The sequence below is a fragment of the Callospermophilus lateralis genome (assembly GCF_048772815.1).
Source record: "Callospermophilus lateralis isolate mCalLat2 chromosome Y unlocalized genomic scaffold, mCalLat2.hap1 SUPER_Y_unloc_1, whole genome shotgun sequence".
Lineage (NCBI taxonomy): Eukaryota > Metazoa > Chordata > Mammalia > Rodentia > Sciuridae > Callospermophilus > Callospermophilus lateralis.
In genome coordinates, this window is record NW_027510163.1 from 398,005 (window position 1) to 539,599 (window position 141,595).

The 141,595-nt window shown below is 42.0% G+C and overlaps 3 protein-coding genes, 1 long non-coding RNA gene and 1 pseudogene across 5 annotated transcripts; all 5 read right to left on the reverse strand.

The window, feature by feature from the left end:
• Positions 1–4,827: 4,827 nt before the first annotated feature.
• Positions 4,828–7,243, reverse strand: LOC143639926 (uncharacterized). Of its 2 annotated transcripts, none has more exons than XR_013154818.1 (3): positions 7,160–7,243; positions 5,231–5,417; positions 4,828–5,034 (listed from the first exon to the last, which is right to left on the reverse strand). It is a non-coding gene; the product is annotated as an uncharacterized LOC143639926 (long non-coding RNA). The 2 variants fall into 2 exon arrangements; XR_013154819.1 differs by lacking the exon at positions 7,160–7,243 and adding an exon at positions 6,758–6,810.
• Positions 7,244–18,316: 11,073 nt separating this feature from the next.
• Positions 18,317–24,234, reverse strand: LOC143639901 (uncharacterized). The gene is made up of 6 exons (XM_077107931.1): positions 24,208–24,234; positions 22,069–22,078; positions 20,863–20,982; positions 20,622–20,682; positions 18,502–19,542; positions 18,317–18,461 (listed from the first exon to the last, which is right to left on the reverse strand). Exons 1-6 carry the CDS (start codon positions 24,232–24,234, stop codon positions 18,383–18,385), a joined length of 1,338 nt encoding a protein of 445 aa, XP_076964046.1. The 3' UTR covers positions 18,317–18,382.
• Positions 24,235–30,147: 5,913 nt separating this feature from the next.
• On the reverse strand, positions 30,148–63,220 carry LOC143639908 (uncharacterized). Its single transcript, XM_077107937.1, has 4 exons — positions 63,168–63,220; positions 39,542–39,964; positions 39,159–39,457; positions 30,148–30,206 (listed from the first exon to the last, which is right to left on the reverse strand). Exons 1-4 carry the CDS (start codon positions 63,218–63,220, stop codon positions 30,148–30,150), a joined length of 834 nt encoding a protein of 277 aa, XP_076964052.1.
• Positions 63,221–73,173: 9,953 nt separating this feature from the next.
• On the reverse strand, positions 73,174–75,725 carry LOC143639909 (uncharacterized). The gene is given in 6 exon segments (XM_077107938.1): positions 73,174–74,267; positions 74,421–74,509; positions 74,678–74,753; positions 74,922–75,025; positions 75,283–75,340; positions 75,524–75,725. Coding segments are annotated over 6 exon segments (1,623 nt in total).
• A 36,864-nt stretch (positions 75,726–112,589) lies between these two features.
• On the reverse strand, positions 112,590–120,823 carry LOC143639910 (uncharacterized; annotated as a pseudogene).
• Between the last annotated feature and the right edge of the window lie 20,772 nt (positions 120,824–141,595).

Genomic DNA, 141,595 nt, shown 5'->3' on the forward strand with positions numbered 1-141,595 from the left:
GAGAGGGTGGGGGAGGAAGGAAGGCAGTCCTCTAGGGCAGCAATGTGCGGTGGAAATAAAATGGGTGCCTCGTGCTTAGTGTAGATGTTCTACTTCGACTGTTAGGAAGTCTCATGCAGAGACCTGACTCTGGGGATCCCACAGGTCTGGTCAGGTGTTTGCCCCAAAATCAAACAGAAAAGGTCATGATGCAAAGCAGGAAAGAAACTTTGACCAGGGCAGCTACACCAGGAAGACAAGGAAACCCTGTCCTTATGCTGTCTTCAGGTGCTGACAAGGACTTTGAGGTTTTATAGAAGGATAATCCTAGGCATGTATGTATAGGGGAAATTGTATCTAGGATTTAGTATTATCTGTAGGATTTAAGCTTCAGGCATCTGTGGTCTTATAACATGTCTGTGAGCTCACTTGCCCCCTTGACACATGTCACTCTACTGCACAGACTGACCTCACTTTGTCAGGAACAAGTCCCCCTCCAGTGTATTCTTTCCATTTCAAGGTTTTCAAGAAAAGCCACAAGCCCTAGGAAGCAATATACCTCGAGAAGCTGACCCAGCACTCTCAGCTTCCTGGGTTTCAACTGATAGTCAAACCAGAGAGAAATGAAAACCCTGCTCAGCTTGGCCCATTAACCCTGCATATAAACCATAAAAAATTGCCACTTGGGGCCAATACTGCCTGTCATGTCTACCCCCCTCTTGGAAATTAAGTACAATTTTATTCTCTGCTCTTAAGTTGGGCTTTGTGAAGTCTTTCACATCCTCCTCACTGGCCCAAGTTCATTCTACCTAACAATATTGCCCATGGCCAAGGGGGGCTATTGTGTAAGAAGTCATATTCCCACCGGTGTGGAAAAGTGGGCACATAGCTGCCCAGGGCTGAAAATTGAATTCCAGGAGCTTTTATTGTCCCCCATGGTAGAGACTGAATTGAGGGCAGAGGCAATTTGCCTCTGAGCGTCCCTTTTATTGTGGTTCAAAGAAGGTGGGTGTGAGCATTACTGTAATGGGCCTGAGAGAATAACTCCATATGGTGACTCTAATCTACTATCAATCAAATGAAGAAACTGACAAATAAGAGGGTTAGGCCAAACATGTTTGTTCATGACTGTAATCCCAGTGGCTCAGGAGGCTGAGACAGGAGGATTGCTCATTCGAATCTAGCATCAGTAAAAATGAGGTGCTAAGCAACTCAATGAGAGCCCGACTCTAAATTAAATACCAAACATGGCTGGGTATGTGGTGCAGTGGCCAAGTGCCCCTGAGTTCCATCACCAGCACCATAAATAAATAAATAATAAAAATAATAAACAATATTCTTAATTACATCACTGGTCTCCTTTTAACTTCCTCAAAAGAGTTAGAATTTAGAATGTCCTGATGCAATAACTTTTCCAGCCAGGTACTATTTAGTTTGTAATTTTAGAGATATGACATGTATAAGACTAAGTATACAAAAATGGAATGTAGAAAAGGACTTACAACTGTTTGTGGAAGGATGGAGAGCTAGGTAGGATAATGGTTTTCTATTTAGCTGGAGTTGTTAGTATGAATGAGTCGCTTATTCTGATTAGATGTACCTGGTGTGAGAAATAAAAAGTCCACTGATCTATATTTAAAATATAGTATGTTGCCTTAAATGTAGAGTTGAGACTTAAGAAAGGCAGCCTGAGGGCAAGTAGAGTAAAATGGAGAATTACCATACAGCCCCAGACTGTGGATGTGGCAGATGCCGAATCCATGCACCTGAACCACCCTGGACACACAGGAGGTAGGGGAGGGGTCACCCTGACCAAGAGAGAAAGAAACAGTGTTGATTTAGGAAAGTAAAAATGGTCTATGTCCAAGATGCACTCAATCCAAGAAGACTTTCCTGGCACAAAAGGACAAAAGGAGGTGGGGACAACTAATGGTGTATTGCTTTACATAAAAATATGTGGGGTTTTTGATACCAGGGATTTAACTGAGGGCTGCCTAACCACTGAGCCAAATTTTCAGCTCTTTTTTACTTTTACACAGGGTCTGCCTAAGTTGCTTAGGGCCTCACTAAGCTGCAGAGGCTGGCTTCAAACTTGCAATTTTCCTGCATTAACCTCCCAAGCCACTGGGTTTTCAGGCATGTGCCACTCTGCCCAGCAGCATACTTCTTTAAACAGCCCAGTGGGAAACCAAGGTGAAGATCTGGAAGTTGGTACATCCCATAGTACTTTGCCAACAAGGAACTGGGGTGGGAAGCGGGGACCTTGTGAACCAGAGGATAAAATGCTGACTGCAACTTGCCTGCTCCCCCAGGTGTTCCATCCTGAAAGACTCTCTGCGAAAGCTGTGTGTACCCGTGTCTCTTAGTCTTTTAGGGGATACACACTATAATGGTGGGAACAGAAGGTTAAGAGAATAATCCTGTAAAATGGGGCGAACCATGCTGACCTGCACATGCATTCTTTTCCAAAATACATGAGGTTAAGGAGTTACTGAAAACTCCATCCTTGTCTGCAGTGCCAATCCAATAATCAGGACACAGCTTTGCGGGGAAGATAAGTTTTATTGCTTTGTTAGTAAAGGAGAAGCAGGGGAGCTTCTTAGAGGCCATGGTTCTTCTGATCAGCAGGAACAGGGGGCTGATTTTGCGAGAGGTGGGGTACCAGGGATTGAACTCAGGGGCACTCAACCCCTGAGCCCCCTCCCAGCACTATTTTGTATTCTATTTAGAGACAGGGTCTCCTTGAGTAGCTTAGCACCTGTCTTTGCTGAGGCTGGCTCTGACGTCATGATCCTCCTGCCCTCAGGGCCTCCGTGGAGAGTGGATATGGAAGCATCCTTTCACATTCTGACCAAAATGAACATTCCAGGCTCAACTTCCATCACAAGCTACTTTGGGGCCTGAAGAAGGGCCTGGTGTCTGCACAGAAGAGTGGGGTGCCACGAGGACAATGGGAGGGGAGGCAATGACAGGATGACAGACACGCCACATCTTCTTCCCACGAAGAGGCTGGGTTCTGGAGGCTGCTCTTGCAAGGGGGAGGGGACAGGAAGGTCTGTGACTGGGGACAGTGTCCCAGGCTCCCTGGGCTGCAAAGGTGATGGAGGGCTCTACACAGAGGCACTTTCAAGAGAGTGACAATCCCAGCATGGCTAACCCCCCAGGCCCACTTTTGATCAGCACCTGAGACCCAGATCAGGAAACGTAATGAGCAAACTAGTCCCAACGTTGCCCCAGATCTCCCTCCTGGCTGCCTGAGTGAATGCAGGTTGGGGCTCTGGCTTCCAACAAGACTCCGATCAGGAAGGGGAGACCACAGAGGGATGGGGAAGCCCTGCTAGAGACCAGGTCCCCTTGGTCAGGATAGCCAGGAAGGGCTTGGGGTTGGAGGTGGGCTCTTCCTCCGGCAGAAGGGCCAGGCCAACTGCCTCCCAAGTGCTCCCTGGGAGGGGGATTTGAAATTTGAAACTCTCCTGCCCACCCCTGGCCAGAAAAGTAACGAGAAGTGTCCTGCCAGCCCCGTTTTGGACGGTTTCAAAGTGAAGGGGGGGCCGCCTTGGTCTGGGTGAAGCTCACACTTCAGACAGCTCGAAGAATCAGAAAGTGGACAGGGACCCTGTCTGCATCACTGGCTGCCGCTTCCTCACACGGAAACACTCAGGGTCACTCCAGGGGAACTGAGCTGCACGGAATAACCACACGAGAGACACTGAGACCTTTTGGGGGGGTTCTGTGATGGCTCCTCTGACCGTAAGGGTCTGCAGAGAGAGAGAGAGACAGAGAGAGAGAGAGAGAGAGACAGAGAGAGAGAGAGAGAGAGAATGAACACACACACACACACACACACACACACACACACACACACACGCTGAACCCTTTTATTGAGGAGAAGCCATTCCAATGAGGCAAGGGGTCAGGTTTCAGGGGGCTGAGTCTAACTTCCTGATGTCTGTGTCAGCAGGTTGACTGACATCTAGGAAGGCCACACCCAAAGGCAGAGCAAGAGCAGGGGACACACAAAGGGAGTTTCCATGGACCATTCTATCCCAAACGGGGCAAGGGGGTAGGATTACAGAGGAACAGGTGAGTGTAGCTCAACCTCAGGGTGACACCTACATCTGAAGACATGCCTCGACTTTCTGAGCTGGGACAATGCCCAAGTCACCATGAAATGTAGTGATTGGTCAGAGCCTCTTGCTTCAGGACTGGAAGGTGGGGGTCATTCAGAGTGGCTCCCCACATATTTCCTTTTCCTTAAATTTTTTTTGAGAGAGAGAGAGAGAGAGAGAGAGAGAGAGAGAGAGAGAGACAATTTTTTTAATATTTATTTTTTAGTTTTCGGTGGACACAAATCTTTGTTTGTATGTGGTGCTGAGGATCAAACCCGGGCCTCAGGCAAGCCAGGCGAGCACACTACTGCTTGAGCCACATCCCCAGCTGCTGCCCTCTGTGAATTTCTTTAGGAAGAACACTATTGTTTGTATCCTGAGAGATACTGAAACACACCTTGGGGCCTGTCTCAATTGTGTCCTTGGCCTCATTCTGGGAATTTTCCTGCATTCTCAGGCTACATGTGCTTTTATTATTGATTGACGGGTACCCTGTTCTCCATATCATGAGGATCATAAACAAAACACTTAACAGGTGATTGGGAGCTGCCTAGGCGTGGAAGCCCTTCACCCCAGTCTTCAAGAGTGGCAGCTGCACTAACTGCACTTAAGCATCAGGAGCTCCTAGGACCTCCAAATGATACCGAGGTTACTGGTGAGGAGTTCTGCCTTCCCACATGTTGAAGTTTGAACATTAGAGGAGCACGCGGAAGCAAGCATATAAAGCAGGGTTTATTTAAAAAGGGGGGACACAGACTTCTCCTGGGAGGGAGAAGGGGCCATAGCTGGTGTCCTGGTATCCCAAGAAGCAAGGTGCTCTGCCCTTTTCATGTGTCCTAGGCTTCCTTGGTTCTGCGGCCTTCTTCCCCTCATCTTCCTCCTTCCTGGGAACCTGACTAGGCCCAGGGATGCTCCTGAGCTGGTCCAAAGGTGGGAACCAGATGAGCTGAAGGGGGAAGGGCAGGATGGAGCAGCCAAGGACAATTAATCAAAAACCTTGTAGCTCCCCATAGGGAGGGGCAATTCCTGGGACAAGCTATCTTAGCAGCAGATTGGCTCAAGGGCAGGTTCTCCATAAGGGTGGAGGGAGGGCTCTGAAGGAACTAACATTTCAATCCCTCAGGGAACAGTCTCCAACTTGCCAGACTCATCAGAATTGGCCTCACTCCATTTCCTTGTCTATACTGACTGCCGGTTTAATTCTGTCTTCACCCCAGGACCTGCGTGCACAAAGGAGCAAGAGTCCAGCACCCTGGAGATTCCAAACACGGAGCCTGGTGGAGCTGAATTCGCACCAATTCTATGACGGGGGTGGGGCTGTCCCAAGACCTTTGGAAGGAATAAAAAAAGAGGAGGGTTCCCTAATGCCCTGGCTGTATGGGGCAGTCACTCTGCTGGGGCTCCATCCAGATTAAGCAGTTACAGAAGCCCCAGCTTCACCAGGCCGTGGGGACCCGGGAGAACCTGTTTTCAGGCGCCACTCCCGAGGTTAATCGGATCCACCAGGGTCCAGGAGCACGCCCAGCAGCCCAGTGGGTGGAGAGGACAGCGCCCAGATCCCAGCGCACAGCCATGGGATCCACGCAGAGGGCCGCTCGCAGGCCCAGGGGAAGTGTCTCTGCGTGGGACCCTGGGACGCAGAGCCACTCAGGTCTGGGGAGGGGACAGCGGGAGACCCTGGGAAGGAAGCGAAGGTTGCACAGCCCAGAGAGCAGCGCTGGGGAGGGGCGCAGAGGGCGGTGGGGGGCCGAACAGGAGGAGGGGTCGCCAACCGAGCAGCAAAGGGGCCCAGGTCGAGCCGCGGAAACTGCGCTGGCAACGCCCGCGGGGCCGCTCCCGGGTCCCACCCCTGGGCCTCAGAGACTCGCCTCCCCACGCTGAGACCCTCGGGCCTCCGAACCCCTCCAAGACCCGCTCTCTGCCCCCTCATGGCCTGTGTCCCCCACACCAGGTCGGCACAGATGCGCTGGAGTGTCCCCCCACTAAGACCTGCTCTGCCCCTCCCATTCGGAGCCGGGACCCCTCCCCATGGCCAAGTCCCACAATCTCTATAAGGCACGTCCCCTGCCCCACTCTGACACTGCTGTAACCCCCCCCACACACACACACACACTTTTAAGACACGCGGCCCGATGCCCCGTGTCTCCCCAACAAATTGGAAGCACTCCGTGTCCCGTTCTGGTCCGCCCCCCCCCAGCCATGGCCTGTCACACACTCTAAGACACAATCCTGCCCCTCCTCCAACACGGTCTTGACCCCGGCTGAGACTCCTGTCCGGTCCCCTCCCCATAAGGCCGTTTCACCCCATCACTCCCAGAAAACCACCCGGTCCCGACTCCGGGCCCGGCTTGAGTCTCCCCCGCACGCCCCGCGCCCCCTCCCTGATGCTGCTGGGGAGCCCCCAGGAACAGTCTAAGCCACTACTTTCCCACTCCCCGGCCTCTCTCCCCTCCGCCCCCCCCCAGCACTGACCGTCCCTCCAACTCTAGGGCCGCCACTGGACCCCTGCGCCGCCCCGTCCCCTTCTAAGTCACTCCCCAAATTCGCTCCTGGGCCCCTGTGTGTACCCCGGACAGCTCCGCGGGAGCCCAACACTGAGGCCCGCCCCTGTCCAGCCCCCAGCATGTTCAGTCCATCCATCCTAGGGCACGCCCCTTGCGCCACCCCACCTTAAGGCCTAGTCTCCCCCTAGACAGGCCCTGGTGGTTTCCTGGGCGCGTCCCCTCCCAGCCTCAGCTTTGCGTTGCCCGCCCACACTGAGGCTCGCCCCTTGCCCCAACCCCAGCACGCCCCCTCTAGGGCACGCCCCTTGCGCCGCCCCCTGGAGTCCACTGCGCACGTTAGAACACACCCTTGCACCGCCCTCCACGCTGTGTCCCTCTAGGAAGGCGCAGTCCAGCTCCAGGGCGCGTCCCCCTCGTAGCCCCAGTTCGTGGTGCCCAACACTCAGGCTGGTCCCTGTCCCACCCCCAGCACGCCCACCACCCCACTCTAGGACAGCCCCGTCCTGCTCCTGGCTCCCAAGTCCCCCATCCCGCCCCAGCGCAGCTGTGCATGGCCTTATGACCCACCCACACAGCAGGGTGCGGACCCTTGACTTCTCTCCATCCCCGTCCCCTGCCACAGCTGGATCCCCCTCCCAGCGCTAGGACTCGCCGTCCCGCTCCTGGTCCTCCAGTCCGCCCACTGCGCCCTCGCGTGTCCCCGTCTCTCCAGCAGTGAGACTGGGTTCCGGTCCCCCACCCCCAGGCGCACAGGATCTATGGGAACCCCCGCCTCTTCCCTCCGGCTACCCTCCCCCGTCCACACTCAAGTAACTCCGCCCGCCCGCCCTCCCCGGTTGCCCAGCGTGTCCTCGACAACCCTCTGGGTCCCTCTGGGTCCTGGGGCGGGTGGAGCCCAGAACCCGCCAGCCAGCGATGCTCCCAGTAGCCGCTGGGGCGGTGGGGCGCCTGGCCCCCTGTTGAGACGCTCAGGGACTCTCTTCTCTGCCGGCTGCACTGCGTCTCCAGGGTTGCTGTGAATCCCCCATCTGTGTCCCTGCGGTCCCCTCCTCCCAGTGCCCTGCCTGCCGCTTAGCGCAGCCTTGGCTCTGCGCACTGTGGGCCAAGGCGCCTGCCAACCATCAGCTGCCTTCTGACCCACCGAGGACCCCAAACGTCAGGCCCCAGGCTCTGAACCCCAACTCTCACCAAGTTCGCCCGCACAGTACTGAGAGTTGAGCTCAAAAGACCTTAACACAGAGGACCCATTTAGTGACAAAACAAACTCAAAGAAACCATGACTTTCACGACAAGAAAGGGTGTTTCCAGGGTCACCCCGGTGTGTTGGTAGCGACAAAAGGTCACCACAAATGCACTCAGTAATTGTTCCTTAATTTAGTGGTCAGAAATCTCCCAGGATTCAGTTCCCGAATGTGCAAAAATAAGTGGAAAAAAAACAGAAAGTGAAAAACTTGTAAGTCAGGCATTTGTCACAGCACATTGTTACAACTGTTTTATTTTTTGGTTATGATTTGCCCTGTTCATCCTTTGCTATGCCTAGATTATAAATCATACTTTATGACAGGCATCTATATATACTGGACAAGTGTAGTCTATATAGGGTTAGGTACTAGTTGAACTTTCTACATCCTCTGAGAGTTTTGGAATGTGTTCCCAGAGGATAAAGAGGGGACCTCTGCTCTGTTTTCATGGGGTTGAAGTGGAGGGAACCTTCTTATTATGAGGGCTCAGGTTCTGATTGCTTGCTGAGAATCTCCAGTTTGGGTGCAGGGAGGAAATGAGCCTATCAGCTCATCTTGATTGTGTGGCCATGAGCAGTAGTGACTCCACCCTGGTTCGCTTTGGGCTGTTGGACCCCGTGCAAAACCAGAGGCTTCCCACAGCTGGATAATTCTCTCGGGGCTCAGTTAGCATCATAGGAGATAGATAGACCCCTGACATCTACATGTGCATGGTGTATACTTTGCATGCCAAATCTTGTACATTTATTTTCTGCCTTTTGTTTTCCTCTGCAGGGACTCCACGCTGCTTCTCCTCCTTCTATGTTGGCTTCTGCAGACCTGTGAGCCGAAATCACCGAACGCCTCCAAGCCAAACATCCTGCTGATCTTGGCAGATGATCTGGGCATCCGGGATGTTGGTTGCTATGGGAACCATACACTGAGGTAGAGTGCGGTTTGGGTGGTGGGGTGGTGTTGTGTGTGTGCAGTTAGGGGAATAATTCACTTAAAATTGACCAGTGCAAATGAAATTTCTTAGTGCTGCGGAACTCAGCACCAAACATGATTCTTTTCCAAGAGTGAAAATAGCCCTCTCAAACAATTTGAGGCCGGGCTGAGTTTGTGAGGGTTTTCCTGGGGCTGTTGTAATAAATAACCCAAAACAAAGAGATTTAAAAGTAATCCAGGAACCATCTCCCCCTACCCCAGCCCTGGAGGGCAGAAGCTGGACCAGGGTCCCAGCCTGAACTCCCTGCATAGGCTCCAGGGAGGCTCCTCCTGCCTCTCCAGCTCCTGGGCTCCAGGAGGCCCTGGGCTGGTGGCCCCTCACTGCAGTCTCTGCCTCCATCTCCATGTGGCTCCTTCTCTGGGTCTGGGTCCCCTCCTCTGTCTCTTGTGAGGACATGGCCATTACATGAGGGCCACCTGACCCAGGAGGAGCCCATCTCAGACCCTTCACTAACGACCTCTGCAGAGACCCTGTTTCCATACAAGGTCCCACTCACAGGTTCTGGGGTCAAGGTGTGGACAGGACCTGCCTCTTACAATGGTGTCCAGCTCCCTCCACAGGCTCCAGGGAGGCTTCCCCTGCCTCTCTCAGCTCCTGGGGTTCCAGGTGGCCCTTGGCAGAACAATATGGTGACCCCTTAAAAGCTTAAGACTGAATCATAATATGACCCAGCAATGCCACTGCTGGGTTCAGACCCAAAGAATTTGAAAGCCGTGAGTCCAAAAGATACTCACATATTCTGTGTTCACAGAAACCCTGATCCCCAGTATGACTGAGGACTAGGGCAAAAATCATGTCTTAGTGGGGAGTGGGGGAGCCAGGGCCAAAATGGGGGCCAAAGAGAAGTTCTGAATGGGGGTCTTTGGAGGCCAGAGGATCGTAGAGAGTGTGGGGTATTTTCTTATTTTGGCTAAACTGTATAGAGGATTACACACAGGCTTGTAAAATTGTCCTCCATTCTGAGCCCTTTATTCTCAGGGTTAGCAAATCACTAGAATTTTACCCCAAATCCATCAGCATGAATCTTATGTATCTATCCGTGAATGAGCCATCCCTCCAACCACCCATCTGCCCATGTTTTCATCCAGGAATCATCCATTCATCTATCTGCCCATCCACCCATGGTTGATAGATAGATGGATGGGTGAGTGGATGGGTGAGTGGATGGATGGATAGGTGGGTGGATAGATGGGTGGGTGGATGGGTGGATGGGTGAGTGGATGGATGGATGGGTGAGTGGATGGGTGAGTGGATGGATGGATGGGTGGGTGGATAGATGGATGGGTGGATGGGTGGATGGGTGAGTGGATGGATGGATGGGTGGGTGGATGGGTGAGTGGATGGATGGATGGGTGGGTGGGTGGATGGGTGTCTGGATGGATGGATGGGTGGGTGGATGGGTGAGTGGATGGATGGATGGGTGGGTGGATAGATGGTTGCCTGGATGGATGGATGGATAGAGGGGGGATGGATGGGTGGGTGGATGGATAGATGGGTGGATGAGTGGATGGATGGATGGATGGGTGCTTGGATGGATAGATGGATGGATCAATGGATGGATGGATGGATGGATGGATGGATGGACGGTTGCCTGGATGGATGGATGGATGGTTGGGTGTGTGGATAGATAGATGGATGGGTGGATGGATGGATGGATGGATAGATGGTTGCCTGGATGGATGGGTGGATGGGTGAATGGATGAACGGAGGTATGAATGGATTAATGGATGGATGGATGTTGGGTATGTGTCTCGGTGGATGAAAGGATGGATGGATGGGTGGATGGATAGATGGATGCATGGATGGATGCATGGATAGGTGGATGGGCAGGCAGGTGGGTGGGTGGATGGGCAAATGGGTGGATGGGTGAATGGATGAATAGATAAATGAATGATGGATGGTTGAATGGTGGATGAATGGGTGGGTGGGTGAGTGGATGGATGGATGGATGGATGGGCGGATGGATGGTTGGCTGGCTGGGTGGCTGGCTGGCTGGATGAATGGAAGGACTGACAGATTTTCATGCTAAGGCTGGGTTCTTTAGCCTTGGTCCTACTGGTGCACTGGCCCAGATCACTCTCTGTGATGGGCCCATCCTGTTCATTGTAGGATGTTGAACAATATTTCTGGTCTCCACCTGCTGCTCACCAATAGCACCACATCCCAAAGTGGGACATCACCAGTGTCTCTGCACTTTGCCAGTTGTCCTCAGGGGAATAGAACTGTCCTTATGGGGGACCATTACGTGGTCAGCTTTGGGTGCATGAAGAACAAGGTCTGAGCTTGTATAGCTTCGCTCCCACCAGATGCAGCCTCCTCCAAGGTAGAAGAGAAGAGACTAGCATCTGTCATCTGCCAATATGTGGGGAAATTCCTTGAGCTCTAGGGGCTTGGTCACTGCCTTTGGGATTTGTATCTATAGTGAGATTCTCAATCAATTTTTGCACATCTGACTGCAAAAGCTCTTAGGTGAAGTGTTTCATTTTCTCGTTGATTTTTTCACCTGAGAAAGCTGGTAGGAAACTCAGGATGCACCCTTCAGGAATGTTGATGGGATATTCAAAGCACACAAGCCCCATGGGTTGCATACCCCCCCAAAAAAAATAAGAAAAAGCCAAAAACTTTGCCTTTGTGTGAGACATTGGTCATCTCTTCCTTCAAACGTAATATTTTTGGGATCCATCTTCCTAAGAAGACCTGTGATGTAACCATAGAGTTATTGTGACAAGATGTCCCCATAACCCACTGTAAGTGGAGAATGTCACCATGCAGATGTGCATTTCACCCACAACCCACCCAAGGTCCTGGCTGAGCCCAGACTGCCTCAAGCGGGGTTAGAACCCACCTCATTCCTGGCTGGACAAAAGCTTCTCACGCAGCCTGTGTTTATAATCACTGTTCAACATCTGTCATTCGTCACCCCCCGAAAGTGAAATCAGCAAGATGTCTGTGTGCCAGCCCCCAGGCCAAAGTCAAAATTCAAAATCTGGGGGCCCTTTTTTGCTTTGGCAACAGCTGAGGTGGGGGAGGGCTGTAGGAGGAACTGCCCAGGGTGAGCCTCATCTGTCCTTTGCAAACTCAGAGTTGGGCGCACTAAGACAGGTGCCATGCATCCCCGGGAAGTTCCATGTTGGCCTCTTTGGGAGCCCAGTGTGTTTCCATCCCTTTCCCAAATGACATTCATCTGATTTGCTCAGGACCCCCAATATCGAACGGCTGGCGGAGGATGGCGTGAGACTCACCCAGCAACTGGCAGCCGCCATGCTCTGCACCCCAAGAAGAGAAGCCTTTCTCACTGGGAGATATGCCCTCTAATCAGGTGGGTGACTTGGGGACGGTGGTCAGAAGCTCCAGCCAGCAGCCTAGACCCCATCACTGCTCTATCTGGGTAGCGATCCCAGAGAGACTGGTAAAGTGAAGGCTAATGTGCCCTCCTGTCACTTTCCTGCAGTGTGTGCTCAGAACAGGGTATCCTATGCCCTCACCCCCTCAGGACCCTCAGACATCGTGGGTGTTAAAACCCACGCACAAAGCCAGGCATGGTTGGGCACGCCTGTCATTCCAACAGTCGGGAGGATGAGGCAGGAGAATCTTGAGTTCAAATTAAGTCTCAGCCAAAAGGAGGCCCTAAGCAACTCAGTGAGACCCCAAAATGCAAAATAGGGCTGCAGATGGGGCTCAGGGGTTAGGTACCCCTGGGTAAATCAAATGTGAGTCACAGATATCCATGACTCACCTATCATGATATGTCATAATTATTCTGATTTAAAATTTTGGAAAAAGAGAGGAAAGAGAGATAATGAATGACACATAAATCGGATGTATTTTCTTGTGTGTCAAAAATGTTACCACAGCATCTGCTTTTTACTTGTGTTCCAGTCTGCTAACATTATAACACCTATCTTTAATGTTATATTAATAAAACAGAGTCTGCACCTCACATGGAAGCAGCCTTAACCATCATGAATTTGTTTCAATAATGGGAGGGTCTTTTTTCTTATGTAAAAATACATCAAATTGAGATCAATGGTCCAATTTCACTTTTATCCATTGAAGCAGCTGAAAGCACCTTTCCAGAAGCCCATGTCACAATGTTTTCACTTGCTTTGCTTTTCTCAAGTTCCCTCCAAATCATGCTTTCTCCATCCCAGCAGCACTTATAATATCAAGAAATATGCTCTCAAAGAAAAAGAAATCTTTCTCTCCCAAGTCCCTTTTCTCATTTGGTCAACTCACTTTTGGTTGAATGAAATTTATGTTTACCTCAGACTATAAATAAAACAAATTATAAATCACAGCCAGTCACAGATGACACAAGCACAGTTCTCCCTGGGGGCATGTTCCAGGGAGCATAATACATCCATGGTGCCCTGCAGAGTCTTCCCTAGGGTGGGCACAGGACAGGTCAATGGAGGTCCTTAAATCACACTATCACAGCAGATCAGAACCCAGGTTCTCTGCTAGAGGCCCTCTGTCCTCCCTGCAGGGTACCCAGGGTAGGGGCAGAGTGTACCAGGTTCCACAGAACAGGGAGAGATGCCCACCCTGCGGCACACACCAGGTTGACCCTAGGGCCCAGTGTATCAAGACTCCACAGAAGGGGGAGATGCCAAACCTGTGGTGTACACCATGGTGACCCTGATCTGAGAGGGGTCTGGAGGGAGCCCATGAGGCTAAGAGGAGGTACGGTCCCTGGTGGCCACCAAGGCCATCAGGAAAGAGGAACATGAGTGTGGAAAACTGAGGGGACTCTGAGCTCAGGCAGTGCATGGAAGAAGGTGACAGTGAAGAGCAGATCCAAGCACGACTGGGTGGTCATGGCCCAGGAAGTTCATCAGACCCAGGAGTAAATGGGCATCCATGCAAGTGCCTCCTGCTCCACAGTCATTAATAGACCCCAGGACCAGTGGTGTCCAGGCCTCCTGGATAGAATGACCCCAGCAGAGCACAGCAAGAACACCCAGAGTTTATAGCAACATTAGGACCCCCTGAAGCACAGAGCAAGCACTGGCAAGCAGGACTCCTGGAAATTTATTGTCTGTAAGGTCAAGAGGTGTACTGCCTTCATGAAGGGTGACCACCCTCCCATTATTGAAACAAAATCCACCCACTGTGGATTTTGTGTGGGTCATGACTGCTGGGTAAGGAAGCTCTAAAGTGTCTAGGAACCTTGAAACCAGTGATCCTGAATTCCAATCAGAGACCCTGCTGTTAATGTTAAAAGAATTCCTGGGTACCATGTGAAATCTTTTGCCATTTGAGGCTCTATAAGTGATGTGGGGCAGGTGAGGCTGGACACCTGAGGAAGATTCAGGGAGCTGACTTATTAGCGGCAGGGTTCAGAGGGGTATCACCTAAAATTTTCTGGACCTTGATGTTGGAATTTCATTATCTTTACACCCAGTGGGAGGGGGTGGAGGTTTATTTTATTTTATTTTTGTAGGAGTCTACATAAATTTTTTTTGGTTGTTCAAAGAAAGTGAATTTTTAATTATTTTTTAGATTATTCAGAGAACTTTCAAACTTTCAAAAAAAAAAGTAACATCATCACATCTTCATTCTAACACATATTGATACCTTTTGAAAACCTTTTCCTGATATTTGTTTTAAAGAAAATTATGGTGAGGGTCTCTGAAGAAGCTTATTTAAGATTCTTAGGTGCAGAAGGGGGCACCAATACATTAGGACATTCGACTGGGTCCCTCCTTACCTAGTTTTGATCACATGCTGTGTATGAAGAAAATCATCACATGATGTTCCCAGGGCTACTGAGGTTCCCTGAACACAGAGAGAAGTCCAGCCTGGGTTTTCTGACATATTTCACCTAAGTATTAGTCATGGGAAGAAAAGCTAAGGTGGATGTCAGTGGGTAAAATTCCCTGCTGTAAAAGATGTTTAAGAAAGGGACCAGGTGAAAACACGGGGGAAGGCATGCAGAGCTGCATCTACCAAAGTGGTCATCAGTGGGGTCCACACACACAGCAGCAGCAAACTCACCACCTGAGCTAGGGGAGGGCTCAGTTCTAGAGCGCCTGTCTAGCAGGCACAAGGCAGGTTTGGGTCCCTGGCACCAGGGAAAGAAAAGAAATAGAAAGCCACTCAAGTAGTACAGGGCAAAGTATATTTTGAGAAGATGCCTCTCCAAAGAATACATACAAATTACAACTTTTATAATGCCCTTTAATATGCTTACATACAACACAACACATGAGACTTAGAAGAAACATGAGTGACAGAGTGGTGGTCCCAGAGTCATCAACAGGACAATAAGACACCAAGGAAAAGGAAGAGGCCAGTCACAGAGCACAAAAGGGCACATCTCTATGGTCCCAGCTGCTAGGAGGCTGAGGCAGGGTGACCACACGTTTGAGACTAGCATCACCGCATCTCAAAAAATAACAACAAAAGGGCTAGGAGGAAGCTCAGTGGTGGAGCACTCCTGGGTGAAATCTGAAGGAAAGAAGGGAGCAAAGGAGGAAAAAAGAGACATTTAGCCAATCTGTACAGAATGGTGGAGTGCACAGACCTCAACTCACATACACAATGTGTATCCAAACTTTAGAAAGACACAAAAGAATAAATTGAGAAGTCATGAAGTAATAATAATTTTTGAGAAAAAGTAGTGGGCAGCATCGTTTTGAGAAAAGTTGAAGAAATCAATAGTTGCATTACACAGTGAGGATGAAAGAACTGCATTAGGGAGGGTATGTAGAGAAAAGGGTGACTTGATCCTGTACATGCGTGTGTACGTGGGTGTGAGTGTGCATGTGTGGGTGACACAACTCACCCCTCCCAGGTGTTTGCTTTTGTAGTTTCACTGGGTGCTCTAGAGAACACTCACATGAGCAACAGTCCACCTTCCATAGTCTCTGAGACTCTGCAAAATTGATTAGCTGGTGTCTGGTGCACAGAGGGAAAATAAAATTGTTTGTTAAAAAAAAATTCTGTAATACTCAGTGATTACTTACATTTCATTTTATCATAAGATCTTAACAGAAATAAATAGTTTGATTCCTTAAATACTAAAGCAGTTCTCCCACCCTGTTTTCAACAGAAATTATCTAAAATAAAATTTTTTTTAAATGGACTTCAGTTTACTCCAACTGGAAATACAAAAATTTGAAGTATAAGGTGTGAATTAATGTCCTTGTGATGCTCAGAATCATTCTAGTCTTAGAGCTTGAAGGGCATTAGTATACATAAACACATTAAAAAGTAATTCTTGCCTGTGAATCAATTAGGACTTGGAAACTCTCAGAAAGAAGGCACATATTGATTTACATCAAAGTTTCAAGAAACATCCAGGAGCCAGGCATGATAGCACATCTGTAATCCCAGTGGCTATAGAATGAGAATCACAAGTTCAAACCCAGCCCCACCAATATACTGAGCCCCTTGGGAAGAATTTAAAAAGCACTTCAATAAAAAGTTAAAAAATAAATAAATAAATAAAAAGGGGTAGGGATGGGATCAGGGCTTATGCACTTTAGATATGACGATGGTGGTGGTGGTGGTGGTGGTGGTGATGATGATGATGATGATAATTACAATAGTAATGTTTATTTTCTCTTCTATGACCCTGGTAATTATATTTAAAACCTCTCACAATTTTTATTTTGTCACAACACATATAAAAGTCATCAAAGTGGGCAATATGAGAGAAAATGGACTCAAGAAAAAAAGAGAGATGAAAACTCTAAAAAAGAATTAAAATACTACAAATACAGGTTAATATATTTTAACCACAAACCTTGTGTACTATTGTATAGCATACTTGTATGTACAAAATCATATTACACACTAGATTTTGCACACACATACAAAGTAAATATAAGATTATGTCATCATATCGGAGAGTTGACTGCAGATGCAAAAAATATAGTGAGAAAAATTATATCTAACAAGAAGAGATATTTAACTGGGAGAAACATGTTGCTTTCACATCTTTATGCTGAAATAATCCCTACATCTACTCCAGGGTGCATTCATTACCTCTGAATAGATAAAAAAGAAAAAAAATGAAGTCATACACCCTTTTTACATACCTACAGTGGTTTTCTAGAAAAAAGGTTCCTTGCAGAATGGGTTGCTTGACTAATTTCAGTGACAAAGCAGGCTGAGGCAGGGGATCACAAGATCAAAGTCTACCTCAGCAACATAGTGAGGACCTAAGCAATTCAGTGAGACCATGTCTAAATATTTGAAAAAAAAATTAAAAGAACTGGGATGTGGCTCAATGGTTAAGTGTCTCTGAGCTGAATCCCTGGTACCAAAACAAGTAAAATAAAATAAAGTAAAAAATTCCCTCAAGCTTGATGAGTAAGTCTAAAACAAACTGAAACAACTGAGGGTTTCACCACATTTTTATATACAAGGCTTTTCTCCAGAGTGAGTTCTCCCATAATACTCAAAAAGAAACTGGAAAGGTGAAACTGTTACCACATTGTTTAAAGAGCAGTAGGGTTTTCCTAGATGTGAATCCTCTTTATGTCTTTGGAACACCTGAGCCATTTTTATTTCTTACTTGCATAAAATTTATTCATTTTGAAATGAATCTTTCAAGGAGTATCTTCCCAGTCCTTAGAAAAATGGGGGAAAATTAGAAGACTTCCCACATTTCTCACATTCTCAGGTTTCTCTCCACGAGTATTTTCATATGAGAAGAAAAGCAGGGCTGAGATGGGAAGCTGATAGGATGTATCCAATCCTCCACATTCTGAGGGTTTTTGTCCCAGTGTGAGTAAAATGGCTATGAAGGCAGCAGGGAAAATGGAATGATTTTCTAAATTTTTTACATTTAAAGCATTATTCAGTTAGATGTGGTCATGTATGCCCTTAATCCCAGAGTCTTGGGGAGCTCAGGCAGAAGAATCACAAATGTGAAGCTAGACTCAGCAACTTAGGAAGACACCAAGGAACTCCACAAGTCCCTGACTCAAATAAAAAGTAAAAGGGGGTGCTGGGGATGTGGCTCAAGCAGTAGGGTGCTCGCCTGGCATGCGTGCAGCCCGGGTTCGATCCTCAGCGCCACATACAAAGATGTTGTGTCCGCCGAAAAAACTAAAAAATAAATATTAAAAAAAAATTCTCTCTCTCTCCCCCTCTCTCTTTAAAAAAAAAAGTAAAAGGGATATGGTTCAGTGATAGAGGATCCTCAGACTGAATCCCCAGTACAATTTATAGACAGAAAAATAGATAAATAGATAGATAGGTACATTTATTGATTGAATGATTCAGACATGTGAGCACTTTATTCTTTTTGAATTTGACAAGAAATATTGATTTACCACATTTCACATTCAAGAGAATTTTTCTCCAGAAAACTTACTACATGTTAATGAGTGAAACATTATTAACAGAAGACTTTGCCAATTGTTTTCATGAGTATGATTTCTCTCCACTATGGCTTCCTTCATGTAAGTGAAGCTGAGAAGATGTAACAAAGGCTTTTACACATTATTTACAACCATAGAGCTTCTCTCCAATATGTGTTCTTCCATGTCTTTGAAGGTCACTGGAACTAGCAAAGGCTTTGCCACAAAGCGTACACTCATAAGGCTTCTATCCAGTATGAAATTTTTTATGTGAGTGAAGGCCAGAGGACTGAGTGAAGGCTTTTCCACACTCCTTACACTCATACACTCATACTTACACTGACAGGATATATCCAATCCTCCACATTCTTCTCTCCAGTATGTTTCCTTCCATGTCTATGAAGGTTAGCAGACCTAGCAAAGGCTTTGCCACACTGCTTACATTCATAGGGCTTCTCTCCAATATGTGTTCTTCCATGTCTGTGAAGGTAACTGGATGTAGCAAAGGCTTTTCCACACTGCTTACAATCATAGGGCTTCTCTCCAGTATGAGTTTTTTCATGTGAGTGAAGGTAACTGGATGTAGCAAAGGCTTTTCCACACTGCTTACAATCATAGGGCTTCTCTCCAGTATGTACTCTTGCATGAATCTGAAGGTTAGTGGACACAGCAAAGGCTTTGCCACACTCCTTACATTCATAGGGTTTCTCTCCAATATGTGTTCTTTCATGTCTGTGAAGGAAAGTGGATCTAGCAAAAGCTTTGCCGCACTGCTTACATTCATAGGGCTTTTCTCCAGTATGCACTCTTGCATGAATCTGAAGGTTAGTGGACATAGCAAAGGCTTTGCCACACTCCTTACATTCATAGGGCTTCTCTCCAGTATGTGTTCGTTCATGTCTGTGAAGGACAGTGGATGTAGCAAAAGCTTTGCCGCACTGCTTACATTCATAGGGCTTTTCTCCAGTATGTGTTCTTCCATGTGTTTGAAGGTCAGTGGATCTAGCAAAGGCTTTGCCACATTGCTTACATTCATAGGGTTTCTCTCTAGTATGTGTTCTTCCATGAATCTGGAGGTAACTGGATCTAGCAAAGGCTTTGCCGCACTGCTTACATTCGTAGGGCTTCTCTCCAGTATGTATTTTTTCATGTCTGTGAAGGTCACTGGATCTAGCAAAGGCTTTGCCACACTGATGACATTCATAGGGTTTTTCTCTAGTATGATTTTTTTCATGTGACTGAAGGCCAGAAGCCTGAGTGAAGGCTTTTCCACACTGCTTACACTCATAGGCCTTCTCTCCAGTATGCATTCTTCCATAAATCTGAAGGTCACTGGATCTAGCAAAGGCTTTGTCACACTGCTTACATTCATAGGGCTTCTCTCCACTATGCGTTCTCTGATGTATTCTAAATAAACTGGGGTAAGCAAAGTCTTTTCCACATATCTTACATTTAAAATGTGCATGCCCAGTGTGCCTGATCATGTGAGTTTGAAGACTTTCAAGTGAAAAGAAGGTTTGAACACAATGTTTACATTCACGGAGTTTCTCTCCAGAATGAGTACTTTCATGTCTTCTAACTAAAGAAGAAAAATGAAAGGCTTTCCCAAATACATTACTCTTCAAAGTTTTACCTCTACTGTGTGTTCTCATGTCTTTTTGAACACCTGAGAGAGAAGAAAATGCTTCACCACATTGTTGACATTCATTGAGTTGCCACTCAGTATGAGTTTTTTCGTGTCTTTGAATGCCACTGGAACAACTGATGACTTTCCCACATACTGTACTTTCATAAGGTCCATCTCCAGTTTGTAAAAACATTTGTGTGTGAACACTTTTGAGAGAAACCAGAGATTTCCTGTATTGTTTAAATTCATATGGCTTCTCTGAACATTCCTCATGCTTGAAGTATTTGTGTCCAGAGTGAGATGTGATCTGCCTATGAAGGAATAAAGAACATATGAAGTCTTTGCACACATGGATTTACTCTATTACAATTTTTCTTTGTTCAATTAAGAATTGGAATCAATTTGAAGGTTTCCCCACACTATTTTGTGCCTTTGAAATTTACCATATGACTTCTTTGAAGAAGAAGTGACCAGCATATAATTGGTGCCTGATTCATTCACAATGTTCTATTTATTTATAGGTCCTTACATTACTGCCAACATCACATAAAGGCTAGGTTTTCTGACTTGTTCAACTTGCCTGAAAATAGATTGAAAGGAAACAATCCTTTGCAACACAGCTTCTCTATGGCTATTATCCAAATAGTGATATTCACATATGCAATTTCATAGTACTTTTTGCAGGTCAAATACTTTGAAAAAACTGAATACCTGTTACAGCTAAGTATATATTTCTGGTAAAAAATATTAAAAGAATAAATACATTTCAAATTATGCATACTTCTTCAGTTGGTTCGCTTTAAAACTTATATAACAGTTTTCAGATTCTCTCACAAATTCCTCTTGTGAGTACAGTTACCTTACATTACTCCCAGAGTTTTCAATTTGATCTTCAGTGGTTTTGTCTTCCCACTTGTTTCCTAAAATGAGAGAACAGAACAATCTTTATAAATATTTAGGAGCTAGAAATGCTTTGCCAAATCGTAGGTGCCATTTATGCTGCAATAATTCACCAACTGATTCCCTTTTCATCTTCTACATAAATGACCAAATTAAGCATGAATTCTCTATATGATTAATTTTAAAAACATCATTATTACCTATAGAAGCCAGGTTTCTGAGGACTTCCAGCATCACATCTCTGTAAAGGTTCTTCTGAGAAGCATCCAGAAAAGCCCACTCCTCCTGGGTGAAGTTCACAGCCACATCCACCAAGGTCACTGAGATCTAAAATATCCCACCAAATGTATAGTGGAGGCCAGGAGAGATTGACAGCATGAGAAATCTATACGCAACATGAATGATGTTCACATGATTCTCTGGCCTCTCGATTAATTCCACAATTTGGTCCATCAAATCTTTACTGCACTCAATTTCTTTTTTTTTTTTTAAAGTAACTAATCTAGAATAACAGATGTCCTGAACTATGAAAAAGAGAGAGAGAGAGTGAGAGAGAGAGAGAGAGAGAGAGAGAGAGAGAGAGAGAGATTTTATAATATTAATTTATTTTTTTAGTCTTTGGAGAACACAACATCTTTGTTTGTATGTGGTGCTGAGGATTGAACCCGGGCCGCACGCATAACAGGCGAGCGCGCTACAGCTTGAGCCACATCCCCAGCCCTGCACTCAATTTCTTACACCCACTCCAACACTAGAAATTGGCTCTTCAGAAGATAAACATCAGAGTGTTTTATACTCTTTCTTTGGTGAGTTCACAGGAAGTAAGATAGGTTCCCACATCACTCCTAACTTCTTTGTTGGTTTCACCTCTATTACATGTCCTAGAAACATCCTGTGTGGTACAGAGCTAACATAAGCACTTCTGATAGTTCTTATCTTTAGAAAAGAAAGGTGATACCTAGGAAATTGCAGGAATCATGAAACTAAGCATTTGAGAGAGATTCTGCCAACTACAGTGGCTCCCTGTACCTACAAGGTTAATATAGACAACATGGTACTTACTGATGTCTTGTTTCCTCTGCAAGTCTATTGTTCCAACTTAAAAAAATGCCTAGAACCAGCCCCGACCCACACCCTCTAGGCATGGGGTCACTGAGGAGATTCCTTTATAGACAACATTTAGACAACCTTTCACACAGGTTGTCACAATGTGTTAAGTAGAGATTAAGCTCATTCTTCTTTCTAGCCTCTTTAATAATAGTCCATCCCATTTGGCTCTGAATAAATAAACCTGGGCCTCAGATAAGTGAGCACATCATTTCAAGTGACTCACAGAAAGCTTTGGTGCTGAGGGAGCACACATGTGTCAGGCTCAAGGGGCAGGGAAGGTCCCTGACAGCTGGGACATGCTCCCTCCTGGTCTTGCTCACTGAAAGCCTCCAGGATCACCCTCCAAGAGACCTGGAGCATTACTCCACTCTAGGAGGCTTTTTCAGGTTTGCACAGCTCTGCACTGGGGTGGGTGGTCCTTATGCTCTGGGAGAGGTTTCACTGCTTCACACTGTGAGAGACTGAAAGGGCAGGAGTCACTGGTGACTTGGCCCCTCAGCACCAGCATCCACAGGCTGACTGTCCACCTGTCTCCAAGGAATGATAACAGAGCTTTGGGAAAACAAGGTCCCAAGTAAGTAGCTGTCTAGATGAGGCCTGTTCCAGGAGATTCCTCAGCCCAGAGCTCCCAGTTGCTTCCCTGAGAGGCTGCACCCCACACCTCAGGCTGTCCTCTAGGAGGAGCTGACTTAGGGCCTGAAGTTCTGTTCACCCTGCAGGGCACAGGGCACCTGTGGGCACTTTGTGGCAGCTCCAGGAGAGGATAGTGACTGAGGACATGGGACCCTCTGCCCAAGAAATCTGACATGGTGTCTACACCTAAGGAAGATAAAAGGAGAAACAGAAGATTTTTACAGCTGTGAACTCAAGTTCTCTATACAGTTGAATCTACATCAAACAACCTTCAGAGTACTTGGCTAACTAGACCACCATGAGGGTGGAAAGGCAGGGTTCTGTATGGAGAGCAAAAATTATCTTGGGCTACCTTAAGTCCTTTCATAGCCAATTATCTTGATTTCTGTATCATATCACAATTCTCAAAACTTCTCAGAATATATCACTAACCTTACCAGATGCCTAGTCTCCAAAATCTACCAAAGCACAGAATTCAATAACAGACATGGAGAAGAAATTTTCTTTCTTTTTTTTTCTGTACCCCACCAATCTGATGTTCCTATCAATGCAATTGGTTAATGTAGTGATACACAAGTTTCTTTTATAAAAGTTCATATAGGCCAGGCACAGAGGCACACAACTCTAATCACAGCAGTTTGAGAGGCTAAAGTAGGATTGCTAAATTCAAAGCCAGCCTCAGCAACTTAGTGAGACCATAAGGAACTCAGTGAGATCATATCTGAGAATACAATGTAAAAAGGGCTGGGGATGTGGCTCAGTGTTTAAGTGGCCCTGGGTTTGCTCCCTGGTATATGAAAGAAGGAAAGAAAGAAAGAAAGAAAGAAAGAAAGAAAGAAAGAAAGAAAGAAAGAAAATAAAGAAGAAGAAGAAAAAAAGAAATGATGTAATCTCTTCCAGGGAGGGACACACACGATTCAGGGTAACTTTAATCCATGTTCCTTAGTATGGTCATTAATATTTGGGTTAAAATGAACTATTTTCTGTAGCTGGGGTTGTCAATGCTTTTAATCCCTTGGGAAGCTGAGGCAGGAGGAGCACAACTTTCAGGCCAGTCTGGGCAACATAGCCAGATTCTTTCTGAAAATCATATTGAAAACAGCTGGGGATGAAGGACAGTAAATGAATCAGACATTATTGTAGTGGCATCCCCTTTTTTTCACAGAAAATGTTAACTGGGTTTCTCCAGAAATCTTCACCATGGCTAATTTTATAACTGTCAACAGAAGAGTCTCCACAAAAAAGTTCAGTGTAGATAACTTCCTATTTTTGTGTTGCCCTGTTTTACTTGGCAGAGCTCTAGTCTGGGATAAATTAGCACTCCAAGTGCTGGACTCAAACTCCCCTTACTAGTTTTACACACTTGTATCCAGTATAGTAGTTTGTAGAATTGTGCAAACAAGGCCTCTGGCCTTGAGCTGGATTTCACAGAGAAGTTACCAACTGGGCTCCATGGTAACAGCTGGTGGGGGAAGAAAGAAAGGGGAGAAGAAGCTCTCCCCTTCTCAGGTGCTGTCCTTGAAGGGTTAAGTTGGCCAGAACAGTGAAAGAAAAAGCTGCTTTTATGTGTGTGATGTCACAACTTGACTATGTAGCTCCATTTTGTGAAATCAGCAATGACACTCAAAAAGGACATAACTGGGGCAGTTTGTATTCTTTTGTTCATGAAAATCTCCCAAGAACACAGAGTGACCTATGTTGCCAAGTGGAGATTAACTGACCACAACTTTCAGGCTTGCTTGCATTGCCTGAACCCCCAAACGTCCCTTTTGTGGGATTTTTTGCTTAAATATGGAGCCAACTGAAGGCAGGGGCATCAGTCTGACCATCTCATTCTTTTGAGAGCAGAGTGTCTGCCCCCAGCTAGCAATAAAGGCTTAACTGGAATGAGACTGTGTGGTCTGAGAGTTATTTGAGGGTCTCGGTATTACAATGTAAACTTCTGAGCCCCTTCCCTTACATGCTTGGTATAAAATTCTAAAACCACCTGAACTCAGGGTTCAGGGGATTGATTGATTGATTACAGCAAAATCAATGCCAAGACTGGCTGCAGCCAGATAAAACTGTTTCTGGCTATCTTCAGTGCCTTTTCTCCTTCCTCCCTACATCATTATTACCTGGTGTGTTTATGTGACTACACGACTGGGGTGACTCTACATCATGGACTATCAGCAAAGGGAGCATTATGCTCTATTGATGAAGCCCAGGATTCCATATCCTTTGGATCTATAAACAACCTCCTTATTCCCTTTAAGGCAGTTATTTGGACCAAACAGAAGGAAGTGTTAAGTGATTATTCTTTCCCCTCAGGTATAATATTCACAAATAGAAAACAAATGCTTTCAAAAGTGTTCTACTTGCCAGGGACAGTGGCACAGACCTGTCATTCCAGATATGTGGGAGGCTGAAGCAGGAGGATCACAAGTTATGGCTGGGGAGGGAGGGAGAAAAGGAGGAAGGGAGGGAGGGAGGGAGGAAAGGAGGTAGGGAGGGAGGGAGGGAGGGAGGGAGGGAGGGAGGAAAGGAGGAAGGAAGGGAGGGAGGGAGGAAAGGAGGAAGGGAGGGGGGGAGGAAAGGAGAAAGGGAGGGAGGGAGGGAGAAAAGAAGGAAGGGAGGGAGGGAGAAAAGAAGGAAGGGAGGGAGGGAGGAAAGGAGGGAGGGAGGGAGGGAGGGAGGGAGGAGGAAGGAAGGAGGGAAGGAGGAAGGGAGGGAGGAGGGAGGGAGGGAGGAAGGAGGGAGGGAGGGGGGAGGGAGGGAGGAGGGAGGGAGGGAGGGAGGAAGGAGGGAGGGAGGGAGGGAGGAGGAAGGAAGGAAGGAGGGAGGGAGGGAGGGAGGGAGGGAGGGAGGGAGGGAGGAAGGAGGGAGGGAGGAAGGAGGGAGGGAGGGAGGGAGGAGGAAGGAAGGAGGGAAGGAGGGAAGGAGGGAAGGAGGGAGGGAGGGAGGAGGGAGGGAGGGAGGAAGGGAGGGAGGAAGGAGGGAGGGAGGGAGGAAGGAGGGAGGGAGGGAGGGAGGGAGGGAGGGAGGGAGGGAGGGAGGGAGGAGGGAGGAGGGAGGGAGGAGGGAGGGAGGGGGGAGGGAGGGAGGAGGGAGGGGGGGAGGGAGGGAGGAGGGAGGGGGGAGGGAGGGAGGAGGGAGGGAGGAGGGAGGGGGAGGGAGGGAGGAGGGAGGGAGGGAGGAGGGAGGGAGGGAGGGAGGAAGGAGGGAGGGAGGAAGGAGGGAGGGACGGAGGGACGGAGGGACGGAGGGACGGAGGGACGGAGGGACGGAGGGACGGAGGGACGGAGGGACGGAGGGACGGAGGGACGGAGGGAGATTCTTTCCAATATTTCACTAAGTGATAATGAAAATTAGCGGACGTTGTCCATTTGAACCGAGTGGGAAGAACGAACGTCTGGCTGAGCTGTGAGGTGGGGGGAAGGTGGGTTTTAGAAGGCAGGAGGCGCCTGCAATTTGGAGGACCTACAGCAGCCTCTGGAGGAGCTCCCCTGGGAGGAGGAAGGTGCATTGTGGCCCTGCTTCCTCCACGTTGGGAAGAGTGGGTCGGGCCACCAGTAGGGAGCAAAGGGGACACCAGGGACCTGAGCCGCCCTTCCAAACCCAGGGAACCAGGGGACAAGGCCCAGGGCCACCCTCCAGCGGGGACTCTGCCACGCTCAGCACCTCACCTCAAAAACCCAAAACCCAGGTCACCCCACGAGGCCAAGGGACAGGGCCACGACTCCGCTCAGCTCCCCAGCTCACCAGGGCACAGGGCCCCAAGGCAGGTGGTGACGCGTACCTTCAGCCCTGGTCGCAAACTGACCATTTTTGACTTCTGTGGTGACCCGGCGTCCTCTCAAGGAACCTCCGGGGGGGGGGGGGGGGGAACACAGGCTGCGCAAAGTCACCTGAGTCCTGGAGCAGAGAACTCTCGGTGAGGAGCAGAGTTGCTGAGGAAAAAACGCCGGAGATTGCGGAAGCCCGCTTTTCCTCTCCCTCTGCACACTGATTGGACAGTTCCCCCAGCATCCGGGATGGATGGCCTCCAGGCCCGCCTCTGCATCGTGATTGACAGCTAACACCATCCAATCACTGGCTGAAACTGGGTAGAGTGACAGATTCTTGGCCCTAGCCTTTTTCCCCCAAGAGCTTTTCAGCTGTGCTGGGAACTAATCCACGTGGGAAGCCTTGGCTTAGCCTCTGGTACAGAGGTGACACCTGGGGCTGAGCTAGGCTTCAGCCCTAGAGTGCTTTCTGAGCATGGCGAGGGCCTGGGTTTAACCTCAACACAAAAACAAAGCACAGTGGGCTGGGGATGTGACTCAAGCGGTAGGGCGGTCGCCCGGGTATGCGGCCAGGGTTGGATCCTCAGCACCACATACAAACAAAGATGTTGTGTCCGCCAAATACTAAAAAATAAATATTAAAAAATTCTCTGTCTCTCTCCTTCTTTAAAAAACAAACAAACAAACAAAAAAACAAAACAAAACAAAACACAAAAAACCCAAAGCACAGCTTCTCAGGGAGGTTGAGAGTGGAGCCCAAGGTCAGGTCAGTATCTACAAACAGTGAGACCCTCTCTTTGTTTTTTTTAATTTTTTTAAGTTGTAGATTATACAATCTTTATTTATTTCTTTTTATGTGGTGCTGAGGATCGAACCCAGTGCCTCATGTGTGTGAGGCAGGCATTCTACCACTGAGGTACAACCCCAGCCCCGAGAGACCCTCTCTTAAAATAAAATGAAAAGGGTGGGGATGTAGCTCAGAGGTCCCGGTGAAGCCCCACTGGGTTTATTATTTATATATATAATGGGACCTCAGGCAAATTAGAAAGACACTGCCTAGGAATGCTCTGTGGGTTTTCCAAGATCAAGAGTCACCCCTCCCTTGGACAGGTCCTGCTCTGAGGTAGAGGCTGGTTTTTTAAAAATGGAGTCACATCAGTTTCTCACCACCAAAAGTCTTGGGACAGCATAACCCGCCTCAGAGAATCAGTGAGTGTTCAGCTCCACCAGGCTCCGCTTTTGGAATCTCTAGGGTGCTGGACTCCAGGCTCCATGGTTGCACTCAGGGCCTGGGGTATCTGCATACTAAGCCAAGGGGACCCGAGGCCAAGTGTCTTCTTACTGAGGATCTGTGTGATGGTGCTCTCGGCAGGACCCTGGTTCTTTTGCTGCAACAGATAATCTGTTTTCACTATTCCAAATCAGTTCTGTATTTTTACCATAGAACACTAGAGTTTCCCATATTGCCAGGCTCCCCTAAATCATTGGGGAGTGGGTGTGATTGAAAATATAAGCAGGAGGCTCAGCCCCCTCAACTCAGAGCTGGAATCCCCTGAGGGTGCTGGAGGTGGAGAAAAGGTTTTTGTTTTTAATTTGGAAATTTGAATATTTGCGTTTCCATAGGTGCCCGGACTTATACATAGGGTTACATCCAGAAACCCCAAATACTGTACATGAGGAATGCATTTGCCAAATCTCACCTGCGAACATCTGGGATTAACAGCCCAGTGCATTGTATGTTTGTTTCCTCTTCATTTTTATTTTATTTTATTTTATTTGTGTTTTTTGGTACTGGAGATTCAACTCGGTACACTTTTTTAAAATTTATTTTTAATATTTATATATTTATTTTAGTTCTCGATGGACACAATATCTTTGTTTGTTTGTGGTGGTGAGGATTGAACCAGGCCGCACGCATACCAGGCGAGCATGCCACTGATTAAGCCACATCCCCAGCCCCTCAACTCAGTACACTTAACCACTAAGCCACATGCCCAGCCTTTTTAATGTCTTTCATAAGGTTTTGCTGAGTTGCTCAGAGCCTCACTAAGTTGCTGGGCCTGGCCTCCAAATTGCAATCTGCGTGCCACAGCTTCCCAAGCAACTGGGATTACAGGCGTGCACCACCGGGGCAGACAAGACTATGTTTTTTGAGGAGACCCTGGGTCCTCGGAGCAAAGATGTCTTAGAATCTCAGAAAGTAAGTATGTTGTGTGCTGCTAGGTAGCCTATCAAATATACTGACCATGATCGTGAGTTACAAATGCTCTAGGGTCAGAGGGAGCTGCTTCCCTGTGGAGAGGTTTTTGAGGGAGGTTGCTTGGATAGGGGAAGTTGAGAAAGTTCAAAACAGCACATAACAGAGAATATTGTTATATAATAACAGTTTAAATCATAATGTAATAAAACATAAGTTCTACATTATGATTTCCAGTGTATTTTAATGCACAATGTCAAAAATCATGTAGAACTCAAGTGTAATGGTGCACAGTGATAATTCTAGTGACTTGGGAGGCTGAGGAAAGAGGATTGCATCTTGGGGGTCAGCCTCAGCAAATTATCAAGGCCCTAAACAACTTAGAGTTTGTCTTAAACTAAAATATAAAAATGGGTATGCAACTCAGTGCTAAAGCACCCTGGGTTCAATCCCTGGTACGAATACTATTAATAGTACTACTACTACTACTACTACTACTAATACTACTAATAATAATAATACAATTTTGTTGATATATTTGCATAATTGATAGCTTAACACTTATGGGGTAAGAACTTGGAGCCTCTGTGGGGACTTGGCCTAAAATGTCAACAAGTGTCAAGGGTGTGGTTGGGCCTGGAGGGGATGACCCAGCCCAGAGGATGCTGATGATGTCAGAGGTGATGAGGTGGGCGGGTGACAGGAGACAGAGGTGGCCCAATATGTGGGCTTTCTGTTCCACAAAGCATGGTATTTGGTAAGGAAGTAGGGCTCCTAGTGTTGACAGCTGCCATTCTTTCCTTATCCCAAGATCCACTGGATTGGAGTTGGATATGGCCATCAGGCAAAAGTGGAGATGGCTACAGGTGGTGATTGACATGAAGTCATTGATGAGTAGTCAGGGTCTGTGGCCTACAAGCCCCCAGGCTGGCTGTTTTGTTACAGCAGCCTAGGAAGACTAATACAGTGACACACCAGCCCTCTGACCATTGCAATGACCTGAGTATGGGAGTCCCCCCCAAATTCTTATATGGAAATCTTTACCCCAAAGGTGATGGTGTTAAGAATTAAGGGCTTTGGGGAAGGGATGGGGTCCTGAGGGTGGAGCCTTTGTTGCTTCTGAAAGCCATAAAGAGAGATTTAATGCCTTGTCACCTGCCATGTCTTAAAAGCATCAGATTTGTCCTGTGGGGCTTTCCTCTTCTACATTTTCAAGTCTGTGCAATTTGGAAGCTCCATCTGTTTGCAGAGTGGTCTCCTCCAGGCTTGATCAGAGTCTTCTGTCTCAGCCTCTAATTGCAGGAAGTTCTGGTCTCTTTGCTGGGTGCTCAGAGTGGCCCCTGAGGGTGCATTTCATTCAGTGTGGTTTGTGCATTGTGACTTTAAGTGCTGATGTGGGGATTCACTGGTCATCATGCAAAGAATGCCTGAGGACAGAGTGAGGAGCTGTTTGGACCAGGCTCCAGCTCTTTCCACACAGAAGGTCACTACCCTTGGTCTTCTGTGTCACACCAGCACAGGGGGAAAGGGCCATGGCAAGGCTGTAGTCATGTCCTCCAGAGGTTGTGCAGGATGCCCAGCTGCTGGGGAAGGGGCTCAGCAACCACTGATACTCCTCCATGGCCTGCTGGCCTCTGCCCATCACCTTGTGGAACCAGGGTCCTGAGTTGGTTGTAAGGACAAGTGTCTCCCAGGGGTCTCTTCAGAGGACAAAGAGCAAAGGCAGGTCAAGCTGGACCACTCGATCCCAAACCACAGCAGACCCCTCCCCCTTGGCAGGCTCAGGAGCCCTCTGGCTGGAAGATCAGGGTTAGGAATTGCCAGTTCCACAGGGTTGTGCCTGTGGAGGGACAAGGATCACAGAGAGATGATTGAGGACAACAGCAGGAATCAGCCTGGTCAGGAGGTGAACAGCACCAGGGGCTGTGGCCTATGTGTGGGTGGGAAATAAGCTGTTCTGTCCTCTCCAGAGCAGAGAGATGGTTGCCTCCAATTAGATCCCGTACAGACACATTTCACTACAATGAGACCTGAGAGTGTAACATCCAGAGAGCAGCTACTGCCTGACTATTTACACCTCAGAAAGGAAAAGCCGCCCATCAAGATGTACCTGAACCAGGACTGACGACTGTCTGCTCAGCCTGCTCTGCCCTGGTGACCTCTACACCACAGGTGTAGCCCATCAGCTCCCAGCCCTGCCCAGCTACTGGTTGACCCCGAGTTCCTTTAGCTCACATCTTCTTCCAAAACTATTTTCTTTTTAGAGAAACACAGCTTAGTTTAAAAAGATTCTTAGAAATAAAAATTACTTTAAAATCTTATTTCACTCCAGTCAGAATGGCAGCTTTTAAGAACACAAAACATTATGTGTTGGCAAGGATTTGGGGAAAACGGGACACTCATACATTGCTGGAGGGAGAGAAGGTTGGTGCAACCAATATGGATAACTCTATGGAGATTCCTTGGAAACTGGGAATGGAACCACCATTTGACCCAGATACCCCATTCCTGGGTTTCTACACCAAGGAATTTAAAACATTATATTAGAGTGACTCAGCCATATAAATATTGTTAGCAGCAAAATTAATAATAACTAATTTGTGAAACCAGCCTAGATGCTCTTTAATTGATCAATGGATTAATAAACTGTGGTATATATGCACAATGGAATATTATTCAGCATAAAAAGAGAATAAAATTAGGGCATTTGCAGATAGATGGATGCAGATGGAGAATATTATGCTAAATGAAGTAAGCCAATTTCCCCCAAAAAACAAATTCCAGATGTTTTTTTCTTATATGAGGATGCTGATTTATAATGGAGCTGGGGGAGAGCATGGGAGGAATGGCAGAACTTTTGATAGGGTAAAGGGGATACATGAAATGGGAGGGCGGGTATGGGGGTAAGAAAGATGGTGAAATGAGATGGGCATCACTATTTTAAGGACATGTATAAAGACACAAATGGTGTGACACTACTTTATGTACAACCAGAGTCATGAAATATTGTGCTCTATGTGTACTAGGAACTGAAATACATTCTGCTGTCATATATAAAAAAGCAGAATGAAAAAATAATTTTAAAAAAGTCCTAGGAATGTAAACTTGGAGACTTTATTATTTTTTTAACGAGAGAGAGAGAGAGAGAGAGAGAGAGAGAGAGAGAGAGAGAGGGAGAGAGATTTTTAATATTTATTTTTCAGTTCTTGGCAGACACAACATCTTTGTTTGTATGTGGTGCTGAGGATTGAACCCCGGTCGCACACATGCCAGGCGAGCGTACTACCACTTGAGCCACATCCCCAGCCCAGCTTGGAAACTTTAAAGATATTTATTTTAGGGCTGGGGATGTGGCTTAAGTGGTAGCGCGCTCACCTGGCATGCGTGCGGCCCGGGTTCGATCCTCAGCACCACATACAAAGATGTTGTATCCGCTGAAAACTAAAAAGTAAATTTATATATATATATATATATATGATATTTATTTTAGGCTCTGTGTAAATGACATTCAGGTAAGCTCCAAAATTCTATTTTGAAAATGCCCTGTTCCTTCCAATAGTGAGAAACCGAAAGGCACAGTACCTCTGGTCCTGTAGCCTCTTGACAATCTCATGAACATATTTTCATTCCTTGGATATTATGAATAGGAAAATATTTTGACAACCTTGCCATGGTCTCAGAACTCCTTTAATGTTGTAATACCTGACATTCAGATGGTAAACATTTTCAACTGATTCCATTAATAATTTATTTCCTCTGTTTTCTACTAATATTATTGTTCAGTGTTCAATCTCCGGTATCAATTTCTCTTTCATTTTCACTTTTTTTCTGATTGTAGATTGTGGGTTTGAATATTTCCTCACTGTGATGATTTAGCCCTTCTGATTGGATTATAGGTTTCTTTGTCTGCTACATAGATACAAATGGGCAGAGTAGGTTTGGAAATGCTGGCATTCCAGGTTACAGTCACCTCCTGGATGGTTAACTCAGGGTCAATGAGGTTGGAGTTATTAGAAAAAGATCTTAGCCCCTTCCCAATTAGCCACAGCAAAAAGGGGTGGTCTAGTGACCGGGCCCAATTTACCTGGGCCATGGCACTGTGGATGGTTAGTGCTGTGCATAAAAGTAGAAAAAAGCCTTGCCCAGGAGAAATAGAACCGCGACCCTGGCTATTCTCCAATATTTTTGGACTGTTGAATTTGCCCTTTTACATCCCTCCATGTGATACTGTGACATGTCTCTCTTTGGGGTCCTCATGCCCTCTTGCAGTTTTGCTTCCTCTCTTCTTGTATTGTGCAGCAGGCCATCATGTCAGGTAGGCATCCAGGGTCAGACATGTCAGGCTTGGATCCAGATGAGCTTTGGATTTTTTCTGGGAAGACACAAGCAAATCCCCTAGCTAACTTCACCATGAGTGGTGAAGGCTCCTACCACTGATTGGTAAAGTGGTCTTTATATTGTACTAAGTGTTAATGAGAAGGCCCAATCAATGGGCCAATGTTTGAAGCTAGGTGTGCAGTCATCATCTTTAGGAACTGTTAAGAAATTCAGAGTAAAAATGATAGTCTTAAGAATACCATAGGGAGATGATGAGAAGGTGCTGTATCACCGCTTTTGTTCTCAAATGGCAGCCTTTAGCTCCTTGTGGGCTCTTTTAACTTGCCACAGAGGGCATAAGGAATGCCAGTGGTATGTTTAATATTTCACTCTGCACAGAAATCCTTAAAGGCCTTGCTGGTAAATGTGAGCCATTAGCTGTTTTTATTTGGGAAGACCCTCCCTTGGGTGTAACACAGTGCAAGAGGAGAGAACAGACTTGTGAGAAGCTGGTTTACTCTCTTGTTCCTCAACAAGAGTTTGTATTTAAATTTATGTCCAAGTGTATATCTTAGTGGTGGGAAACTTGCCTCATAGGTGACCTCTCTGGTTTGGATACTCAATACTGCCAAAGATCAATGTGTGTGTGTGTGCGCGCGCATTTGTGTGTGTTTCTTCTTTTTGAAGTTTAAAAACCTGGATGATATGAATTCCATTTATAGCAAGAATTACATATTATTAGAATATAAACAACTTTTGGAGAATTGTGAATTTTGTATAATAAAATTCTTATTTTTCAATGATTCATCAGAAACTTATACCAAACGTTTTCCAGTTAGAAATACTCTAGAAAACCTTAGTAAAATAATCTATTTTTTCTCAAACTAAATATTTTTAAGATCATCTTGTAATATGAGCTAAATATGACTGTAAGTCTTTGTGTCTAAGTGCTCACTTTCCATCACTCATTTCAGTAAATGTATGAGATGTGGCAGGTAGAACTTAAAGTGTCATTTGACATACAGTGTGGATGTGCAAGGAGCAGTGGCTATGTGGAATGTAATTGGATTGTGTTCTGAGCATGAGAAGGATGATAGAAGGCCCTCCATGTACCTAATGCGGCTCATCAGACTGTACCCTGGGCTGTCCATATTATATCTCACCTGCCCTCACCCTTGACCTCTGCTGGCACCTCTGAGTCCTCATTGATGTTCATTCCCTTACTAAAAAAGCATTAGTTTGACATGTGACATCAAAAATGAAGAGTTCAATATTTCTAATGAGTTCTCTGCTGAATTCGGTAATGATTTCTATAAATTGAAAGACAATTAATAATGGTTAAATGTATACAATGAGGGGAAGACAATATAAAACTTACTCTTTTTGATTAGATCCATTACTCAACAAAATTGTTTTTCCTGTTTTGGATGTACATAAATAATAAATTAACAATATTAGAAGATAAATTGAATATACTGAAATTGTTATGCTGAATGCCAATCCAGGTAGACAATTTCCAATCTTGTTTCAGCAAGAACAAGAAAAAAAATCTTCTCATTGATACTTCATTAACAGAAAATACACATATTTATATTAAGTGGACAATACACAATTAAAGTCTTATTTCAAATTACACATGTTTATAAGACAATTTTGTACAGACCTGAAAAGTGTATTTATATTCTAGATTGTTTTTAGTCTTTACACTCTTGGTGGGAAGTAATATTATCAGTTACTATGCATTGTTGAAAGGACTTGTAGCTAAGTCCCGGGGAAAGAGGCAGATTGGTTTTTTACATTACACAGAACAGACCCTCTGGCTCCATCTGCTCAGGGCCCCAACCTCTCTTTGTTCCTCAGGTTGTAGAAGATGGAGTTGAGCATTGGGGTGAGGTGGTATAGAAGATAGCCAGAACCTTGTCCTCTGCTTAAGACCAGAGGGATCTTGGTGTTTATAGTAATATGCAGGACCCTTCCTGCAGCACAGGGCAAGCACTGAAAAGCAGGACTCCTGGAAATTTATTGGCTGTAGGGTCAAGAGGGGTATTGCCTTCATGAAGTAGCTCCAGGGTGCTACAACAACTGGGGACTTCACTTGGGTCATGACTGCTGGGTAAGGAAGCTCTAAAGTCTCTAGGAACCTTGAAACTAGTGCTCCTGAGTTCTAATCACAGACCCTGCTGTTACAGTTAAAAGAAAAATTCTTGGCTACCATCTAAAATCTTTTGCCAGTGGAGGCTGCATTAGTGATGTGGGGCACATGAGGCTGGACACCCAAGGTAGATTCCAGGAGCAGACTCATTGACTGCAGGGCTCAGAAGGGTATCACATAAAATTTTCTGGACCTTGATGTTGAAATTTCATTACCTTTACAGCCAGTGGGAGGGGGTGGAGATTTACATTTTTTTTGTCGGAGGCTACATAAAAAATTTTTTTCGGTTGTTTACAGAAAATGAATTTTTAATCATTTTTGAGATTATTCAGAGGCCTTCCAAGCTTTACAAGAAGTAACATCATCACATCTTCATTCTAACACATATTGATTTCTTTCCAAAACCTTTTCCTGATATTTGTTTTAAAGAAAATTATGGTGAGGGTCGCTGGTAGAGCTTACTTAAGATTCTTAGGTGCAGAAGGGGGCATCAATACATTAGGACATCTGACTGGGACCCTCCTTACCTAGTTTTGATCACATGCTGTGTTTGAAGAAAATCATCACACGATGTTCCCAGGGCAACTGAGGTACCCTGAACACAGAGAGAAGTCCAGCCTGGGTTTTCTGGCATATTCGACCTAAGTATTAATCAGGGTTAGAAAAGCTAAGTTGGATGTCAGTGTTTAAAATTCCCTGCTGTTAAAGATGTTTAAGAAGAAAGGGACCAGGTGAAAACATGGGGGAAAACCTGTAGAGCTGCTTCCACCAACGTGGTCATCAGTGGGGTCCACACACATAGCAGCAGCAAACTCAACACCTGAGATAGGGGAGGGCTCAGTGCTAGAGTGCCTGTCTAGCAGGCACAAGGCAAGATTGGGTTTCTGACACCAGGGAAAGAGAAGAAATAGAAAGCCACTCAATTAAGTACAGGGCAAAGTATATTGTGAGAAGGTGCCTCTCCAAACAATACATACAAATTACAACTTTAATGTGCCTACATACAACACAACACATAAGACTTAGAACAAACACGAGTGACAGAGTGGTAGTCCCAGAGTCATTAACGGGCCAATAAGGCACCAAGGAAAAGGAAGAGGCCAGTTGCAGGTCACAAAAGGGCACATCTCTATGGTCCCAGCTGCTAGGAGGCTGAGGCAGAGTGACCACAAGTTTGAGGCCAGCATCACCCCATTTCAAAAAATAACAACAAAAGGGCTAGGGGGAAGCTCAGTGGTGGAGCACTCCTGGGTAAAATCTGAAGGAAAGAAGGGAGGAAAGGAGGAAAAAAGAGACATTTAGCCAATCTGTACAAAATGCTGGGAGTGTAAAGGCCTCAATTCACATACACAATGTGAAGCCAAACTTTAGAAAGACAAAAGAATAAATTGAGAACTCATGAAGTAATAATTAATTTTTGAGAAAAAGTAGTAGGCAGCAACGTTGTGGAAAAAAAAATCAAAGAAATCAATAGTTGCAGGATACAGTGAGGATAAAAGAACTGCACGAGGGAGGGCATGTAGAGAAAAGGGTGACTTTATCCTGTACATGTGTGTACACGGGGGTGTGAGTGTGCATGTGTGGGTGGTACAATTCCCCCCTTTCAAGTGTTTGCTTTTGTAGTTTCACTTGGTGCTCTAGAGAACACTCACATGAGCACCAGTCCACCTTCCATAGTCTCTGTGACTCTGCAAAGTTGCACAGCTGGTGTCTATTGCACAGGGAACAATAAAATTGTTTGTTAAAAAAAATCTGTAATTCTCAGTGATTACTTACATTTTATTTTATCATAAGATCTTAACAGAAATGAATAGTTTGATTCCTTAAATACTAAAGCAGTTCTCCCACCCTGTTTTCAACAGAAATTATCTAAAATAAAATTTTTTTTCAAGTGGACTTCAGTTTACTCCAACTGGAAATACAAAAATTTGAAGTATAAGGTGTGAATTAATGTCCTTGTGATGCTCAGAATCATTCTAGAATCTTAGAGCTTGAAGGGCATTAGTACACATAAGCACATTAAAAAGTAATTCTCGCCCCTGAATCAATTAGGACTTGGAAACTCTCAGAAAGAAGGCACATATTGATTTACATCAAAGTTTCAAGAAACATTCAGGAGCCAGGCATGATAGCACATCTGTAATCCCAGTGGCTATAGAATGAGAATCACAAGTTCAAACCCAGCCTCATCAACATACTGAGGCCCTTGGGAAGAATTTAAAAAGCACTTCAACAAAAACTTAATAAATAAATAAAAAGGGTAGGAATGGGATCAGGGCTTATGCATTTTAGATACGTCGATGGTGGTGGTGATGAGGATTATGATGATAATTACAATAGTAATGTTTATTTTCTCTTCTATGACCCTGGTAATTATATTTAAAACCTCTCACAATTTTTATTTTGTCACAACATATATGAAAGTCATAAAAGTGGGCAATATGAGAGAAAAATAGACTCAAGGGAAGGAGATGAAAACTCTAAAAAAGAATTAAAATGCTGCAAATACAGGTTAATATATTTTAACTACAAATCTTGTGTACTATTGTATAGCATACTTCTATGTACAAAATCATACTACACACTAGATTTTGCACACACATACACAGTAAATATAAGATTATGTCATCATATGGGGGAGTTGACTAAGATGCAAAAAATATATAGAGAAAAATTAAATCTAACAAGAAGAGATATTTAACTGGGAGAAACATGTTGCTTTCACATCTTCATGCTGACACAATTCCTACATCCACTCCAGGGTGAATTCTCCTTGCCTCTGAATAGAAAGAAATGAAGGCACACACCCTTTTTACACACCTACACTGGTTTTCTCAGAAAAAGAGGATTCTTGCTGAAGGGGTTGCATGACTGTAATTCCACTGGAAAAGCAGGCTGAGGCAGGGGATCACAAGTTCAAAGTCAACCTCAGCAACATAGTGAGGACTTAAGCAATTCAGTGAGACCATGTCTAAATATTTGAAAAAAAAAATTAAAAAGAACTAGGATGTGGCTCAGTGGTTAAGTGTCTCTGGGTTGAATCCATGGTACCAAAAAAAAAAAAAAGTAAAAAAAATTAAATTAAAAAATTCTCAAGTCTATATAAGTCTAAATGGATCTGAAACAATTGAGGGTCTCACCACATTTTTATATACAAGGCTTATCTCCAGAGTGAGTTCTTCCATGATGTTCAAAAAGAACATGGAAAAATGAAAGTGTTACCACATTCTTTAAAGAACAGAAGGGTTTTCCCTGATGTGAAACCCTTTATGTCTTTGAAGGAAACCAGGAAAGCTGAATACTGCCCCACATGGCTTTTCCATAGGATTTTCTACAGTATGAGTCCTTTCATACAACTGAACAAAACGGAAACACTTACTTGAATATGATTTATTCATTTTGGCATGAATCTTTCAAGAAGAGCCTTCCCAGACCTTATAAAAAACTGGGAAAATTAGAAGACTTTTCGCATTAATCACATTCTCAGGGCTTCCCTCTGTATTGTCATATATGAGAAGGAAAGCAGGGCTGGGATGGGAAGCTGACAGAATGTCCCAATCTTCCTCATTCTGAGGGATTGTTTTCCAGTGTGAGTGAAATGACTTTGAAGGCAACAGGAAAAAATGGAATGATTTTCCAAATTCTTCACATTGAAAGCTTTATTCAGTTGGATCTAATAGTGTTTGCCTTTAATCTCGGAGACTCGGGGTCTGAGGCAGAAGGATCACAAATGTGAAGCCAAACTCAGCACCTAAGCAAGGCCCTAAGGAACTCTGCAAGTCCCTGTCTCAAAATAAAAAGGAAAAAGGTTGTGGCTCAGTGATAGATGACTCCCAAACTAAATACCCAGTACTATTTATAGGTAGGTAGGTAAGTAGGGAGAGAGAGAGAGAGAGAGAGAGAGAGAGAGAGAGAGAGAGAGAGAGATTTGGACATGTGAGCACTTTCTTCTCTTTGAATGTGACAAGAAATATTGATTTACCACATTTCACATTCAAAGAATTTTTCTACAGAAAACTTACTACACATTAAAGAGGGAAACATTATTAACATAAGACTTTTCCAATTGTTTTCATGAGTATGATTTCTTTGTATGGGATCCTTCATGTAAGTGAAGCTGAGCAGATGTAACAAAGGCTTTTCCACATTGTTTACAACCATAGAGCTTCTCTCCAATATGTGTTCTCCCATGTCTTTGAAGGTCACTGGAACTAGTAAAGGCTTTGCCACACTGCTCACACTCATAGGGATTTTCTTCAGTATAAGTTTTTTCAAGTTTGGGATGGTAACTGGAACTAGCAAAGAAATTGAGACACTGCTTACATTCATAGGGCTTCTCCCCAGTATGTGTTCTTCTATGTATGTGAAGACTACTTGATGTAGCAAAGGCTTTGTCACACTGCTTACATGCATAAGGCTTCTCTCCAGTATGAATTATTTTATGTAACTGAAGGTCAGAGGAACGAGCGAAGGCTTTGCCACACTGCTTACATGCATAAGGCTTCTCCCCAGTATAAACTGTTTTATGTGAGTAAAGGTTAGAGAATCGAGCGAAGGTTTTTCCACACTGCTTACATTCATAGGGTTTCTCCCCAGTATGTATTCTTCTATGTATTTGAAGGCTACTAGACCTAGTAAATGCTTTGCCACACTGCTTAAATGCATAAGGCCTCTCTCCAGTATGAATTATTATATGTGAGTGAAGCTCAGAGGAACGAGCAAAGGCATTCCCACACTGCTTACATGCATAAGGCTTCACCCCAGTATGAATTGTTTTATGTGAGTGAAGGCCAGAGGAATGAGTGAAGGCTTTTCCACACTGCTTACACACATAGGGCTTCTCCCCAGTATGAGTTTTTTCATGTGAGTGAAGGTGAGTGGATGTAGTAAAGGCTTTGCCACACTGCTTACATTCATAAGGCTTCTCTCCAGTGTGAGTTTTTTCATGTGCGTGAAGGCTCCCGGATATAGCAAAAGCTTTGCCACACTGCTTACATTCATAGGGCTTCTCTCCTGTATGCACTCTTCCATGAATCTGAAGGTAACTGGATGTAGAAAATGCTTTGCCACACTGCTTACATTCGTAGGGCTTCTCTCTAGTATGTGTTCTCTGATGTATTCTAAGTAAACTGGGGTAAGCAAAGTCTTTCTCACATACCTTACATTTGAAACGTGCATTCCTCGTGTGTGTGATCCTGTGCCTTTGAAGACTTGAGTGTGAAACAAAGGTTTTATGATCTTGTTTACATTCATAGAGTTTTTCTCCATAATGAATTCTTTCATGACTTCTAAATAAAGAGGAGAAATAAAAGGCTTCCCCACATACCTCACATTGAAAAGGTTTACCTCCACTTTGTGTTCTCATGTGTCTTTGAACACCTGTGGGAGAAGATGAGGCTTCAGCACATTGTTGATGTTCATAGGGTTGCCACCCAGTATGAGTATCTTCATGCCTTTGAATGTCACTGGAACAACTGACGACTTTCCCACGTACTGTACTTTCATAGGGTCCCTCTCCAGGTTGTATTAACATTTGTGTGTGAACACTTTTGAGCGAAACGAGGGATTGCCTGTAGTGTTTAAATTCACATGGCTTCTCTTCACATTCCTCATGCTTGTAGCATTTGTGTCCAGTGTGAGATGTGATCTTCCTATGAAGGAATGAAAGGCATATGAACTCTTTGGCACACATATAAGAACCACATGAATTTACTGTATTAAAATTTTTCTTTGTCCAGTTAAGAACTGGAATTTCATTGAAAATTTTTCCAAACTATCTTCTTGGCCGTTGAAGTTTACCACATGTCTTCTTTGAAGAATGACCAGCACATTATCAATGCTTGATTCATTCATGACTTTATGCTTATTTATAGGTTCTAAGCTTACATTACTACCAACATCAGGTAAAGGCTAGGTTTCCTGATGTGTTCAAATTGCCTGAAAATCAAGAGATTGAAAGGAAACAATCTTTGCAATGCAGCCTCTCTATGGTGATTATCCAAATAGTGATATTCACATGCAATTTCATATACTTTTGGCATATCAAGTACTTGGAAAAGACTGAATATCTTTTACACTTAAGTATATATTTCTGGTAAAAAAAATCTTATAAGAATAAATACATTTCAAATTGTGCATACTTCTTGAGTTGGTCTGTTTTAAAAATTATACAACATTCTCAGATTCTCTCAAGAACTCCTCTTGTGGGTACAATTACCTTAGAATGATCTCAGAATTTTTGATCTCATCTTCAATGTTCTTTTCATCCAATTTGTTTTATAAAATGAGAAACCAGAACAATATTTGTGAAGTTTTAGGAGACAGAAATGCTTTGCCAAATTGTAGGTGTCTTTTATGCTGCAATAATTCAACAATGTATTCCCTTTTCATGTTGCATATAAATGACCAAAATAAACATGAGTTCTCTATTTGATTAATTAAAAAAACACCATTATTACCTATAAAAGCTAGGTTTCTGAGGACTTCCATCATCATATCTCTGTAAAGGTTCTTCTGGGAAGGATCCAGCAATGCCCACTCCTCCTGGGTGAAGTTCACAGCCACATCCTCAAAGCTCACTGAGGTCTAAAATATCCCACAAATGTTTACTGGAGTTCAGGAGAGATTTACAGCAGAAGAAATATGTACTCAACATGCTTGATGTCCACAGGATTCTCTGAATTATTGGTTTGGAAATTCCATGATTTGGTCCATCAAAGTCCTTCCTGCACTCAATTCCTCACACACATTTTAACACTAGAATAAGACTACTCAGAAGGAAAGCAACTAAGTGTTTACTTCCTTCCACTGGTGAGTTGATAGGAAGTAAGACAGTATTCTGAGTCACTTTGTTGGTTACACCTCTATTACATGTCCTAACCGCCTTCTCTGCAGTGGAGAGCTAATATTATCATCCCCAATAGTACTTAACCTTAGGAAAGAAAGCTGAGTATAAAATTGTTACAATCACAGAACTCAGCAATTGAGAGGGATTCTGTCAACCACAGTGGGTCACTGTGCCTACACAGTTAATATAGACAACAGGGCATTATTCACTGATCTCTTGATTCTTTCTGAAAGTCTATTGTTCCTTTTTTAAGGAAATGCCTAGAACAGTTTCCACCCATGACTTCTGAGCATTGATCACAAAGAAGATTCCCCTACAGACAGCATATAGACAAAATGACACTTGGGTTGCCACAATTTGTGAACTGGGGATTGTGTTCATTTTGTGGGATTACATGAAGAGAACAACTAGATATTTGCAGGTGCATTTCTCCATAACAAAATTAATAAAATAGAAAACATGCACAATGATTAAAAAACACAAAAATTTGATGATTTCTCAAGGTTACACTCAAAGCAGAATGAGGTAACTGGAAAGATGGAACATGTCTTACATATAACTCAATGACCCAAAGATGTCACCTTGTCCAAACAACAACCTTGCAAAATTTTATAAGTCTCAAAACAATTTTCTTAATGAACAGCAGATATGAATTTCTAAATCTCATAGCAACATGACTGGGCAATGATTGTCAATAACCTACTGAAAAGCAGTCACTTTACTACCATAAGGTCATGTTCCACATAGCCATGTTCCACTCAAGGACACTTTGGTCAAGAGTAGGCCACATGTGCACTTGTGTCCGTTGTGAAAGAATTTTCTCCTGCCTGTAATGATGGTGGTGCAAACAAACCTAAGACAGAAGCATTTCCAGGGTGTGGTAAAGAAGCAGTGTTGCAACCCAGAATCTTCGTCTATCTAACAGAGTTTGGGTGTGAAACAGGCCACTCCATGTATAACCATAAGAATACTATGATGTCTGCTCCATGATGGAACAGCCAAAAATATCGCCTACCAGAAGGTGCTCCTGCCACTGACATACAACCATTCTCAAGGACTTAAAACGTGATCTCCTGAGCAGCACAGTATCAGCAGAGGTGAGCAAGAGACCATGAGAAAGGCTTCAGTGGGCTGGCCTTCACAGCATGGAAAGATGAGTGAGAGCAGGTGTCTTGGATACAGATCACAATGATGGTCCAGGCAAACTGGAATCTGGGTGGCCAAAGGCACTATATCCTCAATTCTGTAGACAAAAATCCATTCACTCTACATTCAAATGTGAAACACTAAAACACTTTTAATAAGCTTACAAGAAATTTTATTTTATTTATTTATTTGTGGTTAGAAACATTTAGAAAAAAAATAAGCAGGGATTCAACATAGGGCACTTAATGACTGAGCCACATCCCCAGCACATATGCCATTTTGACACAGTACTCAAAAACTTCCTCAGGGCCTTGTGAGAGGCTGAGGGTAGCATTTAAATTTATAATTCTTCTGCCTTATCATCCAAGGCTGCTAGGAATACAATCATGCACCATTGCACCTGTGGAAATTTAGTTTTGTAGAAGAACATGTTATACAATTCCCTAATGATTAGAAGAAAGAAAAAAAATCAACACTCAGAGCAAAATGACACAATAGGGAGCCTGGAATCATCTCAGTACAGCCATGAAATAGAGCAGAAGTGGAAACCCAAGCCAAACCATCAGAACAACAATGTCATCATGCCCCAAAGCCCTGAAAGTTTCCCAACAGCTCCGTGAAGCAGTCATAGGGAAGAGTGCAGTGCAGCAGCCATGGTTTGACCTTCATGATCCCTTCAGCCTGACCCTCTGTGACTCCAGACTACACACAGCACATCTTCTTCAGTTTTGGGCAATTCATACTAAAATCACCATGGATATATATATATTTTTAAATATATTGTTTTTTAATTGTAATTGAAGTCAATACCTTTATTTATTCATTTATTTATTTTTTAATGTGGTACTGAGGATTGAACCCATGGCCTCACATGTACTAGGTGAGTGTTCTACCACTGAGCCACAACCCCAGCTCAACCATGGAAATATATTAACGCCTAAAACCAACTCTCACTCTTCTACATCAGAAATAATTACTATAAAAATCAGCAGAAATTCCTTAAAAGGATTTAAGTAAACAAACAGCCTGCATCTAGCAAGAAAGCAAACTATTGTCTACCCGCTCAACCATCACCTAAAATTTGACCAAGAAAGCTTCAGAGAGTTTCTTTTAAAAATCAAGTTTTAAAGACACCCAGGTCTAGGAAGCTGAGGCAGGAGGTTCTCAAGTTCAATGCCAGCCTTAGCAACTTAGTTAGGCCCTAAGCAGGTTGGCAAAATCCTAAATGAAAGGTAACAAAAATAAAAGTTAAGGGGGAAGGTGCTGCGGATTTGGTTCAGTTGTTAAGCACCCAAGGATTTACTCCACAGTATGCTCCCCCAAATAAAACCACCGAGATATACTGATGAAAGAAGGAAGTTCACACAGACCAGGAGGAAATATTAAAAGAGGACCATGACCCACATGCTCAGCACTGGTTGCTCTCCAGGTGGGGATCTGCAGAGCAAAGGCACAGCAGAGTTTTCAATAGCACCACTGTGTGTTAAAGGACAGGCCCCAGCACAACTACTCACAGAAACCAGACAAGTGAGGTTTTGCTGTTTCTACTCTTATTCTCTTGTATCTGGTGTACGGAGAAATGAGACCTGGGGACACTGAGATCTGGCAGCAACAGTTTATTAGTGGCACTACAACCCAGAAAAATAATTTCCAAAGCGTGAGCCCAGAGAACAACAGGGCTTTTACTTTTATACATAAACAAGCTTTGAGGACATCAAGAAAGAAAATTGGGGCAATATATTGGAGAGTGAATTTTTTATTTCTGATATGGGAACAAGCTTGCCAATGGCCTACAGACTCATACACATTTGGGACTTTTACTATGCTCAACCTGAAGAGGGATTGTTCTTTCTCTGCTACTTTGTTTGCTGCTTCTGCTACTGCATTACAGGTACCTGCAGCTGTTGCCAGCCCTCATGGTGAAATTTCAGAGACCACAGCTGGTGGGTGTCAGTCTGCAAAACCACAGCCTATCAGCTCTGAAACTGCTACAGTTTTCATTCTGTTGGATGATCTAGCATTCAGAAAAATTTTTCAAAGGAGTTGAATACAAAATAATTTGCTAAACATAGCTCAGACACCTATTCTCCAGGCAAAGGCATGTAAGCCTTCAACAAACAGAAATCACAGAATAGGAGAAAAGGAAGAAACATATTTTCTTTTTTTCTTTTTTTAGTTGTTGATGGAACTTTTTTCAGTTGTATATGGTGTTGAGAAACAAACCCAGTGCCTAATGCAGGCTAGGCAAGCACTCTACCACTGAGCCACAACCCCAGCCCCAAGAAACATATTTCATTCACTTAAAAAAATGCACAAAAAATACTGAGGAACAGCAAAACATAACTCATAAATGAAAAATAACAGATGTGAGATTGACCATGCCTGAGTAAGATAAGACTCCAGAATCCCTGGGATAAATTATTTTTTATTCATTTATTCATTTGTTTGTTTATATTTTGTACCAAGGATTGAACCAAAGGGTGCATAACAAATAAGCCACATTCACTGCCCTATTTTATTTTTAAATATTTATATTTTGAGAGAGAATTTCTCTAAGTCATTCAGTGCCTAACTTGATGAGCCTTCCTTTGAATTTGTGATCCTCCTGCCTAAGAGTCCTGAACTGCCAGGATTAAAGGGATGTGAGGGCCCTAGGCTAAACTTTCAAGTAACTGTCTTGAATTGTTAGTATGCATGCACCTGAAAAAAAGTCAAAATACATCAGGCGGAGACATACAAAACTCCCCAGGACAATGAAGAATAAACTGCTACATTGGGAGACCTCACCACAACACTGCTGGTTCTGTGATCATGTAGCAGAGCAACAGACAGGAGGGCTTCCCTGGCCATTAGTCAAAGTGAAACACACAGCCTTCTCAGGATCACAGTACCACCACCCAGAACAGGCCGCATTCTGAGCCATAAGCCTCAACTCAACAAGTATTCAATGCCAGTGAAATCCCAAGTAGGCTCAAAGAACATGGGAGTTAAAGCAGAAATCAGATCAGAAGCAGCTGGAAAACCTCTAAGCAATGGGAGATGCAACACAGGGCTCTAAACAGACACAGGAGGAAGAGGTGACTTAAGGGCAAATGTGACCATGTTGAGAAAAATGAAATATAAAAGTCCAACATGAAAAAAACAGCACAGATGGTGCACTGGGGGTCTCTACAGCATTCAGAGCACATTCCAGAAAAGAAGATATAAAAGCAATCATTGGCCCTTGTACTTAAGCAAAGGAGAGAAAAAAGAGCAAGGTAATATAAATTAAGCACAGGCGGATAAGAGGGGGTGTTGGTGAAACCACAATCAAGAAATCAGCAGGGGCTGGTGCTGGGACTAAGCTGTAGCTCACTCTCCTTGCATGTGTGAGGTAGTGGGTTTGATTCTCAGCACCACATATAAATAAATAAAGATATATGAACAATTTTAAAAATTAAGAAAAAAACAATTATTAAAGAAAAGAAATCAGCAGTCAGCAAAACCAAGTTCTGCATGAACATCACCATCTCTGACAAACTAATATGTGACTAAGGAAACAGAGGACAGCGGTGAGGTTATGGCTCAGTGTAGAGAGCTTGCCTAGCACCAGTGAGACACTGGGTTGAATCCATACCAGCACACCAAAGTAAATAAATAGAAGAAAGGTATGAGAAATACAATAACATTAAACAAATAAGAAACCCAAAGACACAGAAACTACCCATTAGAGTTAAAATAGCCACCATTACCATCCATGGGATCTTCAACAATATCATAAACATGCACTTGACACAAATCTGATAACTTAGAGGAAGTGGCCCCATAATTTAGAGAGACTATCCCCTACAACATACACAGAAGGACAAATAGACAAAACACATGAGCCTGTGCCTACTGAAGAAACTGACTCAACAACTAATTACCATCAAAAAAGTGAAATGTAGGACTTTTAGACATCCTACAGGCTGCCACCAGACACTCCAGAACTGCCACCAATTTTCTACATTTGTTTTGAGAATGAAGAAGCACAGGAAACACCTTCTAATTCCTTTGGAGGCATATGTTACATTATTATCAAAATCAACTTGATAAAATGAGGAAGCTATGAATTATTCTCATGATCATAAATGCAAAATACCTCCACAAACATTACTTGTCTGAATCTAAGAAGAATTGCATACCAAGTACAAGATGTTGAAAACACTGGAGACTATAAGCTAAAGAGAAGAGGTGTATGATACTATGGCTGATGGTTCACTGGAATGTTCACTTTGGTGAAATTAAGAGACACTAATGATTAATAGGCTTCTGGGTGTGTCCATGAGGCTGTGTCTAGGAGTGATTGGCATGTGGGATAGCAAACGAGAAAACCTCCCTAAGTGTGGGTAATGTCATCCAAATAGGATGGTGGCTTCATGGAATAAAAGTTGCAAGAACATGGTAGCAGCTGCACATGCAAGCTAGATTCTACACAGATGGGTTTTCCACTGCTGCTGTGATTGCCTGAGGATATCAACTTTTCCTTCTTTACTCTTCCAAAGCTGATTCTGCCAGTGATTCTCCAGGGAGTTTCCAGAAGCATTAGATCTCAGACTAGGGTAGCACCCTTGATCCCTCTTGTTCAGAGGCTTCAGGATCTTGGGCAGCACAGCTACTACTTCTCCAGCTCCCCAGTCATTAGACTGCCACAGAGGACTCCCCAGCTTCTGGTCACCTAGGACAATCTAACAAATCCCCTTTTTGTATTCATTCTTCCTGTTGATTCTGTTCCAACGGAGAACCCTAACTAATGTACTTTATAAAACTACAATTGCTCTGAAAAATAAATTCAATAAAAAATGGATCAACTACCACGCCATGGAAGATTCATAAATATATATAGAAGAAACAATATTACATAATGAATACCTTTTCCATAATAATGCAAGAGTAAAGGAAAGAGGAAGGGTTATATATACAAATTTCAAAACTTTGAAGAAAAGCAAGGAAACTGATTTTCAATACTGTTTCCATTTTGAGAGAAATGGGTGAGTTATCTTTAAAAGTCATTATAACTCCTGGTTTGGTGGAGTCCAATTAAAATTTTTGCAACTAGAAAAGTCACAGGAAGATGATAAGACTGAAGCCAGCCTCGGCAATGGAGCAAAACCATCAGTAACATAGTCAAACTTGGTCTTAATCAAAAATTACAATCAGGAAAAGATGCTGTCAATGAATGACAGAGCACATTCCCAGCATGTTTGAGGCACTTGTTTTGAAATTTAGATCCACAATAAATCAACACAATTAAAGTATTCTGTCCATCTGCAACTATAACATAATTAAAAATAAATTTTAAAATAAAAATAAAAAATGCTGGAGATGTGCTCAGTGGTCAAGTGCCTCTGGGTTTAATCCCTAGGGAAACACACACCCACCATCAAAAAATGCTTTCAGCAACTTGAAAGTATTTTTTGAATGACAACAAGTAGGAGCAAGTGTCTGGCTTAAATCCCACCACTTAATACATAAGTAAATAAATCAATAATTGTTCACTTTCTTGCCCTGGGGTATAGCTCAACAGTTGAGCATTTGCCAAGCATACATAAGGCCCTGGGTTCAATCTGAAGCAGGGCACAAACACACACACACACACACTCACGCACACACACACTCTCACACACACACACACACAAATATAACTCTACTAAACTTCATCTCATGAATGACAAAAATGATTATAATAGGAAAGATACAAAATGAGAGGCATAAAATACAATGAAATTAATAGAAAGACGATATAATTTCTTACCAACGAGATTAAGGAGACTGAAATTTCCCATCATCTACACTCTCTGAAAAGCCCTGAGCATTTTATAAAATTCTGTGAATTACAGGGCCAGGTGTGCTGTGCTTCTTGGTGAACTTAAAATAAAACCTACTTCTAATAATGTAAATAGAAGACCATATTTAAGATCAGTCAAAATCTTGTAGTGATCACAGTGAGTGTAGACAGAGAGAAGTCATGTAACTCCCAAATTTTATAAGCTAACAGTCCAGCTCCCAAAGGGGTGGCCCAAGGATAAGGCGCTTTTTTTTTCTTTTTGATACCTTGGATTGAACCAAGAGGCAGTTGACCACTGAACCACATCCCCAGTATTTGAAGTTTCACCAAGTTGCAAAGGGTCTCGCTAAGTTGTTAAACATGTCCTCAAACTTTAAATTCTCTTGCCTCAGCCTCTGGAGAAGCAAGGAGTACCGCTGTGCACCACTGCACCTTGCCATAAATTACAATGTTTACCAAATGGAAATGTAAGTAGGCTTTTTAAATCCACTTCTTTCTTCCCTCTTTTATAATATTTCATCATATTTGGTTCTGAATAAATCAACTTGGGCCTCAGATAAGTGAGCAGATCAGTTCACAGTGATAACCACAGATGGCTGGTGCTGAGGGAGCAAACATACCAGGCTCAAGAGGCAGGGAAGGTCCCCCTGCCAGCTGGGACATCCTCACACCTGGGCATGCTCACTGAAACACTCCATGTCCACTCTCCCATGAGACCTAGACCATGACTCCAGCCTACGAGCTTTTCAGATTTTCACAGCACTGCACTGGGGTGGCTGGTCCTTATGCTTGGGGAGAGTTTTTGCTCTTTCACAGTGTGAGAGAATGCAAGGGTCAGGAATCACTGGTGACCTGGCCCCTCAGCACCAGCATCCACAGGCTGACTGTCCAACTGTATCCAAGGAATGGGAACAGGGCTTGGGGAAAACAAGGTCCCAAGAAGTTAGCTGTCTAGATGAGGCATGTTCCAGGACATTCCTTAGACCCAAGACCTCAGCTGAGCCCCCAAGAGGCTGTACCTCACAACTTAGGCTGTCCTCTAAGAGGAGCTGACCCAGGGCATAAAATTCCTTGTACCATGCAGGGCGCAGGAGAGCTGTGGGCACATGGTGGCAGCCCAGGAAAGGATAGTGGCTGGGGACATAAGACTCTGTGAGGTATGCAAAGAAAACCCACCAGAGAAATCTGATATGCTGTCTATACCTAAGAACAATAAAAAGAGAAGCAGAGGATTTTCCCAGGTGTGAACTGAAGTTCTCTATGAACTTGCTCTATATCAATGAACCTTCAGACCACTTGACTTTGGGGAACTAGAACACCATGAGGGTAGTAAGACAGGGTTCCTGATGAATGGCAAAAATTCTCATTGGATATCTTAAGCCCTTTAATACTCAATTACTGTAATTTCTATATTACTCCAAAATTCTTCAGCCAAAATGTTGTGTGGAACAGAGACAGTAGAGAGAGCAATCATGTTGCTCCAAAATTTCATAAGTTAAAAGGCCAGCCCTCAAAGGGGTGGCCCTAGGAGGAGTCACTTAGGAGGAAACAGGAATCAGGTGACAGGATGGGAGTGCTCTTGAGGGGATCAGCCCCCTTATTTAGGCACATGTATCTCTCCTTTCCAGAAAACAAATGTCATTTACTATTTCACTCATATTCAGGGATTAAATGATCATAGTTGGGTATTTCAGATATTGCCAAAATTGTTCTTAAAACTTACAATGAAGACAGGAGTGATGGTGCACACTGTAACCCCAGCAGTTCAGGAGTCTGAGGCCCTCTGCTATGTAGCAAGACTCTGTCTCAAAACAAAGAATCTAAAGGGGCTGGTGGTTAAGCAGCTCTCTGCTCCATTCCTGATACCAAAAATACCATACAGTTAACATGAACCTGTCAAGTCCAGACAACAACAGTGAAAAACTGTCATCCTTTGTCAAATTCATCACCTTGGGAAGGACAGATACTAGTTTTCATGAAATCACATTCATAAATTTATCCACCACTATTTTGATAGAATTGGACTCAAATTATGCAACAATAATGCTAGACAGAGTTTCCTCTGTATCTTACATGGCATTTTGGAATCTAGGGTTGGGTTTCAATTTGAAATCACTGAAAAGACAAGATTGAATCTTACAGACTTTCTATACATACTCAGAAGTAGCAAAAGAAAAATTAGGTAATTAGGAGTTTTCTGTTTTTCTTTTTCTTTCTTTCTTCTTTTTTTTTCTTTTTTGGTTTGGTACCCCTGAAATTAAACCAAGAGATATTATACTACTGAGCCACATCCCCAGTCATTTTTATATTTTATTTTCAGATGCAGTTTCACCAGGTTGCATAAGGCCCAGCTAAGTTGCTAAGGTGTCCTCAAATTTGCAACACTCCTGTGTCAGCCCCTGGAGCAGGAAGGATCACAGGTGTGCCCCAGTGTACCTGGCTGTAAGTTGGGAATTTTACCAATGAAAATATAACTAGACTTTAAAATCCAATTCTTTCTTGCCTCTTTAATAATAGTCCATCCGATTTTTCTCTGAATCAATAAACCTGGCCCTCAGATAAGTGAGAAGATTATTTCAATGTGATACACAGAAAGCTTTGGTGCTGAGGGAGCACACATGTGCCAGGCTCAAGGGGCAGGGAAGGTCCCTGACAGCTGGGACATGCTCCCTCCTGGTCTTGCTCACTGAAAGCCTCCAGGATAACCCTCCCAGGGACCTGGACCATGACTCCAGTCTATGAGGCTTTTCAGGTTTGCACAGCTCTGCACTGGGGTGGGTGGTCCTTATGCTCTGGGAGAGGTTTTGCTCCTTCACACTGTGAGAGACTGAAAGGGCAGGAGTCACTGCTGACCTGGCCCCTCAGCACCAGCATCCACAGGCTGACTGTCCAACTTTCTCCAAGGAATGGGAACAGAGTTTTGGAAAATCAAGGTCCCAAGAAGTTAGTTGTCTAGATGAGGCCTGTTCCAGGATATTACTTAGCCCCAAGAACTCAGCTAATCTCCCAAGAGGCTGTACCTCACAACTTAGGCTGTCCTCTAAGAGGAGCTGACCTAGGGCATAAAATTCCTTGTACCATGCAGGGGACAGGACAGCTGTGGGCATATGGTGGCAGCCCCAGGAATGGATAGTGGCTGAGAACATAGGACTCTCTGAGGTGTCCAAAGAAAACCTGGCGGAGAAAATAAGATTTGATGTCTACACCTAAGAAAGATAAAAAAGAACCCAGAATTTTTGCAGGTGTTAACTAAAGTTCTCTATGAACTTGCTCTGTATGAATCAACCTTCAGACCACCTGATTTGGGGGAACTAAACCACCATGAGGGTATAAGACAGAGTTCTGTATGGTTGCCAAGAATTATCTTGGGCTCTCTCAAGATCTTTCAAAGCTAATTACCTTAATTTCTGTATTAGTCCAAAATTCTCCAAACAAATGGCTTCAGAATATATTACCAACCTTACCCGACATATAATCACCATCTTCCAAAGCTAACAATGTAATAACAGACCTACAGAAGAAATTTCCCTTTTTTTACTGTAGCCACCCATCTGATGATCCTACCAATGCACTTGGTTAATGTATTCATGCATAACTTCCTTTTACAAATGTTCTTGTCAGTCCTGCACAGTGGGGTGCAGCTGTAATCCCAGCAGTTTGAGAGACTGGGTCAGGAGGACTGCTAAATTCAAAACTAGCTCAGCAACTAAGTGAGGCCCTAAGGAATGTAGTGAGATTATGTCTCACAATAAAATATAAAAAGAGCTTCAGATCTGGCTCAGTGTTTCAGTACCCCTGGGTTCAATCCCTGGTATTAAAAATAACATGTAATCTCTTCAACAATGGGACACGTACATCATTCAGGATAAATTGAATCCACATTCCTGAGGATGGTCATTAATATTTGGGTGAAAATAAACTATTTTCCTCAGGTATGGTGGACAGTGCCTTTAATTCCAACAGCTTGAGAAGCTGAGGCAGAAGGATCAGAAGTTCCAGGCAAGACTCAATAACATAGTCAGATCCTGTCTGAAAATAAAATTTAAAAGGGCTGGAGATGAGGTGCAAGAGAATAAATCAGACATTATTATCCTATTTGCATATGTGCCTACATGACCAGTGTGAATGGACATTAGGTACAACCAAAAAAAAAAAAAAAAAAAGAAGAAGCTACAGTCTATTTATGATGATGTGTCAAAATGCATTTTACAATCATGTATAAATAATGAAAACCAAGTAAAATAAATAAATAACTTCTGCCAAAAACAAACAAACAAATAAAAAAGGGCTGGGGATGTAAACCAAGATTCAATATCCCCAGTACCAATAACCAACTGCCTTATTTAAAGCAGCTATTTTACCTGAACACAGGATGTGTCAAGTGACTATTGTTTTCCCTCAAGTATAATACTCAGAAACAGAAAACAGAAGTGTTATTCTTTCCAGGGACAGTAGAACAGGCCTGTAATCCCAGGGACTCAGGAGGCTGAGGCAGGAAGATCACAAGTGGGAGGACAATGTCAAAGCAACTGGTACAGCCCATGTTTTCTTTTCTTTTCTTTTTTTTTTTTAATTGGGGGCGGCTGTGAATGAGGATTTCACTGATACAGCTTCTCTAGTTTTGATCCCCAATACTAAAACAAAATATTCCTTGCAATACTTCAGTAGAGAAAAAGTGAAAATAATAGAATGTGTCCATTTGAAACACATGATGAAGACCAGATATTTGAGAGTGATGGGAAGTGAAGAGAAAGATGGCATTTTAGAACGCAGCAGGCAAATGCAAATGAAGGATCCATAGCAGCCTTCGGAGAAACTAAACTGGGGGAAGGAAAGAGTTGTTTTGTACCTAATGTCCATTCACACTGGTCATTGAAAGACCTAAGCAATTTCCTTCTGCTTGGGATCTTATTTTGCTCTGAAACTTAACCTCTGACTTATTGTAATGCTAAAGTCAAGAAAAAACCTACAGAAAAGCTCTGTGGAAACAGTTCAGTTCTCAGAAAAGCCTGAAAAGTGGCAGATAGGCCAAGATAACCACATATCTGAAATTCCAGATGGCTTCCACCTAGGTGTGGTGACCAGTATCTAAACTAGAAGCCCTGCAGTTTGGCACGTACTCCCCTTGCGACATCCTCACGGTTTAAACCAATCAGTTTAAATGAATCCCCCTCCTGTAGTGACCAATCTCTCCTACCCAAATTGTTCCCGCCAGTAAATGTGCTAATCATGTTTTAGAATTGTTATTTGATTTTCCCGCGGTGTGTGATGATTTGCTAAGAGATGCTATGATGTATGTGGGGGGTCCCTGCCTTCTCCAAAGAATGTATAAAACTGCTGCAAAACCTGGGCTCGGGGCCTCTTAGCATCACCAGTTGCTGTGTGTGTGTGCTGAGGACTGAGCTAGCTCGCAATAAACACCTCTTTGCTGCTTACATCGATCTTGGGTCTCTGGTGGTCTTTTGGGGTCCCGAATTCGAGCATAACAGTCATGTAGGCACATATGTGACCTTGTTTCCTACCAGGGAACAGAGACCCAGGGCACCCTTCAGATGCTACTCGATCAGGCTCTGCAGCTCACCCATTTGTGGGGCTCCAAGGGAGGTGCTGACCCTGTACCTTCAGCCCTGGACACAAACTCACCATTTTTGTCTTCCGTGGGGACTCAGTGTTCGCTCGAGAACCTCCAGACACCAAAGATCTCGGGGACACAGGCTGCTCAGAGTCACCTAGGCCTTTCTGGCAGAGCACTTGGGGCCCAGAAAGGGAGGAGCAGAATTGGTGAGAAAGAAAAGTCCGAGGAAGCCCGCCCTTCCCCTCTGGTCCAGATCTGATTGGACAGTTCCACCCCAGCATCCCTGATGGGCCACTACAGTCAGGCCTCTGCATTGTGACTGACAGCTAAGGTTATCAAATCACTAACCAAAATTGCCTAGAGTGGCAGATCCTTGGCCCCAGCCCTTTTCAGGTGGAGCTTCTTTGCTGGGCTGGGAACTAATCCAGGTGGGAAGCCTTTGCTTGAACTTGGTACAAATGGTAACATCTGGGATTGAGCTCTGGCTGAGGGAGACTGCTTTCCCAGCACGGGTGAAGCCCAGGGTTTTAACTCACCACAGAAACAAACAACAATTTTAAAAAATCAAGAAAAACAGTTACTTAAGGAGTCTAAGGCAGAAGGAGCCCAAGGTCAGGTGAGCATCTACAAATGTTAATGCAGTTTACCGTGAGGAGTCCTTGCCTCCCGAATCCTGCAGTATAACACCAGAGAAGCAGGTGGAGAGTGGAAAGTGGGAGGCTTTAATAAGAGAAAGCACAAAAGACTCGCCCCACCCCAGGAAGAAGGGGACCCAAAAGGCAGAATCCCTGGAAGGAGGCGGATTTCTCCCTCTTAAACCTAAGGTCATGTTTTGTCTCCCACATTCCTGTCCTTTGTTTCCCTTTATTGTGCACATGGTAGGGGATATGGGTGGGAAGGACAAAGGGTGGGAAACAGGTGGACTGTTGGGGCAGGGAGCAGAGACCTGGGCAGGAACAGCCTAGGGTGGTTTGATTAGCATCTCCCTGTTTTACTGGGAGCTACTTCATTAGCCCTTATTTAGGACCTGCCCAAGGCCAAGGGGACATGAAAATTTCACTCCTCAGGTGTTTTTTGTTGTTGTTGTTGTTTCCCAGGCTAAGATCAGATTGCATTTTTTTATATAGGACCTGATATTAGACCCCATTTACCTAGCTACACAAACTACTATCTTTCCATCTGGCTTCACAAACAGGGAGATCCTAGCTTAAAATAAAATAAAGAGAGTTGGGGATCTAGCTCAGAGGTTGAACCCACAAAAATTATCCCAAAGAACCTCAAAGAAAAAGATACCTATATACATATATAGTATCAGCTGGTGTGACCTCAGGCAACTTAGCAAGACATAGTCTCAAAGTTGTTTAAATAATATTTTAAAATATCATATTTGATATGTAAAAATAAAAACAGTTTGACAATTATTTTAGTAATTCTCATCACCTCCTGGACATTAATCTTTTGAGGAAATAGCCTGAGCTAAGAAAGGAAGCAATTGGTGTTGGCGTTTTGGCTCAGTGTTCTCTCCCCAGCAGAATGGGGGGGGAGGGGGGAGTCAATTCCCTAAGGCAGCAATGTGGGGTTGAAATAAAATGAGCACCTTGTACTTAATGTCCATGTTCTACATTTTACTATTAGGGAGTTCTAGGAAGCAGCCTGACTCTGGTGACCCCACACTGATCTCTTTACCCCAAATCCAAACAGAAAAGGTCTTGATGAAAAGCAGGAAAGGAACTTTGGTCAGTGAAGCTACAACTGGAAGACAAGGGAACCTTGTCCTTAGCCCTCTCTTCAGGGGCTGTCTAGGACTCTCAGGTTTTATAAAAAGGGTAATCAGTCATAGGCATGTGTGTAGAGGGCACACTGTATGTAGTTTTGGTTTCATTTGTGGCTTCAGGCATCTGTGGGTCTCATAAAATGTCTGTGAGCTCATGGTCACGTGCCCCCTCGACACACTTCACCCCATTGCACAGGCTGACCGGAATTGACCTCTTAGGAAGGCGCCCCCACCATGTGTTCTACCATGTCAGTGGTTCTCAGCCACCAACATTTTCAAGAAAAGCCACAAGCCCACCAGCTCCTGCCTGGTAAGCACCATATCCCTAGAGGCTGACCCAGTGCTCTCACTTCCTGGGTTTCAATTGATAGTTAATCCAAAAAGAAATAACAACCCTGCTCAGCTCGGCCCATAAAGCCTGCATATAAAACCCCATTGGGGCACACATGGCCTGTGGTGTTGATACCGCTGGTTACTGGGAGGAGTTCTGCCCCCTCACATGTTGAAGTTTGAACATTAGAGAAGCAAGCCCAGGCAAGCACACAAAGCAGGGTTTATTTATAAAGGAGTAACATAGACTTCTCCCCAGGAGGGAGAGGGGGGCCATAGCTGGTATCCTGGTGTTCCCAGAAGCAAGGGGTTCAGCCTTTCTATGAGTCCTAGGCTTCCTGTGTTCTCCATGCCTTTCCCCCTTATCTTTCTCCTTCCTGTCTTGGTGACTAGGCCCAGGAATGCTTGGTGAGATGGCACAAAGGTGACAAACAGGCTGGCTGAAGAGGGAAGGGCAGGATGCAGCAGCTAAGGACACATTAACACCCTAAAAGCTGCCTGTAGGGAGGGGCAATCCTGGGACAGGCTACCTTAGCAACAGGAAGGAGCAAGGACAGGTCCTTGATGAGGGTGGAGCAAGGGCTCTGAAGGAATTAACATTTCTATCCCTCAGGGGACAGTCTCCAACTTGCCAGACTCACTCAAAATTGGCCTTTTTGGGCCTGGGGATGTGGCTCAAGCGGTACTGCGCTAGCCTGGCATGGGTGTGGCCTGGGTTCTATCCTCAGCACCACATACAAACAAAGATGTTGTGCCCACCGGAAACTGAAAAATAAATATTAAAATCCTCAAAAAAATTGGCCTTTTTGATTCTAACTGACTCCATTTACCTGTCTGTACTGACTGCATGTCTATTTCTGGCTTCAGTACCTATCCCTTCCCAGAAAGTAAATACAATTTTACTTTTACTCTTTATTTGAATTGGTGAAGTCTTTCACATCTTGTGCACTGGCCCAAATTCAGTCTACCTACCAACATTCCCAATGACAATGGGGAGGGGGGCTTATATATAAACAGTCATATTCCCCCAATTGTGGAATTGTAGCCTCATACCTGTGGAGGGCTGAGAACTCAACTCTAGATGCTTCCCCCCACCTCCCACCCCCTGCTGGGCATTGAATCCATGGCAGGGATACAGAACCCCTGAGCTCCATCCCCAGCCATTTTTCTATTGTGGTACAAAGAAGTGGGTGGAAGCATAAATGTAATGGGTTTGAAAATATAACTCTGAAACCCAGCCTGATTCTTTCTTATGATTGGGACCATCTCATCCAAAATTCATGAAAACTAATTTTTGTTTTACTGTAAATTACTGCAATCTCTAAGCTTGCTTGGAATGCCTGTTCATGCCTTGAAATCACCCATTTTTGGCTCCCCCCTGACCTGATAACAAACCTCTCTGAAACCTCAGTGATACCTCATAAATTCTGACGTTGGGATCTGAATTTATTCCCTGCCTTGAAATGCTAACCCATGTAGTTCATTAACCTACTATCTGCCTTTGTATTATGCTTGTCCAAATCCTGGTATCTGTAAGTTTTCAAGACACCTGTCTTTGCAAGCATTTGTGCTATAAAAATGGAGTATCTCTAGCCTGGGGTTTGGGGTGAGACAGACATGGCCAGATCCTGGGTACATAAATATGTTTGATTCAATATTGGAGTCTGTGTTCTTTTCCTTGAGTTGTGGTTTAAATGTGCCAGGTCTCTAACAAGACCACCTTTGGGTTTGGCCAAGTTAGCATATTTATATATATACATATTTAGTTCTTGGTGGACACAACACCTTTGTATGTGGTGCTGAGGATCAAATCCGAGCCCCATGCATGCCAGGCGAGTGCACTACTGCTTGAGCCACATCCCCAGCACCCCCCCAAAATTCTCATATGGAAATCTTTACCCCAAAGGTGATGGTGTTAAGAATTAAGGGCTTTGGGGAAGGGATGGGGTTCAGAGGGTGGAGCCTTTGTTGCTTCTGAAAGCCATAAGCAAGGATTTGATTCCTTGTCACGTGCCATGTCTTTTCAGAGAAGGCTTGGTCCTGTGGGGCTTTCCTCTTCTACTCTTTCAAGTTTGTGCAATTTGGAAGCTCCTTCTGTTTGCAGAGTGGTCTCCTCTAGGCTTGGTCAGAGTCTTCTGTCTCAGCCTCTAATTGCAGGAAGTTCTGGTCTCTTTGCTGGGTGCTCAGAGTGGCCCCTGAGGGTGCATTTCATTCAGTGTGGTTTGTGCATTGTGACTTTAGGTGCTGATGTGGGGAATCACTGGTCATCATGCAAAGAATGCCTGAGGACAGAGTAAGGAGCTGTTTGGACCAAGCTCCAGCTCTTTCAACACAGTTGGTCACTGCCCTTGGTCTTATGTGTCGCACCAGCACAGGGTGAAAGGGCCATGGCAAGGCTATAGCCATGTCTTCTGCAGGTTGTGCAGGATGCCCAGCTACTGGGGAAGGGGCTCAGCAACCACTGAAGCTCTTCCATGGCCTTCTGGCCTCTGCCCATCACCTTGTGGAATCAAGGGCTCTGAATTGGTTGTAAGGATGAGGGTCTCCCAGGGGACTCTTCAGAGAACAAAGAGCGAAGGCGGGGTTTGGAGATGTGGCTCAAAGGGTAGTGCGATTGAAAGACCCCAGCCCAGAAACCCCAGGCCCCATTGTGAAACCATCAGGGCGTGTTGCTAACCCACTAAACACCGGAGAGGTCTATCTGTTAATCAGTTAAGGGTAGTCTATTGTGAAAGGACAGGATGGTTGGAAAAGAACAAAAAAAAAAAAACCAGGTCCCAGGGCATTCTTAGGCAAATAGGAACTGATAACATAAAGTGAAGAACAACTTTGCCCTTTAGGTAATCTATATGCTGGGTTCAAAATAACCAATAAGAAACCTGTTGCTTACCCTGCGCGGAAACCTGCCCCTTTATCCTATAAAAGACCTGTACCCCAAAGCCCGGTGTGCCAGTTCACCAAAGCTCCGGCTGAGGTTTTGCTGAGCACCCGCAGGCGCCTGTGTATCAATAAATTGCCTCATGTTTTTTGAAGCCAGTGTCTCGTGCGTTCTTCCTTGGACAGGGAGTCCGAGGGTCTTTCACGCTCGCCTGGCATATATGAGGCCCAGGATCAATCCTCAGCACCACATACAAACAAAGATGTTGTGAAGATGTTATATCCACTGATAACTAAAAAATAAATATTTAAAAAATTCTCTCTCTCTCTCTCTCTCTCTCTCTCTCTCTCTCTTTTAAAAAAGAGCAAAGGCGGTCAAGCTGGACCACTGGACCTCAAACCACAGCAGACCCCTCCCTCTTGGCAGGCTCAGGCGTCCTCTGGCTCAAAGATCAGTGTCAGGAAATGCATGTTCCACAGGAGGGACAAGGATCATAGAGAGATGACTTAGGACAACAGAGGGAGTTAGCCACGTGTCATCAAGAGGTGAATAGCACTAGGGGCGGTGGCCCATGTGTGGTGGGAAATAACCTGTTCTTCTACAGAGCAGAGAGAATGTGGCCTCCAATTTGATCCCACAGAGACACATTTCACTACAATGAGACCTGAGAGTGTGACATCCAGAGAGCAGCTATGGCCTGAGGATCTACACCTCAGAAAGGAAAAGCCACCCATCAGGATGTAACCTAGCCTGGAATGATGTCTGTCTGAGAAGCCTGCTCTGCCCTGGCACCCCTCCACATTAAAGGCACAGCTGATCAGATTCCAGCCCTGTCTGACTCCTGGTCAATCCCGAGTCCCTTTAGCTCACATCTTCTTCCTTCACTATTCTCTTTCTAGAGAAACACAGCTTATTCTAAAAAGATTCTTAGAGATCAAAATTAGTTTCAAATTTTCTTTCACTCCAGTCAAAATGGCACCTTTTAAAAACACAAAACACATTATATGCTGGCAAGGATCTGGGGAAAATGAGACACTCATACATTGCTGGAGGGAGAGCAGGTTGGTGCAACCAATATGGATAACTCTATGGAGACTCCTTGTCAAACTGGGAATGGAGCCACCATTTTACCCAGCTATCCCACTCCTAGGTTTATACACAAAGGATTTAAAAACATTATATTAGAGTGACACAGCCATATGAATGTTTATAGCAGCAAAATTTATAAGAGCTAATTTTTGAAACCAGGCTAGATGCTCTTCAATAGATGAGTGGATTAAGAAACTGTGGTATAGGACTGGGGATGTGGCTCAAGCCATAGCGTGCTTGCCTGGCATGCGTGCAGTCCGGGTTCGATCCTCAGCACCACATACAAAGATGTTGTGTCCACCAAATACTAAAAAATAAATATTAAAAATTCTCTCTCTCTCTCTCTCTCTCTCTCTCTCTCTCTCTCCTCTCTCTCACTCTTTCTTTAAAAAAAAGAAACTGTGGTATATATACACAATGGAATATTATTCAGCATAAAAAGAGAATAAAATTAGAACATTTGCAGATAGATGGGTTCAGATGGAAAATATTACGCTAAATGAAGTAAGCCAATTTCCAAAAAAAAATGTCAGATTTTTTTTTTTCTTATATAAGGATGCTGATCCACAATAGGGATGGTGGAGAGCATGAGGAAAAAGGCAGAACTTTAGAAAGGGCAAAGAGGATACATGGAAAGGGAGGGGCATGGGGGTAAAAAAATGGTGAAATGAAATGGGCATTATTACCCTAAGGACATGTATAAAGACACAAATGGTGTGACACTACTCTATGTACAACCAGAGTCATAAGAAATTGTACTCTATGTGTACTAGGAACTGAAATACATTCTGCTGTGATATATAACAAAGCAGAATGAATAAATATTTTTTTAAAATGTCCTGGGAACTTAAACTTGGAGACTTTAAAAATATTTTCTTTAGGCTCTGTGTAAATGACATTGTAGTTAGCTTCAATATTCTATTTTGAACATTCCCTGATACTTCCAGTTTATTGGTGAGAACCTGAAATCCACAGTACCTCTGGCCCTTTTGCCTCTCAACAATCTCATGAACAAATTGTATTTCCTTGCATATTATGAATAGTAAAATATCTTGACAACCTTGAAATGGTCTCAGAAATCCTTTAACGTTGTCATGCCTGATTTCAGATGGTAAACACTTTGAACTGATTCCATTAATAATTTATTTCCTCTGTTTTCTACTAATATTATTGTTCAGTGTTCAATCTCCTTTATCAATTTTTCTTCTATTTTCACTTTTTTCTGATTGTAGTTTGTGTTTTTAAATATTTCCTGTGATGATTTAGCCCTTCTGATTGGATTATAGGTTTCTTTGTCCTCTACAGAGACACAAATGGGCAGAGTAGGTTTGGAAATGCTGGCATTCCAGGTTACAGTCACCTCCTGGATGCATAACTCAGGGTCAATGAGGTTGGAGTTTATAGAGAAAGAGCTTAGGTAAAGCCCCTTCCCAATTAGCCACAGCAAAAAGGGGTGGTCTGTGACAAGGGCCCAATTTACCTGGGCCATGGCACTGTCGATGGTTAGAGCTCTGTATAAAAGTAGAAAAAAGACTTGCCCAGGAGAATTAGAACCACGACCCCAGCTTTCTCCAATATTTTTGGCCTGGTGAATTAGTCCTTTTATATCCCATGTGATCCTGTGATAGTTCTCTTTCTGGGGTCCTCATGCCCTCTTGCAGTTTTGCTTCTTCTCTTCTTATATTGTGCAGCAGACCATCATGTTGGGTAGGCATCTAGGGTCAGATATGCCAGGCTGGGGTCCAGATTTGCTGTAGATTTTTTTCTGGGAAGACACAAGCAAACCCCCTATCTAACTTCATGAGTGGTGAAGGCTCCTACCACTGATTGGTAAAGGAGTCTTTATATTGTACTAAGTGTTAATGAAAAGGCCCAATCAAGGGGCCAATGTTTGAAGCTAGGTGTGCAGTCATCACCTTTAGGCACTGTTAATAAATTCAGAGTAAAGAGGATAGTCTTAAGAATACCATGGGGAGATGGTGAGGAGTTGCTGTCTCCCTCCTTTTGTTTTTATATGGCAGCCTTCAGCTCTTTGTGGGCTCTTTTCACTATTCCTTGCTGCTGAGGGCTGTAAGGAATACTAGTGGTATGTTTAATATTCCACTCTGCACAGAAATCCTTAAAGGCCTTGCTGGTAAATGCGAGACATTGTCTGGTTTTATTTGGGAAGGTCCTCTCTTGGGTGTAAAACAGTGCAAGAGGTGAGAACAGACTTGTGAGAAGCTGGTTTTCTCTCTTGTTCCTGAACACTTCTCTGTGAGAATCTATGAATACTGTTGATGAGTTTGTATTTAAATTTACATCCAAAAGTATACCTTAGAGGTGAAAAATTGGCCTCATAGTTGCACGTCTGTGGTTTGGATACTCAATACTGCCAAATATCAATATGTGTGTGTTGCTTCTTTTTGAAGTTTAAAAACCTGGATTATATGAATTTCATTTATAGTAAGAATTAAATATTATTAGAACATAAATTACTTTTGGAGAATTGTGAATTTTGCATAATAAAAGTTTTATTTTTCAATGATTCATCAGGAATTTATACCAAACCTTTTCCAGTTAGAAATATTCTAGAAAACCTTGGTAAAATAATCAATTTTTTCTCAAATTAAATATTTTTAAGATCATCTTGTAATATGTGCTAAGTGTGACTAAAAATCTTAGTGTATAAGTGCTCACTTTCCTTCACTCATTTCAGTAAAAGTATGAGAAGTGGCAGGTAGAATGTAAAGCGTCATTTGACATACATTGTGGATATGCAAGGAGCAGTGGCTATGCGGAATGTTACTGGATTGTGTGCTGAGCATGGGGAGGATGGTAGTAGGCCCTCCATGTATCTAATGTGGCTCATCAGACTGAACCCTGGCCTGTCCATATTATATCTTACCTGCCCTCACCCTTGAACTCTGCTGGCAACTCTGAGTCCTCATTGATGTTCATTCGCTTAGCATTCAGCCTTCACAAAAAAGCATTAGTTTGAAATGTAACATCAAAAATGAAGAGTTTAATATTTCTAATGTGTTCTCTGCTGAATTCTGTAATGATTTCTCTAAATTGAAAGAAAGATAATTGATAATGGTTAAATTATACAATGTGGGGAAGAAAACACAAAACGTATTGCTTTTGATTAGATCCATTACTCAACAAAATTTTCTTTCCTGTTTTGGATGTACATAAATAATAAATTAACAATATTAGAAGACAAATTGAATATACTGAAATTGTTATGCTGAATGCCAATCCAAGTAGACAACTTCCAATCTTGTTTCAGCAAGAGCAAGAAGAAAATCTCCTCTATGATTGTACAGTAGCAAAAAATACACACATTTTTATGTAGTGGACAATACACAATTAAAGTCTTATTTCAAATTACACATGTTTATAAGACAATTTTGTACAGACCAGAAAAGTGTATTTATATTCTAGATTGTTTTTGTCTCTACACTCTTGGTGTGAAGTAATATTTTTATTTACTATGCATTGTTGAATGGACTTGTAGCTAAGTCCTGGGGAAAGAGGCAGAAAGTTTATCTACATTATGCACAACAGACCCTCGGGGTTTATCTGCTCAGGGCCCCAACCTCTCTTTGTTCCTAAGGTTGTAGAAGATGGAGTTGAGCATTGGGGTGAGGTGGTAGAGAAGACAGCCAGAACCTTCTCTCCTGAAGACCAGAGGGATCTTGGCTGTGGGTAAGTGTAAGCAAAGGGTGCCCAGTGAAGTGGGGTGCTGCAGGTGGAGTAGGCCTTTTCCTCTGCCCCGAGAGCATACAACACAGAGCAAGAAAGACTTGACCATAAGAAATGATTCCAGGGGCTGGGGATGTGGCTGAAGCAGTAGCGCGCTCGCCTGGCATGCATGAGGCCCGGGTTCGATCCTCAGCACCACATACAAACAAGGATGTTGTGCCTGCCAAAAAACTAAAAAATAAATATTAAAAAATTCTCTCTCACTCTCTCTCCACTCTCTCTTAAAAAAATGATTCCAGTTAATGCAAACATAAGGAAAAGGTGGTGCTCACAAACACTGTGTTCTCCTGGACCCAGATGTTCATACAAACTAGGACCAAAATGATGGGAACATAGCAGAAAAAAATGATTGATGGCCCAAATCAGCAGTAAGAGATAGATATGGAGTGTATATGTGATGGGAGCACAGGAGTTGATAAAGCCCTTTTTAAAGACCTATTATCACAGGGCTCCATGGCACATGCCTGTAATCCCTGTAATCCCTAAAGAGGCTGAAACAGGAGTATCACAAGTTCACAGGCAGCCTCAGCAAAAGTGAGGCACTTAGAAACTCAGTGAGACTCTGTCTCTCATTGAAATATAAAATTGGACTGGGGATGTGGCTCAGTGGACAAGTGCCCCTCAGTTCCATCCCCAGTACCAAAACAAACAAACAAATAACACAGATATCAGGAATAGTGTATCTCCACTTATTAAAGAAAGAAAGGAGAAACTCTGAATTTCACATTCACTGAACTAGGAAAGCAAACGCCATTTTAGGGACATGTATGGAGATGAAACTTACATCAATGAGGGACAGCTAATTAAGCAGGGAATAGAGAAACGTGTGCAGGAGGACATCCAGGAGGGTAAGAAGGATCATGGACAGGTTGTCAGTGAGAGCCATTAGAAAGATGAGAGCAATGCAAATGAAGAGGAAAGATTAAATCCATTTTTATATTTTTATTATTTGGTACTGGGGATTAAGCCCAGGGGTGCAAAACCACTGAGCAACATCTGCAGACCTTTTAATTTTTATTTTGACACTGGGTCTTGCTATGTTGTTTAAGGCCTCACTAAGGTGATGAGCAAAACTTTGTCATCCTCCTCCCTCAGCCTCCTGGTCCACTGGCGTTATAAGTGTGTGACACTGTGCCCAACAAGACTAACTCTCTGTGATGGAAACAATTCCAACAAGATAAAATCAATGGACACTTGATCATAATCTGCCACAGAGCTTTATTAGGGTTCACCTTGGTGAACTTGGAAATTTAGTGAACCATGACATTTGTTACAACTTCAGTAGGATGTGAATGTCTTTATCCACTAATGCATTTACAAATTAGCATAAGGAATTAGTTTTCCAGGATATAAGCATAGAAAATTCATTTAAATTCATCCAATAGGGGTCCATATTACAAAATGTTTTAAAATCATCACAGCATCATTTATTTCTTCTATATTTATTTTTACAGCTTACTTCCAAAATTTTTTTGTTTTATTATGTAAGAATTTTTTTTTAATCTTCTTTAATGTTTTTTGTACAACATTCCCAGGTGCGGCATATCTTAAGTCAGGGTACATCATTTTTTTTTTTTTTTGTTCGAAAATTCACAGTGAATTCTTATTGCCAAGACCTCACATACAAAGTCACAGAAATTCACACTCTGAATTTTCACTGTTCACCTCCACCCAGTCTCTTTTTGGTTTTCATCCAATCTCCAGAGTTGAGTAGAATGTCATTTCCATATCTGACATTTATTCCTATGTTCACTGCAGCTTCCCAGCTGTGCCCAAGCTCTTCACAAACAGCACTTGTGGTATGTCTCTGTGCTTCTGGGATGCTTATGCACCAAACTCATAGCTTTATGAACTCTTCAAAAAATGAATTTGAACACAAGATCTGACATTTAACAAAGTGGAAGGAGAAGCTGTCATCCTAAGAATATGCAGATCAGAGGAGTATAGAAGATTCCAGTCTTGATGAAGTTCATCATTGGACAATTTTGAGAAGTACCACCAATAATTCTGTGCTTTTTAGGCTTATATATTATATTAGAGCCAAAGTTCACTAGACTTGAGGAAAGCTCACATCATGAAACATTAAGATTCACACAAGTGGTATTATGTGCACCCATATGAATGAGAAAGAGCAACTAGAAAATGAACAAAGAACTTGAAGATGGGCTGGGGATGTGGCTCAAGCGGTAGCACGCTCGCCTGGCATGCGTGCGGCCCGGGTTTGATCCTCAGCACCACATACAAACAAAGATGTTGTGTCCGCCAAAGACTAAAAAGCTCCGCCAAAGACTAAAAAGTAAATATTAAAAATTCTCTCTGTCTCTCTCACCTCTCTCTTAAAAAAAAAAAAAGAACTTGAAGACTAAATTTCTCCAAAGAGGATATCCAAATGGATAATAAACACATTAAAACATGTCCTGCACCCGTACTCATCAGTGAAATGAGGATCAAATTCACAATGAGAAGCCATTTCACATCCCCAAGAAAAAAATTTATTCAAAAAAAAATGACAAAATGTGTGTAGAACTTGAAGCTTTGCTGGGTTTTTTGAAAATTTGAAATAGTGATGCCAATGTGTTAAGCAGTACAGTGATTCCTCAAAACAATAATCCTTGACTTAATAAATAATCCAGTATTTTCACCAGTGGGGGTGCGTGTACACACACACACACACACACACACATGCACGCACACACACAAATACGAATAATAAATAAAATAAATAAAGGTAAAACAGCTATCTGTGTGCCACATCCATCCTGAGGTGAATGACAAAATGTAATACATATACACAATGATAAACTAACTGTGGAGACAAAAATGTACACAGAAACAAAGGCCACAATAAAAATGAACACTGAAGAGATTATACTTCATGACAGAAGTCAGTCATGAACTAGCAACAGGAATTGGAGAGAAAGTTCCCTGGGACTAAGTGAAGGGGAGAGAGTGTTTCATGAGTTTTACTTTGGACAGATTAAAAACCTCTGAAGATGCATGGCAGGGATGGTCATACGGCAATGTGAATGCTCTTAATAGCACAATATTATGCACTTAAAAATTGTTGAAAAATAAAGCCAAAACTTTTAAATGAACTTCAGTTATTTCAAATTTGGATGGACAATTGTATTGTAAAATAATTTCGGTAAAATTCTGAGTATTTATGAAGCAATTGATATTTAATGATGGCATGAATTTTGATAATTACTGAAAGAAAAAAAATTGAGAAAAGTAAATTATTTTTTAAATATAATTTCAAATCAACATGAGAAAAGATCAGATTGATAACCTCATGTATCATGATGTTTCAGTAACTTAGTTATTAGCAAGTAAAAACACTCTTTACAACCAAATAATACTACAATAATATCTATCATTTTTATTTTCTGTAGGACTGTCAATGACTCACCTACCATGAGATGGACATAATTATTCTGATTTAAAATTTTGGAAAAAGAGAAGGAAGAGAGATAATGAATGACACATAAATCAGATATGCTTTCTTGGGTGTCAAAAAAGCCACCACAGCATCTGCTTTATTACCTGTGTTCCAGTCTTCTAACACCTATCTATAATGTTATATTAATAAAAACAGAGTCTGCACTTCACAAGGAAGCAGCCTTAACTATCATGAATGTTTCAATAATGGGAGGATCTTTTTACTTATGTAAAATTACATCAAATTGAGATCAATGGTCCACTTTCATTTTTATCTATTGAAGCAGCTGAAAGTACTTTTTCAGAAGCCCATGTCACAATGTTTTCATTTGCTTTGTTTTTCTTATACTCCCTCCAAATCATGCAGTCTCAATCCCAGCAGCACTTACAATATCAAGAAATATGCTCTCCAAGAAAAAAAAAATTCTGTCCCAACCCCTTTTCCCATGTGGTCAACTCACTTTTGGCTGAATGAATTTGTGTTTACCTCAGACTACAAGTAAAAACAAGTTAGAAATCACAGCCAGTCACAAATAACACAAACACAGTTCTCCCTCTGGGCATGATTTAGGGAGCATAATACATCCATGGTGCCCTGCAGAGTCTTCCCTAGGGTGGGCACAGGACAGGTCAATGGAGGTCCTTAAATCACAGTATCACAGCAGATCAGAACCCAGGTTTTTTGCTGGAGCCCTCTCCTCCTGACAGGGTACCCAGGGTACAGGCAAAGTATACCAGGGTTCCACAGGACAGGGGGAGTTGCCCACCCTGCAGCACACACCAGGTTGACCCTGGGGCCCAGTGTACCAAGACCCCACAACAGAATGAGATGCCAAACATGCGGCATACACCATGCTGACTTGTGCAGAGAGGGGTCTGGAAGGAGCCCACGAGGCTAAGAGGGGGTATGTTTCCTGGTGCCCACCAAGGCCATCAGAAAAGAGGAATGTGAGTGTGGAGAACTGAGGGGACTCTGAGCTCAGGCAGTGCAGGGAAGAAGGCGACAGTGAAGAGCAGATCCAGGCACGACTGGGTGGTGCTGGCCCAGGATGTTCATCAGACCCAGGAGTAAATGGGCATCCATGCAAGTGCCTCCTGCTCCACAGTCATTAATAGACCCCAGGACCAGCAGTGTCCAGGCCTCTTGGGCACAATGACCCCAGCATAGCACAGCAAGAACACCCAGAAGTTTATATAAACATGCAAACCCCTTGCAGTACAGAGCAAGCACTGGAAAGCTGGATCCTGGAAATGTACTGGCCATAGGGTCAAGAGGGGTATTGCCTTCATGAAGGCTGACCACCTCCAGGGTGCTACACCCACTGTGGACTTCAAATGGGTCATGACTGCTGGTAAGGAAGCTCTAAAGTGTCTGGGAGCCTTGAAACTAGTGCTCCAGAATCCCATCAGAGACCCTGCTGTTAATGTTAAAAGAAAAATTCTGGGCTACCATGTGAAATTTTTTTTGCCATTTGAGGGTCTATTAGTGATGTGGGGTGTATGAGGCTGGATGCCTGGGGAAGACTCAGGGAGCAGACTCATTGACAACAGGGCTCAGAAGGGTATCACCTAAAATTTTCTGTACCTTGATGTTGGAATTTTATTATCTTTACACCCAGGGGGGGGGGAGGGGGGAGGTTTATTCATTTTTTGTAGGAGTCTACATACATTTTTTTTGGTTGTTCAAGATAGTGAATTTTTAATCATTTTTGAGATTATTCACGTCTTCCAAGCTTTACTAGAAAAGAAGAAGTCATATAATTACATCTTCATTCTAACGCATATTGAGTTCTTTGCAAAACTTTTTTCTGATATTTGTTTTAAAGAACATTATGGTGAGGGTCTCTGGAGAAGCTTATTTAAGGTTCTTAGGTGCAGAAGCGGGCACCAATACATTAGGACATTCAACTGGGGCCCTTCTTACCTAGTTTTTCATGCTGTGTATGAAGAAAATCATCACAGACACTTTAGAGCTTCCTTACCAGCAGTCATGACCCATTTGAAGTCCACAGGGCTAGTGAGGATCCCTGAACACAGAGAGAAGTCCAGCCTGGATTTTCCAGCATGTTCCACCTAAGTATTAATCATGGTTATAAAGCTAAATTGGATGTCAGTGGTTAAAATTCCCTGCTGTTAAAGATCTTTAAGAAGAAAGGGACCAGATGAAAACATGGAGGAAAACCTGCAGCGCTGCATCTACTGACGTGGTCATCAGTGGGTCCACACACACAGCAGCAGCAAACTCACCACCTGAGCTAGGGGAGTGCTCACTGCTAGAGCACCTGTCTAGCAGGCACAAGGCAAGATTGGGTTCCTGGTACCAGGGAATGAGAAGATGCCTCTCCTAACAATACATACAAATGACAACTTTTATAATGCCCTTTAATGTGCCTACATACAACACAACACATGAGACTTAGAAGAAACACGAGTGACAGAGTGGTGGTCCCAGAGTCATCAACAGGACAATAAGGCACCAAGGAAAAGGAAGAGGCCAGTTGCAGGTCACAAAAGGGCACATCTCTATGGTCCCAGCTGCTAGGAGGCTGAGGCAGGGTGACCACAAGTTTGAGGCCAGCATCACCCCATCTGAAAAAATAACAATAAAAGAGCTAGGGGGAAGCTCAGTAGTGAACTCCTGGGTGAAATCTGAAGAAAAGAAGGGAGCAAAGGAGGAAAAAAGAGATATTTAGCCAATCTGTAAAGAATGCTGGAGGGCATAGTCCTCAACTCACATATACAATGTGTAAGCAAACTTTAGAAAGACACAAAAGAATAAGTTGAGAAGTTATGACGTAATAATTGATTTTTGAGAAAAAAAAATAGTGGGCAGCAATGTTGTGAGAAAAGTCAAAGAAATCAATAGTTGCATTACACAGAGAGTATGAAAAAACTGCACTAGGGAGAATATGTAGAGAAAAGGGTGACTTGATCTTTTACATGAGTGTGCACGTGGGTATGAGTGTGCATGTGTGGGTGGCACAACTCAGTCCTCTCAGGTGTTTGCTTTTGTAGTTTCACTTGGTGCTTTAGATAACACTCACATGAGCACCAGGGCATGTTCCATAGTCTCTGTGACTCTGCGACGTTGATTATCTGGTGTCTGGTGCACAGAGGGAACAAAAAATGTTTGTTAAAAAAAAATTCTGTAATACTCATATTGATTACTTACATTTTATTTTATCATAAGATCTTAATACAAATGAATAGTTTTTTCCCTGAAATATTAAAATAATTCTCCCACCCTCCTTTCAACAAAAATGATCTAAAATAAAATTTTTCAAAATGGACTTCAGTTTAGTCCAACTGGAAATATAAAAATTTGGGGTATAAGCTGTGAATTAATGTCTTTGTGAGGGGCTGGGGATGTGGCTCAAGTGGTAGCACGCTCGCCTGGCATGCGTGCGGCCCAGGTTCGATCCTCAGCACCACATACAAACAAGTGTGTCTGCCGAAAACTAAAAAATAAATTTTAAAAACAAATTTTAAAAAATAAAAAATATTAATGTCTTTGTGATGCTCAGAATCATTCTAGAATCTTAGAGCTTTAAGGGCATTAGTATACATAAACACATTAAAAAGGAATTCCTGCATCTGAATCAATTAAGACATGGAAACTCTACAAAAACCAGGCATATATTGATTTACATCAAAGTTTCAAGAAACATTCAGGAGCCAGGGATGATAGCACGTCTGTAATCCCAGTGGCTATAGAATGAGAATCACAAGTTCAAACCCAGCCTCACAAACATACTGAGGCCCTTGGAAAGAATTTAAAAAATACTTCAATCAAAATTTAAAATTAACAACAACAAATAAATAAATAAAAAGGGGTAGGGATTGGATCAGGGCTTATGCACTTCAGATATGATGGTGGTGGTGATGATGATGATTATTATAATAGTAATATCTATTTTCTTTTGCCCTCAATTCTATGACCCAGGAAATTATATTTAGAACTTCTCACATTTTTTAACTTTTTCACAACATATATAAAAGTCATAAGATATATGAGGAGACAGAAAATATCATATTATTCATAAACCTAGAAAAAGTTTTTTTAAATTATGAGACCAGAGTCATAAAATATCATTTGTTTGCTAAGGTCTTTAGTGGAAAAAATGGGCAATATGAGAGAAATTGAACTCAAGAGAAGAAGAGAGATGAAAACTCTAAAAAAAAAATAAAATTAAAAAGCTGAAAATACAGGTTAATACATTTTAACTACAAATCTTGTGTACTATTCTATAACATACTTCTATGTACAAAATCATACTACACACTAGATTTTGCACATGCATACACACACACACAGAGTAAATATAAGATTATGTCATCATATGGGAGAGTTGACTACAGATCAACAAATATAGAGAGAAAAATTAAATCTAACAAGAAGAGATATTTAACTGGGAGAAACATGTTGCTTTCACATCTTCATGCTGACAAAATTCCTACATCCACTCCAGGGTGCATTCTCATTACCTCTGAATAGACAAAAAAGAAATGAAATTCCACACCCTTTTTACAAACCTACAGTGGTTTTCTAAAAAAAAAAAAATAGTTTTTTTGCTGAAGGAGTTGCATGACTGTAATTCCACTGGAAAAGCAGGCTGAGGTAGGGAATCACAGATTCAAAGTCAACCTCTGCAACATAGTGAGGATATAAGCAATTCAGTGACACCATGTCTAAATATTTGGAATAAAATTAAAAAGATCTGAGATGTGGCTCAATGGTTAAGTGTCTCTGAGCTGAATCCCTGGTACCAAGACAAGTAAAATAAAATAAAGTAAAAAATTCCCTCAAGTTTGATGAGTAAGTTTAAAACAAACTGTAACAACTGAAGGTCTCACCACATTTCTATATACAAGGCTTTTCTTCAGAGCAGGTTCTCCCATGATACTCAAAAAGAAACTGGAAAGATGAAACTCTTACCACATTGTTTAGTTTTCCCTGATGTGAATCCTTTTGTGTCTTTGGAGTAACCCGTGAAAGCTGAATATTGCCCCACATGGCTTATCCACAGGATTTTCTACAATGTGAGTCCTTTCATACAACGAGACACAACTAAAACACCTGAGCCCTTTATATTTCTTAATTGCATAAAATTTATTCATTTTGACATGAATCTTTCAAGAAGAATCTTCCCAGTCCTTAGAAAAAAGTGGAAAATTTTGAAGACTTCCCACATTTCTCACATTCTCGGGGTTTCTCTCCATGAGTATTTTCATATAGGAGAAGGAAAGCAGGGCTGAGACGGGAAGCTGACAGGATGTATCCAATCCTCCACATTCTGAGGGTTTTTGTCCCAGTGTGAGTGAAATGGCTTTGAAGGCACCAGGGAAAATGGAATGATTTTCCAAACTGTTTAAATTTAAATCATTATTCATTTATATGTGGTGGTGTAAGCCCTTAATCCCAGGGTCTCGGGGAGCTGAGTCAGAAGGATCACAAATGTGAAACCAGACTCAACAACTTGAAGACACCAAGAAATTCCACAAGTCCCTGTCTCAAAATAAAAAGTAAAATGGATGTGGCTCAGTGAGAGAGGATCCTCAGACTAAAACCCCAGTACAATTTATAGATAGATATAGAGAGAGATTGATTCATTGATTTGGACATGTGAGAACTTTCTTCTCTTTGAATGTGACAAGAAATACTGATTTCCCACATATCACATTCAAAGAATTTTTTTACAGAAAACTTACTACACGTTAATAAGTGAAACCAATCTCTTTGCATGAAGTGTTACTTCATGTAAGCAAAGCTGAGCAGATGTAACAAAGGCTTTTCCACATTGCTTACAATTATAGAGCTTCTCTCCAGTATGTGTTCTTCCATGTCTTTGAAGATCACTGGATGTAGCAAAGGCTTTGCCACACTGCTTACATTCACAATCATAGGGCTTCTCTCCAATATGTGTTCTTCCATGTCTGTGAAGGCTATAGGAACTTGAAAAAGCTTTTCCACACTGGTTACATTCATAGGGCTTCTCTTCAGTATGTGTTCTTTCATGTCTGTGAAGGTCACTGGATCTAGCAAAGGCTTTTCCACACTGCTGACATTCATAGGGTTTTTCTCTAGTGTGAATTTTTTCATGTGACCGAAGGCCAGAGGACTGAGTGAAGCCTTTTCCACACTGCGTACACTCATAGGGCTTCTCTCCAGTATGCATTCTTCCATGAATCTGAAGACTGTTGAAACTAGCAAAGGCTTTGCCACACTGCTTACATTCATAGGGCTTCTCTCCAGTATGAGTTCTTTCATGTTTGTGAAGGTCACCGGATCTAGCAAAAGCTTTGCCACACTGCTTACATCCATAGGGCTTCTCTCCAGTATGCAATCTTCCATGAATGTGAAGTTCTCTGGATCTAGTAAAGGCTTTGCCACACTGCTTACATTCATAGGGCTTCTCTCCCGTATGAGTTCTTTCATGTGAGTGAAGGTCAACGGATCTAGTAAAGGCTTTGCCACACTGCTTACATTCATAGGGCTTCTCTCCTGTATGAGTTCTTTCATGTGAGTGAAGGTCACTGGATCTAGCAAAGGCTTTGCCACACTGCTTACATCCATAGGGCTTCTCTCCAGTATGTACTCTTCCATGAATCTGAAGGTTACTGGACATAGCAAAGGCTTTGCCACACTGCTTACATTCATAGGGCTTCTCTCCAGTATGAGTTTTTTCATGTGAGTGAAGGTGAGATGACTGATTGAAGGCTTTCCCACACTGCTTACATTCATAGGGCTTCTCTCCAGTATGAGTTCGTTCATGTACCTTAAGGGAATAGGCAGTAGTGAAGGCTTTTCCACAATGTTGACATTTATAGGACTTTTCTCTGGTATGTATTCTTCCATGTTTATAAAGCTGATGGGATGTAGCAAAGGCTTTTCCACACTGTTTACATTCATAGGGCTTCTCTCCACTATGCATTCTTACATGAATCTGAAGGTAACTGGATGTAGAAAAGGCTTTTCCACAGTGCCTACATTCATAGGGCTTCTCTCCAGTATGTGTTCTCTGATGTATTCTAAGTAAACTGGGATAAGCAAAGTCTTTCCGACATACCTTACATTTGAAATGTGCATTCCCTGTGTGTGTGATCTTGTGCCTTTGAAGACTTGTGTGTGAAATACAGGTTTTAACACATTGTTTACATTCATAGAGTTTCTCTCCAGAATGATTTCTTTCATGTCTTCTAAATAAAGAGGAGAAATGAAAGGCTTTCCCACATATCTCACATTGAAAAATTTTACCTCCACTGTGTGTTCTCATGTGTCTTTGTACACCTGGGAGAGAAGAAATGGCTTCAAGACATTGTTGACATTCATCAAGTTTCGAGCCAGTATGAATATCTTCATGTCTTTTAATGTCACTGGAACAACTGAAGACTTTCCCACATACTACAATTTCATATGGTCCATCTCCAGTTTGTATTAACATTTGTGTGTAAACACTTCTGAGAGAAACCAGAGATCTCTTATATTGTTTAAATTCACATGGCTTCTCTTCACATTCTTCATGCTTGTTGTATTTGTGTCCAGAGTGAGATGTGATGTGCCTATGAAGGAATGAAGGACATATGAAGTCTTTTGCACATCCAAATAGTGATATTCACATATGCAGTTTCATAGTACTTTTTGCATGTTAGATACTTTGAAAAGACTGTATATTTGTTACAGCTAAGTATATATTTCTGGTAAAAAACATAAGAATAAATACATTTCATATTACACATACCTTTTCAGTTGGTTTGCTCTAAATATTATCTGACAGTTCTCATATTCCCTCATGAATTTCTCTTGTGAGTACAGTTACCTTAGATTGCTCCCAGAGTTCTCAATATGGTCTTCAGTGATCTTGTCTTCACACTTGTCTCCTAAAATGAGAGGACAGAACAATCTTTATGAATATTTAGGAGCTAACAATGCTTTGCCAAATCATAGATGCCATTTATGCTGCAATAATTCACCAACAGATTCTCTTTTCACCTTCTACATAAATGACCAAAATAAACATGAGTTCTCTATTTGATTAATTTAAAAAACATCATTATTACCTATAGAAGCCAGGTTTCTGAGGACTTCCAGCATTACATCTCTGTAAAGGTTCTTCTGGGAAGGATCCAGAAAAGCCCACTCCTCCTGGGTGAAGTTTACAGCCACATCCTCAAAGGTCACTGAGATCTAAAATATCCGACCAAATGAATAGTGGAGGCCAGGAGAGATTGACAGCATGAGAAATCTATACTCAACATACATGATGTTCACATGATTCCCTGGTCTCTTGATTAATTCCACAGATTGGTCCATCAAGTCTTACTGCACTCAATTTCTTACAGCCATTCCAACACTAGAAATTGGCTACTCAGAAGGCAAACATCATAGTGATTTATACCCTTCCTTTGGTGAGTTCACACGAAGTAATACAGGCTCCCAGATCACTCCTAACTTGTTTATTGATTGCACTTTTATTACATGTCCTACAAACGTTCTGTGTGGTACACAGCTAATATAATCACTTCCCATAGTACTTATCTTTAGAAAAGAAAGGTGATGTGTAGAAAATTGCAGGAATCATGAAACTAACCATTTGACAGACATTATGCCAACTATAGTGGTTCCCTGTACCTACAAGGTTAATATAGGTAAGATGGAATTTACTTATGTCTTGTTCCTCTGAAAATCTATTGTTCCATACATAAAGAAATGCCTAGAACCAGCCCCCACCCACATCCTCTGGGCATGGGGTCACTAAGGAGATTCCTTCATAGACAACATTTAGACAACCTTTCACACAGGTTGTCCCAATGTGTTAACTGGAGATTTAGCTCATCCTTTGTGATTACACTGAGAACAACTAGAATTTTGCAGGTGCTTTACTACAGAAAAAATTTAGTCAATTAGCTTACTATTAAGTGACCAAAATAAACACGTATTCTCTATTTGATTAATTTAATTTATTTATTAATAAACACAACAATTTTATAATTTCCTGTGGTTACTGTCAAACCAGTATGGGGTAAGTGAAAGATGGCACGTGTTAGAAATAACTCAATGACCCAAAAATATCAACTTGTCCAAACAACAGCCTTAAAAAGTTTTATAACACTCAAAACAATCTTCTTAATAACCAGCAGGCACTACTTTTCTAAGTCTCATGAGAACAATGAATGTACAGTTCACTACCATAATGTATAGTCATGAGACACATACCAATGTTCTGCTCAAGGACATTTTGAACAAGGTTGGGCCACATTGGCAGTGGTTGTCTGTTGTGAAAGAGATTCATCTTGCCTGTAGCAATGGTGGTGCAAACAAACCTAAGGCAGGAGCTCTTCCAGAGTGTGGTAAAGCAACAAGTTTGGAGCCCAGATTTCTGAACTATTCCACACAGTCTGGGTGTGAAACAGGCCACCATGGACATCTGTATGCATGCTATGATGTCAGCACAGTGATGGAGCAGGCAAAAGGAAAATGTTCTTGCCACTGACATAGAACCATACTCAATTACACTCAGAGACATCAGCCCAACTCTGTGAGGACAATGATGCAGGCAGGAGGGCTTCATGGGCTTTCAAGCAAATAGAAAGCACACTGAAGTCTCAGGGTCACAGCAACTCTCCACAAGACAAAAACCACACCCTACAAGTGTGCCACCACTGAAATCAAATGTATGCTCAAAGAACATGAGAGCTAAAACAAAAATAAGATGAGAAGAAGCTAAAAAGCCTCCAGGGAAAAGGACATGAAACAAAAGACTCTAAACAGACACAGGACTAAGAGGTGACTCAAGAGAAAAGGTGACCATTTTGAAGGAAAAAAATGTAAAAGTCCATTATAGGAAATTCATAGAGAATACCAGAGGTGGTGCTGTATTGATATCTAAGTCATCCAATGAACATTTCAGAAAAGAAGAGCTAAGAGCAATCATTGAAACTACCACTTCAAAAAACAAGAGAAAGAGGAGTAATGTAAACCTAAATTAACAACAGGAAGGTAACAGAAGGTGTTGATGAAACCACAATCAGGAAATCCACAGTCTACAAAATCAACTTCTTTATAAACATGAGCAACACTGATAAACTGACATAAGGCTAAGAATACAGAGGACAGGAACTGGGGTTGTGGCTCAATGGAAGAGTGCTTGCCTAGTGCTTGGGAGAAAGTGAGTTCAATCCTCATTCTATATATAAGAAAAAAAAGGGGCTGGGGATGTGGCTCAAGCGGTAGCGCGCCCGCCTGGTGTGCGTGCGGCCCGGGTTCGATCCTCAGCACCACATACAAAGATGTTGTGTCTGCCAAATACTAAAAGATAAATATTAAAAAATTCTCTCTCTCTCTCCCTCTTTCTCACTCTCTCTCACTCTTTCTTTAAAAAAAAAGAAAAAAGAAAAAAAAGTGTAAAACATACAATAACATTAAAGAAAAAAGCAAAGATGACTTAAAACCTACTAAAACATTTAAAAATGGCATCGTCAACAATGTATTGAGATTTCAAGATTATCATAAATGTGCCTGACACAAATTAGACAACTTGCAGAAACACTTCTTTGAGAAAGACAATTTCCTACAACTTACACACAAGGAGAAATACACAAAACAGATGAGCCCATGGCTGCTGAAAAAAGCAGACTCAATAACTAATTACTACCCCAAAAGGCAAGGCAAGGCTCTGACATTTCAAACAGGCTTTCATGAGACACTTAAAAACTGACACCAATTTTCTAATTTTTTTCCAGAACATAGAAGCTGAGTTAACACCTCCTATTTCTTTCTGAGGCATAAGTTATCATATTATCCAAATTAAGTAGATAAAGGAAAGTGTTAAATAGAAAAGAAAACTATGAGTGATGCTCATGATCATAAATGCAAAATTTAAACATAAATGCTAAGAACTGTACAAATAAGTCATCACACTCCAGGTGTCTATAAAAATGGTGGGAAAATTATGGGCACAGGAACCCTCACTGCAGTGACTACAGCAGCCATATCCAGACCTGCCCAAAGCTAGATGCAAGGAAGATGCACCTTTCAATAATGAATGGACAAGCTGCAGTTCAACCACATCAAAGAACATTATCCAGAAAATGATCTCTGCAGCCTGGAAAGATACACAATCATTAAAGGCAGACTGGTAAGTGAGAGAAGCCAGTTTGAAATGTCCATGTGCAGTAAGATTCCAAGTCAAGAACATTCTGGAAAAGACAACATTATAGATGCACTAGCAGAACTGATGGTTGCCAGGGACTTAGGGGGCAGAGATTGAGGGAGGAAATATGAAAAGTGATGAACAGGTGGAACACAGCATTACCAGAGCAGTGAAACTCTTCTGTATGACATTATCTTGTAAACAATGTGGCACACACAGTCACATCACACAGAGGACAAACCCTGAGGTAAAGGTTGAACTTTGGCTTATCATAACGTGTTGCTTCATCCATTCTCTTTATCAAATGTTCAACACTGGTTTAGTAACTAACAAACACCCTACACCAATGCAATATGTTGAAAACAGTGGAGACTATCAGCTGGAGAGAAGGGGTATTCAATACTATGAGTAATGGCACATTTAATTGTCACCTGGATTGGATTAAAAGATGTCAATGATTAATAACATTCTGGGTGTTTCTATAAATGACTGGCATGTGGTATAGTGTGTCTACAAATGATTGACATGTGGAACAGTGAACCAAACTGGAGAACCTCCTTAAGCTAGGCAGCACCATCCAATAGAATGGTTTCTTGGGTGGAACAAAAGTTGGAAGAAGAAGGAAGCAGCAGCAGAGCAAGCTCCTTTCTTCTCCAATGGGTTCTTTATGGTTGCTGCAATGGCCTGAGGATATCAGACTCTGCCTTCTTCACTCTCCCAAAGTGGACTCTGCCAGTGATTCTCCAGGGAGTTTCCAGAACCTTTGTTCTGGACTAGGGAAGCACCATTGATCCCTCTTGTTCTCAGGCTTCAGCCTCTTTGACTCTGCAGCTACTACTTCTCAAGCTCTCCACCCTACAGATGGCCACTGTGGACTATCCAACTTCAGGTCAAGTAGGCCAATCTAATAAGTCTCCTTTTATAATCATACTTCCTCTTGATCCTGTTCCTCTAGAGAACACTAACTAATAAACCATGTAAGCCAAAAATTCCTCATAAAAACAAAGTTTATCTAATAAAGAAGTGAATAAACTACCAAGCCATGAAGTTTTATGAATATAATCAAAAGAAACAATATTATATAATAAATACTTTTTTCATAATAATGCAAAAAATAAAGCAAAGAGGAAAAGGCATACTTAAAAATTTCAAAACTATTAACAAAAGCAAGAAAACTGATTTTTCAATACTATTTCCATCTGAAAAGGAATTGGATGATAAGTCTTCAAAAGTCATTCCAACTGCTGGTATGGTGGTGTGCACCTGTAATTTCAGGCACTAGGGAGGTCAAGGCAAGGAAATGGCAAGTTGAAGGTCAGTCTCAGCAACTTAGCAAGACCCTCAGAAATTTAGTGAGACTGGTCTTCATCAAAAATTAAAAGGGGGGATGGGGATTGTATCTGAGTGGCAGAGCACTTGCTAGCATGTTTGAGGTACTGGATATAATCCTCAGAGCCACAGAAAAATAAACAAACAAAATAAATGTATTCTGTTCATCTATAATTTTTATTATAAAAAAAGAAAAAATATATAAATAAGAAGAAGGGCTGAGAATGTGCTCAGTGGTCAAGTGCCTGTAGGTTTATTCCCCAGTAAACCACCTGCCCACCTCCAGAATGCTGCTCACAAATCGAAATTTATTTCTGGAGGATAAATACTAAGCAAGTCCATGGCATCAATCTCAATAAGTAAGCAAATAAATAAACAACAGTCTACTATACTAATACTCTTGGACTGGAGAGTAGCTCAGTAGTAGAAAATTTGCCAAGCATGTATGTGGCCCTCAGATCAATCTCCAGCAGGCCACACACACACATACACACACACACACACAAAAAAAAACGACTAAAATATATGTAATGAGAGATAAAAATGATTATAATACAAAAGGTACACAGTTAGAGGCATAAAATACAACAAAATCAATGAAAAGGCAACACACTTTCTCACAAAGAGACTGAATGTTCCCATGATCCACACTTTCTGAAAAAACACTGAGCATTTCAGGAAATTCTGTGAAATTTAGGGCATGGTTTACTCTATTTTGGGGGTAAGCTTAAGAACAACTACATCGAAAAATGGAAATAGTAGGGTTGGGATTTTGGCTCAGCAGTAGAGTGCTTGCGTAGCACATAAGAGGCCCTAGGTTTGATCCTCAACACATTATAAAAATAAATAAATAGGTATTGTGTCCAACTACAGCAACAACAAAAAATACTTTTCAAAAAATTGGAAATAGTAGACTGTATCTAAGACCAGCCAAAATGTTGTATGGAACAGAGAGAGTAGAGAGAGCAATTATGTTGCTCCCAAATTTCATAAGTTAAAAGGCCAGCCCTCAAAGGGGTGGTCCTAGGAGGAGTCACTTAGGAAGAAACAGGAATCAGGTGACAGGATGGGAGTGCTCTTGAGGGGATCAGCCCCCTTATTTAGGCACATGTATCTCTCCTTTCCAGAAAACAAATGTCATTTACTATTTCACTCATATTCAGGGATTAAATGATCATAGTTGGGTATTTCAGATATTGCCAAAATTGTTCTTAAAACTTACAATGAAGACAGGAGTGATGGTGCACACTGTAACCCCAGCAGTTCAGGAGTCTGAGGCCCTCTGCTATGTAGCAAGACTCTGTCTCAAAACAAAGAATCTAAAGGGGCTGGTGGTTAAGCAGCTCTCTGCTCCATTCCTGATACCAAAAATACCACACAGTTAACATGAACCTGTCAAGTCCAGACAACAACAGTAAAAACTGTCATCCTTTGTCAAATTCATCACCTTGTGAAGGACAGATACTAGTTTTCATGAAATCACATTCATAAATTTATCCACGATGATTTTGATAGAATTGGACTCAAATTCTGCAGCAATAATGCCAGACAGAGTTTCTCTGTATCTTACATGGCATTTTGGAATCTAGGGTTAGATTTCAATTTGAAATCACTGAAAAGACAAGATTGAATCTAACAAACTTTCTATACATACTCAGCAGTAGCAAAAGATAAATTAGGTAATTAGAAGTTTTCTGTTTTTCTTTTTCTTTCTTTTTTTTTTTTTTTTTTTTTGTTTTGGTACCCCTGAGATTAAACCAAGAGATATTATACTACTGAGCCACATCCCGAGTCATTTTTATATTTTATTTTGAGATGCAGTTTCACAGGGTTGCATAAAGCCCAGCTAAGTTGCTAAGGTGTCCTCAAATTTGCAACACTCCTGTGTCAGCCCCTGGAGCAGGAAGGATCACAGCTGTTCCCCACTGTACCTGGCTGTAAGTTGGGAATTTTACCAATGAAAATATAACTAGACTTTAAAATCCAATTCTTTCTTGCCTCTTTAATAATAGTCCATCTGATTTTGCTCTGAATAAATAAACCTGGCCCTCAGAATTGTGAGAAGATTATTTCAATGTGATACACAGAAAGCTTTGGTGCTGAGGGAGCACACATGTGTCAGGTTCAAGGGGCACGGAAGGTCCCTGACAGCCAGGACATGCTCCCTCCAGGTCTTGCTCACTGAAAGCCTCCAGGATCACCCTCCCAGGGACCTGGACCATGACTCCAGTCTATGAGGCTTTTCAGGTTTGCACAGCTGTGCACTGGGGTGGGTGGTCCTTATGCTCTGGGAGAGGTTGGGCTCCTTCACACTGTGAGAGACTCAAAGGGCAGGAGTCACTGTTGACCTGGCCCCTCAGCACCAGCATCCACAGGCTGACTGTCCAACTTTCTCCAAGGAATGGGAACGGGGCTTGGGAAAATCAAGGTCCCAAGAAGTTACTTGTCTAGATGAGGCTTGTTCCAGGACATTCCTTAGCCCCAAGAACTCAGCTGATCTCCCAAGAGGCTGTACCTCACAACTTAGGCTGTCCTCTAAGAGGAGCTGACCTAGGGCATAAAATTTCTTGTACCATGCAGGGGACAGGACAGCTGTGGGCACATGGTGGCAGCCCCAGGAATGAATAGTGGCTGAGAACATAGGACTCTCTGAGGTGTCCAAAGAATGCCTGGCTGAGAAAATCAGATTTGATGTCTACACCTAAGAAAGATAAAAAAAGAACCCAGAATTTTTGCAGGTGTTAACTAAAGTTCTCTATGAACTTGCTCTGTATGAATCAATCTTCAGACCACCTGATTTGGGGGAACTAAACCATCATGAGGGTATAAGACAGGGTTCTGTATGGTTGGCAACAATTATCTTGGGCTCTCTCAAGCTCTTTCAAAGCTAATTACCTTAATTTCTGTATTAGTCCTAAATTCTCCAAACAAATGACCTCAGAATATATTACCAACCTTACCCGACATATAATCACCATCTTCCAAAGCTAACAATGTAATAACGGACCTACAGAAGAAATTTCCCCTTTTTTTACTGTAGCCACCCATCTGATGATCCTACCAATGCATTTGGTTAATGTATTCATGCATAACTTCCTTTTACAAATGTTTTTGTCAGTCATGCAAAGTGGGGCGCAACTGTAATTCCAGCAGTTTGAGAGACTGGGTCAGGAGGACTGCTAAATTCAATACTAGCCTTAGCAACTAAGTGAGGCCCTAAGGAATGTAGTGAGATTATGTCTCAAAATAAAATATAAAAAGAGCTTCAGATCTGGCTCAGTGTTTCAGTACCCCTGGGTTCAATCCCTGGTATTAAAAAGAACATGTAATCTATTCAACAATGGGACCCGTACATCATTCAGGATAAGTTGAATCCACATTCCTGAGGATGGTCATTAATATTTGGGTCAAAATAAACTATTTTCTTCAGGTATGGTGGACAGTGCCTTTAATTCCAACAGCTTGAGAACCTAAGGCAGGAGGATCAGAAGTTCCAGGCGAGAATAGACAACATAGCCAGGTCCTGTCTGAAAATAAAATTTAAAAGGGCTGGAGATGAAGTGCAAGAGAATAAATCAGACATTATTATCCTATTTGCATATGTGCCTACATGACCAGTGTGAATGGACATTAGGTACAACCAAAAAAAAAAAACGAAGAAGGTACAGTCTATTTATGTATGATGTGTCAAAATGCATTTTACAATCATGTATAAATAATGAAAACCAAGTAAAAGAAATAAATAACTTCTGCCAAAAACAAACAAACAAATAAAAAAAGGGCTGGGGATGTAAACCAAGATTCAATATCCCCAGTACCAATAACCAACTGCCTTATTTCATGTAAAGCAGCTATTTTACCTGAACACAGGATGTGTCAAGTGACTATTGTTTTCCCTCAAGTATAATACTCAGAAACAGGGGCTGGGGATGTGGCTCAAGCGGTAGCGCGCTCGCCTGGCACGCGTGCGGCCCAGGTTCGATCCTCAGCACCACATACAAACAAAGATGTTGTGTCCGCCAATAACTAAAAAAAATAAATAAATAATAAAAAAAACTTCTCTCTCTCTCTCTCTCTCTCTCTCTCTCTCTCTCTCTCTCCCTCCCTCCCTCTCTCACTCTCTCTTAAAAAAAATACTCAGAAACAGAAAACAGAAGTGTTATTCTTTCCAGGGACAGTAGAACAGGCCTGTAATCCCAGGGACTCAGGAGGCTGAGGCAGGAAGATCACAAGTGGAAGGACAATGTCAAAGCAACTGGTATAGCCCATGTTTTCTTTTCTTTTCTTTTTTTTTTTTAAATTGGGGGCAGCTGTGCCTGAGGATTTCACTGATACAGCTTCTCTAGTTTTGATCCCCAATACTAAAACAAAATATTCCTTGCAATACTTCAGTAGAGAAAAGTGAAAATAATAGAATGTGTCCATTTGAATGAAACACATGACGAAGACCAGATATTTGAGAGTGATGGGAAGTGGGAAGAAAGATGGCATTTTAGAACGCAGCAGGCAACTGCAAATGAAGGACCTACAGCAGCCTTCGGAGAAACTAAACTGGGGGAAGGAAAGTTTTTTTTTTTTTTTTTAAGAGAGAGTGAGAGAGGAAGAGAGAGAGAGAGAGAGAATTTTTTTATATTTATTTTTTAGTTATCGGCGGACACAACATCTTTGTATGCGGTGCTGAGGATCGAACCCGGGCCGCACGCATGCCAGATGAGCGCGCTACCGCTTGAGCCACATCCCCAGCCGCGAAAGCATTGTTTTTTACCCAATGGTTGTACCTAATGTCCATTCACACTGGTCATGTAGGCACATATATGACCTTGCTTCCTACCAGGGGACAGAGACCCAGGGCACCCTCCAGACGCTGCTCAGCCACGCTCTGCAGCTCACCCATTTGTGGGGCCCCAAGGCAGGTGCTTACCCCATACCTTTAGCCCTGGACACAAACTCACCATTCTTGTCTTCCTTGGGGACTCAGTGTTCACTCGAGAACCTCCAGACACCACAGATCTCGGGGACACAGGCAGAGCACTTGGGGCCCAGAAAGGGAGGAGTGAAGTTGGTGAGGAAGAAAAGTCCGCGACATTGGGGAAGCCCGCCCTTCCCCTCTGTTTTGAAACCTGATTGGACAGTTCCACCCCAGCATCCCTAATGCACCACCTCCAGTCAGGCCTCTGCATTGTGACTGACAGCTAAGGTTATCCAATCACTAACCAAAATTGCCTAGAGTGGCAGATCCTTGGCCCCAGCCCTTTTCAGGTGGAGCTTCTTTCCTGGGCTGGGAACTAATCCAGGTGGGAAGCCTTTGCTTGAACTTGGTACAAATGGAAACATCTGGGATTGAGCTCTGGCTGAGGGAGACTGCTTTCCCAGCACGGGTGAAGCCCTGGGTTTTAACTCACCACAGAAACAAACAATTTTAAGAAATCAAGAAAAACAGTTACTTAAGGAGTCTAAGGCAGGAGGAGCCCAAGGTCAGGTGAGCATCTACAAATGTTAATGCTGTTTACCGTGAGGAGTCCTTGCTTCCCTGAATCCTGCAGTATAACACCAGAGAAGCAGGTGGAGAGTGGAAAGTGGGAGGCTTTAATAAGAGAAAGCACAAAAGACTCCCCCCACCCCAGGAAGAAGGGGACCCAAAAGGCAGAATCCCTAGAAGGAGGAGGACTTCTCCCTCTTAAACCTAAGATCTTCTTTTTGTCCTCCAACATTCCTGTCCTTTGTTTCCCTTTATTGTGCACATGGTAGGGGATATGGGTGGGAAGGACAAAGGGTGGGAAATAGGTGGACTGTTGGGGCAGGGAGCAGAAACCTGGGCAGGAACAGCCTAGGGTGGTTTGATTAGCATCTCCCTGTTTTCTGGGAGCTACTTCATTAGCCCTTATTTAGGACTTGCCCAAGGTCAAGGGAACATGAAAATTTCACTCCTCAGGTGTTTTCTTTTTGGTTTCCCAGGCTAAGATCAGATTGCATTTTTTTATATAGGACCTAATGTTAGACCCCATTTACCTAGCTACACAATCTACTATCTTTCCATCTGGCTTCACAAACAGGGAGATCCTAGCTTAAAATAAAATAGAGTTGGGGATCTAGCTCAGAGGTTGAACCCAGAAAAATTATCCCAAAAAACCTCAAAGAAAAAGATACCTATATACATATATAGTATCAGCTGGTGTGACCTCAGGCAACTTAGCAAGACATAGTCTCAAAATTGTTTAAATAATATTTTAAAATATCATACTTGATATGTAAAAATAAAAACAGTTTGACAATTATTTCAGTATTCTCATCACCTCCTGGACACTGATCTTTTGAGGAAATAGCCTGAGGTAAGAAAGAAAGCAATTGGTGTTGGTGTTTTGGCTCGGTGTTCTCTCCCCAGCAAAATAGGCGAGGGGGGGTGGAGTCAATTCCCTAAGGCAGCAATGTGGGGTTGAAATAAAATGAGCACCTTGTACTTAAGGTCCATGTGCTAGATTTCACTATTTGGGAGTTCTAGGAAGCAGCCTTACTCTGGTGACCGCACACATCAGGTCATCTCTTTACCCCAAATCCAAACAGAAAAGGTCTTGATGAAAAGCAGGAAAGGAACTTTGATCAGTGAAGCTACAACTGGAAGACAAGGGAACCTTGTCCTTAGCCCCCTTTTCAAGGGCTGTCTAGGACTCTCATGTTTTATAGAAAGGGTAATCAGTCATAGGCATGTGTGTAGAGGGCACACTGTATGTAGGTTTGGTGTCATTTGTGGCTTCAGGCATCTGTGTGTGTCATAAAATGTCTGTGAGCTCATGGTAACGTGCCCCCTTGACACACTTCACCCCATTGCACAGGCTGACCGAAATTGACCTCTTAGGAAGGCCCCCCCACCATGTGTTCTACCATGTCAGTGGTTCTCAGCCACCAACATTTTCAAGAAAAGCCACAAGCCCACCAGCTCCTGCCTGGTAAGCACCATATCCCTAGAGGCTGACCCAGTGCTCTCACTTCCTGTGTTTCAATTGATAGTTAATCCAAAAAGAAATAACAACCCTGCTCAGCTCGGCCCATAAAGCCTGCATATAAAACCCCATTGGGGCACATGTGGCCTGTGGTGTTGATACCGCTGGTTACTGGGAGGAGTTCTGCCCCCTCACATGTTGAAGTTTGAACATTAGAGAAGCAAGCCCAGGCAAGCACACAAAGCAGGGTTTATTTATAAAGGAGTGACATAGACTTCTCCCCAGGAGGGAGAGGGGGGCCATAGCTGGTATCCTGGTGTTCCCAGAAGCAAGGGGTTCAGCCTTTCTATGAGTCCTAGGCTTCTTGTGTTCTCCATGCCTTTCCTCCTATCTTTCTCCTTCCTGTCTTGGTGACTAGGCCCAGGAATGCTTGGTGAGATGGCACAAAGGTGACAAACAGGCTGGCTGAAGAGGGAAGGGCAGGATGCAGCAGCTAAGGACACATTAACACCCTAAAAGCTGCCTGTAGGGAGGGGCAATCCTGGGACAGGCTACCTTAGCAACAGGAAGGAGCAAGGGCAGGTCCTTGATGAGGGTGGAGCAAGGGCTCTGAAGGAATTAACATTTCTATCCCTCAGGGGACAGTCTCCAACTTGCCAGACTCACTCAAAATTGGCCTTTTTGGGGCTGGGGATGTGGCTCAAGCGGTACTGCGCTAGCCTGGCATGGGTGCGGCCCGGGTTCTATCCTCAGCACCACATACAAACAAAGATGTTGTGCCCACCGGAAACTGAAAAATAAATATTAAAATCCTCAAAAAAATTGGCCTTTTTGATTCTAACTGACTCCATTTACCTGTCTGTACTGACTGCATGTCTATTTCTGGCTTCAGTACCTACCCCTTCCCAGAAAGTAAATACAATTTTACTTTTACTCTTTATTTGAATTGGTGAAGTCTTTCACATCTTGTACACTGGCCCAAATTCAGTCTACCTACCAACATTCCCAATGACAATGGGGAGGGGGGCTTATATATAAACAGTCATATTCCCCCAATTGTGGAATTGTAGCCTCATACCTGTGGAGGGCTGAGAACTCAACTCTAGATGCTTCCCCCCACCTCCCACCCCCTGCTGGGCATTGAATCCATGGCAGGGATACAGAACCCCTGAGCTCCATCCCCAGCCATTTTTCTACTGTGGTACAAAGAAGTGGGTGGAAGCATAAATGTAATGGGTTTGAAAATATAACTCTGAAACCCAGCCTGATTCTTTCTTATGATTGGGACCATCTCATCCAAAATTCATGAAAACTAATTTTTGTTTTACTGTAAATTACTGCAATCTCTAAGCTTGCTTGGAATGCCTGTTCATGCCTTGAAATCACCCATATTTGGCTCCCCCTGACCCGATAACAACGGAAAGACCCCAACTTAAGAAGTTCAGGCTGACAGTGCAATAACAAAACCACAGGATGTTCTACTCAGAAAACAGGATAATTAGGAAAGTACCGAAAAGTCACGTCCGAAGGCCCGATCAGGTAAACAGGAACAGATAAGGAGAGCCAGAGCAGATAAGCAGAAATAGAAGAGAGAACCAGGCAGGTACATGTGGTTTTTCCGGGAACTTAAACAAAAGACAACCTCGACCCCCCGTGAGTGACCTATAGGTTTGGGCCAGTGGGCAGCCTGTCGCCGTGCTAGGACGAAGATTTATGGGTTTGTTTTGAAGTACATTTTGGAAAAAAACAAGTTTACCCCCTAGGTGACCTATATGCTGGATTCAGAGGAACCAATGGAAAAGCTGTTGCTGTGCTAAGCTGTAAGCGACCCCCTGTCCCCTATAAAGGCTTTGTGCCTCACAGTCCTGTGTGCCAGTTCACCAAAGCTACAGCTGAGGTTGTGCTGAGCACCCGCAGGCGCTTGTGTTAGAATAAATATGGCCTCTTGCGTTTTGCATCCAGTGTCTCGTGTGTCTCATTCTAGCCTGGGAATCTGAGGGTCTTTCACAACCCTCTCTGAAACCTCAGTGATACCTCATAAATTCTGACGTTGGGATCTGAATTTATTCCCTGCCTTGAAATGCTAACCCATGTAGTTCATTAACCTACTATCTGCCTTTGTATTATGCTTGTCCAAATCCTGGTATCTGTAAGTTTTCAAGACACTCGTCTTTGCAAGCATTTGTGCTATAAAAATGTGTTCCTAGACAGCTGGGGTATCTCTAGCCTGGGGTTTGGGGAGAGACAGACATGGCCAGATCCTGGGTACATAAATATAAGTTTGATTCAAAATTGTAGTCTGTGTTCTTTTCCTTGAGTTGTGGTTTAAATGTGCCAGGTCTCTAACAAGACCATCTTTGGGTTTGGCCAAGTTAGCATATTTTTCACGTGTGATGACACATCTCTAGGCCAATACATTAAAAAACTTAAAAGAAATCATTGAATAAATTCTTTCTTAGAAAACAACAACAATAACAACAACATCAACAACAAAACTAGAGCAGTATCCTGGGATTCTGGTGTAGGAAGGTCAAAAATTCTAGGCCAGCCTCTGCAATGTAGCCTCACTCTCTCTCAAAATACAACTTAAAAGGGGCAGGGAATATAGTTCACTGTCATAGCACCCCTGGACTCAATGGGCAGTTTAAAAAAAAACAACACCCTGAAGAAGAATAGAGGGGAAAAAGACATAATAAAATACAAGAGTGTAAAAGGGCAGACATAAGCCAAAATACATCAACAGTGCCATTATATGGCAATTGACTGAACAATCCTATCCTAAGGTAGAGATCAGCAGACAGAATGAAAACAAGGTCCAATTCTGTGCTATGTGCAGGGGTCACTGCTGGGATGCAAATGTATAAAGAGTTTGACAATAAGAGGATGTGAGTCCTACACCATGAAAACAGACACCATGAGTGAGCTCTACTATACTACCTCCCGAATATCAGGAAAATATTTCAAAACCAAAGTTTATTGAGAGATAACAGCTGTGAGACATGGACACATGAGCTTAAGGTATTTCTTAATGCTCCATCCTCTTTCCCAATGCCAATCCAATAATGAGGACACAGCTGTGAGATTAGAGAAAAAATTTTTGGTTTTGCTAGCAAAGGAGCAGCACATGACTACTGTCCCAGAGGCTTGGATTCTGCCAATCGAAAGAGTTGGCTTTTCTTTGTGGAGGGACACAGGGGTGCCAGGAATGAACTCAGGGACACTCAATCAGTGAGCCACATCCCCAGCCTGATTTTGTATTTTATTTGTAGCCTGGGTCTCACTGAGTTGCTTAGCACCTGGCCTTTGCTGAGGCTGGATGTTCACTCCTGATCCTCCTTCCTTAGCCTCCCTAGTGACTGGGATTAAGGCATCACCACCACACCTGGCACAAAGCAAAATATTTCATTAAAGAGATGGAAAGCCCTTTAGTTTGATGTCAATTAGAGTTTAGAATTTGGTTTTGTGTTTGTTTGGGTTTGCTATTGTAGAAACCCCAAACACAGCCGAGGATACACATAAACCTGTAGAGTCCACATAATGTTAGATTGTTGGGGTTTTATAGCCTCCAGTTTTCTCCTGACCTGCTGGAGAGATTGGAAAAGCATGCCCCAACAAGGAGGATCTGAGACCCACACCCAGCCCTCCCTTCCCGAGGACAATCAGGCAGGCCAGGGAGAACAATCAAAGCAGGATCTCCTTTAATGAGAAATCATACACAGCTAATATAATGTACAGGAGCCAATCAGGATAAAAGTCAGCAGGGTGGGGAGAATTTACATCTATACCCATCCTACAGGCAGTAATGTCCCTAAGGGCAGAAGGGTTCTGAGCCTATCCTAGAGGTGGTCTGATTCTTCATCACAACCCACTGCAATGCCTTCTGGCTAATCACCAGGTGCTCTCTTAGCCACATGTGGCCCCAGGACTGGGAAGCTGGTAGCAGCCAGCAAGTTAAGTTTCCTCTTTTCTGATGCAACATGTCTCACGTTACATTGTGCCCTACATTAGAAAATCCACCCTCGTTGCTATCCCGGAATATGAAAGCAGTATGTTAACCTCCTTTCACGTTCTTACCAATATGAACCATTCCAGGGTCAGCTGAAAATGCAAGCTGACTTTGGCACCTGAAAGAGGGCCTCATGTCTAACAGAAGAATCCGTTGTCAGGAGGACAATGAGTAAGGAAGCAATGACAGAATGACAGACGTGCCACATCTTCCTCCCATGTGAAGGCTGAGTTCTGGAGGCTGCTCCTGCCAAGGGAAAAGCAACACACAGGTCTTGGGCTGGGGATCAGGGACCAGGCCACCTGGGTTGCAGATGTGATCTGGGGTTCTTCACAGACCTCTGCAACACCCATTTCCAGGACAGTGACAATTCCAGGCCTGCCTAAGTCCTTCATCCCCAGTCGCTCATCAGAACATGTAGCCCAGGACAAGAAATATGGTAAGAATTAGACCCAACTCTGCCCCAGATCTTCTTTCTGGTGGCTTGGGTGCATACAGCCTTGGGGTCTGGCCTTTTCAAACAATCAAGTAAGAAGGCGAGACCCAGACGGGTGTCAGGGAGTCATGCTGGATGAACAGCTTTCCCATGGTCAGGAGAGCCACAAAGGGCTTGGGGTTGAGGTGGGGCTGTCCTCTGGCAGCAAGGGCAGCACAACAGCCTAGACACAGGGGTCTCCCTGGAGGGGGATTTGGAGTGGGAGGAGAGGACTGAGACTCTGCTGCCCACCCCAGTGCCAGCCCATCCACACTAGATGCCTGGCCAGAAATGCACCCAGATGAATCCTCTCAGCCCACTTTTTCTAGTTTTAAAGTGAAAGGTACAGGGACTGAGTGCAGAGGATTTGGCTTGGTCTGGAGGAAGATCAGACTACACATGGGCTTAAGAAGTCATACAGCTGGACAGGGGTCCTGGCCCCTGTTATGGGTGTGTCTCACCAGATGCTTGGTTTCCTTCTGTGTGAAGGAGGATCAGAGGATGAGGTGTTTCTGTGCTGCTCTGAATTAGGAGACCAGAACTGTGCTAATGACCATGCTCTGCCCAGGGTTGTCTTCTACCTTAGACTTGGCCAGAGAGACTTGAATAGCTTCAGTCTCAGGCCTCCTCGTTTCCTAAAACTAAATAATTTTGAAAAACCAGCCTCTATCTCAGAGCAAAGCCTGTCCAAGGAAGGGACATGACCTTTGTCCTTGGAAAAACCCACAGAGCACTCCTAGGCCACATTCCCACCCTGCTAAGTTGTTTATCAACAGGAGACATCTGCTGCACCAGGTGTCCCTGACTCAGTCAGGCTAGGTGGGGACCCTTAGCAGCCCCCTAGCAGCCACCAATCAGCATTAGACAGGGAAATACCTGGGATGCCAGATGACCCTCCCAGTAGTTTATGGTGTTGGGAAACCATGTAGTTCAGCACTTACACCCCTCTTGGCTTAAACCAATCAGTTCAAACGAATACCCCCTTTGTACTGACCAATCACCCCTAGACAACTTGTTCCCACCAGTGAATGTGCTAATCATGTTTTAGAGTTGTTATTTGATTTTCCCGTGGTATGTGATGATTTGTTAAAGGATGCTATGATGTATGTAAAGTCCCTGCCCTCTCCAAAAAATGTATATAAACTCTGCTTAAATTGTTCTTGGGGCTCTTTGTTCTTTTCTCCTCTGAATTGAGCTCAGAGCCCCAGCATGCTGGACCCCCAATAAACCCTTTGCTGTTGCATGAGACAGTCTCTTGGTGGTCTTTTCCTCCAATGTTCGCCCGACCTTTACATCTGGAGGCCCCCAGGGAGATCCGGCAGTGGTGGATGAAAAACCCCAACAGGCTCCTCTCGGGGTAAGTAAGGCGCCTCTTTCTGGTTTCAGGTTTCAGGTTAGGGCTTGGCAAAGTGGCTGTCGGTGAAGAGTGTGAGCTCTCTCTGGTGGTGGCTGACAGATGTGTCACAGACCCACAGGCCACGTCCCTGGGGGATGCTCCAGAGGACTCAGGAAATCGAGGAACCATAGTTTCCTCGACTCAATTGTATTCTGTTTTGGATTCGGTTTGCCAACCCATCAGGTTTTGCCAGCTACTCAGTTCTGGTCTCTGTCTCAAACTCGTGTTGAATGTTTACTTTCAGTGTTTGTGTAACTAATCTCCCAATCTGGGGTCGTCAGACCCAATCTGAAGGGGATGCTCCCCCAATCCATTTGTCTGAAGGGAAGGCCCCAGTTGGCTTGGGGCCAGCACCCACTTTTGTTTTTTTGACAATCGGAAAAGGGAATCTATGTCTTTGTGTGTCTTTGTCTGTGTCGCTGTTAAGTGTGATGGCATTCTTTTACTTTGGACAGATGCAGAGTCCCAAATTCCAATCTTCCTTAGATGTGTGGAAATAACTTTAGTTAAATTTTAGCTTAAATTGTCCCTAGTATGCTTCTCCTGTAAGGGACCAAAAGTCAATAGAACCGCCAGCTTTTTTTTCTGTTCTCACATTTTACACCCCTTTTAACTGTGTTTTAAAGAACTTGATAAACTTTACTCCCCTTTGTTAAGCGAGATTAGGAAGCAATGTTTTCTTTTCTTCCCGTAGTTGGCTTAAGTGCACCCACTGCAGAGGGAAATGCCTGCTGGGGATCTAAGAACTTTGATATCTCACTTTAACATTTCTCAAAACCCTGTCCTCATTATTAAATTGGCATTAATTGGCTTTGGGAATGGGAACCGAACAACAATGTTTATAGCAGGTCAAATGCAATAGCTAGACTATGGACCAAGCTAAGTGTCCCTCCAAGATGAATGGATAAAGGAATTGTGGTATATATATTCAACAGAATATCAGTCAGGTTGAAAATAAACTAAAATTATGGCATTTTCTACTAAATGGTTGGAGTTGGAGAATATCATGCTAAGTGAAATAAGCCAATCCCACAAAATCAAAGAGGAATGTTTTCTCTAATATGCAGATGCTAATTCAGGAGGGAGGGGGCACTAGGGCAGAATAGCTTTACCTTAGATTAGGTTGAGGGAAGTGATGAAAGAAAGGAGAGAGGGATTTGGGGATAGGAAAATAGTAGTAGAATGAAACAGACATCATTACTGTATGTATATATTTGACTACATGACTAATATGATTCTGTAACATGTACACTGAGAAAAATGAGAAATGATATCCCACCCAAGTTTGATATATCAAAGTGCATATATGCATTCTACTGTCATTTATAACTAATTAAACAAATAAAAAATTTAAAAAAATTTTCCCACAAAAATTGTATGTATAATTATAATAACTATAATTCTGTATTAATTATATTTTAATGTACACATATTTTGGGATTGATAAAACTAGAAACTATTCTCATATTCTTTTAAAAATTGGAGGAGGTATTCTTTATATCAAATTTTCTGTTCTTACTGGTGAGGTGGTACATGCCCAAAATTCCAATGGCTCAGGAGGTTGGACCAGGAGGATTGGGTGTTCAAAACCAGCCTCAGCAACTTAGTGAGGCCCTGAGCAACACTGTGAGATCCTGTGTTTGAATAAAATAAAGCAAAGAGCTGAATATTTGGCTTAGTGCTTAAATGCCCATGGGTTTAATCTTCAGTAAGAAAGAAAGAAAGAACAAGTATTAATGATTTTTTTTCCTTTATTTGTTTTGATGCAATTTCCTAGGCATGTTATACTCTTTCAAGAGCATCAAAATTTCCTCTCATTTTTGCCCTGAGAATTCTAGTATATTCGATATTTTCATTCCTGAATGCTCCAAAAGTGTATCTTTTCTCACTTTTTAAATTTGTTCTCTTTTGATACACATGACAGTAGAGTGTATTTTGACTTATTATGCATAAAAGGGCTATAACTTATTCTAAGTAGGATACCATTCTTGTGAATAAACATGATGTGGAGTTACCTTGGTCACGTATTCATAAAGGAACAGAGGAAACTGATGTCCTGTTAAGTCTGCTTTCTTTACTATTCCCCTTCTGCCTTCCCTTCTTTCCCTTTAGTCTAAAGCAATAGACTTCTATTTTTGTGTCCTCACCTCCCCTGGTTGTGTGTAAGCATCCACATATATGTAGAAACATTCAGCCTTTGGTTTTTGAGGATTGGCTTATTTCACTTTGCATGATAGTCTCTACTTTCATCCATTTACCAAGTCAAGGCCATATTTCACTCTTATTTAGAGCTGAGTAATATTCTAAAGTGTGTGTGTGTGTGTTCTCTCCATTATGCTGTTCAAGGGCATCTAGGCTGATTCCATACTTTAGGTATTGTCAATTCAGCTGTGATAAACATTGATGTGCCTGCATGACTGAACTATGCTGATTTTAATTTTGGGGTGTATAAGTTGAGGAGTGGGATAACTGGAAAAATGTAGTTCCATTCCTAGATTCCTAGGAATCTCCCTACTGCTTTGCAGAGTCCTTGCACCAATTTTCAGTCTGACCAACAATTTATGAATTTGGCCTTTCCTCCACATTCTTATTTATATTTACTTGTGTTCCTGATAATTGTCATCCTTACTGGAGTGAGATAGAATCTCAGTGTAGTTTTCACTTGTATTTCTCTAATTCCTAGAGGTGGCAAACTTTAATTCACATATTTGTTGATCAAAGATGACCTTGTGTTTAATGTGTGACTGGTGCTGGGGCACCAGATTCACCCTATTGCAGATGAACATTTAACTTCCCTAGAAACATTTTAGAAAACACTTCTTTCCTCATTGATGGTTTCAATCCAATTGCTAAAATAAATTATTCACAAATGTGTTCATCATCCAATCTTCAAATCTTTCCATTTGTTCATAGGAATCTGTTTTGATGCTACAGCTTCATGGCTTGATCAGTGTAGTTTTTTAGTGAACATTGATGTCACTGTGTTAATGTTGAACCATGATGCAATGAAAAGATCACCAACTCCATTTTAAATCAAACTAAAGCAAGCTTGTATTGTGTACACAAAAGCTGTCCACCAGAGGCTGTCTCTCACAAAGCTAGGCTACAGATCAGCACCCAGCTCTTCAGGTGAAAGGTTTTATTGCTCCAAAATTTACAATAGTGGAGGAGTGCCTTGGGAATTTACAGGTAATAGAATTCTGGCAAGCATAATAGGGAAGCAGAGAGTAGGTTAATAATCTACATGGCTTAATATTTCAAGGTAGGGAGTAAATTAAGATTCCAACATCAGAATTTATGAGGTGCTCCTGGGGTTTTAGGGAGGGTTGTTACCTTGTCAAAAACAGCCAGGCATGGGTGAGTTCAACGCCCAGGCAGGAATTTCAAACAAGTTTAAACAGATTGTCAGACCAAATAGAAATCTTAGTATTTTTTAGCAAAATAGAAATGAACTTTTTAAAACTTTTTTACAAGATGACTCCCAATCTTTAAAAAGGATGGAATTTCATTTGGTTCATCATTAAATCACAGAGTTTTCTCATGCATTTTAAAGAGTGGTTCACAGTTTTGTTTTTTTTCACAAATGTATCTGGAATACTGGGAGCTTCTAAATTTCTATCCAAGTGAGGAGACTATACAGAACTTTTAGATCAACTTGTGACATACAGTTTTCTTTTTTTCAAATTTAAAAATCTATTTATAAATCTTTATTTTGCTTTTACAAAACAATTATTAAAGTCATGAAGATTTAACAAAATGTGGGACTTATTGAGTATTATTAAAATTATCTATCATTGAATCAATGGCATTTTAAAAAAAGAATAAATCTAGGTGCCATTAACAGACGAATAAAGAAAGAAAATGGATACACACACACACACACAATGAATTATTCCTCAGTTAATAAAAAATAAAGTGATAGTCTTTGCTAGTAAATAGATGGAAATGGAGAATATCATGCTCCACAAAATAAGCCAGTCCCAAAAATCAAAGGCCAAATATTTTCTCTGATGTGCAGATGCTAATTCAGAGTAAGGCACAGAGGGTGGGCTGGGGAAAAATAGAGGTACTGTGTGATAGACAGAGGGGAGTGGGAGGAGGGGAGGGTGCACAGGGGTAGGACTGAGAGTAGCATAAAGCAGACACTATTACCCTCTGTACATATATGATGGCAGGATTGGTGTAACTCTACACCATGTGCAACCAGAAGAATGAGAAGTTATACTCCATCTATATATGATGTGTCAAAATTCAAGTTCAAAGCAAGGCTTAGCAACTTGTAGAGACCCTAAGCAACTCAGCAAGACCTTGTCTCTAAATAAAATATTAAAAAATGCTCACTGGTTAAGTGCCCACACATTCATACCCTGGGCAACAAGATATGTTTTCTCTTCTTAGAAAACAAGAGAAGGAACACCTTATGACAACTGTGAATTGACATCAAAATGATCACACTGATCCTTTTATTGAGACTGCACTGAGCAAGAAGGCCTTCCTATGCTTGGGCTCCATAATAATGATTGTCCCCTCAAGTCTTTTTGGGGTACATCTAACACTAAAACAACTGATTCTGGTTAGCTGAATCACTCTGTATTTACCTCCTCATGCTCTCTGCCTGGGATACATGTATCCATATTTCATCATATTATGTTAATTCATTGCTGACAGTAATTCAAGTTTAGGACACAGAAAAGGGAAAATTGTTGCCACATCTCATGTGGATTCTTCTAAAATGATAGTGTGCCCAATTATTATCTAGGACATCTATCATTACATAAACATATGTATTGTATAATATGTATAGTATACATGAACACATACAAAGTTTTATATACATACAATATATGAATAAAGTTTTCTGGTACAAAATGTAAACAGCTTTTTAAAATTGAAATATTTTTAAGTACCTTAAAACTCAAAACACTAAAAGACTAAAGCATACTGAATTAGCTGAGATTATGCATGTCACCCCACCCCAGGCTGATGTCATACCCAGGGTGTCACACATGCTGGGAAAGCAGTCTACCATTCAGTCTCTTGCACTGATTTTGAGATAGATCCTTGTTCACTTGCCCAGCCTGACCTTGAACTCATGTACCTCCTGCCTCAGCCTCCTGAGCAGCTAGAAGTAGAGCTGTGTGCCCCAGTTCCACTAATATTTGGTGTGCCTTATCAGAAGTGTCACTTTAATTGAGAAAATGTTTGAAATTAGATAATCTAAAACAATTTTAATTTAAATGCAGCAGGAAGTTTTTAAAAAATCTTTTATAAACAAGTTTATAGTTTTTACAATTCATTGAATTGAGTGATTTCTTATCACCAAACATTTATAGTATACAATAAGTTTTAAATAAAAGTCTGAGCAGTGATGCTCTTACCATTTTGCTGGAATCATATTGTTTCATCCTTACTCTCCCAAGTTTGCCGCAGTCTGGCTGGGCACAATTCATGAGCCACTTATCAAGCAGAAATAAACTTTATTTTTAGAATACACACGCTGTACCACACGAGTTCTTCAAGTATTCCCTCAGAGCCCAACTACCACCACCGGCTTCCCACGAGCCTCTCAACCCCCCACTCATTCTGCTCTTGAGGCTGATTGGTTGGGTCACATGGCTGGAGCCAAAAGAGTCCCCCAATAAGCAGCTCTGTTGTCTGAAAGGGCGGGGAAACAGCCCAATGAGCATCACCACAGAGGAGCCAATCAGCTGGAAGCTTGCTGGGGCTGCTATGAGCCAATCAGCTGGAAGTTTGCTGGGGCCACTTCGGCTGTGGCTCTCAACATCTCCCCATCTCTGTTTAAACAACAAGCATGTGGCTTAGGGACCGTGCCTGCCTTAGGTTTTCCAATACTACATATAGTCCATACCTGTCATCGGATGAGCTGACCTCAAGGTGTCAGCCTCCTGTCTTAGGTTGGTACCATTGCAATTGGATCTTATCCGTCATTGACTACTGGTCCAGCATACAGCCACACCTGTGGATAAGCCTTTGTACCAGTGTGTGGGGGGGTGATGTTCTTTGCCTCACCTTTGTTGGCCCCCAAATTTTAGCTGAACGACCATCACAAACAGAAGGGAGGAGGATACACCAAGACAATTGATGTGTCCTTTTGGAAACATTGTACCATCGATGACACTATCAGTAAAAATACCCCGGCACTACCACAAGTCGCTGCACCAACAGACAGTTCACAATGCATACAAGTGATACATAGTCCAGGCAAGTTCTGCAAGCAGTTCAGTGATAGCTATCATCTTTGTTTCACTGGCACTGGGATGAAGATAGGAATTCTGGCAATAATGGCTAAAGATAAAATTATGTAACATTCCAGCAGGCACTAAAAGAAAAGAATTTTCTGAACAATTTACATTATCCTGAACAGAATGATTAAATATAATGAAAAGGGAAGATGAAAGTAAACAAACAGATCTGTTAACCTCCTTTTTTGTTCACATATTAAAACAATCCTCAACAGCTGTTTACCCAATTTAAATTGAACCATTTAAATCACGTGAATAAGAAAAAAAAATATTTGAATCCATTTTTTATGAGTGTTCGTCATGTATGATATATAGAGATACACACATACAAACATACAACACAAAACACAAGTATGCACACATAATGTAATACATACAACACATAACATAATAGTAAAGGCCTTATAACTTTTTACAGGTGAAATCTCCATTGCAATGTTTAAAAATTCCACAGTCAAAAAATAGAACTGATCAGCAAAACATTAACCTTGGTCTGTATGAGCTCAAAAAACAAAATAGAACTTCATGATGTGGGAAAGGGCATTAATAAAATAGATATTGAAAAAAGCATCCTGGTTCTGTCACAGATGTAAGAATAGCCAAACTGGAGTTCTGGATATCAGCTGTTATGGATTTGATCCAAATCATCTTCTTTTGGTCTGTAGAAATCGCTTTAGTTAATCTCTCTGGAATTCAAATCGGCTACTGTTCTCCCTGTGGAAACACACAAACAAACTCCAAACTCCAGACAATCACTGGGTCAGGACCTTAGCTAATCTCTCTGGAATCCAAATCGGATGCTATTCTACCTGTGGAAACACAAACAGACCCCAGACTCCAGATAATCACTGGGTCAGGACCTTTCCATTGTTCTGTTAGAATATTCTTCCAAAGTACCTTGGGCTTATGTACATTTTTTGGACACATATGCCTTTCCACAGCACTAAGCCCTGATGAATCCAAATTTAAAAAGTTTAGAGTAAGAAGGGTTATTTTAAGTTTATCTTTGGGGGATATATACCCCTTCCCAATTCCCTCTTTTTGCTTTAATAAGTACATTTTAATAGTTTGATGAGCTCTTTCAACTCTGCCTTGTCCTTGTGGATTGTATGGGATTCCTGTTATATGTGTAATTCCAAATGATGAGCAAAATTGTTTAAAAGAGGTAAAAGTATATCCAGGGGCATTATCTGTTTTTAACTGTTTTGGAATGCCCACAAAATTTTGTAAGCAATGAGCTATAATATCTTTAGTTTTTTTTTCTAGCATGAAGGGAGCCCATCAAAAATCCAGAAGAGGGCTGGGGATGTGGCTCAAGTGGTAGCACGCTCACCTGCCATGCGTGCAGCCCGGGTTCGATCCTCAGCACCACATACAAACAGAGATGTTGTGTCCGCCGAATACTAAAAAATAAATATTAAAAAAAAATCCAGAAGAAATATCAACTGTAACATGCAAATATTATAATTTTCCAAATTCTGGCAAGTATGTGACATCCATCTGCCAAATATGGTTAGGTATCAGTCCTCTAGGATTAACTCTAAGATTAACTTGTGGTAAAAAGGTCACACAATTTTGACATTGTTTTATTACTTGTCTAGCTTGTTCCTTAGATATTTTAAAACACTTTTGTAAAGTATTAGCATTGACATGGAACTTTTGATGAAATTTTGTAGCTTCTTCTAGTGTAGAAAAAATATGTATGTCATGTGTAGTTTTATCTGCTAAATTATTGCCTAAACTAAGGGCTCCAGGCAATCCTGTATGTGCCCTGATATGTCCTATAAAGAATGGATCTTTTCTGTCCCAGATTAGACTTTGTATAGTGGAAAACAAAGAAAAAACATTAGAGGAAGGGGAAATTCTACCATCATCTTCAAGGGATACTATAGCATTAACTATATACTGACTATTGGAAAATAAGTTAAATACAGAATCTTTAAACATCACAAAAGCTTGTAATACTGCCTTAAGCTCTACCTTTTGAGCTGATTGTTTGGGTACTAAAAATGTAAAAGTTTGATCAGGTGTAACTATTGCTACTGTACCATTATTTGACCCATCAGTGAATATATTTGGAGCATTCATGATAGGTTTTTTTCTTGTCATTTTTGGAAAAATTACAGGATGCGATGACCAAAAAGACAACAAAGGATTAGATGGTAAGTGGTTATCAAATGAAACATTAGATTTGCACATGATTATTGCCCAAGTATTTAACTCATTAGCTAACTCATCAATTTTATCCATGGTATATGGAGTATTAATTTTATTGGGAGAAATTCCAAACACTCCCTTTGCTGCTTTTATTCCTTTGAGTATTAATTGTCCTACAGCCTCAGGATACTTAGTAAGAATAGTGTTAGGAGAATAAGATAACTATATCCATAACAATGGACCTTCTTGCAAAAATACTCCTGTAGGAATATTTTTTGTTGGTAGTACAATAAATAATAAAGGCAAACTTATATCAATTTTATCCAAATGCATATTTTCCATATATGTTTCAATGGTTTTTAATGCTTTTCTTGCTTCAGGCATTAACATTCAGGGTGAATTTGGATCTGATGGACCTTCTAGGATATCAAATAAAAGTCCCAACTCTCCTGTTGGTATGCCTAGGTAAGGCCTTATCCAATTTATGTCTTCTAATAACTTTTGAAAGTCGTTACGTGATTTGAGTTGATCTACTCGTATTTGAATTTTTGGTGGATGGACCATGGTTGAGGATAATAGAACTCCTAAATAATTAATTGGAAAATTTAATTGTACTTTATCTATTGCTATCTCTAGATTATAATTTTTTAATAAGTTTGTAAATGTGACGTAACATTTTAGCAATGTGTTTTTATCTTTGTGTGCTAATAATACATCATCCATATAGTGAAATGTTTGTAGTTCAGGATTTTGATTTCTAAGTGGCTGAATTACTTTGTTAACATAAATTTGACACATAGTTGAGCTGTTAGCCATCCCTTGAGGGAGTACTTTCCATGCATATCTCTGATGAGGACCTTCATGATTCAGTGCAGGGATAGTAAATGCAAAACGTGGACTATCCTCAGGATGAATAGGAATTGAAAAAAAACAAACTTTAATATTTATAACTAAAACATACCAGGTTTTTGGCAAAGCAGACAATTGGGGAATCCCTGATTGAGCAGGTCCCATAATAACCATCTCATTATTAATGGCTTTTGAATCTTGCAATAATCTCCATTTACCAGATTTTTTTTTAATGACAAAAATAGGAGTATTATGGGGAGATACAGAAGGTTGTATATGTCCCTCCACTAATTGTTGTTTGACCAAATCATGGCTGCTTGTAACTTTTCTTTAGTCAAGGGCCACTGAGGAACCCATACTGGTCCTTCTGATTTTTAAGTAATTTTTATTGTCTCAGTGACCCCTCCTGAAAACCCAATCCTTGTCTATCTATTTCTTCATCTATTTGTATTGGTGCCACTATACTTTGTCCTTTTTCTTCCAATACTTTTCCTTTTCTAAAACCTTATCTAGCCATAATAGTGGACACATTTGAATTGATGTTATTTGTTAATGCTAGTCCTAATTAATGAAGGACATCTCATCCCCTGAATTTATAGGAAGATGATCCAATACATATGGCTATATAGTTCCCTTACATCCTTCAGGATCCTTCTAATCCAATACCACCACACTTCTATGGGGATTAGTCGCCACTCCTAGGCCTCGAAACATTTGAGTGGCTTGTTGTAATGGCCAAAGTTTTGGCCATTCTTAATGAGAGATCATGCTAAGATCTGCACCTGTATCCAGTAGCCCATTAAATTCATGTCCTTGAATATTTAGTTTTATCATGGGGTGAGAATAGAAATTTAAAGAAAGTATAGCCCAATCTACACCTGTGGAGCCTAATTCCCTGGAACCTCTTTCTATAGTATGACTGGAAAATTTATCATGTAGGCTGGGTATTATTAATAATTGTGCTATTCTATTTCCTGGTGAAATTACTGATATACCCTTTGGAGAACTGGCTGTAATTTTTATTTCACCTTCATAATTGGGATCAATTACCCCAGGACTTATCATAAGTCCTTTTGGAGTAGAAGAACTGCATCCCAATAATAAGCCTACTGTTCCTTTGGGAAGAGGTCCTTTTACTCCTGTGGGAATGATTTGAACTCGCATCTCTGGAGTTAGTACTGTTCTGACGGAGGCGCAGATGTCCAATCCTGCACTTCCTCTGGTTTGTCTAGTGAGGGATCTAATGGATAATGTGTCCTGGGCACTATCCTGATAGTGTTGCTGGGTTCCTCCAGTGCCCCATATATTTGTGGTCGTGGGCCCCGGAGCACTGGGCCTCCCTGTCCATTTTTTTGGCAATGGAGCCCGATGCCTTTCTCCATGATATTGTGGATAGACACCTGGTCCTTGTTCATTTTTTGATAATGGAGTACCCTTATGGTGGTTGAGAATGGCATTCATTAGCCCTAACTCTCCCTCTCTGGCATCATGGGCAAATACCCGGCATTCTACTCCTAGTTTTGTTAAACCCTCTTCCTATGGGGCAATTCCTTTTAAAATGTCCTGTTTGTTCACAATTGTAACATGTTTTTGGCCTGGCATCTAAAACCTGTTGTACTGCAGCTGCCAAGACTTGCCCTTGTTCATTAATGTCTCTACATAACTTAATATATGTGTTTAAATCTTCATGTTTCCATGGTCTAATGACCTCTCTGCACCAACAATTTTCTTGCTCATAGCCAGTTGTTTTATTAACGGCATTGTTTGTTCTGTATTCCCCAAAACTCTGGTAGCTGTTTGAATAAGCCTATCTACAAATTCAGCATAAGATTCATTAGCTCCCTGAATTACCTTAGATAATTGACCTTATAAACCTCCATGTCCTTGTAAAGTCTTCCATGCTCTAACTGCATCTACAGAAATTTGTAAGTATATGACAGGATCATATGCAATTTATTGCTGCTGATCCTCATAAGGTCCCTTTCCTAACAACATATCTAGATTTCTCTGAGGATAACCAGCTGATGCATTTTGCCTAGCTGCTCCTTTCAAAATTCCTTATTGGCAACCTTCCATAACAGGTATTGTCCTCCATTTAGCACAGCTTTACCCATACTAGTCCAATCTGCTGGCATCATGTTCAAGGTGGTAATGGATTTGACCATGCTTACAGGGAAGGGTGCTTGAGAACCACAGGTTGTTACAGCCTCTTTTAGCTGCTTCACTGTTTTGAAATCTAAAGCATGGTGAATTTTCTGCCCTCCTGCCTGCTCAAATATAGGGCATGCTAATATTTGAGGTCCTGTCTCAGGATCCCATCTATCAACTATGGGGGTTTGGGGCCTCCCAGCATATGGAGGTGGCACTCTTGGTTGGTCAATTACGCCCTCTGGTGACAGAAAGGTGTTAGTAGCAGTGTCCTGTTGTAACTTTTCCCCTGATGGCTTTTTCTGCTTTAAACTTGCTTACTCGGTCTGACTAGCTTGAGAGACCTTCTCTTTGACTTGAATTTTTTCCTCTGACTAACTTGAGAGACCTTCTCTATTACTTGAATCTTTTCCTCTGTCTGACTAACTTGAGAGACCTTCTCTTTTACTTGAATCAATATGTCTTTTCCTTCCTCTACCATTGTCTGAACTTAAGGCTTTGGACTAAGCAAACAAGCTACCAACGTCCACAATGGCAATGTGCAAACTGGCAGAGTTCCTGGGATTTTCTTTTCTATTCTTTTTAAATCTTCACCATGATGGTTCCATTGTGATATATTTAACAACTCCTCCTTAAAAAGCCAGGGGCTACATTTTTGTATTGTATCAATGTATGCCCTGACTGCTCTTGATTTTACTGGGATGCCTCCTTCCTCTAACAATTTACTTAACACTCTTTTGGTTTGTTTTTTACTAATTTCTAATCCCATATTTCTATTGTAACTATAATACAACCCAACAAGATAACACCAAACAAAACCGAAACAGAATGAAACAAAAATGGAACAACAAAAAATCATTATATCAGCCTTTCTATCCTCCTGAAAGGTCCATTCCTCCTTTCTCCCTATCTGTTCCTTATATGCAAATAGTTTTTCCTCAGATATCAATGGTTTTTCTTCCATCTCACCCATCTCCAGGGACAGGCAACTTAAAACAAAAGACAAACAAAAGGATAGAAAAATCTTAAAATGACTATGATCCTCTCTCCCTGCACTCAGGGGTGAGCAGTTTACCTTATCACTTACCCTCAGTTGTTCCTGTGTGGGCCACCAAATGCTGCAGTCTGGCTGGGCACAATTCACCAGCCACTTATCAAGAAGACAGGAACGTTATTTTTAGAACACACGCTGCACCACAGGAGCTCTTCGGGAATTCCCTCAGAGCCCAATTACCACCACGGGCTTTTCACAAGCCTCTCAACTCCCCACTCCTCCTGCTCTTGAGGCCGATTAGCTGGGTTGTGTAGGTAGAGCCAAAAGAGTCCCCCAATGAGCAGCTCCATTGTCTGAAAGGGCGGAGAAACAGCCCAATGAGCATTACCAGAGAGAAGCCAATCAGCTGGCAGCTGGAAGTGTGCTGGGGCCACAGTGAGCCAGTCAGCTGAAAGTTTGCTAGGGCTGCTGTGAGCCAATCAGCTTGAAGTTTGCTGGGGCCCCTTTGGCTGTGGCTCTCAACAGTGATGCTCTTACCATTTTGCTGGAGTCATATTGTTTCATCCTAACTCTCCCAAATCTTGAGCACTGATAATTAAGTGAGAAATAAACATTCATCCAGCTGAGGCTTAAATGTGAGTCCATGTGAAGTGAGGCCTCCTAGATATGAAAAGGAAGGGATGCCCTCAGCTCATGTCTGTCTAAAACCTGATGTGGATTCAGTCCTTTGTCAACAAAAGTAAAAATAATAAAGCTTACCTTGAAACAGGTAGCAAGTCTGGGGATGCAGTTCAGTGGTAATGCAACCAATCCCCAGTACTGCAACAAATAAACAGATGCATAAAAAGGCAGTTGTTGGGGTGCAAATCTATAATGCAGGAGATGCAGGAGCCTGAGTCAGGAGGATCTTTGGCTTGAGGTCAACCTCAGCAATTTAGTGAAACCCTATCTCAAAAAAGCAAAAGGACCAGGTGCAGTGGCATGCACCTGTAATAACACTGGCTCAAGAGGCAGAGACAGAAGGATTGTGGGGTCAAATCAAGCCTCAGGAATTTACAGATGGCCTAAGCAACTCAGTGAGACCCTGATTCTAAATAAAATATAACAGAGGTTCTGGGGATGTGGTTTGTGGTTAACAACCCAGTGTACTAAAAAGAGAGTGATAGAAAGAAAATAGAAAGACAAATCAGAAGGCAGGTTGTATCCACACAATTCCAACAAGTTTCTCATGGGCCGACACTCATTACCAAGTACTTAGGGTCTGAGTGATATAGGTACATCTATGAAAATTTGAAAAAAAATATTATTTCTTATGATCTAGAGACATAAAAAAGGGACTTGCAAATTTCTACTAGCCCTGGTAGAATGGGTTTGGAAACAATAGTCACAAACTATAGAATTTCAAAGTGACAATACTTTAACTTAACCACTTCAACTGAGTTCCTTGCAAATGTGACTGCCTTTGGGGTAAAGGTTCAGAGACCACATTGCTCCGGTTTTAGATGAGTGTGAGGTTAACCTGGGCAACAGAGTCCACCACTGCCTCAAGAAAGGAAAAAAGAAGGGAAGACTTGGTGGGGATGTAGCTCAGTGGTAAAGCAGACTTGGGTTGAATCCCCTGTGGAGACTAGTGACAATGACTTGGAGACAAGTGTCTAAGATTGAGGTCTCTGATTACTTCATGGTAGTCGCATGCTATGTGACTGGGAAAGTTTCTATGCAAAAGTATAGGATGCCTGGTTGCTATGGCAATGTTCTCCATGGAACAGACTCTGTTGTGAGAGTCTTTTCAGCTTTGACCTTATTCTTAGGCACACAGCTCTTGGGAGTAAAGGAACTTCCTGGCTAAGACAACCACAATATTTCACCAGTTCTGCTGCTCCTGGATCTGCCCCAAAATTAGTAACTTTAAACAATAGACTTTCTTGAGAGCTGCACAGTACTTTTAATATTGCACATTGCAACTGTAGAATGTAACTGAGGAAATAGCTGCATACTGTTGCTAACTGTGTAACTTTTATAAATACAAAGAGTAATGCTTGCATAGTCTTTGATCTGATCAATGAAACATATACAATAAAGATTGCTGGTGTAATTCTTTAGACCTGTTGCTCCATCAGAGAGCAGAGCTCCACCTGATCCCAGCTGTTCATTTTTAAGTTCTGCGTGTGTTACTCTTCATTTCTTCCAATCTCCCATCAGCCTTGCCAGAACCTGCTACTTTGGCCACAATGGTCTTAGCAATACACAATAGCAAAAAATAAATAAATAAAGTAAACACCATCAATCTCAAATTAATTTACTTCCTATTGTTTGATATTAAAACAAGGTGTATGGGAACTAAAAATTCCAATAAAATGTGATGTGCTTCTCAGAACATTTAATAGTCTAATATTTTCTAATTTGTTAAATATGGAAAAAATCAGAATTATATCTGGGAATCCTGAAATCTTTAAACACAGTCACTGGTAATCACAGAGAAACAATGAAATTCTAACTACAGAAACACAGATATTCTCTATCTCAACTTTTGCCTGGGGTATATTACTGCTAATTTGATGATGTGACTCCATCTATAAGTGTCCATACCCAATACCAAGTATAATAAAAGTTACTAATCTTATCTAATTAACAACTGGTATATATTTTGTCCTCAGATTTGGCTAATATTTTCTGTTTTCTCTATTTTAATTGCATTCTAATGCAATTGTCCTTATCACTAACAGGATCAAATAAATTTCCAGACTACTCATCAGCTTTTCACAAATGACCTGAGCAGAGACTCACAGCACCATGTTTCTGAAGGAGCACATCCTAAATTGCTGACTTCAACCTCCAAGGGTTCTTAACACACTCCTTAAAGACAAGAAAGTCTGACACCTTTTAGGCTGCACTGGACCATGTGGCAATGTGTTCTTCACTTATCAGTTTTACTTGATCTCCCCAATGATATCATCTATAAATCAGAGACCTCCTTATGGAATTCCTCCAAAAAAACACTCTGAAAAGACAGGCACTTTTAGAACCTTCAGAGACTCCTACACAATAGAAGCTTTCACGAACTCTTTATGATAAGCACATTATGGCAACTTGTGATGACTATCAATTACTGAGGGTTCCCAGAGCAGGAAGCTGCCCCTCATGGATCTTGCTATATTATTATTTTTTAAAACCATACACTTGCTTTTATTGAATTGGTAAGTTTAACAGAGTTACTGAATTAGTAAACCATGCCTGAGAATCCAAAGAAGAAAAAAGTATAATGGAGAAGCCCATCCACCCATAATACAGTTTATTAAAACTTGGTTCCTAATGCATTTTTCTTGGGATTACTGGGAATTGAACTCAGGGGAACTCAACCACTGAGCCACCTCCCAGCCTTTTTTATTTATTTATTAATTGAGTTACGTTTAAGAGACAGGGTCTCACTGAGTTCTTTAATCTTTGTCATCCAGGTAAGCCACCATACAAATCAAAACCCTTGGTTGAAGGTTGTGGCTCAGTAGTTGACAACGTGTCCAGCATGTGTGAGGCACTGGGTATCATTTTTAGGACCACATATAAATAAATAAAGTCCATGGACAACTAAAAAATAATTTAAAAAAAATGAAAAGATGGGCTAGGGAAGTGATTCAAATGGTAACATGCTCAACTGGCATGCATGGGGCACTGGGTTCGATACTCAGCACCACATAAAAATGAAATAAAGATGTTGTGTCCACCAAAAACTACAAAATAAATAATAAAAAATCTCTCTCTTTAAAAAAAATGAAAAAAAATCATAATCCTCCTCCTCAGAATCTTGAGCAACTGGGATTTCAGGTGTATGCCACAGCACCTGGGGATTCACAAGAATTTTGAGAATTTCATAGTCTTTCATAGAATTTTAACAAGAGTAGAATTTAAGTCTGCTGCAGGTCTTTAAAACTTCTAGTACACTGTTCCATTAAATAAATCTCTCCATATATATCTCAGTTTGTTTCACATAAGCATCACACTACAAAAGTTTGTGACAAAATGCATATATGAAAGGAAAATATGTGATTCAAGGTCCAAAATGTTACTTGTTATTGTGTTTGGCATCCAAATCATATCTTCAAATATGACAAAGAATATTTTAATTCTCATATATTCTCACTACTTTCTCATCTAAAAACCCAAATCCATCAGAAGGTGGCCATCCACCTGCCAGCCCACTATTGACCAAAAAGGATAGGCAGATCCTGTCAGGAGATTCTGTACCCTCCTAGTCGTCTGATTCCTGCACTGATATACTCACCAAGATTGAATTCCTACAAAGAATGCTGGCTCCCTAGGACACTTGCATTCACTCCATTTCCTCACACAGCCCAATAGCAAGCCTGCAACTACTGCCTTTGGCAAATGAAGTTATTACAAAGAAGTCCAGACTGCATCAAGTACTCATACACCAGTATGCAATATTTTTACTAAATCAAAGATGTAAAACTAGGAAATTGCCACACTGTCTCATTAGGCTGAAAAAAAGTTTACAGTAATCCTGCATGGCCTAAACTGTATTTATTAAAAACAGAAGTGCCACAGCACATTCTTTTGGCCTTCCTTTCCAAATGAATACAGAGACACAGCAAAAGGCTGGCAAGAGAGAGAGCAGTGACAATCACCTCATCTTTGGCATGTTGGCTACCTTAAAAATTTGAAGCAGGTAAGAAACTCTTAGCAATGATCATAAAAGATCCATGATCCCTGAAAAGGTTGGGGATGAAGTTTTGCTCAGGATGCTTTGAGTCCATAGGACAGGTCATTGAATTCTTTAGCCTGAGCAGAAACAGCCCTCTCCACATCATGTACTGCACAATATCACCTGGTTGGAGGCTGTAGCTCCATTAGTGATGTAGGGCACATGAGGCTAGACACCCAAGGAATGTTCCAGGAGCAGATAATTAGATGCAGGGTTCTGAGGGGTTTCACCTAAAATTTTTTAGATCACTGCTTGGAATTTCATTGATCTTTATTTATACCCAGTGTGACAGAAATAGAGGTTTATATTTTTTTGTAGGGGTATACATAAAGGTGGTTTTTGTTTTGTTCTGTTTAGTTCACAGAAAGTGCTTTGTGTACAGATTTTAAGATTGGTCAGAGGTCTTCTAACCTTTAACACAAAAAAGGAAGCCTGTGTTATAACCCACATTGAGTTCTTTGAAAAATTTTTTACTGACATTCTGTTGAAAGAAGATTATGGTGAAGGTCTCTAGAGAAGCTTAATTAAGATTCTTTGGTGGAGAAGGTAGTGCCACTATATTAGAAGATTAGACTGTGATGCTCCTTACCAAGCCTTTGGTCATGTAGTGTGTATTAAGAAAACCATCACACTATTTCCCCAGGGCTCCTGAGGAACTCTAACACAGAAAGAAAAAAAGCCTGGGTTTTTTGGAATATTCCACCTAAGTATTATTCATGGGGACAAAAGCTAAGTTGGATGTAGTTTTCTTAAAAAAATTCACTGGTAAAAAAGACCTTTCAGAAGAAAGAGACCATCTGCAATTGTGGAGAAAACACCTGCAGAGCTGCATCTGCTGATGTGGTCATCAGTGTGGTCCACACACACAGCAGCAGCAAACCCACAACCTGAGCTACGGGAGTGCTCGATGCTAGGATGCCTGCCTAGCATGCACAAGGCAGGTTTCGGTCCCCAGAACTGGGAAAAGAAAAGAGAAAGCAACTCAAATATAGGGCAAAATATATTTTGAGAAAGTGCCTCTCCATATAAAATACACAAATGACATTATTTTTCAATGCTCTTTAATGTGTCTACATACAATGCAACACATGAGACTTAGAACAAGCATAAGTGACAATACTGGGGTCCCAGAGTCATCAACAGATCAATAAGCAATCAAGGACAAAAAAGAGGCCAGCTGCAGGGTACACAGAAACATCCCTATGGTTCCAGCTCCCAGCCTCACCCCATCTCGAAAAATAACAATTAAAAACACTGTGGAGAAACTCAGTGGTAGAGCACTCCTGGGTAAAATGTGATTAAAGAAAGAGAGGAAGAAAGTTCAGAGGAGACATTTTACCAGTCTGTACCAAAGGCTGGAGTAGAGAGGCTTAAACTAACATTCACAATATGTAATGAAACATCAGACAGAAAAGACTTAAAACACATGAAAATGGAATCTAACAATAAAAAAGAGATTTAACCCAGAAAAACATGTTGCTTTCAAATCTTCATGATGATGCAATGCTCCTCTCCAACCCAGGGTGCATTTTTATTACCTCTGAATAGATAAAAAAAGAAATGAAGGCACCCAGTTTTCTCACACCTACAGTGGTTTTCTCAAAATAAATAAATAAAATGAAAATTTACTCAAGTCTGAACAAGTTCAAATGGATCTAAAACAAGCAAAGGTCCTCCACATTTCTACATACAGGGCTTTTCTCTAGTGTGATTTCCTAAATGCTGTTCAAAGGGACCTGGAAAGTTGAAAGTCTTACAACAATTTTTAAAGAGAGAAAATGATCTTCCCAGATGTGAATTCTTTACACCTTTGAAGAAAACTCTGAAAGTTGAATACTGCCCCACATGGCTTATCCTCAGCATTTTCTACAGTATGAATCCTTTCATACAACTGAACAAAACTAGAATAGCTGAAACCTTTATATTTCTTATTTGCATAGGATTTATTCTTTTTATTCCAAAAGAATCATCCCAGTCCTTAGTAAAATACTTAGAAAACTAGATTTCCCACATTTCTCACACTCACAGGGCTTCTCTCTGTGAGTGTTTTCATATATGAGAAAGAAAACAGGACTGAATGGGAAGCTAGCAGGATGTAGCAAATCCCCCACATTCAGAGGGTTTGTTTTTCAATGTGAGTGAAAGGGCTTTGAAAGCAACAGGGAAAATGGAATGATTTGTGATATTTTTCACATTTGAAGAGTTATTGAGTCCAATGTGGTGGTGTATGCCTTTAATCCCTGAGACTTGAGAGGCTGATTCTAAAGGATCAATGTTGGAGGCTAGCCTCATCACCTTAGGAAGACCCTAAGAAATGCAGCAAGTCCCTGTCTCAAAATAAAATGTAATAAAGAACTAGAATATAGCTCAGTGGTAGACCACCACCAGAAAATCCCCAGTCTCTCTTTCTCTCTCTCTCTCTCTCATGCACACACACACACACACACAAACACACAAACATATATTTTCAGAAGTGTGAGCAATTTCTTGTGTTTGAGGATAACATGAAATATTGATTTACCATATTTCATATTCAAAGGATTTTTCTCCAGTAAACTTTTTACATGTATATGAGTGAAACAGTAATAACAGAAGAGTTTACCAATTGTTTTCATGCATACAATTTCTCTGTAGTATGTGTTCTTTCACGTATGTGAAACAGACAGGATGTGGCAAAGTCTTTTCCACATTGTTGACATTCATAGGGGATGTATTCTTCCATGTTTGTGAAGCTGATGGGATGTAGCAAAGGCTTTGCCACACTGCTTACATTCATAGGGCTTCTCTCCAGTATGAGTTTTTTCATGTGAGTGTAGCTGACTAGACTGAGCAAACGCTTTTCCACACTGCTTACATTCATAGGGCTTCTCTCCAGTATGAGTTCTTTTATGTATGTGAAGGTCACTGGATCTAGCAAAGGCTTTGCCACAATGTTTACACTCATAGGGCTTCTCTCCAGTATGTGTTCTTCCATGTATTTGAAGGTCACTGGATCTAGCAAAGCCTTTGCCACACTGTTTACATGCATAGGGCTTCTGTCCAGTATGAATTTGTTCATGTGAGTGAAGGTGAGAGGACTGAGTAAAGGCTTTGCCACACTGCTTACACTCATAGGGCTTCTCTCCAGTATGAGTTCGTTCATGTCTGTGAAGGTCACCAGATTTAGCAAAGGCTTTGCCACACTGCTTACATTTATAGGGCTTCTCTCCAGTATGTACTCTTCCATGAATTTGAAGGTTACTGGACATAGCAAAGGCTTTGCCACACTGCTTACATTCATAGGGCTTCTCTCCAGTATGAGTTTGTTCATGTGAGTGAAGGTGAGATGACTGAGTGAAGGCTTTCCCACACTGCTTACATTCATAGGGCTTCTCTCCAGTATGAGTTCGTTCATGTATCTTAAGGCAAGAGGCAGTAGTGAAGGCTTTTCCACATTGTTGACATTCATAGGGCTTTTCTCTGGTATGTATACTTCCATGGTTATAAAGCTGATGGTATGTAGCTAAGGCTTTGCCACACTGCTTACATTTATAGGGCTTCTCTCCAGTATGTGTTCTCTGATGTATTCTAAATAAACTGGGATAAGCACAGTCTTTCCCACATACCTTACATTTGAAACGTGCATTCCCCGTGTGTGTGATCTTGTGCCTTTGAAGACTTGTGTGTGAAATAAAGGATTGACCACCTTGTTTACATTCACAGAGTTTCTCTCCAGAATAAGTTCTTTCATGCCTTCTAAATAAAGAGGAGAAATAAAAGGCTTTCCCACATACCTTACATTGAAAAGGTTTACATTCACTGTGTGTTCTCATGTGTCTTTGAACACCTAGGAGAAAAGAAGGGGCTTCACCATATTGTTGACATTCATCAGGTTGCCACCCAGTATGAGTTTCTTCATGTCTTTGAATGTCACTGGAACAACTGATGACTTTCCCATGTACTATACTTTCATATGGTCCATCTTCAGTTTGTGTTAACATTTGTGTGTGAACACTTTTGGGAGAAAAAAGAGATTTCCAAAATTTTTTAAATTCACATGGCTTCTCTACACATTCCTCATCCTTGTAGTATTTGTGTCCAAAGTGAGATGTGATGTCCCTATTAAGGAATGAAGGACATATGAACTCTTTGGCACATTTAATAAAGTCACATGGATTTACTTTATTAAAATTTTTCTTTGTTCAATTAAGAATTGGAATCAATTTGAAGGTTTCCCCACACTATTTTGTGCCTTTGAAGTTTACCATATAACTTCTTTGAAGAAGAAGTGACCGGCACATAATCGATGCTTGATTCATTCACAATTTGCTATTTATTTATAGATCCTTACATTACTACCAACATCAGGTAAAGGCTAGGTTTTCTGACTTGCTCAACTTGCCTGAAAATAATGAGATTGAAAGGAAACAATCCTTTTCAATACAGCTTTTCTATGGCTATTATCCAAATAGTGATATTCTCATATGCAATTTCATAGTATGGTTTGAATGTCAAATACTTTGAAAATACTGAATATCTGTTAGAGTTAAGTATATATTTCTGGTAAAAACATTATAAGAATAAATACTTCTCAAATTATGAATACTTCATTGGTTGATTTGCTTTAAATATTATATGACAGTTCTCAGATTCCCTCACGAATTCCTCTTGTGAGTACAGTTACCTTATATTGCTCCCAGAGTTTTCAATCTGATCTTCAGTGATTTTGTCTTCCCACTTGTTTTCTTAAATGGAAGAACAGAACAATCTTTATGAATATTTAGGAGCTAGAAATGCTTTGCCAAATCGTAGGTGCCATTTATGCTGCAATAATTCAAGAACTGATTCCCTTTTAACCTTCTACATAAATGAACAAAATAACATGAGTTCTCTATTTGACTAATTTTAGAAACATCATTATTACCTATAGAAGCCAGGTTTCTGAAGACTTCTAACATCACATCCCTGTAAAGGTTCCTCTGGGAAGGATCCAGCAAAGCCCACTCCTCCTGGGTGAAGTTCACAGCCACATCATCAAAGGTCACTGAGATCTAAAATATTCCACCAAATGTATAGTGGAGGCCAGGAGAGATTGACAGCATGAGAAATCTATACTCAACATGCATGATGTTCACATGATTCCCTAGCCTCTCAATTAATTCCATGATTTGGTCCATCAAATCTTTACTGCACTCAACTTCTTCCAGCCATTTCAACACTAGAAATTCACTACTCAGAAGGCAAACATCATAATGATTTATACCCTTTCTTTGGTGAGTTCACAGGAAGTAAGACAGGCTCCCAGATCACTCCAAACTTCTTTATTGGTTGCACCTCTATTACATTTCCTAGAAATGTCCTGTGTGGTACAGAGCTAATATAAGGACTTCTGATAGTACTTATCTTAAGAAAAGAAAGGTGATGAGAAGGAAATTGCAGGAATCATGAAACTAGGCATTTGAGATAGATTCTGCCAACCACATTGGCTCCCTGTACCTACAAAGTTAATATAGACAACATGGTAATACTGATGTGTTGTTTCCTCTGAAAGTCTATTGTTCCATACTTAAAGAAATGCCTAGAACCCACCCTAACCCACAACCTCTGGGCATGGGGTCACTAAGGAGATTCCTTCCTAGACAACATTTAGACAACCTTTCACACAGGTTGTCACAATGCATTAGCTGGAGATAGAGCTCATCCTGTGTGATTACACTGAGAACAACTAGAAGTTTGCAGGTGCTTTACTCCAGAACAAATTTAGTCAACTAGCTTACTATTAAATCACCAAAACAAACATGAGTTCTCTATTTGATTAATTTAATTTATTTATTAATAAACACAATAACTTTATAATTCCCTGTGGTTACTGTCAAACCAGAATGGGGTAAGTGAAAGATGGCACATGTGTTAGAAATAACTCAATGACCCAAAACTGTCACCTGGTCCAAACAACAGCCTTACAATAACTCTCAAACAATCTTCTTAATAAACAGCAGGCACTACTTTTCTAAGTCTCATGGGAACAATGAATGTCTAAAGACTGGCAAACTCTTCTTAACAGCAGCCGGTTCACTACCACAATGTACAATCATGAGACACATACCAATGTTCTGCTCAAGGACATTTTGATCAACATTGGGCCACATGTGCAATGGTTGTCTGTTGTGAAAGAGATTCATGGTTCCTCCAGCAATGGTGGTGCAAACAAACCTAAGGCAGAAGCTCTTCCAGAGTGTGGTAAAGCAACAAGTTTGTATCCCAGATTCCTGAACTATCCCACACAGTCTGGGTGTGAAACAGGCCACCATTCACATCTGTAAGCATGCTATGATGTCTGCACAGTGATGGAAAAGGCAAAAAGAAAATGTCCTGCCACTGACACAGAACCATACTCAAGGACTGAAAACATACAGAACCACCCAAAACAATGAAGAATCCACAATTATACTCAGAGACATCAGCCTGACTCTGTCAGGACAATGATGCACGCTGGAGGGCTTCATGGGCCTTTAACTGAAGGGGAAGCACACTGAGGTCTCAGGGTCACAGCAACACTGCACAGGAAATAAACAACACCCCTACAAGTGCACCACCAGTAAAATCCCACCTATGCTCAAAGATCATGAGAGCTAAAGCAGAAATAAAATCAGGAGCAGCTGAAAAGCCTCCAGGGAAGGGGACGTGAAACACAAGGCTCTAAATAGACACATATTGAAGCAGTGACTAAGGAGAAAAGGTGACCATTTTGAAGGAAAAAAACGTAAAAGTCCATTATAGGAAATTCATAGGGAACACTAGAGGTGGTGCTCTATTGGTATCTCAGTCATTGAACGCACATTTCTGAAAAGAGCTAAAAGCAATCATTGAAACTGCCGCTTCAAAAAACCAGAGAAAGAAGGGCAAGAAAAACCTAAATTAACCACAGGAAGGTGTTGATGAAACCGCAACCAGGAAATCCGCAGTTTACAAAACCAAGTTCTTCATGAACATCAGCATCAATGATAAACTGACATAAGGCTAAGAATACAGAGGACCGGGACTGGGGTTGTGGCTCAGTGGAATAGTGCTTGCCTAGTGCTTGCCAGCAACTGGGTTCAATCTTCACTGACACATAAAAAGAAAGAAATAAAAGTGAAAAATATACAATAACATTAAAGAAAAAAGCAAAGAGGACTGAAAACCTGCTATCAGATTTAAAAGTGTCATCGTCAACCATGCATTGGGACTTCAAGATTATCATAAACATGCTTGACACAAATTAGACAACTTGCAGAAACAGGACCATTTCTTTGAGAGAGACAATCTTCTACAACTTACAGACTAGGGATCAGTCCATGGCTGCTAAAAAAAAAAAAAAAGACTCAATAACTAATTACTTCCCAAAAAGGCAAGGAAAGGCTCTGACATCTCAAACAGGTGTTCATGAGACACTTAAGAACTGCCACCAATTTTCTACATTTTTTCCAGAACATAGAAGCTGAGTTAACACCTCCTAATTCTTTCTGAGGCATAAGTTACCATATTATCCAAATTAAATAGATAAAGGAAAGTATTAAATAGAAAAGAAAACTATGAATGATGCTCATAATCATAAATGGAAAATTTAAACATAAATGCAAAAAACTGTACAATTAAAATCATCACACTCCAGGTGTCTATGCAAATGATGGGAAAATTATGGGCACAGGAACTCTCACTGGAGTGACTACAGAAGCCATATCCAGAACTGCCCAAAGCTAGATGCAAGAAGATACACTTTTCAATACTGAAAGGACAAGATGCAGTTTAACGACCCCAATGAACATCATCCAGACAATGAGCTCTGTAGCCTGGAAAGATACAGCACCCTTATAGGCAGACTGGTAAGTGAGAGAAGCCAGTTTCAAATGGCCAAGTGCAGTAAGATTCCAAGTCAAGAACATTCTGGAAAAGACAACATTATAGATGCACTAGCAGAACTGATGGGTGCCAGGGACTCTGGGAGCAGAGAGAGGGGGATGAATGAGGAGGAGTGATGAACAGGGGGAACCCAGGATTCCCAGAGCAGTAAAACTCTTCTGTATGACATTATCTTGTAAACTACGTGACACACACAATCACATCACACAGAGGAGGAACCCTAAGGTAAAGGATGAACTTTGGCTTATCATAACATGTTGCTTCATCCATTCTCTTTATCAAATGTTCAACACTGATTTAGTAACTAACAAACACCCTACACCAATGCAATATGTTGAAAAGAGTGGAGACTATCGGCTGGAGAGAAGGGGTATTCCATACCATGAGTAATGGCACATTTAATTGTCATCTTGATTGGATTAAAAAATACTGATGATTAATGAGATTCTGTGTATGTCCATGAGGGTGTGTCTACAAATGATTGGCATGTGGCATAGTGAGCCAAACTGGCAAACCTTTTTAAGCTAGGCAGCAGCATCCAATAGGACTGTGTCTTGGGTGGAACAAAAGTTGGAAGAAGAAGGAAGTAGCAGCAGATCAAGCTCCTTTCTTCTCCAATGAGTTCTTTTTTTTTAATATTTATTTTTTAGTTATCGGCCGGCACAACATCTTTGTTTGTACGTGGTGCTGAGAATCGAACCCGGGCCGCACGCATACCAGGCGAGCGCGCTACCACTTGAGTCACATCCCCAGCCCCAATCCAATGAGTTCTTGATTGCTACTGCAATGGCCTGAGAATATTATACTCTGCTTCTTCACTCTCCCAAAGTGGAGTCTGCCAGTGATTCTCCAAGGAGTTTCCAGAAACTTTGGTCTGGACCAGGGCAGCACCACTGATCCCTTTTGTTCTGCCTCTTGGACTCTGCAGCAACTACTCCTAAAACTCTTCAGCTGCAGATGGCCACTGTGGACATCCAGTTTTGTGTCAAGTAGGCCAATCTAATAAGTCCCCTCTTATAATCAAACTTCCTCTTAATGCTGTTCCTCTAGAGAACACTGACTAATTAACTATGTAAGCCAAAAATTGCTCTGAAAAACAAAGTCTAACTAATAAAGAAGTAAATAAACTACCAAGCCATGAAGTTTTACAAATATATACATAAGAAATAATAGTATATGCTAAATAGCATTTTCATAATAATGCAAAAATAAAGCAAAGAGTCATAGGTACAAATTTCAAAACTATGGACAAAAGCAAGGAAACTGATTTTCAATACTATTTCCATCTGGAGATAAATTGGATGATAAGTCTTCAAAAGTCATTCCAGGGGCTGGGGTTGTGGCTCAACAGTAGAGCACTCGACTCTCACGTGCAAGACTTTGGGTTCAATCCTCAGTACCACATAAAAATGAATAACTAAAATAAAGGTATTGTGTCCAACTACAAATACAAAATAAATATTTTTTTAAAAAGTCATTACAACTGCTGGTGTGGTGGTGTGCACCTGTAATTTCAGTCACTAGGGAGGTCAAGGCAGAGAAATGGCAAGTTGGAGGCCAGTCTCAGCAACTTAGCAAGATTCTCAGAAATTCAGAGAGACTGGTCTTCATCAAAAATTCAAAGGGGGTCTGGGATTGTAGTTGAGTGCCAGAGCACTTGCTAGCATGTTCGAGGTACTGGATATGTTCCTCAGCACCACAGAAAAAGTAAACAAACAAAATGAATGTATTTTGTTTATCTACAACTATACAAAATATAAAAAAAAGAAAAGAAAAAGAAATAATAAATACATAAGAAGAAGGTCTGAGAATGTGCTCAGTGGTCAAGTGCCTGTAGGTTTATTCCCCACTATAACACCTGCACACCTCCAGAACTTTGCTCACAAATTGAAATTCATTTCTGGAGGAGAACTAAGCATGAGCAAGTCCATGGCATCAATCCCCAGCACTCAATAAGAAAGCAAATAAATAAACAACAGTCTACAATACTAATTCTCTTGCGCTGGAGAGTAGCTCAGTATTTGAAAACTTCCCAAGCATGTATGTGAACCTCAGATCAATCTCCAGCAGTCCACACACACACACACACACACACACACACACACACAGAAAAAAACCTAAAATACACATAATGAGAGATAAAAATGATTATAATACAAAAGGTACACAATTAGAGGCATAAATTACAACAAAATCAATGGAAAGACAACACACTTTCTCACAAAGGAGATTCAATGTTCCCATAATCTACACTCTCTAAAAACACACTGAGCATTTCAGTAAATTCTGTGAAATTTAGGGCATGGTTTACTGTATTTTGGGGGTAAACATAAGAAAAACTACATCTAAAATGGAAATAGGAGGGTTGGGATTCTGGCTCAGCAGTAGAGTGCTCGCCTAGCACATGAGAGGCCCTAGGTTTGATCCTCAGCACCACATATAAATAAATAAATAGGTATTGTGTCCAACTATAGCAACAACAAAAAATACTTTTCAAAAAATTGAAAATAATAGACTGTATCTAAGACCAGCCAAAATGTTGTACAGGACAGACAGAGTAGAGAGAGCATTTATGTTGCACCCAAATTTCATAAGCTAAAAGGCCTGCTCCCAAAGGAGTGGCCCTAGGAGGAGGCACTTAGGAGGGAACAGGAATCAGGTGACATAGTGGGAGTGCTCTTGAGGGGATCAGCACCCTGAGGGGATCAGCACCCTTATTTAGACAGATGTATCGCTCCTTTCCAGAAAAAAGTGCCATTTACTATTTCACTGATATTCAGTGATTAAATGATCATAATTTTGTATTTCAGGTATTGCCAAAATTGTCCTTAAAATTTACAATGAAGATGGGAGTGATGGTGCACAGCTGTAACCCCAGCAGTTCAGGAGTCTGAGACCCTTGGCTATGTAGCAAGACTCTGTCTCAAAACAAAGAATCAAAAAAGGGGCTGGTGTTTAAGCACTTCTGGGCTCCATTCCTGATACCAAAAAACCACACAGTTGACAGGAACCTGTCAAGTCCAGACAACAACAGTGAAAAACTGGCATCCATTGTCAAATTTATCACCTTGTGAAGGACAGGTATTAGTTTTTATGAAATCACATTCATAAATTTATCCACCACTATTTTTCAGCAATAATGCGAGACAAAGTTTCTCTGTATCTTATGTGGCATTTTGGAATCTAGAGTTGGATTTCAATTTGAAAGACAAGATTGAATCTTTACAAACTTTCTATGCACACTCAGGAATAGCAAAAGATAAATTAGGTAATTAGGAGTTTTCTTTTCTTTCTTTCTTTTTTTTTTTTTTGGTTTGGTTCCCCTGAGATTAAACCCAGGGATATTTTACTACTAAGCCACATCCCCAGTCATTTTTATATGTTATTTTGAGATGCAGTCTCATCAGGTTGTGTAAGGCCCAGCTAAGTTGCTAAGGCTGTCGTCAAATTTGCAACACTCCTGTCTCAGCCTCTGGAGCAGGAAAGATCACATTTGTGCCCCAGTGTACCTGGCTGTAAGTTGTGGATTTTAACACTGGATATATAACTAGACTTTAAAATCCACTTCTTTCTTGCTTCCTTAATAATAGTCCATCCCATTTGGCTCTGTTTGTATGTGGTGCTGAGGATCGAACCCGGGCCGCACACATGCCAGGCGAGTGCGCTACCGCTTGAGCCACATTCCCAGGCCCTTCCCATTTGGCTCTGAATAAATAAACCTGGGCATCAGAAAAGTGAGCACATCATTTCAAAGTGATACACAGAAAGCTTTGGTGCTGAGGGAGCACACATGTGTCAGGCTCAAGGGGCAGGGAAGGTCCCTGAGAGCCGGGACATGCTCCCTCCTGGTCTTGCTCACTGAAAGCCTCCAGGATCACCCTCCCAGGGACCTGGACCATGATTCGAGTCTATGAGGCTTTTCAGGTTTGCACAGCTCTGCACTGGGGTGGGTGGTCCTTATGCTCTGGGAGAGGCTTTGCTCTTTCACACTGTGAGAGAATGAAAGCGCAGGAGTCACTGCTGACCTGGCCCCTCAGCACCAGCATCCACAGGCTGACTGTCCAACTTTCTCCAAGGAATTGGAATAGGGCTTGGGGAAAACAAGGTCCCAAGAAGTTAGCTGTCTAGATGAAGCTTGTTTCAGGAGATTCCTTAGTGCCAAGACCTCAGCTGATCCCCCAAGAGGCTGTACCTCAAAACATTGGCTGTCCTCTAAGAGGAGCTGACCTAGGGCCTAAAATTCCTTGTACCATGCAGGGCACAGGACAGCTGTGGGCACATGGTGGCAGCCCCAAGAAAGGATAGTGGCTGAGAACATAGGACTCTCTGAGGTGTCCAAAGAAAACCTGGCTGAGAAAATCAGATTTGGTGTCTACACCTAAGAAAGATAAAAATGAAACCAGAATTTTTACAGGTGTGAACTGAAGTTCTCTATGAACTTGCACTATATCAATGAACCTTCAGACCACCTGACTTCGGGGAACTAGACCACCATGAGGGTATAAGACAGGGTTCTGTATGGTTGGCAACAATTATCTTGGGCTCTCTAAGGGTCTTTCAAAGCCAATTACCTTAATTTCTGTATTATTCAAAAATTCTCCAAACAAATGAATTTCTCAGAATATATTACCAACCTTACCCGACATATAACCACCATTTTCCAAAGCTAACAATGTAATAAGGGACCGCCAGAAGAAATTTCCCCTTTTTTACTGTAGCCACCCATCTGATGATCCGACCAATGCACTTGGTTCATGTATTCATGCATAACTTTCTTTTAAAAATGTTCTTGTCAGTCATGCACAGTGAGGCACAACTTTAATCCCAGCAGATTGAGAGACTGAGTCAGGAGGATTGCTAAATTCAAACCCAGCCTCAGCAACTTAGTGAGGTCCTAAGGAATGTAGAGAGATCATGTCTCAAAGTAAAACATAATATGGGTTGCGGATCTGGCTCAATGATTAAGTACTTCTGGGTTCAATCCCTGTTATTAAAAAAATGTAATTTCTTCCAGAATGGGACACATATATCATTCAGGATAAATTGAATCCATGTTCCTGAGGATGGTCATTAATATTTGGGTCAAAATAAGCTATTTCCCTCAGGTATGGTGGCCAGTGCCTTTAATTCCAACAGCTTGAGAAGCTGAGGCAGGAGAATCAGAAGTTCCAGGCGAGAATAGACAACATAGCCAGGTCCTGTCTGAAAATAAAATTTTAAAGGGCTGGAGATGAAGGACAAGAGAATAAATCAGACATTATTATCCTATTTGACTACATGACCATGTGAACAGACATTAGGAAAAATCAGAAAAAGGGGAAGTTACACTCTATTTATGTATGATGTGTCAAAATGCATTTTACTCTCATGTAGAAGCAATAAAAGGCAAGTAAAACAAATACCTTCTGCCAAAAACAAACAAACAAAAAAGGGCTGAGGATGTAGCTTAAGATTCAATATCCCTAGTACCAATAATCCACTGCCTTATTTCACTTAGAGCAGCTATCTTACCAGAACACAAAATGTGCCAAGTGACTATTCTTTCCCCTCAAGTATGATATTCAGAAACAGAAAAAAAGTGTTATGCTTGCTAGAGATAGTGGCACATGCCTGTAATCCTAGAGACTCAGGAGGCTGAGGCAGGATGATCATAAGTTGGAGGAAAATGTCCAAAACAAGTGGTAGACACCTCTTTGTTTAAAAAAGGGGGTGGGGTGGGGGGGGTTCCTGAGGATTTTACTGACAAAGCTTCTCTAGTTTTGATCCCCCATATAAAAAGAAAATATTCCTTGCAATACTTCACTAGAGGAAAAGTGAAATTTAATAGACTGTTCATTTACAACACAGGAAGAGGTACAGACATTTGAGAGTGATGGGAAGTGGAGAGGAACATGGCATTTTAGAAGGCAGCAGGCAACTGCAAATGAAGCACCTACAGCAGCCTTCAGAGACTCTGAACAGGGAAAAGGAAAGTGGATTTGGGATCCTGCTTCCTGCACATTTGGAAGAATGGGGGCGGGCCACCAGCAGGGAGGGGAGGGGAAGGGAAGCTGGAGAACTGAGCAGCCCATTCAACAATGGAAGCCACAGGATGGAGCCCAGGGCCACCTGCCAGCGAGAATTGGGCCTCCTGCTCTGAGCTGACCTCAGGGACCAGCCCACCCCTCAGGCCCAGGGAGCAGAAGCCCAGGGCCAAACACCATGGAGGACTAGGCCGCACCCTCTGAAGCAACACCCAGCTCACCCGCGGGACCAGTGGACAGAGGCTTAGGGTCAGCCGCCAGGAGGTGACTTCAAGGTTCTACCTTCCAGCCCAACCCCCAGGACCAAAGGACAAAGACCCAGGGCAACCTCCAGAGGCGACTCCCCCACGCTCTGCAGCTCACCCGTCTGCGGGGCCCTAAGGCAGGTGCTGACGGCCTGGAAACTTCAGTCCTTGTCACAAACTCACCATTTTTGTCTTCCTTGGGGACCTGGTGTTCTCGAGGAACCTCCAGGCACCAGAGATCTCGGGGACACAGGCGAATCAGAGTAACCTAAGCCTTCTGAGTAGCGCACGTGGGGACCGGAAAGGAAGGGGCGGAATTGGTGAGAAAGGAAAAGCCCAAGAGACTGCAAAAGCCCGCCCTTCCCCTCTGTTCAGGAATCGGATTGGACAGTTCCACCCTAATGGGCCGCCTCCAGGAACGCCTCTGCCTTATGACTGACAGCTAATGGTATCCAATCACTTCCTAAAATTCCCTAGAGTGACAGATCCTTGGTCCCAGCCCATTTCAGGTGGAGTGTCTCTGCTGGGCTGGAAAAAAATCCCAGTTAGAAGCCTTTGCTTGGAACTTGGTAAGGATGGGATTGAGCTATGGCTCTGGGAGACTGCCTTCCCAGCATGGGTGATGTCCTGGGTGTGAACTCCACCACAGAAACAAAGAACAATTTTTTAAAAAGTTATTTAAGGAGGCTGAGGCAGGAGGAGCCCAAGGTTCAGGTCAGGATCTACAGTGTTACCCGTATTTACTGTGAAGGGTCCTTGCTTCCCCAAATGCTGAAGTATAACACCAGAGAAGCACGTGGAGAGTGCAAAGTGCAAGGCTTAATTAAGGGAGAGCAGATGGGGCTGGGGATGTGGCTCAAGCGGTAGCGCGCTCGCCTGGCATGCGTGCGGCCCGGGTTCGGTCCTCAGCACCACATACAGACAAAGATGTTGTGTCCGCCAAGAACTGAAAAATAAATATTAAAATTCTCTATATCTCTCTCTCCCTCCCTCCCTTCATCTCTCACTCTCTCTTTAAAAAAAAAAAAAAAAAAAAAAGGGAGAGCAGAAAAGATTCACCCCACCCCCCAGGAAGAAGGGGACTCCAAAGGAGAAATTCTTGGAAAACAGAGGTCTTCTCTCTTTTATATCTAAGGTCATCTTTTGTCCTCCCATATTCCTGTCCTTTATTTCTCTTTATTGTGCATGTGATGGGGTTGAAGGTGGAAGAACAAAGGGTGGGAAACTGGTGGACTGATGGGGCAGGGAGCAGAAACCAGGGCAGGAACAGCCTAGGGTGGTTTGATTAGCATCTCCCTGTTTCACTGGGAGCTACTTCATTAACCCTTATTTAGGACCTGCCCAGGGTCATGGTGAAGTGGCACCCTCTTTCTCGACAGAAAAGCCCTCTTCCCCATGGCTGATTTTAGGACTGTCACCAAAAGAGTCCATTGTAGATAAATTTTCTATTTTTATGTCACCCTGTTTACTTGGCCACTGGCAGAGAAGATACCAGCACTGGAGGTGCTGACACCCCCTTACTAGTTATCACAAATGCATCCAGTATAGTACTTTGAAGAAGTGTGCAAACAAGGCCTCTGGCCTTGAGCTGGGCTTCACAGAGATGTCTACATTTTTAAGATAAGTTACAACTGGGCTCCATGGTAACAGCTGGCAGGGGGAGGGAAGAAAGGGGAGAAGCAGCTCTCCCCTTCTCAGGTGTTGTCCTTGAAGAGTTAACTTGCCCAGAACAGTGAGAGAAAAAGCTGCTTTTATGTGAAGTTCTGTGAATTTCTGAGCCACTGTCCTTACAGGCTGGGTATAAAACTCTGAAACTCCCTGAACTCAGGTTCAGGGGATTGATTGATTACAGCAAAGGCTGTAACCTCTGAACCTGGCTGCATCAAAATAAAACTGTTTCCTGCTATCTTTGGTGCTTTGCCTCATTTGTCTCTACAACAATGGGACATTAATATTTCAATATCTCAGGTGTCTTTCTGGTTTTCCCAGGCTCAGATTAGACTCCATTTTCTTTATGGTTTCTATTGGACCACATTACCCTACCTACATAGACTCTTCTCTTTAAATCTGGCTTCACAAACAGTGTAATCCTATCTGAAAATAAAATAAAAGGGTTGGAGATCTAGCTCAGGGATCGAGCCCCACAGGGAATATACAACAGAACCTCAAAGAAAAAGATACCTATGTACATATATAGTATCACCTGGTGTGACCTCAGACAACTTAGCAAGACCAGTCACAAAATTTTTAAAACAATATTTAAAGATGTCACATATATCACACATGTGTGATATCTAAACATAAAAACAGTTTGACAATTATTTCTGTAATTCTCATCACCTTCTGCCCCCTGATCATTTGAGGAGATAGCCTGAGCTAAGAAAGAAAGCAATCGGTGTTGGTGATTTGGCCCAGTGTTCTCTCCCCAGAAGAACAGGGGAAAATGGGGAAGGGGAGTCAATCCTCTAAGGCAGCAATGTGCACTGGAAATAAAATGGCTGCCTTGTGCTTAATGTCCATGTTCTACATTCCACTATTAGGGGAGTTTTAGGAAGTGACCTGACTCTTGTGATCCCATGCTGTTTACCTCAAAACCAAACAGAAAATTTCATGATGAAAAGCAGGAAAGGAACTTTGATCAGTGAAGCTACACCAGGAAGACAAGGGCACCGTGTCCTTCACCCTCTCTTCAGGGGCTGTCTAGGACTCTCATGTTTATAGAAAGGGTAATCAGTCATTGGCATGTGTGTAGAGGGCACACTGTATGTAGGTTTGGTGTCATCAGTGGCTTCAGGCATCTGTGGGTCTCATAAAATGTCTGTGAGCTCATGGTCATGTGCCCCCTTGACACACTTCACCCCATTGATTGCATGTTATGCTCAAATTCAGGACCCCCAAAAGACCACAGAGTGTAAGATCCCTGTAAGCAGCAAAGAGGTATTTATTGTGAACTAGCTAAGTCCTCCATGTGCACACAGCAACTGGTGAAGCTGAGAGGCATGGAACTCAGGGTTTGCAGCCCTTTTATACATTCTTTGGGGAAGCAAGGGACTTCACATGCATCATAGCATCTCTTACCAAATCATCGCACACCACGGGAAAATCATGAAACAACTCTAAAACGTGATTAGCACATTCACTGGTGGGAACAATTGGGTAGGGGTGATTGGCTAGTACAAGAGGGGGATTCCTTTGAACTGACTGGTTTAAGCCAAGAAGGGTGTTTCTGATGAACTATGGGGTTTCCCAAAATGTTATGAACCTCCATACACTACTGGGAGGATCATCCAGCATCCCAGATATTTTCCCTGTCTCATGCTAATAGGTGGCTGCTAGGAGGTTGCTATGGGTCCCCACCTAGCCCGACTAAGTCTGGGACACCTAGCACAGCAGATCTCTCCTGTTATTTGTAGATAAACAACTCAGCAGGGTGGGAGGGTTGGTATGTGCCTAGGAGTGCTCTGTGGGTATTTGTAAGAACAAGGGTCACCCCCCAGCCCCCCCTTCCTTGGACAGACTTTGCTCTGAGGTAGAGGCTGGTTTTTCATGCACAGACTGACCTGAATTGACCTCTCAGGTAGGATCCCCTCCCTTGTGTTCTTTCCTTATCAGTGGTTCAGAGGCACCAACATTTTCAAGAAAAGCCACAAGCCCACCTGCTCCTGCCTGGTAAGCACCATATCCCTAGATGCTGACCCAGGGCTCTCACTTCCTGGGTTTCAACTGATAGTTACACCAGAAAGAAACAACAACCCTGCTCAGCTGGGCCCATGAAGCCTGCATATGAAACCCCACTTGGGGCACATGTGGCCTGTGGTGTTGATACCGCTGGTTACTGGAGAGGAGTTCTGCCCCCTCACATGTTGAAGTTTGAACATTAGAGAAGCAAGCCCAGGCAAGCACACAAAGCAGGGTTTATTCAAAAATGAGGAACATGGACTTCTCCCCAGGAGGAAGAAGGGAGCCATCCTGGTATCCTGGTATTCCCAGAAGCAAGGGGTTCAACCTTTTTTTTTTTTGTGAGTCCTAGGCTTCCTTTGTTCTCCATTCCTTTCCCCCTTATCTTTCTCCTTCCTGCCTTGGTGACTAGGCCCAGGAATGCTTGGTGAGATGGCACAAAGGTGACAAACAGGGGGGCTGAAGGGGGAAGGGCAGGATAGAGCAGACATGGACACATTAACAACCTTATAGCTCTCCGTAGAAAGGGGCAATTCCTGGGACAGGCTACCTTAGCAACAGGAAGGAGCAAGGGCAGGTTCTTGACAAGGGTGGAGCAAGGAGTGCTCTGAAGGAATTAATATTTCTGTCCCTCAGGGGACAGTCTCCAACTTCCCAGACTCACTCAAAATTGACTCCATTTTCCTGTCTATACTGACTGCCTGTCTCATTCTGGCTTCAGTATCTACCCCTGAAAAACCCGCCTCTGCCTAAGAGCAAAGCCTGTCCAAGAAAGGGAAAGAGCATTCCTAAGCACATTCCCACCCTGCTAAGTTGTTTATCTACAAATAACAGGAGAGATCTGCTGTGCCAGGTGTCCCTGACTCAGTCAGGCTAGGTGGGGATCCATAGCAGCCCCCTAACAGCCACCAGTCAGCATGAGACAGGGAAATACCTGGGATGCCAGATGACCCTCCCAGTAGTTTATGGTGTTGGGAAACCATGTAGTTCAGCAAGTACACCCCTCTTGGCTTAAACCAATCAGTTCAAATGAATACCCCTTTTCTATTGACCAATCACCCCTACCCAATTTGTTCCCGCCAGTGAATGTGCTAATCATGTTTTAGAGTTGTTATTTGATTTTCCCGCGGTGTGTGATGATTTGCTAAGGGATGCTGTGATGCATGTGAAGTCCCTGCCCTCTCCAAAGAATGTATAAAACTGCTGCAAACCCTGGGCTCGGGGCCTCTTAGCATCACCAGTTGCTGTGTGTGTGTGCCGAGGACTGAGCTAGCTCGCAACAAACACCTCTTTGCTGCTTACATTGATCTTGGGTCTCTGGTGTTCTTTTGGGGTTCCCGAATTCGAGCATAACACCCCTTCCTGGAAAGTAAATACAATTGTATTCTTTACTCTTAACTTGACTTGGTTAAGTCTTTCACATCCTGCACAGTAACCCAAAGTCATTCCACCTACCAATATTACCCATGGACACTGGGCAGGGGGCTAACATATGCACAGTCATATTCCCAAAAGTGTGGGATTCTGGCCACATACCAGTTGGGGGATGAGAACTCAACTGCAGGGGCTTTTTTCTCCACTCTGTGCTGGGCATTGAATCCATGGCAGGGCCACAATAGGCCTGAGCTATGTCCCCATACTCGTTTTTATTGTTGTACAAAGAAGGTGGGTAGGAGCATAAATGCAATGGATTTGAGTATAAATCTCTGATGAACCCAGCCTAATTCAATCTTAATATTAGGAGCCATCTCATCATAAAATCATGAAAAGTTAATTTTGGTTTTACTATAAATTACTGCAATTTCCAGCCTTGCTGGGAATCCCTGCCCGGGGCTTGTACTCACCTATGCCTGGCTTTCCCTGACCAGACAAAAATCCTCTCTAAAACCTTTGTGGTGCCTCATAAATCCTGGCTCCCCCTGACCAAATAACAACCCTCTTGAAAACCTCAGTGGTGCCTCATAAATTTTGATGTAGGGATTTGAATTTATTCCCTATCTTTAAATGTTGAGCCATGTAGTTCATTAACCTACTATCTGCCTTTGTATTACACTTGCCAAAATCCTTTTATCTGTAAATTCTCAAGACACCCCACTTTGCAAATTTTGGCCAATAAAACTGTGTTCCTAGAGAGCTGGGGTATCTCTAGTCAAGGTTTTTGGAGAGACCAGCTCCTGTGTACACAAATATAAGATTGTTTCAATTTGCTTCAAAATTGGAGTCTGTGGTCTTTTCTTTGTCTTGTGGTTTAACACTGCCAGGTCTCTAATAAGGTCAACTTTGAGTCTGGCCAAGTGAGAATATGAAAGCATCCTATAACCTCCTTTATATTCTAGGCCAAGATATTAAAAAACTGAAAAAAAAATCATTGAATAAATTATTTTTTTTAGCAAAACAAAACAAAACAAAAATAGAGCAGTATCCTGAAATGTGGTGCAAACCATGCCAGGAAGGTCAAAAATTCTGTGCCAGCCTTGGCAACTTAGCCTCATGCTCTCTCAAAATACAACTTAAAAGGGACAGGGCATGTAGTTCAGTGTTACAGCACCCTGGAAAAAATGGTCAGTTTAGAAACAACAACAACAACATCTTGAAGATGGATTGAGGAATAAAAAAGACATAAGAAAATAGAAGAGTGTAAAAGGGCAGACATAAATTGAACTACATCAACAGTGATATTATATGGCAATTGACTGGAGAATCCTCCTAAGGTAGAGATCAGCAGACAGAATGAAAACAAGGTCCAATTCTGTGCTATGTGCAGTAGTCACTGCATCCATGCAAATGTATAAACAGTTTGAAAATAAAATGATGTGAGTCCTACACCATGAAAGCAGACACCATGAGTAAACTATACTATACTACCTCTCCTAACATCAGGAAAAATATTTCAAAACTAATTTTTTTTTAAAGAGAGAGAGAGAGAGAGAGAGAGAGAATTTTAATATTTATTTTTTAGTTTTCGGCAGACACAACATCTTTGTTTGTATGTGGTGCTGAGGATCTGAACCCGGGCCGCACACATGCCCAGAAAGCGTGCTACCACTTGAGCCACAACCCCAGCCCTCAAAACTAAAATTTTATTGAGAGATGACAGCTGTGAGACATGGACAGATGAGGTTAAGGTGTTACTGAATGCTCCATCTTCTTTCCCAATGCCAATCCAATAATAAGAACACAACTTTGACATTACAGAAAAAAAATGGTTTGCTAGCAAAGGAGCAGCACAGTGACTCCTACCCAAGTGGCTGTGATTCTCCTCAATAGGAGAAATGCTTGATGTTTTTGCAGAGACGGGGTTTCAGGGATTGAACTCAGGAGCACTCGACCACTGAGCCACATCCTCAGCCCCATTTTGTATTTTATTGAGAGCCAGCATCTCACTGAGTTGCTTAGCACCTCGCCTTTGCTGAATCTGGCTGTGCACTTTTAATCCTCCCGCCTCAGCCTCCCTAGTGGCTGGGATTAAGGCATCATCACCACACCTGGCACAAAGCAAAATATTTTATTATCGGGGTGAAAAGTCTTTAGTTTAAAGTCAATTAGAGTTTAAAATTTTATTATTCTGTGACTGTATGGGTTTGCAATTGCAGAATCCTAAAACATAGTCCAGTAGACACAAAAGCCAGTAGAGTCCACACAATGTTAGATCATCCACTCTCATGGCCTCCCCGGGATATGAAAGCATCCTATCACCTCCTTTATGTCCTTACCAATATGAAGGATTCCAGGGTCAACTGAAAATGCAAGCTGACTTTGGCACCTGAAAGAGAATCTCATGTCAACAGAAGAGTGGGGTGCCATGAGGACAATAGGGGGGAAGCAATGACAGAATGACAGACGTGCCACATCTTCCTCCTGTGTGAAGGCTGAGTATTGGAGGCAGCTAACAAAGGGGAGGGACACACAAAGCTCTTGGACTGAAGATCAGGCCCCAGGTCACCTGGATTGCAGACGTGATCTGGAGCTCTGCACAAACCTCTGAAAGACCCATTTCCCAAACAGTGACAATCCCAGGCCTGCCTAAGTCCCTCATCCCCATATTTCATCAGGACATGGGTCTCAGAACAAGAAATGTGTTGAGAATTGGACCTTGTCATCCCCAGAAGTCCTTCCTGGCTGCTTGGGTGCATGCAGCTGGGCTCTGGCCTCTTGAAGAGCTGAGTAGGAAGGTGAGATCCAGAGAGGTGTCAGGTAGCCAAGCTGGATGACCAGCTTTCCCATGGTAAGTACAGCCACAGAGGGCTTGGGGGTGGATGTGGGCCTGTCCTCTGGCAGCAAAGGCAGCACAACATCTGAAACACAAGGATTTCCCTGAGGGGGATTCAAAATGGAAGGAGCAGACTGAGACTCTGCTGACCACACCAAATGAATCCCATCCATACTGGACACCTGGCCAGACCAGCACCCTGATGAATCATGTCAGGCCCCCTCTCACTTTTTCAAGTTTTAAAGTGAAAGGGACAGGGACTGGAGGGAGGGCAGCCCTGGTCAGGGGAAGCTCAGAATACACATGGGCTTGAACACTCAAAGACAGTGGGACAGGGAACCCGGCTTCATCACTGGCCTCTCTGATGGGTGTGTCTCCTTCAAGGGCATCTAGGCTGATTCCATACTTTAGGTATTGTGAATTCAGCTGCTATAAACATTGATGTGCTTGCATCACTGAACTATGCTGATTATAATTCCTTTGCATATAAGCTGAGGAGTGGGATAACTGGGCCAAATGGTGGTTCCACTCCAAGTTTTCTAGGGAATCTCCCTACTGCTTTGCAGAGTGGTTGCACCAATTTTCAGTCTGACCAACAATTTGTGAGTTTGCCGTTTCCTCCACATCCTTATTTATATTTACTTTTATTCCTGATAATTGTCATCCTGACTGGAGGGAGATAGAATCTCAGTGTAGTTTTCACTTGTATTTCTCCAATTCCTAGAGATGGCAAACTTTTATTCACATATTTGTTGATCATAGATGACTGTGTGTTTAATGTGTGACTGGTGCTAGGCTCCAGGTTCATCCTATTGCAGATGAACATTCATCTTTCCTAGAATCATTTTAGAAAACTCTTTCCTCATTGATGGTTTCAATCTGTTTGCTAAAGAGAATTACTCACAAATGTGTTCATTCTTCAAATCTTTCCATTTGTTTATAGGAATCTGTTCTCATGCTCCAGCTTCATGGCTTCATCACTGTACTTTTTAGTGAACATTGATCTCACTGTGTTAATGTTGAACCACGAACCAATGAAAAGATCACCAACTCCATTTTAAATCAAACTAAAGCAAGCTTGTATTGTGTACACAAAAGCTGTCCACCAGAGGCTGTCTCTCACAAAGCTAGGCTACAGATCAGCACCCAGCTCTTCAGGTGAAAGGTTTTATTGCTCCAAAATTTACAATAGTGGAGGAGTGCCTTGGGAATTTACAGGTAATAGAATTCTGGCAAGCATAATAGGGAAGCAGATAGTAGGTTAATAATCTACATGGCTTAATATTTCAAGGTAGGGAGTAAATTAAGATTCCAACATCAGAATTTATGAGGTGCTCCTGGGGTTTTAGGGAGGGTTGTTACCTTGTCAAAAACAGCCAGGCATGGGTGAGTTCAACGCCCAGGCAGGAATTTCACACAAGTTTAAACAACACCTTGTCAGATCAAATAGAAATCTTAGTATTTTAAGCAAAACAGAAATGAACTTTTCTTAAGGTTTTCATGAGATGACTCCCAATCTTAAAAGGAATGAAATTTCATTTGGTTCATCATTAAACCACAGAGTTTTCTCATATATTTTAAAGAGTGGTTCACAATATGATTTTTTTACACAAATGTGTGTGGAATATTGGGAGCTTGTCAATTTCTCTCCAGTGTGGAGACTACACAGAACTTTTAGATCAATTTGTGGCATACAGTTTTCTTTTTTCAAATTTAAAAATCTATTCATGTATCTTTATTTTGCTTTTACAAAACAATTATTTAAGTCATGAAGATTTAACAAAATGTGAGCCTTCTTGAGTATTATTACAATAATCAATCATTGAATCAATGGCATTTTTTAAAAAAGAACAAATCTAGGTGCTATTGACAGATGAATGGATAAAGAAAATTGGCACACACACAAACACACACACAGGAATATTACTCAGTTCATAAAAAATAAAATGATAGCTTTTGCTAGTAAATAGATGCAAATGGAGAATATCATGCTGCACAAAAGATGCCATTCCCAAAAATCAAAGGCCAAATATTTTCTCTGATGTGCAGATGCAAATTCAGAAGAAGGCACAGAGGGTGGGCTGGGGAAGAATAGAGGTACTGTGTATTAGACAGAGGCGAGTTGGAGGAGGGGAGGGTCACAGGGGTAGGACTGAGAGTAGCATAAATCAGACACTATTACCCTCTGTACATATATGATGGCAGGATTGGTGTAACTCTACACCATGTGCAACCAGAAGAATGAGAAGTTATATTCCATCTATAGATGATGTGTCAAAATGCAAGTTCAAAGCAAGGCTCAGCAACTTGTAGAGACCCTAAGCAACTCAGAAAGACCTTGTCTCTAAATAAAATATAAAAAATACTCAGTGGCTAAGTGTCCACACATTCATAACCTGGGTAACAAGATATGTTTTCTCTTAGAAAACAAGAGGAGGAACACCTAATGACAACTGTGAATTAACCTCAAAATGATCCCACTGATGTTTTCTTGAGCCTGCACTGAACAAGGAGGCTTTCCTATGCTTGGGCCCCACTAATAATGATAGTCCCCTCCAGTCTGTTTCGAGTACATCTAACACTAAAACACCTGATTCTGGTTAGCTGAATCACTCTATAGTTATTGCCTCATGCTCCCTGCCTGGGATACATGTATCCATATTTAATCATATTATGTTATTTCAATGCTGAGGGTAATTCAAGTTTAAGACACAAAAAAAGGGAAAACTGCTGCCACATTTCATCTAGATTCCTCTAAAATGATAGTGTCCCCAATTATTGTTTAGGACATGTATCATTACATAAACATATGTTTTGTATAATATGTATAATATTCATGAACACATAAAAAGTTTTATATATATACAATATAGGAATGAAATTTTGTGGTGCAAAATGTAAAAAGCTTTTTAAAAATTGAAATATTTTTAAGTATCCTGAAACTCAAAACACACACACACACACACACACACACACAAAGACTAAAGTGTACCTAATTAGCGGACATTCTGCATGTCACCCCAACCTAGGCTGAGGTCACACCCAGTGTGTCACACATGCTGGGAAAGCACTCTACCATTCAGTCCCTTGTACTGATCTTGACATAGAACCTTGCTCACTTTTCCAGTCTGACCTTTGACTAATGATTCTCCTGCCTCAGCCTCTTGAGCAGCTAGAATTAGAGTGTGTGCCCCAGTGCCACTAAGATTCGGTGTGCCTTATCAGAAGTGTCATTGTCATTGGGAAAATGTTTGAAATAAGAAAATCTAAAACAATTTCAATTTAAATGCATCAGGAAGTTTTTTAAAGTCTTTTACAAACATGTTCATAGCTTTTACAATTCATTGAATTGATGATTTCTTATCCCAAAATATCCATTATATATAATAAGATTTAAGAAAAAAGACTGAGCAGTGATGCTCTTACCACTTCACTGGAAACATATTGCTTCATCCTAACTCTCCCTAGTCTTGAGCACTGATAATTCAGTGAGAAATAAACATTCATCAAGCTGAGGACTGAATGTGAGTCCACGTGAAGTGAGGCCTCCAAGAAGTGAAAAGGAAGGAGTGCCCTCAGTTCATGTCTATCTACAATCTGATGTGGACTCAGTCCTTTGTCAACAAAAGTAAAAATAACAATGCTTACCTTGAAACAGGTAGCAAGGCTGAGAGAGGATGCAACTCAGTGGTAATGCACCCAATCCCCAGTACTGCAACAAATAAACAGATGCATTAAAAAGGCAGTTGTTGTGGCTCACATCTATAATGCTAGAGACTCAGGTGCCTTAGTCAGGAAGATCTTTGGTTTGAGGTCAGCCTCAGAAATTTAGTGAAACCCTGTCTCAAAAAAGAAAAAGCACCAGGTGCAGTGGAATGTATCTGTAATTCCACTGGCTCAAGAGGCTTAGACAGGAGGATTATGGGTTCAAATACAGTCTCAGGAATTTAGCGATGGCCTAAGCAACAAGCAAGACTCTGTCTCTAAATGAAATATAACGGTGCATCTGGGGATGTGGCCTAGTGATTAAGAACCCCTTGTCTGGGCTGCAGATGTGTCTCAAGCAGCAGAATGCACACTTGGCATGCGTGGGGTGCTGAGTTCTATCCTCAGCACCACATAAAAAAATTTAAAAATAAAGATGTTTTGTCCACTGAAAACTAAAAAATAAATATTAAAAATTCTCTCTATATATATATTTCTTTTTTAAAAAGAACTCCTTGTAATAAAAAGAGAGTGATAGAGAGAAAATAGAAAGACAAATCAGAACGCAGGTTATATCCACACAATTCCAACAAGTTTCTCATGGACTCCACACTCATTACCAAGTTCCTAGGGACTATGTGATATTGGTACTTCTGTGAAAATTTGAAAAAAAAATTTTTTTCTTATGATCTAGAGACATAAAAAAGTGACTTGAAAATTTCTACCAGGTCTTGTAGAATGGGTTTGGAAACAGTAGTCACAACTTAAAGAATTCCAAACTGTCATTACTTTAACTTAATCACTTCAACTGAGTTTCCTGCAAATGTGACTGCCATTGGGGTAAAGGTTCAGAGACCCCATTGCTCCGGTTTTAGATGAGTGTGAGGTCAGCTTGGGCAACAGAGTCCACCACTTTCTCAAGGAAAAAACGGGGGGAAACTTGCTGAGGGTGTAGCTCAGTGGTAAAGCAGTCTTGGGATCAAACCCCTGTGGAGACCAGTGACAGAGATTGGGAGACAAGTGTCTGAGATTGGGGTCTCTGATGACTTCATGGCAGTCCCATGCTCAGTGACTGGGAAGGTTTCTATGCAAAAGTATAGGATGCCTGGTTGCTATGGCAATGCTCTCCATGGGGGTAACTCTGTTGTGACAGCCTTCTTGGCTTTGACCTTATTCTCAGGCACACAGCTCCTGGGAATAAAGGAACTTCCTGGCTAAGATAACCCCAGTGTTTCACCAGTTCTTCTGCTCCTGGATCTACCCAGAAATTAGTAACTTTAAAGGATGGACTTTCTTGAGAGCTGAACAGTGCTCATAACATTGTGCATTGCAACTGTAGAATGTAACTGAGGAAATAGCTGCATACTGTTGATAACTGTGTAACTTTCATGAATACAAAGAATAATGCTTGCATAGTCTTTAATCTGATTAATTATATATATATATATATATATATATATATATATATATATATATATATATAATAAAGATTGCTGGTGTAATTCTTTAAACCTGCTGCTCCATCAGAGAGCAGCGCTCCACCCGATCCCAGCTGTTCTATCTTCAAGTTCTGCATGTGTTACTCTTTATTTCTTCCAATCTCCCATCAGCCTTGCCAGAACCTGCAACTTTGACCACACTGGTGGCAGCAATACCCAGTAACAAAAATAAATAAATAAAGTAAACATCATCAATCTCCAATTAAATTACCTCATATGTTTTTTGATACGTTAAAACAAAATGTATGGAAACTAACATTTCCAATAAAATGTGATGTGCTTCTCAGAATATTTAATAGTCCAAAATTTTCCAATTTGTTAAATATGGAAAAATCAGAATTATATCTAGGCATCCTGAAATCTTTAAACACAGTCACTGATAATCACAGAGAATCAATGAAATTCCAATTACAGAAAAACAGATATTCTCTATCTCAACTTTTGCCTTGGGAAGATTGCTGCTAATTTGATGTGGCTCTACCTCTAAGTATCCATGCTCAATACCAAATATAATGAAAATTACTAATCCTATCTAATTAACAACTGGTATATATTTTGGCCTCAGATTTGGCGAATATCTTCTGTTTTCTCTATTTCAATGGAATTCTAATGCAAATTTTCCTTCTCACTAACAGCACCAAATAAATTTTCAGACTACTCATCAGCTTTTCACAAATGACCTGAGCAGAGACTTACAGCATCATGTTTTTGCAAGAGCACATCCTAAATTGCTGACTTCCACCTTCAAGTTTTTTTGACACACTCCTTAAATACAAGAATATCTGACACCTCTGACTGCACTGGACCATGTGGCAACGTGTTCTTCACTTATCAATTTCACATGAGCTCCCCAATGACATCATGTATAAATCAGAGACCTCCATATGGAATTCCTCCACCAAAAGGCTCTGAAAAGACAGGAACTTTTAGCACCTTCAGAAACTCCTGCACAACAGAAGCTTCCACAAACTCTTTATGATAAGGACAGTATGGCCACTTGTGATGACTACCAATTAGTGAGTGTTCCCAGAGCAGGAAGCTGCCCGTTATGGACCTTGATATATTATTATTTTTTAAAACCATACACTTGCTTTTTATTGAATTGGTAAATTTTACAGAGTTCCTGAATAAGTAAACCATGCCTGAGAATCCGAAGAAGAAAACAGTAAAATGGACAAGCCCATCAACCCATCATACAGTTTATTAAAACTTGGTTCCTATTGTATTTTTCTTGGAGGTACTGGGAGTTGAACTCAGGGGACTCAATGACTGAGACACCTCCCAGCCTTCTTTTATATTTATTATTTGAGTTAGTTTTTTAGAGACAGGGTCTCACTGAGTTCTTTACTCTTTGTAATCCTGGTAAGTCACCTTACAAATCACAACACTTCAGCTAAGGTTGTGGTTCAGTAGTTGACAACATTGGGCTAGGGATGTAGCTCAAATTGCAGCGTGCTCGCCTGGCATGCGTGGGGCACTGGGCTTGATCCTCAGCACAACATAAAAATAAACTAAAGATGTTGTGCCCACCGAAAACTAAAAAACAAATAATAAAAATTCTCTCTCTCTTTAAAAAAAATGAAAAGAAATCATAATCCTCCCGCCTAAGAATCTTGAGCAACTGGGATTTCAGGTTTATACTACAGCACCAGGGAATTCACAAGAGTTTTGAGAATTTCACAGTCTTTCATAAAATTTTAACAAGACTGGAATTTAAGTCTGCTGCAAGTCTTTAAAACTTCCAGTAAACTGTACCATTAAATAAACCTTACCATATTCATCTCAGGTTGTTTCACATAAGCATCACACTACAAAAGTTTGTGACAAAATGCATATATGAATGGAAAATATGTGATTCAAGGTCCAAGAGGTTACTGTTATCATGTTTGGCCCCCAAATCATGTCTTCAATATGACACAGAATATTTTAATTGTCATTTAATCATTATATATTCTCACTACTTGCTCACCTAAAAACCCAAATCCATAAGAAGGTGGCATTCCACATGCCAGCCCACAATGCCAACACTATTGACCAAAAGCGGTAGGCAGATCCTATCAGATTATTCTGTAGCCCTCCTAGGAGTCTGATTCCTGCACTGATGTACTCACCAAGACTGAATTTCTACAAATAATGCCAGCACCCTAGGACAGTTGCATTCACTCCAGTTCCTCACACTGCCCAGGAGCAAGCCTGCAACTACTGCCTTTGGAAAATGAATTTATTACAAAGAAGTCCAGACTGCATCAAGTACTCATACACCAGTATGCAATAATTCTACTAAATCAAAGATGTAAAACTAGGAAATTGCCACACTGTCTCATTAGGTGGAAAGAAAGTTTCCAGTTATCCGGGATGGCTTAAGCTGTATTTATGAAAAACAGAAGTGCCACAGCACACTCTTTTGGCCTTCCTTTCCAAATGAACACTGAAACACAGCAGAAGGCCAGCAAAAGAGATAGCAGTGACAATCACCCCATCTTTGGCATGTTGGCTACACAAGTATATAAGAAACTCTTAGCACTGCTCATACAAAATCCATGATTCCTGAATAGGTTGTGGGTGAGGTTTTGCTCAGGATGGTTTGAATCTTTAGGACAGGTCACTGAATTCTTTAGCCTAGGCAGAAATAGCCCTCTCCACATCATGTGCTGCACAACATCACCTGGTTAGAAGCTGGAAGCTGTAGGTTCTTTAGTGATGTAGGGCACATGAGGCTAGACACCCAAGGAATGTTCCAGCAGCAGACTATTAGATGTAGGGTTCTAAGGGGTATCACCTAAAACTTTAGATCACTGCTTGGAATTTCATTGATCTTCATTTACACCCAGTGTGACAGGGATGGAGGTTTATATTTTTTGCAGGGGTATACATAAAGGTGTTTTTTTGTTTTGTTTTCTTTTGTTTAGTTCACAGAAAGTGCTTTGTGTACAAATTGTAAGATTGGTCAGAGGTCTTCTAAGCTTTAACACAAAAACAGAAGTCTGTGTTATAACCCACATTGAGATCTTTGCAAAATCTTTTCCTGACATTCTGTTGAAAGAAGATTATGGTGAAGGTCTCTTGAGAAGCTAATTTAAGATTCTTTGGTGGAGAAGGGAGTGCCATTATATTAGGACAGCAGACTGGGATGCTCCTTACCAAGCCTTTGGTCATGTAGTGTGTATAAAAAAACCCATCACACAATTTTCCCAGGGCTACTGAGGAACTCTAACACAGAGAGAAAAAAAAGCCAGGGTTTTCTGGAATTTTCCACCTAGATATTATTCATGAGGAGAAAAGCTAACTTGGATGTAGTTTTTTAAAAAAATTCACCGGTACCAAAGACCTTTAAGAAGGAAGAGACCATCTGCAATTGTGGAGGAAACACCTGCAGAGCTGCATCTGCTGATTTGGTCATCAGTGGGTCCACACACACAGCAGCAGCCAACTCACTACCTGAGCTATGGGAGTGCTCAGTGCTAGAATGCCAACCTAGAATGCACAAGGCAGGATTGTATCCCCAGAACTGGGAAAAGAAGAGAAAGCAACTCAAATATAGGGCAAAATATATTTTGAGAAAGTGCCTCTACAAATAATATACACAAAGGACATTATTTTTCAATGCTCTTTAATGAGTCTACATACAATGCAACACATGAGACTTAGAACAACCACAAGTGACAAGAGTGGGGTCCCAGAGTCATCAAGAGATTAATAAGCAATCAAGGACAAGAAAGAGGCCAGCTGCAGGATACACAGACACATCCCTATGGTCCCAGCAGCCAGCCTCACCCCATCTCAAAAAATAACAATTAAAAAGACTGGAGAAACTCAGTGGTAGAGCACTCCTGGATGAAATGTGACAAAGAAAGGGAGGAAAGAAATTCAGAAGAGACATTTCACCAATCTTTACCAAAGGTTGGAGTGGAGAGTCCGAAACTAACATACAGAATATGTAATGAAACATTAGACACAAAAGTCTTAAAATACAGGGAAATGGAATCTAACAATAAACGAGATTTAACCCAGAAAAACATGTTGCTTTCAAATCTTCATGCGGATGCAATGCTCCTCTCCAATTTTGTTACCTCTGAATAGATAACAAAAAGAAACGAAGGCACACAATTTTTCACACACCTACAGTGGTTTTCTCAAAATAAATAAATGAAATGAAATTAAATAAAAATTTCCTCAAGTCTGAACAAGTTCAAATGGATCTGAAACAAGCAAAGATCCTACCACATTTCTACATACAGGGCTTTTCTCCAGTGTGGTTTCTTACATGCTGTTCTAAGGAACCTGGAAAGTTGAAAGTCTTACTACAATTTTGAAAGAGAGAAAAAGAATCTTTCCAGATGTGCATTCTTTATGTCTTTGAAGAAATCTCTGAAAGGTGAATACTAACTCACATGGCTTATCCTCAGCATTTTCTACAGTATGATTCCTTTCATACAACTGAACAAAACTAGAACAGCTCAACAA

Coding starts and splice junctions, on each gene's coding strand:
- LOC143639908 (XM_077107937.1), bottom strand. CDS start 63,220: ATGAACATCAATGAGGACTCAGAGTTGCCAGCAGAGTTCAAGGGTGAG. Junction 39,965..63,167: donor GAGTTCAAGGGTGAGGGCAG/GTAAGATATAAT, acceptor TGCTTACCCCAG/TTTACTTAGAATACATCAGA. Junction 39,458..39,541: donor GCCTTTGCTCGTTCCTCTGA/GCTTCACTCACA, acceptor TAGGTCTAGTAG/CCTTCAAATACATAGAAGAA.
- LOC143639901 (XM_077107931.1), bottom strand. CDS start 24,234: ATGGTCAGACTGATGCCCCTGCCTTCA. Junction 20,683..20,862: donor CAGAAACCTGGCTTCTATAG/GTAATAATGATG, acceptor CTCTCATTTTAG/GAAACAAGTGGGAAGACAAA. Junction 19,543..20,621: donor AACTCTGGGAGTAATGTAAG/GTAACTGTACTC, acceptor CAGTTTATTTAG/AATACATCAGAGAACGCATA.